General features: G+C 39.3%; 2 protein-coding genes across 5 annotated transcripts; one reads left to right on the top strand and one right to left on the bottom strand.

Annotated features, from left to right (window-relative positions):
- Positions 1-67,117: 67,117 nt before the first annotated feature.
- On the bottom strand, positions 67,118-68,775 carry LOC143273965 (uncharacterized). Its single transcript, XM_076574880.1, has 2 exons — positions 68,201-68,775; positions 67,118-67,256 (listed from the first exon to the last, which is right to left on the bottom strand). The coding sequence occupies exons 1-2, from the start codon at positions 68,767-68,769 to the stop codon at positions 67,247-67,249; spliced, it is 579 nt and encodes a 192-aa protein (XP_076430995.1). The 5' UTR covers positions 68,770-68,775; the 3' UTR covers positions 67,118-67,246.
- Positions 68,206-133,875, top strand: Ptbp2 (polypyrimidine tract binding protein 2). 4 transcript variants are annotated; one of them, XM_006977843.4, is made up of 14 exons: positions 68,206-68,313; positions 70,010-70,040; positions 86,601-86,676; positions 92,856-93,028; positions 93,991-94,134; positions 104,888-105,052; positions 105,138-105,248; positions 113,144-113,339; positions 126,688-126,827; positions 128,259-128,292; positions 128,712-128,804; positions 131,870-132,086; positions 132,193-132,270; positions 132,397-133,875. In XM_006977843.4, the coding sequence occupies exons 1-14, from the start codon at positions 68,306-68,308 to the stop codon at positions 132,524-132,526; spliced, it is 1,596 nt and encodes a 531-aa protein (XP_006977905.1). In that variant the 5' UTR covers positions 68,206-68,305; the 3' UTR covers positions 132,527-133,875. The 4 variants fall into 4 exon arrangements, with proteins under 4 accessions (XP_006977905.1, XP_006977904.1, XP_015852033.1 ...); XM_006977842.4 differs by having other exon boundaries at positions 132,394-133,875; XM_015996547.3 differs by having other exon boundaries at positions 126,673-126,827.
- The last annotated feature ends 10,304 nt before the right edge of the window (positions 133,876-144,179 follow it).

Here is a 144,179-nt window from a genome sequence, read left to right as displayed (position 1 = left end):
ATGCTTAGCTGGCGAGACTCTCGTTCAGCGCCTTCCGGAGCGTATAAAGAAAGCGTGGTGCTGTGTGCTCTCTCATCCCTGGGACGTTATCATCTCACAAGTTGCGTGCAGCTTAAATAATGGAGATTCCAACATGGAAAATACATTACTGCGGTTGGCCCTACTTTCTTGGCAGATATTCCAAAAACAAAATAGCAAAATGATTTTGTGATTTGAATTGATTGCAAAATGAATTTTTCATGCAAAAGACTGGAGTCTGGTTTCACTGTAGGCAAGAGTCCACAGCAATTTTGCATGATACCAGCTTCTGAGAAGACATTTCCACTATGATCAAAGGTAGCTAACTCTGACGTTGGGCTTTGCTGTTTGAGCCACAGTTCTAAATTGTACACCATAGTTTCCTATGTAAGATATACCCTCCACTAAAGCTGTAATGCAACTGTTGCCCCAGCTGAAGTGGTATGGATTGCTTCTCATTAGTATATCTGATTGGTCAAGATGTGTGATTGGTCAGATAACGATTGGATCAGTTCTTTCCTACAATTCTTTAGTCTCCCCTAACGGAAAAGATCACACAGAACTCAACACGGTTTTTATTAATTTTGCTTCTTCTGGAGGAAGGAAATATGGTAACAAGGCAAACACACACACACACACACACACACACACACACACACACACACACACCACAACATATAGCCTTACAGTTCCTTTCCTTTTAGTTGATATCCAAAATACTTGTAGTGTCCTCATCCATATTAATTATAAAGTTCAAAATAAAATCTTCCATTGAGACACCATGATTGGCAAGCTCCTGGAGAAAGAAAGAGAAATATTTATTAGTAGTAATTTGGAATACCCTAGGTAGTTTAAAAGGGGAGTGGTAGTCAATGAGGTTTCACTTCCACTCTGTTACTGATTAATATCTGACACATTTGTAAGAATTTATTTAACATAAATCATTTATGAGACACAAATTTGAACAGTTACAAGCTAATCTTTTAACTTTAGGCTTTTAACCCACATCTACCCATGTGCTCCTTTCCTGTACCGCTTGGCCTCCCTCATGACACAAGAAATAATAGTGGAACTTTTGTTTATTTTTCCCATAATTTTTCCTTGTGGCTCTAAAAAATGTTTATTGTTGTATTGTTGTTTGGGGTGTGTGTGTGTGTGTGTGTGTGTGAATGTGTGTGTGTGTATGTTTGGGATGTGTGTGCAGGTGTCTATACATGTGAGTGTGGAGGCCAGAGGTTCATGCTGGGTATCTTTATCTATCATTCTCTACCGTATTATTTTTTAAGACAAGATCTCTCACTGAACCTGGAGCTCATTGATTCAGATAAACAGACTGGCCAACAAGCTGCAGACATCTTCCTGTGTCTATCTCCTCAGTTCTGAGATTATAGATGTGGTCATCTGTATCTCACTTTTTGTGAGCATGATGGGATCCTAACTCAGGTCCTCAACTTGAACAGGAAGCAGTTTACTTATTTCCCCTTCCTCCTGGCTTTTCATCACAAATTTGTTTAGGATGAAACAGTATACTGTTTGATGAAGGAGGGTAGAGATTTGTAAAATAGATAAGCATTGTAGTTACCACTCTATTATTCATCTGTCCAAATAATGACCTACTTCAAGGAGGAATTCAGGTTGTTGCTGGTAAGTGTAGGTGTATTAGTTACTTTTCTATTGATGTAACAAAACACCATGAGCAAAGCTACTTATAAAATAAAGCGTTTAATTAGGCTCATGGTTTCAGAGGGTTAGAGTCCACAATGGTGGAACAAAGGGGTGGTGACAGGAACAGCTAACAGTTCACATCTTGATCTCCAAGTAGGAGGCAGAGCCCACAGTGGGAACAGCAAAAGTCTTTTGAAAGCTCAAAGCCTACCCCAAGGGACACACCTCCTTCAACAAGACCACACCTCCTAATTCTTTCAAATCAGTTCTACCAATTAGAAACCAAGCATTCAAATACCTGAGTCTATTGGGGCTATTCTCATTCAAACCACCACAGTAGGTTGTTCATTTTCATTATCACATGGAAATCACACAGTAGGAGCACCATATCAGAACATAGGTGGACATGTCACTCAAGCCTTTACCAATTCACATTGAAAGCTGAGTAACTGGCCAATAAATTAATTTTGATCAGGATTATCTCTTGGTGAATTATAATCCTTCATAGGAAATAAGCAAAAAAGATCCCTGGGGTTCTTAGATAGTGTGGTAGTTTGAAAGAAAATAGCCCCCAAAGGGAGTGGCACTGTTAAGAGGTATGGGTTTATTGGAGGAGGTATGACTTTTTGGAGAAAGAATGTTACTGTGGAGGCTGGCTCTGAGGTCTCATATATGCTCAAGCCACTCCCAGTGTCTAAGACCACTTCCTGTTGTCTGTTGGTTAATATGTAAGAACCCTGAGCTCCTTCTCCAGCACCATGTCTGCCTTCATGCTGCCTTGCTTCCTACCATGATCATAATGGACTAAACTCTGAAATGTAAGCAAGCCATCCCCAATTAAATGTTTTCCTTTATAAGAGTTGCCTTGGTCATGGTGTCTCTTCACAGTAATAGAAATCCTAACCAAGACAGTTAGCCATGTCCTTGGATCTATCAATTATTGCTTTCTTATCTTTTTATTCCTCTGCTCCCTCCTTACCCTGCCCCTCTATACAGTTTTTGAAACACTGTATCCTGCTTCATAATCACTTTAAATGAACATGATCTGAGGTTTGGACTCTGGAAAAGAAAAACAATTTTTTTTCTTAATGAACAGAGTTGGCATTTTAAATTGAATCACACCTGGGTTTAAATCTTGATTCCTCTATTTTCTAATTTTGAGATCTTGGATTATTAACTTTCCTGTGTTTCAGATTTTTTTCTTTGAAAAGATGGAAATAAAAGCATGTGTTCACAGGTTTGACAGCTCTGTTAAATCGAGTAAGATATTAATTCTCAGCATTATGTCTGGCCCAGAGAAGGTGTTGCAATGTTCAAGACATACAAAGATTGACAAGTAAATAAGCAAAGGAGTGAGCAAAGAAGCCACACATGAGAAAAAAAATGCCACCAGAACGATGATGGGAATCAGGTGCAGGTGCCTTCAGTAGGGGTTACTGATGCCAGGAAGGTCCAGTCTCCCTTCTTCGTGGGATGCTGCACTGCACACGGTAACGTCCTTAGGACTGGGTGACATGGCAGCTTGCTTTATAAAATCCTCATCAGGGAAGATAAGAATGATCCTGTTGAGAGGGATCAGAGGGGCCCTGAGATGGAGCTTCTCTCCCAACAAATGGTCCTCTTCAGAGTTCCCTGATGGGAAACTGAAGTGCAGACATCAAGGAAGCTGCCCGAGGGCCCTCACTTTTGACAGACACAGTTCTAAGTAGGACCATGCTGGAAAATCAGCAGGTGGCCTGCTGCCACCATAGCTGCCGGACATAGTGCTAACTGCATGGCAATTCTTCACTGATTGGCCCCATTTCAAACCATGTTTGCATACTCACATCTAGTCAATCATGGCCTAGCTGACACTCTATATAGACTCACCTTTGCCTTAGGTAGGAAGTTCACCAGAAAGGGACTCCTCAAGGGCTTCCTATGGCTAAGGTTTTCAGCCAGACTCTAAGATTCAGCCAATGGGTGCAGGCAAAGTAGCTGATTCTTGTCTCAGCCACCAGAGACCAGGGATGGCAGCCTTTGAGACCTGCTGTTGGCAGAAGACCTGCTCCAAGTATTTCTGTCAGTGACATGTGGTGTGACCTGCAGGCTTGCTATGCAAGGGTCTGCTCTCAGCTAGCACCCCGAAGCCCTTGAAGAGCATAGAGCTACAACACTTGCAACCTCTGGGACAGGAACCTCAAAGCCTGCTCAGGGCTTAGAACTGGGACACTTCAAATATCCTGGATGGCATCCTGTGGCCACCAAGGGTCTCAGAATTCTTACTCTTTCTGTACCAGTTGTTACTTTCACATGACAAATCATGAAGAGCAGGGGGTGGGGGTGGGGGGGTGTCCCTGCAAGGGCCACAGCAGGCAGGGAGACAAACGGTGAGAGGCAAGAAGGAAAACTCAGTTCAACTCGACGTAGGTGGTGCTGGGTGAATCTTCTAAAGTATCTGACCCCAGGCGGTTTATTGTAAACATATTTAAACACAGTACAATTCTGAAAAACATTTCCTGGTGTAATACAATCTCCCGTGTATAAGGAGGCATAATTACACCCAAACTCAACCCACAGCATTCACCCCTATGTTTGGCTTCGTGTTCTTTATTTAATAAGACAGCTTAGAAATTCATCTATAAGCAACAGCATTCATCTTGCTCTCCTTCCCGACTGTGGATACAATAGGATAAGCTCCCACCAGGACTCCCCCACACTAAGGGACAATATCCTTGAACTGTGAGCCAAAGTAAGTCCTTCCTTAAGTTGCCTTGGTCAAGTATTTTGTCACTGTGACAGGAAAAGGGGCAAACATAGTTGCCTTGCTGGGTGTCGCTGTTTTCTCTCAACTACGCCTCGTGCAGTCAGGTCAGACTTTGAAAAATCTAAGACGCTTCACAACTACAAAGCACTTATGCACAGGAATCAAATGGGCCTGCCAGCTTCTCCTCCTCAGGAAAAGACATGATGCTCTGTATTAGCTGCTTTCCTCCTTGTTGAGGCTGAGTGACTTAGAGGCATCTTAAGGGAAGGGGGTAGTTTTGCTTATGGTTCAAGGGGGTACAATCCTGCACGGTGTGGAAGTTGCTAGCTGCTCACCTTGCCTCTGCAGTCAGGAAGAGAATAGATGGACAGTGAAAGCCAGGCTTTAAAACTCTCAAGGACACCTCCTGTGACCTACTTCCTCCAGGGAAGATCCCCCATAAAAGCTCCAGTACCTCCCAAAACAGCACCCCCAGCTGGAGGTCAGATGTTCCTACAGGTATGCCTGTGGAGGATGCGTCACATGTAGACCACTACATTCTCCTTTCTGGTCCCCTCGGGCTCTCCAGGCCTTCCTAGCCCATCCTATCCTTTCTGATCTTTGTTTTCAAAAGCCCTCCTCCTTAAAATGAAAATGTTCTGTGCAGCCTACGCCTAAACCCCTTTCTTCTCACTTTCTAGACAACCCCAAAGAAATTGTCATTTTGCTTGACTGTTCGGTATAGATAGAACGAACAAACTATGTTTGTCTTAGACATAAGACCCATAGGATTTGTACAGTAAAGTCTTTCTGTTAGACATCACTGTTAATTCTAGTAAGCCACGGATAAGTGCATGGACCTTAAACTTGTAAGTTTCAATTTATTTCAGTACAGTTTACAGGCCAACATTTAATGAAAGAAAAAGAAAAAAATGGCTCTATCCTACCAGACTCTCACTTGTATATGGTGAACTTGATACTTCAGTAATTCTGTCCCCCCACCTTTTACCCTTTTTAAGTCTTGATTCTCTTTGAATTGTCACAGGTGCCTCTAGATGATGACTCTAGATCTGGATGCCTAGAGATTATATTCCCAGATAGAGCAGAGCTCTACCTAAAAGCTTCCCTCATGATTTTCCTTTATTTCACCTTAATTACCTCTATGGGGGAAACTTACCACCCATGGCCTAGCAGTTTTAAATAACATCCTGGCGAGCCTCTCTTCTTATTACTAGGGATCTCTGAAACACAGAACAGTCGGACTTTGGCCTGCTGGCTCTGTAGCATCCTTAAGACCGTCAGGCTAATAAGAAAACAATCAATACACAAAATAGGTATTATACTATTGACTTTCAGGTCTACACTTTTTATTGTTATTCTGTTTTTCAAAACAGGGTCTCTCTGTGCAGCCCCTGACTGTCCTGGAACTCACTCTGTAGACCAGACTGGCTTCAAACTCACAGAGATCCTCCTGCCTCTGCCCTCTGCCTCTGCCTCCTGAGTGCTGGGATTAAAGGCATGTGCCACCACCACCACCACCCAGCTCAGGTCCCTGCTTGGTTCTCTCAAATGCTAGGATATTATATGCATATGGAATGATTCTTGGGCTGGAAGACAAGAAGGAAAACCCATTTCCTTCCCAAGAACAAACACTTGAGTGTGACATCTTTTGTGCTCCGGGTATCTCATCTTCTCACAGACAGCCTGGCCTTGAAAGACCCCCGAAGGCAGTCTTCCCTCTGGAGAGACCCTCGCCCAGAGATCACACGAGACCACAAGTCAGATGCAAACAGCAAGAGGCTTTATTCAGGAACACGGGTACCCGGGGCAACACAGTCCCTCAAGAAGCTCAAGAGACTGGCGCGCCCCCGGGCTGGAGCGGAGGGTTTTTATAGGGTCGGGCAGCAGGAGCACGAGGAGGGCGGGTTCAAACTCAGGGCAACTCATGGTTTACAGGGCTCTGATTGGACGATTCAAATGAGGCCGGGTTCAAACTCAGGGCAGCTCGTGGTTTTTCCCCGAGCTTGACACGCCTGCTGCCTGGCTCCAAGTTGTTTTTCTGACCTTTAGTACCCTTTTCTGGGGCCAGGAGGCCGGCTGTAGACACCCTGCGCTTTTCAGACCTTACTTGAAATGGCGTTAGGCTAAGCTAGTATGCTGGGATCTTTCATTCCCCCATTTTCTTATCTCAGGGAATGGAATCCTCCATTCATGGGGAAGAATAGGGATGTGGCTCCATTCCCACTTGGTTGAGTCGTTGGTATTGTTGGGTCAATACCAAGGTCTGAACTATAGAAACACGTTCCCTGATAAATTGGACAAGTCTGTTTAGGATGCAGGGCCCGAGAGTCAGAAGGAGGAATAAAATCAGAAGGGGCCCTATAAGGGTGGAGATGAGGGTGGTGAGCCAGGGGGACCTTCCGAACCATCCTTCAAACCACCCCTGCTGTTCTTTAAAGAGTTTTTGTCTCTGTTCTAGTCTCTTTCTTAACTTAGCCATGCTATCTCTCACCACCCCAGTATGATCCGCATAGAAGCAACATTCTTCTCTAAGGGCAGCACATAACCCCCCTTCCTGCAGGAAGAGGAGGTCTAATCCCCTCCGGTTCTGCAGAACTACCTCCGACAGGGAGGTAAGTGACTTTTCCAAGGCACTCACGGATTCCTCCAGTGCCTGGATATCGGTATGCATGGCAACCTGGAGTTGTCGGAACTGGTTGGTTTCCATGAGGGCAGTGGTACCTGTGCCTATTCCGGTGGCGATCCCTCCCATTGTTAATCCACCTAGTATCAGGGCCAGGGTTAGTGAGACTGGCTCTCTTTTTATACGGGGGACCCCTGTTTCATATCGGGCATAGATATCTTCAGGTGTATGATAGACTATCCTGGGGTACAGTTCTATGAGCACGCAATAATCGGCCGTATTAGCTAGTATTGAGGGGGAGAGGCATGGTGTAAGTCCAGTGCTACAGGCCCAGTAAGTTCCGTTGGGAGCCACGAGATAATGGGGTCCTGGTACAAGTACCTGGGTGCGATTACACAGGTGTTGGTAGGTGTAGGGTACTGTCCCCAGACATAGTCCTTGTCCTGACACCTCGGAGATTGTGAGCTTATGCTGAGGTGTTGAGGCACATCCTGATGGGGGTGAAGAGGAATTGGTGAAGCTTCCGACTACGGCCACCCCCTCATAATAGGGAGGTGTGGAAACTAGGCATAACCAGCACTCCTGAGTCCGATTTGGGCTAGTAACATTGAGGGCTGAGTAAGCGCCCTCTATAAGATTCAATAGCCTGTCTCCCGTACCGGGTCTGGGTGGTTGGAGGGTGACTGGGGTTACAGCGGCATTCGGAGCCGTGCTTGGGCGAATGGCCGAATTGGGTCGGGTGGTAGCCCTCGGGGGTGCTGGAGCAGGTAAAGAGGGGCGCCTTTGGTCAGAGAGAACCTGGTTGGGGCCTATAGAGGCGGAGGGCTCCTCAATTTTAAGTTTAATCATAAAGGTAAATCCCTGGTCCTGTCCTGTCATGAAAAATCTAAGTCCCCATGTTTTTCCTTTAATCCAATCTTGTGCCGTCCCCCTTCCTTTCTGAGTAAAGGATATGTTTAGGGGGTTGCAGGTGAAGTTTATACAGGGGCCCTCCCCCTCCCAGTATGTACTAAGCTCGCCTGGGAAACCCCAACAATGTGCTCGGGTGAGTGGGCGCCATGTGCGGCTTTCCCCTTGGGTAGTCCTTTTTACCCTAATGAGGTCCCAAGTGGACGAAGGCTTCCAATAGGTATTGCCAGTTGTTTCACATCCCCATGCTTTACAGAAGTAACTTTCATAACCCCCACATTGGCTAATCAGCTTTCTGTCCCTACCATCCCGGGGGCAGACGTAGAAGGATAGTTGTGACAGGGCTGCCCTAGCTTCAGGGTGGCCACATCCGTATCTCCCGTCACTACATTTGCAAGTACCCTTACCATCCTGACAGACGTCTGGTGCTCTGGGGTTCATGGGGTCAGTGGTAGGGATGTCCCAGTCCTCTGACCCTGCTGCTAATTGGCAGAGATCTGGATGTAAGTTAGGCCACCATGTAAAGGGGGTGTGAAAGGCGGTCGTTTGCCAGACCGTCTCCCCATTTTGTGAAATGACCTGCCAAGTGAGCCTCTTAGCTAGGTGCGGGCTCTCTGCCGCCCTAGTCCCCTGGGGATAGGTAGAGATTAAGAGGAGGGGGAGGAAGAGGAGTCGTGGGTCAACCTTATTTTTAAGGGGTTTTGTGTATGGCGCACTGTCCATGTTGACTTTCTGGATCCTGCTGGGTCGGGTTCCCTGGCAGCCTTCACGTGAGAGGCGTGGATCCATGCAGCAATCCCGTCGACCTTGAGTGCAGTGGGGGTGGTCAGCAAGACAGTGTAGGGCCCCTTCCACCGTGATTCCAGGCTCTTGGTCTGGTGTCGTCGGACCCAAACGGAGTCCCCGATCTGGAAGGGGTGGGGCACCACCGGCTTGTCTAGCTGCTCCTGATAAGCCTTGGCCAGGGGCTTCCAGACCTCCCTCTGCACCAACTGGAGGGCTTGAAGATGTGCTTCTAAAGTAGGGGTGGTGGCAAGAGAGGAAATATCAGGATGGAGAAAGTCTACAACAGGAGGTGGGGCCCCATATATGATCTCAAAAGGGGTTAGGCCGTGTGGGCCGGGGGTATTTCGGGCTCGATAGAGAGCTAAGGGAAGTAGGAGCACCCAATCTCTAGTGCCAGTTGCAAGCGTTAATTTGGTTAGAGTCTCCTTAATTGTTCTATTAGCTCGTTCTACCTGTCCTGAGCTCTGGGGGCGGTATGCACAATGGAGTTTCCAATCAACCCCCAATAGTTTGGCCACCTTCTGACTTACCTGGGAGACGAAGGCAGGCCCGTTATCCGACCCCAATATTTGAGGCATCCCATACCTGGGGAAGATTTCTTCCAACAGTTTCTTTGTTACCACGTTAGCCGTCTCATTCTTGGTTGGAAATGCTTCGATCCATCCAGAAAAGGTGTCCACGAAGACCAGGAGATACCGGTACCCGTAAAGTCCAGGTTTTACTTCTGTAAAGTCTATTTCCCAATGAACACCAGGACGATGGCCTCTTTGTCGGGCCCCCTTGTTTAGACGCACCTTTCCTGCATTGACTTGAGCACAGGCTGGGCAGGTAGAAGTTACCTGCTGGAGTACCTGATCCTGGTTCAGCAGCACTGCCCAGGTGTTTTCTCTGTCTAATAAGGTCTTCATCTTGTTTTTGCTCAAATGGGTCAATGCATGGAGTAATCTCAGCATATATCGGGTATGGGAAGTTGGCACGACCATCCGGTCCCCTAGTATATATGCCTGTCTTCTTTGTTCCCAGTCCGCCCCCATTTTCTTTGCTAGCTCATGGTCTTCTGGGCTATAGGGCACGGGGTCTCCCTCAGGCTGTGGTTCTTGTATAGCCATCAACTGGCTGTTTCCTGCTGGCTGGGAAGCCACTGTTCGGGCAGTCAGATCTGCCAGCCGATTCCCTCTGGCTACCGCAGAGTCATCCTTTTGATGCCCTGGGCAGTGGACAATACTGAGTTGGAGCGGGAGGAACAGGGCCTTTAGGAGGTCTAGGATCTCTTTTTTGTTTTTGATTTCCTTACCCGCGGACGTCAGCAGGCCTCTCCGTCTGTAAATTTCCCCGTGGACATGCGCAGTGGCGAAGGCATATCTGCTGTCAGTATAAACTGTGAGCTTCTTACCTTCTGCCATCCGGAGGGCTTGGGTGAGCGCAATCAGTTCTGCGCGCTGGGCCGATGTCCCGGGCGGGAGCGGCGATGCCCATACCACTTCCGATTCGGTGGTTATAGCTGCTCCGGCTCTGCGCTCCCCCTCTTCCAGGAAACTGCTCCCGTCGGTGTACCAGACAGCGTCTGGATCCTTGAGCGGCTGATCTGTCAGATCAGGACGGGTGCCATGTGCTTCGGCTAGAATCTGGAGGCAGTCATGCTCCTCGGAGGGGCTAGGCAGTGGCAGCAAAGTGGCAGGGTTAAGGGAAACTGTCGGCCCGAAATTTACCCGGTCTGAGTCCAGTAGTAAGGCCTGATAATAAGTCATTCTGGCGTTAGAAAGCCATCTGTCCGGTGGTTGTCGGACCAAGGCCTCCACTGCATGAGAGGCCAGCACAGTCAATGGTTGTCCCAGAGTCAGTTTTCCCGCATCTTTGAGTAATACGGCAATGGCTGCCACCATGCGGAGGCATGGAGGCCATCCTGTAGCCACCGGGTCCAATTTCTTGGATAAGTACGCTACAGGTCTCCTCCAAGGTCCCAGTCTTTGCACCAGTACCCCCTTGGCAACACCTGAGTTCTCATCCACAAACAGCTCAAAGGGCTTGGTTAGATCTGGCAGACCCAGAGCCGGGGCCTCGAGTAAGGCCTTCTTGATCTGTTGAAACGCTTTCTGATGTTTCTCCTCCCATTGGAACATGGTCCCTGGTTTAGTGAGGGGGTATAATGGGGCTGCCAGTTCAGCAAAGCCAGGAATCCAAAGGCGGCAATACCCAGCCGTACCCAGGAATTCTCGAACTTGGCGGGGGTTCCGAGGAGGGGGGATGGAGATTATCGTCTCCTTCCTTGCTTCTGTTAACCATCTTTGCCCCCCGCTCAGGGTGTAGCCTAGGTAAGTGACCTTGTCTCGGCATATTTGGGCCTTTTTGGCTGAGGCTCTATAGCCCTTCTGCCCAAGTCTGGCCAGTAAAGCTCGAGTGCCCTCCATGCACTCGGTTCGACTCCTGGCCGCCAGGAGTAGATCATCCACATACTGGAGCAGAGTCAGGGTTGGGTGTTCAACCCGGAATCCGGCCAGATCTGCATGTAGGGCCTCATCAAAGAGGGTTGGGCTATTTTTGAAGCCCTGCGGGAGCCTGGTCCAGGTTAATTGTCCCGAGAGCCCTTTTTCTGGGTCTCTCCATTCAAAAGCGAATAGTAGTTGGCTCTGGGGGTGCAGTTTTAAACAAAAGAAGGCATCCTTCAGGTCTAGCACAGTGTACCAGACGTGGGTCGGTGGTAGGGTGCTCAGAAGGTTATAGGGGTTAGGCACCGTGGGGTGTATGTCCTCCACCCGCTTATTGACCTCTCTCAAGTCCTGGACCGGCCTGTAGTCTCCTGTCCCCGGTTTCTTAACAGGCAAGAGAGGGGTGTTCCAAGGTGACTGGCAGGGCTTTAACACCCCTTGGTCCAGGAGCCTCCGAATATGGGGCTTGATCCCCTCATGAGCTTCCCGTGACATTGGGTATTGTCTGATTGAAACGGGAGTCGCGGAGGCCTTTAGTGGGATCATCAGCGGTGGCTGGTCGCGTGCCAACCCCAAGCCCCCGGTCTCTGCCCAGGCCTGAGGAAACTCTCTCATCCAAGTCTGTAGCTCCTCAGGTGACTTCTCCGTGGGTTCTGCCTCAAACAAACGGTATTCTTCCTCTAAACTGAGGGCAAGGATTTGTAGGGGTTCTCCTTTAGGGCCTGTGACTCTTGGTCCCTTCTCATCAAAATAGATTTGTGCCTTCAATTTGGTTAATAGGTCCCGTCCTAACAGCGGATGGGGGCATTCAGGTATATGCAGGAAGGAGTGAGTTACTTGCCCTGATGCCAGTTGGACCTTTCTCTCGGCAGTCCAGTGATACCTCTTGTTTCCAGTTGCCCCCTGCACCAGTGCAGAATGCCGGCTAAGAGGCACTCCGGCGTGGGTTAGGACTGAATGTTCGGCACCAGTATCAACCAGGAAGGTCACAGGCTGCCTCCCGATCTTGAGGGTTATCCTAGGCTCAGGGGGGGGCTCCTGGCCTCGACTCCCCTAGTCCTCTAGATTAAGGAGGTCCACGGTTTTGGGCTTGGGTCGGTGGGGTCCTTGTGGCTTCTTGGGGCAGTCTCGGGCCCAGTGTCCCTTCTTCTTACAGTAAGCACATTGATCTTTGTCAAGGGGTGACCTCCTTCGCTCTCCCGACCTATCTCCCTCTCTCCGCTGTCCCTGAGACACAACGGCGGCCAAAACCTTTTTCATCTCCCTATGTTGTTTCTTGTCCCTTTCCTCACGTTTCTGCCATCTCCTTTCCTCACGCTCCTCAGGAGTTTCTCTCTTATTGAACACTTTCTCTGCTTCCTTCAATAAATCTGGCAAACCTAGCGCTTGCAAACTTTCCAACCGCTGCAATTTGGTTCGGATATCTGAGCTAGACTGGTATATAAATGACAGGATGACACCTGGTGCTTGCCCTGGGTCTTCTGGATCATACGGAGTGTACATCCTATAAGCCTCCTTCAGCCTCTCTAAAAATGCAGCGGGTGTCTCTTCCTTTCCCTGTATCACATTCCTTACCTGAGCCAAATTGGTAGGCCTTCTGGCGGCCGCTCGGAGACCCGCTAAGAGCAACTGGCGATAGAGACGTAGATGCTCCCTACCTTCAGGTGTATTGAAGTCCCAGTCTGGGCGGGTCAAGGGAAAGGCTGCATCGATGATATTTGGGAGTTGGGTTGGCCTCCCGTCATCGCCCGGAACCTGCTTCCGGGCCTCCAGGAAAACTCTCTGCTTTTCCTCTACTGTTAAGAGGGTCTGCAGGAGCTGCTGACAGTCGTCCCAAGTCGGCCTGTGAGTTACTAGGATGGACTCAATTAGACTGGTTAAGGCAACAGGATCCCTGGAGAAAGGGGGATTATGTTGTTTCCAATTATAAAGGTCTGAGGCAGAGAAGGGCCAATATTGTAACTGATGGTTGAGGCCTTCCCGAAGCGGGAAGGCTTTGGACTCAGTGGGGGGGCCGGCTCGGCGGCTCCTGAGGCGGCCCGCGATGGGGGACTGGACTGCTTCCTCTTCTTCCTCCAAGTCCCCAACGAGCGGGGTCATCACGACAGGAGCCGCCGCGAGCGCAGCCGCCGGGGTCGCGGCCGGCGCCATGACAGGAGCCGCCGCGAGCGCAGCCGCTGAGGTGGTCGCGGCCGGCGCCATGACAGGAGCCGCCGCGAGCGCAGCCGCTGGGATCGCGGCCGGCGCCATGACAGGAGCCGCCGCGAGCGCAGCCGCTGAGGTGGTCGCGGCCGGCGCCGTGACAGGAGCCGCCGCGAGCGCAGCCGCTGAGGTGGTCGCGGCCGGCGCGATGACAGGAGCCGCCGCGAGCGCAGCCGCTGAGGTGGTCGCGGCCGGCGCCATGACAGGAGGCGCCGCGAGCGCAGCCGCCGGGATCGCGGCCGGCGCCGTGACAGGAGGCGCCGCGAGCGCAGCCGCCGGGATCGCGGCCGGCGCCGTGACAGGAGGCGCCGCGAGCGCAGCCGCTGAGGTGGTCGCGGCTGGCGCCATGACAGGAGGCGCCGCGAGCGCAGCCGCTGAGGTGGTCGCGGCCGGCGCCATGACAGGAGGCGCCGCGAGCGCAGCCGCCGGGATCGCGGCCGGCGCCGTGACAGGAGGCGCCGCGAGCGCAGCCGCCGGGATCGCGGCCGGCGCCATGACAGGAGGCGCCGCGAGCGCAGCCGCTGAGGTGGTTGCGGCCGGCGCCGTGACAGGAGGCGCCGCGAGCGCAGCCGCTGAGGTGGTCGCGGCCGGCGCCATGACAGGAGGCGCCGCGAGCGCAGCCGCTGAGGTGGTCGCGGCTGGCGCCATGACAGGAGGCGCCGCGAGCGCAGCCGCTGAGGTGGTCACGGCTGGCGCCATGACAGGAGGCGCCGCGAGCGCAGCCGCTGAGGTGGTCGCGGCTGGCGCCATGACAGGAGGCGCCGCGAGCGCAGCCGCTGAGGTGGTCGCGGCTGGCGCCATGACAGGAGGCGCCGCGAGCGCAGCCGCTGAGGTGGTCGCGGCTGGCGCCATGACAGGAGGCGCCGCGAGCGCAGCCGCCGGGATCGCAGCCGGCGCCATGACAGGAGGCGCCGCGAGCGCAGCCGCTGAGGTGGTCGCGGCCGGCGCCGTGACAGGAGGCGCCGCGAGCGCAGCCGCCGGGGTTGCGGCCGGCGCCGTGACAGGAGGCGCCGCGAGCGCAGCCGCCGGGATCGCGGCCGGCGCCATGACAGGAGGCGCCGCGAGCGCAGCCGCTGAGGTGGTCGGCTGATAGGGCGGCGGTTCATTTACCAGCAGATCTACAAGAGGGGAGTTAGGGTCAGGGGGAAGGACAGGGGACTTGGAAGGCTCCCTGTGGGGAAGGACTGGGTAGAGAGAAGAAAGGGGGTTAGGAGGCGTCGAAGGTTGGGGAGTGAGAGGGGGTTGTGGGAGGAAGGGCTTGACCCAGGGGAATGGGTTTTCAACCAGGGATCTCCAAATGGTGATGTAGGGAACCTGGTCTGGATGCCCATGGGGGCTAGGGGCAAACACCTTCCTCTCAACCTGTGAAATGAGAGAGAGATTAAATGACCCTTCCCGTGGCCATCCTACATCCATCATGACCCATTCGGCCTCACAGAGGGTCATCCATCTATTTTTTTTGATAACTACACCTTCATTTCTCCCCCGGCCTTTGACGTCCGACCAATGGTCAGTAGTTAGGCTCAAGGGGGTAACGACATTCTGTCCCATATTAATTCCTGGATGGAGAAGGATTAGACAAAGAACACAAAACAAACCGACAACACAAACAAGAGACAGTTTCGCTGCGCGGCTCCGGTGTAAAACCGAAAGCAAAAACTCAGATGGGGACACGGAGTGTTTGAATTCTCCGTCCCCTGCCAGCACCACGTATCCTTCTGATACGGGGGTGGCCCCGAAAAACCGTGCCCCTGAGGGGACTTCCCGTGCCCCAGAAGGGGACTTCCTGTGCCCCAGAAGGGGACTTCCCGTGCCCCCGAAGGGGACTTCAGAGACCCGTGGAACGTCTTCCAGGGTCGCAGTGGCGAAGTCCGAGCTCGTCAGCTCCTTCAGCCCCACTGACTCCAGACCGATTCCGGCGCGCAAACAGACAACATTCAACACTCAGACAAACCGTGCCCCCGAAGGGGACTTCCCGTGCCCCCGAAGGGGACTTCCCGTGCCCCAGAAGGGGACTTCAGAAACCCGTGGAACGTCTTCCAGGGTCGCAGTGGCGAAGTCCGAGCTCGTCAGCTCCTTCAGCCCCACTGACTCCAGACCGATTCAGGCGCGCAAACAGACAACACTCTGACAGGACAGAAACGACATACACCAAGGCCGGCTTACCTCCTGACAGTGGGTCGGTGGTCCCGAGGTGGGGGTCTCAGATCCCGGACGAGCCCCCAAATGAAAGACCCCCGAAGGCAGTCTTCCCTCTGGAGAGACCCTCGCCCAGAGATCACACGAGACCACAAGTCAGATGCAAACAGCAAGAGGCTTTATTCAGGAACACGGGTACCCGGGGCAACACAGTCCCTCAAGAAGCTCAAGAGACTGGCGCGCCCCCGGGCTGGAGCGGAGGGTTTTTATAGGGTCGGGCAGCAGGAGCACGAGGAGGGCGGGTTCAAACTCAGGGCAACTCATGGTTTACAGGGCTCTGATTGGACGATTCAAATGAGGCCGGGTTCAAACTCAGGGCAGCTCGTGGTTTTTCCCCGAGCTTGACACGCCTGCTGCCTGGCTCCAAGTTGTTTTTCTGACCTTTAGTACCCTTTTCTGGGGCCAGGAGGCCGGCTGTAGACACCCTGCGCTTTTCAGACCTTACTTGAAATGGCGTTAGGCTAAGCTAGTATGCTGGGATCTTTCAGCCTTGGTGCTCTAAGGATCTGCCCCATGAAAGCAGAGGTGCAAAAGCCATCATCTGGCTACTTAGCCTGAATTAGAAGCTTGTTTATCTTGCATAATAATAAGTCCAGAGTCTGTTGTGTTTTTCAAATGCCAGGGAAGACCTAGACTCACTCCATATTTTTGCTGGGTGTACTTAACGTAAAGACTTTTCTCTTTCATTTACAAAATAGCGACCATACCTCTATGGGTCACATCTGTGTTGAGGGAGGAAGAAAGCAGAAGACTAATGTGTCATCTTCTCAACAGAGTTTTGTGGTGATATATTGTGTACCCTAATAAAGCTTGCCTGGGGATCAGAGGACAAAGCCAGCCACTGTATTAAACATACAGGTCAGGCAGGGGTAGTACACGCCTTTAATCCTAGCATCGGGGAGGCAGAGATCCATTCGGATCTCTGTGAGTTCAAGGCCACACTGGGAACAGAACCAGGTGTGGTGGCACACACCCTCAATCCCAGCACTAGGAAGAAAGGAAGATATCAGAGCACAAGAAGGTATATAACTCGGGAGTAAACAGGAAGGCTTTTTCTTGAGGCTGAGGATTTCATAGAAGTAAGAACATGGCTGGCTTGTTCTGTTTCTTTGATCTTTCATCTTTCACCCCAATATCTGGCTCCAGGTTTTTTCTATTAATAAGACTGGTTAGCAATTCGTGTTACAAGGTTTTTCTTCTGGGAAACCCTCTCCCCCTAACTCTAAATTGATATTATTCCTGATCAAAACTGTGTCCTCTGGACAAGCCAGTCTGCAACCACAGCTGGGATGCCAGTTATTTTAATTTTCTAGCCTTTAAAATAAGGAAGTATATTTTACAAATATATCAACTCTTCTATCAAAGTTTGCATCAATTTAAGGGAATTAAATTCATGCACTGCATATACTGTGTATATACTGCGTATAATGGTGTGTACGTGTGTTACATTTTATATTGGATTTGACGAGGTTCCCTAAGGCACTACAAGTAATTCTCAAGTGGTAAACATTTTGCAGAATAATTTCTTAAAGATCATACTTCAGGGCTAGAAGTATGCAAAGGGGATAGGAGAAAATGGCAGACAGGCAACAACAGGAAAAGAAATACTAGAAATGAAAGACAGGAGGGAAGAAACAGGATCAGATGTCAGGACAAGAAGTTAGCAGCCGCCATAAGTGCTTGTTTCTCAAAATCAGAGTCAGTGCTCACTCAGTCTCCTCTTCCCAGGGTGTTGATGAGGGTGCTGCAGGGAGAGAAAAACATCCAGATGTTTCAGTGCCTCCATAAAAACTGTATGTAATGTTTTTAAAAGAGAAAAATTATTGATTGCATTATACTACATAAGAATATTCAAACACAGACAAAAATATCTTTGTTTCTCTTTTCTCTCCTAGGAATTCAAAACTAGCAATAGACTTTCAACTGCAACCAGAATAAATCTGCTAACAGTGTACTGTCGACAGAAACTGGGGGGAACCCAGCTGAGGCGGCAGCCCAGTTAACAAGTGGTAGAGTGCTTGGTCAGCATGCACAGACCCACGGGTTCCCTCCCCGGCACCACATAAACCAGGGGCGGGGGTGCACACCTGTGACCCCAGCACTCAGGAGGTGGGGGCAGGAGGACCAGAAGTTCTAGGTCATCTTTAGCTATATAATGAGTTCAAGGGTACTTCTGCCTGAGAAAGAAAAGACATGACCACGAGTCAAAGGTACTTTGCTCACTTCACTCCTATTCTGTACTCCAGACTCCAATTTTACATTCCCTCCTTCCCTTGCTCTTTTTCCTCCTGCACACACACAGACACGCACATGCACACACATGCACACACACATACACAATCTCTATATCCCTCTAGTGTTTTGGGCAAATACATTCATATTTTCAAAAACAACAATGTGTTTTGGCAAGTAAAAGCGAAATATTAGAGAATTTCGTTTAAGGAGAGGAATACTTTTAAATTATTCTCTTCAGTTTTATGCCTTTAAAAATTAAAATGGGACAGAAATAACCCATTCTAATATCTAGCTCTTTTTTGTCACAGCTTATATCCTCATGCATGAAAATACACATATAATTTACCACACACTTATTATGCAGTCCTGGAATAGCAGCAAAAATTGTTATTTCCATTTAAGGTTTATGTCTCTAACATCTTAATACTATACTATAGCTTTCACTTTCAAAAGCACTTCAAAATCCATTTTTAATATTTATCCATAGACCATGATTCCACAATTATAAATATGTTGTAAGCTTATAATATTGCTCATAATTAATACATTGAGGAGATATCTCATGAATAGTATTTAACATTTTATCACAGTAGGATGGTCACATTTTAAATTCATTAATTCACCTGACTTACTTGTCTGCACCTGAGATGTACCAGCATTTGTGATTGCTTTTTTTCTTCTCTGTGGTCTATGCTAAAGAGACTAGGGATAGACTCTGTCATCTCCAATAACCACCAGTGTCTACCGTGGTATCTAACGCATGGTTAGTGTCCAGCAAATGTCTCAGAATGAATGGATGAGATCAGCCTTCATCTCCAGCATTTGGTTCTGTTTTATGATATGCTTCTGGGCAGCTACACAGCTGATTCCTTCTCTCCCAAAGAGCAATCCACCGCCAGACACAACTGGAATACCACCTGTTTGGAAGGCTGAGACAGAAAGATCACATGTTCAGGGCCAGCCTGGGAAATTTAGTGAGATCCTATCTCAAAATAAAGTGTAACAAAGAGCAGGGGGTAGGGGTGTGGGGGGAAATGAGGATGTTATTTCAGTTAGAGAGCTCTTGTCTAGTGTACACAAAACAATGAGTGCAATTCCTTGTGGCCCAATAGATAAGTATATGAATGAATTAATGAACGAATGAATGAATGATTCTTTTCCGTACTGTAGAACTTGAGGCTTGAAGGGTAGAATTATGTAGCAAGTTGCTCTTAGATAAAACATTCCAATTTAGAGGAAAGCTCTTTAAGATGCAGGATGTTCTATCGGGAGGTGAAATAGTCCACTCTGTTGGGAAGCTCATTAAGGCTTAGGAAGTAAACAACTCAACAGCTTCAGGAAGCCCCTGAAACTGACCAGATTCACTTGGTCCCTCATTCCCCAATTACATATAAGCAGTAAAAACTGCTGAGTGACACTCCAGTCAGCTGAGCTGCCTGGAAGAGACACTCTTAAACTTGCCAAGTTGCCTTGAAGTTGTGCTGTGAGCTCCAGAGTGCCAGACTTCCTGAACTGTCACCTGTGTTGGAGTGGACAGTGGTACAGCTGTCTTTGACTTTTCTGCTTCTGTAAGTAATCTGTCACCCACACTCTTGTAAGTAGTTCCAGTAAACACTGGTTTTCCAAGTTGGAATTCAGTGGTCTCCTTACTTTGGATATCTTAGGTGGGTAGATGTTTGTTCATAATCCCCAGGAACAGTGTCAGTGTGATACAGCACACAGATCTACACAGTGTCAGTGTGATACAACACCCAGATATCTACACAGTGTCAGTGTGATACAACACCCAGATCTACAGTGTCAGTGTGACACAACACCCAGACCTACACAGTGTCAGTGTGGTACAACACCCAGATATCTACACAGTGTCAGTGTGATACCACACCCAGATCTACAGTGTCAATGTGGTACAACACCCAGATCTACAGTGTCAGTGTGATACAACACTCAGATCTACAGTGTCAGTATAGTACAACACCCAGATCTACACAGTGTCAGTGTGGTACAACATCCAGATATCTACACAGTGTCAGTGTGATACAACACCCAGATCTACAGTGTCAGTGTGGTACAACACCCAGATCTACAGTGTCAGTGTGGTACAACACCCAGATCTACAGTGTCAGTGTGGTACAACACCCAGATCTACAGTGTCAGTGTGGTACAACACCCAGATCTACAGTGTCTGTGTGACACAACACCCAGATCTACAGTGTCAGTGTGGTACAACACCCAGATCTACAGTGTCTGTGTGACACAACACCCAGATCTACAGTGTCAATGTGGTACAACACCCAGATCTACAGTGTCAGTGTGATACAACACTCAGATCTACAGTGTCAGTATAGTACAACACCCAGATCTACACAGTGTCAGTGTGGTACAACATCCAGATATCTACACAGTGTCAGTGTGATACAACACCCAGATCTACAGTGTCAGTGTGGTACAACACCCAGATCTACAGTGTCAGTGTGGTACAACACCCAGATCTACAGTGTCAGTGTGGTACAACACCCAGATCTACAGTGTCTGTGTGACACAACACCCAGATCTACAGTGTCAGTGTGATACAACACCCAGATCTACAGTGTCTGTGTGACACAACACTCAGATCTACAGTGTCAGTGTGGTACAACACCCAGATATCTACACAGATGTCAAATTGCTTGAGGTAGTACTGAAGTAAAGTTTTAAGAGTTCTTTGTTGCTGTTTCAGTCCAAATCACAGACCAGACTTGGCCTTCACCTGAGACATTCTGCTGTGAAAACCAAAGATTTTTTTATACACACAAGCCAGTGGTTTAGCCACAGGCCACTCCTGCCAATCATCTTCCACACAGAGGCCATAGGCCAGCATGTCCTTTAAAAGGGCAAATTCCCCTGAGGTAGGTGGGGAAAAGCGGGTCATTAAATGTCAATGATTTTTAAATAAGAAAGGTCATAGTATTTCTCCTGAATTGAAACACTCACTACTCAAAGAAAGAAGGTGCTTCATAAAACTCAGGAAGTAAATGAAGCTTAGAAGACTCAGGAAGCCAATGAAACTTTGGAACCTCAGAGAGTTGCAAAATTCACAAGGGTATAAAAACAACAGGCAACTTCTGGGGAGAAAAGACTCTTGACAGACAGCAGGCTTCAAGTCATGCAAGGTGCTCCAGGGATATAGGATTTGTGAGTCGTCACCCTGATTGGGCTGCCTTTGAGTCACTTACACTCCTGTGAGTAGCCCCTCACTCATATCCCTGTATAACCTCAATATATGTATTGGTTCCCTAAAATAGACTGGGGTGGAATTGTTAGCATAGCCTTAGAGGCTACAGAGGATGAACTCCTTACTCATGATTTGGGGCCCCATTTCTGGGTTATCTCTGACTCTTGGAGGAGACATGGTATTCCAATCTGTTTCAAAGATTGGAACATTATATACTATTATCTCTTCCCTTATATGTTAATCTACCAGTTTCTGTCAATCATCTGGCCAAGAGACTATGCCTCAGGAAAGCTGATGAACGAAAAGCCATGCTAAGGAGATGGGAAGAATGGCTACCCTTCCATGAGAAAACAGACTTCCTCAGAATCCCTGCCCTGATGCTAGGGGCACAGGAAGAAAGATGTTTCCTTTGATGATTAGTAAACTAAAAAGCAGGAAAGAAATATTACTGCAGATCTCAGAAAGTCCAGGCAGAACCACCATATGGTCCTGAGAAAACTGAGGTCCTGGGAATATTGGTCTCATTACACAGACATATGGAGAGAGAGAGAGAGAGAGAGAGAGAGAGAGAGAGAGAGAGAGAGAGAGAGAGAGAGAGAGAGAGAGAGAAACAGAGAGACAGAGACAGAGAATAGAAGTCAAGGACAAGTTATTAGAAATAAAATTAAAACCCCCAAGGCAGGCAGGCCATTAAGCTTGCAGCTGCCCAGGGTGGAAAATAGAAAAGAGAAGGAAAAAGAGAACACACCCTTTAAGATGACCCAGCATTGTTGACGTCAGCTATACAGCAGGGCAGGGAGCTTTAGAGAAAGAATAAGGAAGCACCAAGTCCCAGAAAAGACTTACCTAGGCTCTGGCAGCAGATGGGAGGAAAAGACAAAAGAACAAGGAATATTCCTGACTCAGAAAAGGGGACAGACAGAGCCAAATACACAGCAGCTGGTAGGGACTGCACCAGAGGTAAGAATTCTGGGAAGGACAAGTACATTGTCTTAAGGTGGACCAGCCTTTCTAGCCTAGTCTCTTAGCCAGGTCCTTGACCTGCCTGCCTGAATTAGGGGAGGAGACGAGGGGCCATCTCCACTTGGAGGAAGATCCCGTTCACTAGAACAGAGCAATTATGGAGCCTCTGCCATGTACTTTGCCAAACATGCTCCTTGCTGAGATACTCAGAAAAATATGCCTTTACCTTTCCTCCTTCTCTCTTTTATCTTTGGGATACTGGCCAAGACCTGGGCATGCTTTCCCTGACACTCAGCTTTCCCGTTCACTGAAGCCTCCACCCCACGCATCTTCAGCTTCTTGCTGACCTGCCCTTCTAGATCTGCCTGCTTTCTAGCACTTTCCCTCAAACGGCCTGGCTTCCCAGCTTCCTTGTCTCTGCTGCCCTTCTCCTGGAGCTGCTGAGATTTACAGCTTTCTTCCTTGTTACTTTTTTTTCTCACAAATGCTAATAAACTTATCTCCAAATTTTCTTCTGGATGCATTTCTAAATTTTTTTTATTGACCAAACTAAGAAGCCAAAAGAGGGAACCCCAATTTCTCCAGTAACATATCATTTTTTGCAGTCTGTCTTTGGTGCTCTGTCTGGGGAGAAGAGTCATTTCTTCATGTCTTCCCCAGAAAAAGTCACCCAACAACAGCTTAGTCAAACTACTTTCCTCTTTGAAAGAAAATAAGTGGGGCATACTATTGCCACTAGAAGTTTCCACAGGGTCCCCTAAGGTTTTAGATCCATTGTGTATATTCAAGAGCAAACCACGGATTTTATGTGGGCTGTTCTGTAAGATTGGTGGCCACATAAAAATGAGGCCAGTGGATACATTCTTTGCTAGAAAAATAAAATTTTGAATTTGAAAATACATTACTGGATTACGAAAATCACCACCATGAGGGATTAAGGCAGGGCTGGTTTCTGGTGGATGTTCCATATACTTTAGGACTTTATGAATCATTTCAAAACATCATTATAGAATGAAAGATTAAAATTTAATTGAAGTCACTGTGGTGTTTTGAATGAGAATGCCCCTTTAGGCTCATATGTTTGAAGGCTTAGTCCCCCAGTTGGTGGAAGTGTTTGGGCAGTATTAGGAGATGTGATCTTGTGGGAAGAGGTGTGGCACTGTGGGGGGGGGGGGCTCTGTTGAAAGCCCACATCATTCCTCTTCTCCCCACCTCCTGCCTCATGCTTGTGGATCAGATGTTATCTCTCAGCTACTGCTCCAGAGCCATTCTGCCTGCCGTCTGCCATGCTCCCCAGCATGTGGGTCATGGACTAACCCTCTAAAGCTGTAATCCCTCAATAAACTCTTTCTTCTGTAAGTTTCCTTGATCATGGTGTCTCTTCACAGCAATAGAAAAGTAACTAAAATAGACACTTACTTCAGACTAACTATAAACCCACCATGATATTAATGCCTGATTTTAGTGTCTAATTTTATGATGTATTGGAAAGTTGAAAAAAAATGTAGATTTGATAACTTCTAGATGGCTCTTAAATTTGTACTGTCTTTGGGAATCCATATTTTTAAATAACTATGAATGAGAATTCTAATCCTGTTCTGTCACTAACTTGTTTTGTAATCTTATACTTATTCCATCATAAAATACATATTAACATAATAATTTTCTTAAAAGGATTGTATGAGGCCTAACTAGTATATTAGAGTATATACTCTAATATATATATATATATATATATGAGAGAGTGTATATATGTCTGGAAAACTCAGAGAATTACTACATATATATAATAAATATATAGTAATTACTACATATGACAGATACATAGTAATTCTTCTCTAAGTTTATATAGTATATACTATGTATATACATAGTGTATACTTACATATAATTGTATATATTTATACGTATATAGAATATACATAGTAATTCTTCTCTGAGAATATATATTTACTGAAGTTGCAAACCCAGCTTTATAAGCAATATGCCTTTTTGATGTGAATATTTTAGTGTTTTGTTCTCTATGCCAATATTGGAGTCTAAAATAATAGCAGTAGCTTTGCTTTCCAAAAACAAAAGGAGAAACATCCTTTTCTTTTCTTTTCTTTTCTTTTCTTTTTTTTTGGTTATTTTTGAGACAGGGTTTCTCTGTGTAGCTTTGCGCCTTTCCTGGAATTCGCTTTGGAGACCAGGCTGGCCTCGAACTCAAAGAGATCCGCCTACCTCTGCCTCCCAAGTGCTGGGATTAAAGGCGTGCGCCAACACCGCCCGGCGAAACATCCTTTTCTTAAAGCACCCAATGCCCCTAATTTTCCAACTGTTTTTAAAAATGATAACCTTGTTAGTTTTCTATTAAGAACCAAAAATCGTGTACAATAAATTCAGTGTGAGTAAGGAAAGTGACTGCTACAGCTGGCTTGGGCTGTGGATGTTTCTAATGACATACTGACACCATCCATGAGCGTTACTGTTCTGAGTGGGCTTCTCAGGGCCCATATAAAGAGTCAAATGTTAATGTAACACAAAACTGAATGAAACAATGTCTATGGAGAAAAAGGCAACAATATGAAGGGGTGGGGGCAAACTCTGAATGTCACAATGACAACCCCAAATTTTCTTCTGTTTGTTCTGCTAAACTAAAAGCAATAACAAGCCATCATGAACCTATTATGGATTAATTCCCATAACTTGTCAGTGGCTAAAAAACAAATGTCTAATCATTTAAATATTCCCAGTACATATCAACAGTGACAGTGACAGATTCCCTCAAAGTTTAGAATTCATCATCACAAAATCCACTTCCTTTCCCTGCTAACTCCCTCATGCATATATGTATTATGTGTATATATACAGATATACATATGTGCATATACATGTGCAGATTTATATAGCAACATCCTTCTAATAACAGAATTATTTGGACTCATCCTGCCTATCATCTTCTATTCTCACAGTACTTTATTAATAATGGATAATCTTCTAATTTCACCTGTGCTCTGGGCGTTACTGCTTCTGTCACTGAAGTTGGCCCTGTCTGTTGCTGCCAAGATAACTGATTAGAGGAATTAAGAGTGGACCTGGAGACAAAGACCAAATTGCAAGGTGGGTAGACTGGTGGGTCTGATGCTGCTTTGTGCTGTACATCAGGGGTGAGGATGGCTTCTCAAGCTATGGTTCTATGAAGAATTCACTTTAAAGGGTAAAGTGTAACCCCATAGCATGACAGTGGGTTCAGTGAAGTCCAAAAGAGCATAACAACAGGTAGCTCAGGATAGAAACACTACCCTAACCTATGGCTGTTCATCCCATACCTATTCATATGTGTTCACCCTCTCCCTTCTCATACCTCATGGTTTTGTACATTTAACCCCCAAACAATACCTACCAACAGGACTCATTTTTTTATTGTTTCCTCCTTCTATAGATAGCACCATAAGCTGAAGACACAATTTGAGGGACATATAGATAGATAGATAGATAGATAGATAGATAGATAGATAGATAGATATAGATAGATATAGATATAGATTTAGATACATATAGATATTCATCACAGGTAAAATCTCTTGCTTTTCTTTTTAAAATAGCAACTCTACTAAATAAATTTAAATGATAATAAATTTATAACAAGAAATATAGAACACCCAAGTGATCACCACAAAACAATTTTGATAAAGATCTGTCTTTTCCAATGTTGACTGTTGCACAGTCTCTTAGTGATGTCTTTCTACTCTTCTATGGTATGTTGTTGGTTAGTGTAGGTGTTGGTGTTGCTGGTGTTGGTATTGTTTGTATTGTTGGTGTTGGTGTTGGTTGGTGGTGGTGGTGATAGTAATGGTAATATTAGTATTAAAGGGTATTATTAGTGTTGGTGTTGCTGGTGTTGGTGTTGGTGGTTTTGATGGTTAAGCCTGTAACCCTAGACACCTAGAGATTATAATATAACTTCATTATTCCTATTTCTTATGATACTGCCTGCATTAGATATATTTAATTTTTCTATTGATTGGCCATTTCTTAGAAGCTTTCAGTAACCATTCATGCAGATAAGTAAACTTAAGTCTTATGTGGAGATAGCAGCTCCCCACTCACTGAGCAGTCAAATGTCAGAAACAAATTCAGAGGTTCTAATACTAACTTTACACATGAAGTAGTCTTCTTCCCTACTCAAAATATGAGAGATCCTGAAGTAACACTGATTGTTCAAATTATTAAATATCCACACTTTTATATCATTTATTTCCAAATTAAAGAATACAGATTCAACTTGAAAGCATTCATAGTGAACACACTATACAGTTAAGATGGGAAATTTTGATAAATTTCCAGGATAGAGCACTGAATGTCTCATGACAGATGGTGGGTGAGATTACACACGAGGTACTCACTCCAAAATATCTTTGTGAAAGTTATGCAAAGATCTAAAGAGGGCATATTCTGGCTCTGCTGTGGGATAATCCTCTTGTGCACTGTAAAGATTTGTCAATCGAATTGGTTTAATAAAATGCTGATTGGCCAGTAGCCAGGCAGGAAGTATAGGTGAGGCGACCAAACCAGGAATGCTGGGGAGAGGAAGAGCAGAGTCAGGAGTCGCCAGCCAGATGCAGAGGAAGCAAGACTATCTTCTAATCTTTGTGTCCTCAACAGTACCTCATACATCATACAGAATTCATAGATCTTATACAGTGAGGACACTGTCGAGGAGGCTACAACATGAATGAACACAGAAAAGACTGTAAACCACATGGAGGTTCAATAATCCTGCAAGTTTCCAAACTTGGAGTTTTCATATGGACTAAAGAAGCCATAGGGGGGAGCAAAGTTATTTACAAAGGATTATTTATGCAACACATACATACACACACACACACACACACACACACACACACACATACACACATACATACACACACATTTTTCTGTGGCCAATACAGAAAAACTTACAGCATTTTTGCCCCCAAACTAAAATAAGATAGTCACCAGTGAGGAGTCCTGAAAATATCCAGATTTTGTGTTATAAAACTCGACAATAAGGAGACCAAAAGCACAGACTTTAGACCTAGGGAAGAGATGGAAAAAAAACAACTCTGTGCCCCCCAAATACACTCCAGAGAAACCAGTGTGCTGCTTCTAGCATGCATCTCTCTGCTCTGCTTGTCTTCTACTCTCATTCATCTAAGTTGAAACAGTCATGATTATATATAGAAAACCACAGATGTCTATCAAATGCATGGAAGAAAACTATTTGGAAACAGATTGCCCAAGCATTTGGTGTTAACCATTGCATAGTACTTGTCTTTAAACATTAATTTATCTCCTTTTTAGGACAACTCCATAAGGTAGGTGTAATTTTACAGATGAGGTTAAAAAATGGTGAAGTGAAAAGTTCATGCCCTCAACAGATTTCAAGTGGCTTAGCAAAGACATTAAACTAGGGAGCCTTGCTCCATACCTCTGTACTCTTTACCACTAAAGCCTTGGTGGAAGAAATCCACGAAAATACCTCATGTTAATTCCTTCAGCTTTCCATTCATTAATGGAATGAGGAGGAAGAAAAACAAGACACTTGAAGTGGATATGTAACACCAAGTAGAGCAGCTAACATAATCAAACAGAACAATTAACACTATGGGAAGCAAAATAAGTCAGGAAAATTATTTAGTAGATGTCTAATAATATCCCTTAAAAAGATTCAAGGGGCTGTTACCTTCATAACAATTCATATAATCAAGCTGTTTTTTGAAAGATGAAAAATCAGAAAATAAAAAGTTCTTGGAAGTCTAAAATACTGTCAAAATTTTCAGAATACACCTGCACTTGAAGAATAAAAGAGATACAACGTAAAACCAACTACAGACAATTGGTAATGGTGAAATAATTCCAGAAAACATAGCAACCATAACATACATAATGTTGAATGTGATTGACACCATTTATATATGAGAAGTTGATCTAGGACAGGGTGTCATAGTTAGCTCCAGCTGGAAACCTAGTGCAAACTAGAGGCAGCTCCTAAGAGGAAGCCTCAATGGAAGAATTGCCTCCTTTGGATTAAAAGTAAGTGCCACCATGTCTGACAAACACCCCATTTTTAAAAGAAGCATCTATGTGAGTGAGAAGGCTCTGCACACAAAAGTGCTTGCTCTGCAAGCCTGGTGACCTAAGTTTTATCCCTGGAATCCACTGTAGAGGAAGAAGAGCAAGTCCCCGAAATTGCTCTCTGACCCGCACAACTGCAGTGTGGCATGCACATGCTTACACACACACACACACACAAACACACGACCATATTTCATTTCAATAAAAATATGATTCTAGAATGTCAATCTATTTTACCAACAAGAGAAAAGAGAAATCAATGATGAATTCAAGAGAATACATAAAGCTGTACAAGCCATGGTTCTAAACTGAGCTGTACAGTGGGGGGTGGGGGCTGTGATTTTTCTGTAATTCATATTCCTTTTGAATCCACTTGACATAATGCTAGAACATTCAGTTTTGAGGAGTGTAATTTTAATCACATATGATTATGTTTTCCTTTTTTTAAACTGGTAGATCGTACAGTTTGGGTGGTGGTGTCTCATGTTCTATAGTTATAAATACTATTTTTAGCTTATAACATTGAGTGAACATATTTTCAAAATCACAAATTTTTTATTATACTTGTAAAATGATTCAAAATAAATAATTTCTTGTAATGGACATCATTAGAATGACAGAATTTAGGAGACCATTAGGAGACCTGGAAGGATAAGTAAAGAACTTTATTCTTTGCATTGTATAACAGTAACTCAAAAGATTCTACATCAAGAAAAATAATATCAATATTTAAAATCATAACTGTTATACTTGACCTTGTGTTAGGTTAACACAAGCTGGAGTTACCTAGGAAGAGGAGATCTTAATTGAGAAAATGCCTGCCTAAAATTGTTCTGTGGGCACATTTGTGGGGCATTTTCTTGATTGGTATGGGACAGTTTAGCTTTCTCTGGATAGTGCCACCCCTGGCCTGGTGACCCTGGGTTATACAAGAAAGGCTGAAAAAGCCATGGTGAGCAAGAAAGTAAGTAGCTCCATCCTTGCCCATCCCATGGCCTCTGCTTCTGGTCCTGCCTCCAGGTTCCTGCCTTGAGTTCCTGCTTTCATTTCCCTTCATGATGGACTATTTATTACCTGGTAGTGTAAGATAAAATAATCTTGCCTTCCCAAATTGCTTTTGGTCATGGTGTTTTGTTGCCACAATAGAAACCTAAGACAATGACAATCACCACTAGAGTAATTAATATAACAAATGGAGTGGGAGAGGAAAAGAGAAGATTTAGGTGGAAATGTAATTGAGGTCACTTTCAATTTGCGGCATTACGTTCGTCAATATCATCTAAATTTATGAGCAGCCGGTGTACAACGTTATTAAGAGATAATAGTAAACTTCTAGAACAACACATTGTATAATACATAAATAAGTAGTCCTTCAAAATTGGTAAATATTTTGGCACCCTGGTGGCACCCTGGCTAAAATATTAAATTGAGAAATTAATTAGTCTTCAAGTCATATGGCTCAAAAATTAAGTTATTACAAAGTAAAGCATATATTGTGAAAACAATAAATTATATGACATTAATTTCAGAATAATGACTGTTTCTTAATTGAACTGAAGAATAAACAATGTCAGATAAGCAAAGATATATAAATGAAATAATAAATATATTTAAAGTGCTTATTCATTTTAATAGCCAAAATATCTTAGTGTTACTCAACAGCAAGCTTTACTGTCATTATTACTATTTGCATGAGAATCAGAAGGTCGCCTGGGAAGCTTCTTCAGTATTTCAGTCTGGTGTGGTAGCTCAGCTCAGTGTCCTAGTCAGGAGCCCAAGCTGACTGGGGAAGCAACTTGAAAATATTCTTCTCATCCTAAAGACTGACATTACTAGAAGGATGAGTGAAAACATACACTGCTTCTTGAGGTCTGGGCCTGTTTGCAGCACAAATGAAAATATGTTCTTTCTATGGAACTAAGAGAGAAGAATGGGACGTTTGCAGAATAATAAATAAGGTTACTTCGTTTATGTATACGTGTGTGTGTGTGTGTGTGTGTGTGTGTGTGTGTGTGTGTGTGTGTATGTGTGTGTGTTCTCAAACAGGTTTACAAGTTGAGCTGCCAGCTACAGTGGGTTAATAGAGCAATTTATAACCAAGCCATAATTTATCATCTTACTATAGGCAAACACTGAAAAAGCTAGTGTGATGAATTACCCTCAAAAGTGAAAAGTATCATTTGTACATCTTTATACCATACACATTTACTTGTTCATTATATTAATTCTGGGAAGAGAATATTCAGTATTTGTGTGTATGAGTGTATAGCACTGATAGGAAATACTCATATTGTTCAATTGAATAGCAGTTTTATGCTCACAACCACTTGTAACGCCATCTCCTAGAAATCTTCCATTCTCTTCTGACCTCCACAAGCAATGTGCTCACATGGACATACCCACACAGAGACATACATAATTACATAATTAAAAATAAGATAAATTGGCACATTGAATCATCTAGTAATGATCTCAAAAGTAACAGTCAGGCAGTGGTGATGCACATCTTCAGTTCCAGCACTCAGGAGGCAGAGGCAGATGGAGCACTGTGAGTTCGAGGCCAGGCTAGACTACAAAGGAATTCTAGGAAAGCCAAGGTTACACAGAGAATTTCTTAGTATATATTTGAAAACTCCCAATATAGAGAATACAATATGTGACCTCCTCCAAATTATCATATAACAATTAATCTTTTTTTCACCCACTAAAAGGGAAACTGTTTTCATTTCATTTACTTAGTTTTATTTACTTAGTTTTAAGACTTTGCTTTTGAGGAGTTTTAGATTCACAACAAAATTGAGAGAAGGCCCAGAGATCCCCATGTACTTCATCTCCCCACATATGTGTAATTTCCCTTTTACTCCCTGCCCTACCACAGTGGTACACTTACTTTAATTGATGAGCCTGCATGGTACATCACAATTGCCCAAAGGTCATAGTCTACACTTAGGGTTCATTTTTTTTTTTTTTTTGGTGTTTTGAGGTTATTTTTTGTTCTGCTTTGTTTTTTGAGATAAGGTCTCATGTAGCTATGACTGGCCCCAAATTCGTGTAGCCAAGGCAAGATGAATTTGTCCTGATGTATTTCATAAACAGTCATTTCATCCCCCCCTACCATTGGTCTTTTAAATTATTGATTTGCCATTAATGAACATTTAAAGTAGGATCAGTGTGAGACATTTTATATGGGGACATCATGAAGCAGCATTTCCTGCAGCCTTTGAGATGGTCTATAAAGGAGTTTGAAGGAGTTTTGCTCATGTGATCATGGAAATGTGCTGCATATGGATGAGCTTATGCTACAAAACAGGGAACCCTTTAAATGAATATCTTTTGCCCAAGAACTCTGTTGCCTTGACCCAAACTAACTGAGCTTCAGTCTGTGCCTCTTCCTTCTAACTCTGTCTTCCCTTTCTCCCTCATGGGTACCAAGCCTACACCACACAGTGTCTATATGTTCTTTCCAGTTCCTTAGGTGCCTTCCCCTTTGCCTTCCACAAATATTTCCCCCATAAATCCCTTGCATTTCTAGCCCCATCTTATTGTGTTTCTCCAGCCATCCCTAAAGCTCATAAATAATTCATCTGAAGAGAAAGCCCAGGATTTGAGGATCATGTGAGCCTTTATAGAATTCTCACAATAACCAATATAGATGCATATATTAGCATTAATGGCATGTCCATATATAAACATATCTATGTATGTCCATTTATACATGCAGAAAAAGGAGGGGGAGGGAAAGAGAGACAGAATTCAGTTCAACATCTTAGAATTTTTATTAGGACTGGGGAGGGTAGCAGAGGAAGTTGATCTCAAAGTAGCTCTTTAACTAGGTTTCCATATATTGCTGGGCCCCTGGATTGGAGATGAAGAAAGGGGCTGAAACAGAGAAAAAAGGGAAACATCAAGAGAAACATGGCTGACTTGTCTTTTGGCCCATGTGGATCTTGCTTCTGAAATGCTTCTGAAAGGGAATCCTGCTTGGCCCATCAATCCAAGCTGAAGCTATTATCATTATGTCTCAGAGGCTAGGAAATATATATTAGCAGATCTAAAATTTGTCTTGATAGTAAGTCATGCTTGGTTTTGTAAAATGCACTTTACATTAAAAGACTTTTATAAAAACTACCACCTTTTAGTAGAGGTCAAAGGAAATTAAATTTGCCAAAGAATATTTTTTTTGTCAAAAAAATGGTACTTCTCATGCTTAAGCAGCTCTCAAGAATATGCTTACACGTCTATGAATTTTTGCAGTTTCCTCCTGTCTAGCCTCCATTACATTGGCAATCACTCTTCATATATGTTGTGTTTTTCTAATATAACTTTTTCTTGGTATGTATGTCAAACATGTTTCACAAGTTGTTTTATTGTTATTTTATTAATATAAACATGAAACTCATATTGAAAGAATACCTGGAAGAGTGCTACGTGTAAAAACACAGAAGCTATGATGAATAAATGTTGGGGATTGGTTAACAAAACAGAAGACCTTATGTGGAGTCATTACAATTGTCTGTCTTCAAAAATGCAAAGACATTAAAAACAGTCCTTAATGTGATCTGTTAAGGGGCACTACATAGACATCTTTAAGACTTACTAGAAAAATAATTGAATGGAGTACTAGAGAGATGGCGCAATGCTTAAAAGCACACACACATCAGGAGGTTCCCCTATCTCAGGGGATCAGACACCCTCTTCTAATCCTCCACCGGTACTGCAACTGCTCTCTCTCTCTCTCTCTCTCTCTCTCTCTCTCTCTCTCTCTCTCTCTCTCTCTCTCTCTTTCACACACACACACACACACACACAGAGAGAGAGAGAGAGAGAGACAGAGACGGAGGGAGAACTAAAAGTATATTCTAGATACATAAAGATTCACTAGGAGCCTCCTCAATAGAGAGAGGGCCAAAGACTAAATAAAGAGTCTGGATAAGACAACCGTTGTCTGGATTGTTTTGTTCCTGGTTGTAGTAGCACCAAGAGAACACAAAGAAAATAAACTATTTGGTGGCCCATGTTCATTATTTTTATATTGATATCACGAGGCACACAAGGATGGTAACAAACATTTGTTAAGTGACCATTTAAATAAGTGACTGGGTAGCCAGGCCTCCAAAGTACATCTTTGGGTACCAGCAGGAGAACTAAACTTGGAGGACACTGGATCTGACTCAACATGCCTGGCAAGTTTTCTTTTTAGATGACATAGTAACCTGACAAAATTAACTTTAATAATGAGCGTTGACAGGATACTGCCAGTGTAATTCCATCAGAGGCTAAGAAAAAAATCCAGAAATTAAGATGAATCACACATAATAAGTTCATTCCCACTTTCCTTTTCAACCAAAAAGAGGATCCTGGGAAGACAAAATGTTGCTTTTATTACTTTAATTAAATATACAAGTATTTAACAACCTCACAGCATTTAGATATTTTTACAATATTAAAATGAGGTACATTGTGGGTAGGGCAGAGAAACATTTTCTGTTTTGTTTCTAAACCTAACTGTGGTCTAATTTCTGGCAATAACTGTTTTCATTGTTTCTATAGTTCTATTTGGAGAAGTCCAATAGAGCGTAAACCACTGAAAAGGCAGGGCTTCTCTTCCCCATTTCTGAAATAATTCCTCCTTAAAAATGTCCCTGGCTTAAAGAAAATTTGAAAAAGGTTTTCTCTTTGAAAAAACTCACATGATTGAAGAGATTTCACCTTCAAAGGGTTTGCCTCCCGAAGGAGCCCCCTTTGAGAATTTTAAGTATTGCATGGGAAATATATTCTTTGAAGATTTTCATGTTAAAAAACAGTTGCGTGTCTTGGGTATCCTCTTTGAAGCTTTTTTTAAAAACAATATTTAAAGGATTTCCCCCCTTTCGAATGTTTTCATGATATGGAGGCTGATTTTCTGGGGAAGTGTTCATTCTGTTAGAGCAGCTTCTTTTCTTTCCCCTCTTCATTATTCTCCCTTCAATCATTGTGTTCTAATGAGACTCCTAAACCAGGACTTCTAGACACTCTGAAAATGAGATCAGGTTTCTCAACCCCTTCCTGCATCATTTCAGATTTAGAAGTACTACAAAATTACTAACTCCTAAGTAACCAATGTAGAAATAAAGTCAAGTCTATAATCCCAGGTATTCAGGGACCTGATGTAGGAAGATTACAAGTTAAACACCTTCCTGGGCTGCAAAGCAAGTTCAGGACCACCCTGAACAACCTAGTGAGACCCTGTCTCAAAATAATAATAACAAAGGAGTAAGGATGTGGTGTGGTCATAGAGCATTCACCTAGCATGCACGGGAACTTGGAGCCCTGTCTTTGGGTTCTTGGTCTCATAATTAAAGAATTTAAGAATGGACTCAGAAGAGAAGCTCGCAGATAATTTTATTAGAGTTTAAAAGAAAGCCTCCTAGGCCAGTAAAGCTGCAAATCTTACCAGCTTTCTGGAAAAGAACAGAAGAGAGAAGGAAACAAATAAGCCATGTTGTTAAAACCATCCCAGAGGTCCCACACACGGCAGATAAGCAGCCCCAGGGTGAGGAGAAAGGGTTTAGAGAAAGAATAATGAAGCCCAAGTATCCTGGTTAGGGTTACTATTGCTAGGATGAAACACCATGACCAAGATAAATTGAGGAGGAAAGGGTTTGTTTGGCTTACATATTTTGAATCATAGTCCAATGAAGGACTGTGAAGGCAAGGCAGGAGTTTCCACAGGGCAGGAACCTGAGGCAGGAGATGATGCAGAGGTCATGGAGGATGCTGCTTACTGGCTTGCTCCTCATGCTTGTTCAGCCTTTGTTATTATAGAACCCAGGACCACCAGCCCAGGGCTGGCACTACCCACAATGGGCTGGCTCCTTCCCCATCAATCAATAATAAAGAAAATTCTCTACAGGTTTCCCAATTTTACAGAGGCATTTTCTCAATTGAGGTTCCCTTCTCTTCAGTGACTCTAGCTGTGTCAAGTTGACACAAAACTAGCCAGCTCGCCAAAGAAAGAGAAAACATCCTTAGGCTCTGGCCAGCATCCAAACGAAAGGCAGGAAAAGAAAAGGAGAAATGTGCACCTTTCTGACACAGATCTCAGAAAGGCAGGAAAATTTTGGTGGCTCACTGGGTGTATGCTAGTGGCTGAGCAGGGGAAGAAAACCTACAGTATCTTACTAAAGAAAAACATATCCCACCTGTCTCTTTAGCATGGCTTAAAGACAGTTCATTTTATTAGGAATGGTTGACCCGACTCAACTGGAACGTTAGGTCTCCACCTAAGCCAGATAGTCTATTCTCTTGACCAGGTGGTGTTTTCTCTTCACCAACATTTATTGCTTCTCTAATGTACGGGTATGGGTCAGAGGCAAAGGTATCCAAACTAAGGAAGTTTCTAGGAACTGAGGATGCCTCAGGAATTACTTAATAACCTCATAAGTTGATTACAGATAATGCTGTATCCCTCAGTGAATGATCTTATCATCGTTGTATCCTGAAATCATATATAGCTCAAGAAGAAAGAAAGGATCTCTTAGGATACATTGGGTGAATACATATGCAATGACTTGGGACAATTAAATATAAGGTTTCTCTTATTTCACCAACTTCTTATAATACTCTAATATGTTCTAGATGCCAGAGTACTTAAAATAAAGCACCAGTCTCCCTCTCAAAGAGTTTACAGTTGATTAAGACTCTAAAATGCACACAAATCCCAATCACATAGAGTTCTGTGTTAATAAGCACAGCGGAAGTGAAGAGCCTGTATCAGAGTTTAAAGAAAGGAAGACACAGGATTAAGTCTGTTGCAGCAGGTGTCCTTTAGGCCAGCACTACAGCGAGGTTTTCCCATAGAAGTTAGTGATTCACAAGTGGACCAAGAGGCATGCTCATTTTAACAAGATAGAATAGTAGAGAATAGAATACTGAGCAATAAAAGGAAGATATGCATCTTTCTCCAGAAGTAAGAGAAAGTGTGCTTTTTTTTTTGCTTGAATTTTTTCTTTTTAATTTATGTGTAGGATTGCAAAGCTATTTATCACAGAAGGTCTTAGCAAAACAAAACAGACCAAAAAAATAGAAAAGCTATTATGTTTAAAGATGGAAAAAATGTGAAGGAATTAATGTGGGAGAAAAGACATATTTGACAGAGACATCAAAAGACGGAAGGAGGTTGAAGGACGCAGTAACTCACCTTCTGGAAGATGGAGTTCACCAGACAACAGAGGTAAGACTGGAGAATGAAATGAGGTGAGGAAAGGGGTGAACCACAAAGGTACTTGACATCAAAGCCACAGATTTGGAGTATTATTCTGAGCAGAGAAGAGGCACTGATGGGTTTTGGACAGGCAATAACAGTACCAAAGCCATGTGCCAGGACAATTAGAGGCTGCTGACAGACTGCAGCAGGACATGAGAAATGAAGGAGCAATTGCAAGGTATTGCAATACTAATGGAATGAGCATGGTGTTTATCATTTCAAAAATGAAATCTATGTGAAAAATACTCTGCAATTTTTAGAATACCAGCACAGAGGAAACCATAATCACCGTAGTCTCAAATAGATCGTCTTTCTATTTTAAAAGTGGGTGTTTTTTTAATCTTCCCTTTGATTATGTTCTTTCAAATAGGATTATAAATTTTACACTACAGTGGGGCTGGAGAGATGGCTTAACAATTAAGAGCACTTGCCACTCTTCCAAAGGACCTGGGTTCTACTTACACCCACCACATGGCTGCTCACAACCGTCTATCACTACAGTTCAGAGGACTGGTGCCCTCTTCTGACCTCTATGGCCACCAGGCCCACACATGGTGTGCATAGCCATACATTCAGGTGAAACACCTGTACACATAAAATAAAAAATAGATCAATCTTTCAAAAATAATTCCAAAGTATACCATAGCAACAGTATATAAACACTAAGCCTTGGAAATTAGAATCCATCCAACTATTTTTGGTTTTCTTAATGTTAACTTGAGACATCTCCCTATTTGTTGTGGTTTAAATATGAAATGTCTCCCACAAGTTGGTGGGTTAAACGCTTGGCTCCAGCTATGATTCTGGGATATTCTGGAAACTTCAGGAATTGGAACCTATTGGGAGACAGTAGTCATTGGAGGTAGGTTGTTAAGGACTCTTGTCCCTGGCTCCTTGTTTTCTCCATCCACCTTGAGGTCAGGAAGCCCCTCCTACACACACTCAAACTACAGGTGCTTTCCATGAAAGCAAGAGAACTGGAGTTCGGAATGCACATCAATGCTGGGTGAGTACAGTCCCTCCTGTTATTCCAGCCTACAAAGAAGAGACAAGAGATCCCCAACCCAAGCTGAGATGGACTGAGAGACTATAGAAAATTATAAGATAGAAGTGTAATCATGGAAGATTCTGACATTAACCACACTTGCACACACATGTATGTGCCACACATATACACACACTTCATACACATGCCCATGAGAAGAGGAAAAATAAATAAAACTGAACTCCTTTAAAAAGAACTCTTCATTTCATCCTGCTAGCCTGTGGTAACTGCTATTTCTGCTTTTTTTCATCATTTGGCTTATTCAGAACACCCATATAAGTAAAATCACACAGTCTATGATTTTGTATTTTAGGATTTCATTTCGTTGGATGTTTTCAATATTCCCCGTGTTATATTGCACATCAGAATTTCATTGCTCTGTAATGTGACTATGTGTTTTTATTACAGCATCTCATTAGATGCTAACTTAAAGATTCCCCGAAATCCTCTTGTAGCCTTTTGAGCTGTCTCTGACTCTCGTACTCTGGAGGCCAGAGTTGTAGTTCTTCCCGCTGCCTCTCTGCAGGCTAATAGTTGCCCACCTCCTCTAAAAAGCTAAAGGGAGCCATTGGCAACACCACCTGCTGAAGAGATGTGCAAATGCCCACACCCTTGTCTGTTCCTAAATGCTGTCACATTTCAGTTTCTGGACTGAGGAACTCATGAGCTGGACCTTCCATGTCACCAGAGTTTTCTAGCTTTGCTGAGCTTCCTGAATGTTTAATATTTGTCTGACCATTGATCACACACACACACACACACACACACACACACACACACACACACACACAAAACCCCCAAAGCATCCTTCCCAATTCTTCTGGGGTAATTGGCCATTGTGATGTATTCACTAAGCATTAACATGTTGAGGTTTGCTAAGAGGCTTGGAATTCTTTATTATTTTAAAACCCTTGTAGTCACTGAAGCATTGCTGGTCACTTTGAAGAATGCTTGATAATCGCACATGTAATTCCATGGTGACAAAAAAAAAAGAAAAGAAAAGAAAAGAAAAACCCCTCTTGGAATATGTTTATATGGTAATATTTTGAAATGGCTGAGATACTTAATTTCCAGCTCTATTAAATCAGTTTTGCACCATTCTCTACATACCTGAGACGGTTGCTAAGGAACTATTCAATGTAAATATCAAGTAATTCAGATTTGGGCTTCAAAGGGCACAGTGATAAATCTGAGAGATCAGAGAGAGATAATGGTGCTTTGTTTTCTTTCTCCCTTTTCTCCACTTGCAAATGCACAGAGATATTCTGAAGTCTCCTTTGTTCCTGTGTTAGGGACCCCTGTACCTTGCCTATCACTACATTCATCCTTCTTAGGATGCTATCAGGCCTCAGGGAGAATTTCCTTGGGCGCCTGTGTACAGCATGAGGTCTGTCTTGTGTTCCTTCATGTTTCTCTCAATTTTGTCATTCAAATCCAGGCCTGACAACAAACCCAGGCCTATTATGGATTATCAAATATCTATTATTAAAGTGAATACATAGCTGACTAGACCAATGGAGTCCTTTCTTTCTTTATTTCCTAGCTCGGCCTCCCTTTCTCTTCCAGAAGCAACAACTGGGGGTGTGCGTAACCTCGTTCTGAGAAGGCCATGCAAGTCCTCTTTCTAGATCCCACCCTACCAGCAATTAGCATCGGTAGCAATGTGGTCCAGGGCTGGCCAGATCAAAATCAATATGGGTTTTTTTTTCTTGGAGTTTGTGGGGAAGGAGAAAATACTCTTGTCTAGAGTGGCTGAATTAAGAGGCTATACCTCAGAACTGAACAGAGCCAAAACAGAGGAGAAAAGAGCTGGCAGCTAAACAGAATGACTGGGGTTCCCAGACAGATTTCGAATCTCTGAAGCCAAGTCTTCCTGACCTTTCCTGTGGCTATCAGTTCCAAGAGCCAGTGTATAGCCTTCCCAGCAGTACAATAGTGGAAGTCTGTTGTCATGTGCAAATTAGCTCTTGCTTGTAACAACATCGAGCTTTAAAGTAGATGGCACATTTGGAAACCCGTAGTAATTATCAGTAAAATGTATCATTGTGAAGATAACTTTAATTCTTAAAGTATTGTTTTTAACTTTCTTTTGTGGGCACTGTTGTTCTCCACACAGCAAAGATTGCAGAGTTGCCGGGCGGTGGTGGCGCACGCCTTTAATCCCAGCACTCGGGAGGCAGAGCCAGGTGGATCTCTGTGAGTTCGAGGCCAGCCTGGGCTACCAAGTGAGTTCCAGGAAAGGCGCAAAGCTACGTAAGAGAAACCCTGTCTCGAAAAACCAAAAAAAAAAAAAAAAAAAGATTGCAGAGTTTTCTTCTGTGAATTGACCACATGTGAGGAGCAACCTTCCACTGTGCCTGCTCATTTGTGGAAGCACATGATGTGCCTGAGCCATGGATGAATACAGGACCTTAACTGATGCAATCAACCCCATGAAAGAAACAGAACTTTTATTCAGTGGTCATAACCAAAGTCCTGAGATCACTAAGAACAAAGTGAGGGAATGAGTACTCCCCCTGAGGAAGGTGGGGGGGGGATGTGAGTAATTAGTAATTCTTGATTCTCCTCAGGAAGATCCTGGCAAACCTTGGAAAAAATGTTTCTGGATGATTAGGTGAGAAGAAAAGCGAGCTGGCTGGGGAGCAAGATGGGAAGGGTGCATGCCAGCATTGATGTAACAAATAACTGAGAGGATCCCACTGGCCGGGCAGGTTGGGAACACATGCAAGAGCCTCTGCAGCTCTGTCTTAGCTGGATAGTGCTCTTGGAGTCCATTTGAGTATCATGCGGCTCTCCCCGTTTTCAGCCTGTAGATGATACAGGAATACAACTGGTCGGTCTCTTTCCATGACAATGGTAGAATTCCAACAGTGGTCTCAGGAATGTACAGGGGACTTCTTACCCTTGACCACTACTTCTGCCAAATTCTGCTAGCCCAAGCAATCACCAGGAAAGGTCAGATGCAAATGGGACTGAAATGGACTCAGTCCTGTGAGAACACCCTGAAAAGTCATACTGGAAATGGTATGAATACAGGAAGGGATTCACAGAATGGGCTACCTCATGGACCTAAAGTGACTTCTCCTCTCAGATGTCTTATTTCTATGAATTAACAAATTCACTCTATAGTGGGGCTTAAGTACACTTTCCTACCTCACATGCCCTCCATAATCCCAACTGATACAATAACTGACTGACTTTTGCAGCCAGACTTTGGTCATTGGCCAGTGCTTAAAAATCTCACTGCTTGACTGTGGATCTCTGCATCCACTTCCATCAGTTATTGGATAGAGTATCTCTGATGACAATTAGGGTAGTCACCAATCTAATTACAGGAGATGGCCAGTTGAGGCACCCTTTCCACTATTGCTAAGATTCTTAGCTGGGGTCATCCTTGTGGATTCCTGGGGATTTTCCTGGCTCCAGCACTGGCCTGAGCTCTGGGAGTCTTGCTGAAAAGAGGGAGGAGGGATTATAAGAGCCAAGGGGGTCATGACGGGGGGGGGGGGGGGGGGGGACACAGAGACAGCTGACCTGAGCTGGTGGGAGCTCATGGTCTCTGGACCAACAGTTAGGGAGCCTCCATGGGACCGACCTAGGCCCTCTGCATGTGTGTGACAGAAGTGTAGCTTGGTCTCTTTGTAAGGCTCCTCGCAGTGAGATCAGGACCTGTCCCTGGCGCTTAACAGACTTTTGGGAACCTGTTCCCCAGGCTGGATTACCTTGCCCAGCCTTGACACAACAGGAGAAGCTCGATCTTGCCTCAACTTGATAAGCCATGCTTTTTTCAAGCCCATGGGAGGCCTGTCCTTTTCAGAATGGAGATGTAGGAGAAGTAGAAGGGGAAGGGATGGATGGGAAGGAGGGACTGAGAGGAGAGGAGGGAGGAGAAACTGTGATTGGTATGTAAGATAAATTTTTTTAAATGTTTAAATAAAATAAAATTTAAAAATCTCATTGCTTTAACCACTGTATTTGAAGAGGATTGCATGATGGCAGTTCCTAGTTACCTATGACTATCAATATTAGACAATGGTTAGGCTGCACACATACTGACAAGTGATAATATTCACCTTAAATTAAATTTAAATACTGGCATATGACTAATAGGTAGTCTACTAGATAGCTCTGAACTAAAAACCCCTCTGCTGCCTCTTCCTAGCAGAATGATTATGGTTAAGCACAAAAACCTTTGGTCTCCAATCTCTTGCTTTTAAGACAATGTAGACTACCTAAGAATGCTCCTACCCTTAAATCATTTCAAGTTATCCAGTAATTTTTGCTAAAAGTTTAGTAAATTATGTAGGAAGTTTGATATTTTGTAAGACTGTACAGATGGTATGAAAGTTTCTATATTCTTTTTTAAAGCAACATTTAGAACACTTTTTTTCTGACTTATAAGTGGTGAGCACACTATATATTGAGTACATCCCCCTTAGATTACTCTGTTGATCTTAACTCCCGACATGATAGTAGTCAAAGTGCTGGCCTGTGGTAGGTAAGGAAGCCATGAACATGTGAATCAGATTACTACCTTTAGAAACTTTGGGAAAGACTTTTTCTGGACACATACACACACACACACACACACACACACACACACACACACACACACACACACACACAGTGATTGAGAGAGGGAGAGGAAGAGGGAGAGGGAGAGGGAGAGAGAGAGAGGGTCCATTTACTTCAGAAAGAGAACGCATGACGAGCAAAATCGCAATTTGGTAAAACAGTGAGTTTTTACAGGGGTTACTAACAGGAGTGTTGTGAGGACTTACAGGAGCATGGATGGCTCAAAATCAGCTGTATAACTGAAAACTCGACCTCAACAGGGTTAAGACTCATAAAAGCCACAACTCTGGACCGCTCTACATAGCTTGCAGGCAGCTCTATGAGTCCCAAGAGCTCCTCTCTGCGGATTGGCTGGTCAGACTCCACCCAATCAGTTCTTTACTCCTGTGAATCTCACCAAAAGTCTGGAGAATCTGCCACATGTCCCCTCTCCCAAACATGTGATGCTCTGCTTCCTTCCTTAATTTCAGGGGTCTCCTCTTCCTCCTAATAGGAACATTATTCCGGTACAGAATAAGCAGCTTTTCAGGAGAAATGTTAGGGTTCCTTTACCTTATTTTGCATGAAGACACAGTTAGCGGGCACAGAAGCAGGTCCTCATACTCTGAATGTAGCAGCACCTTGATCTTCCAAGGAGACTTGTGATGTTTCTCAGAGGCTGAACCTGTGGTGTATGTAAACCTCAACAGGTTAATGCAGAACACAAGAGAAGGTTGATTATAGGAAAGAAGAAACACATGTAGGGAAGGGAAACTCATTTATAACTAGGATGGCTATATAGTTTGGACAAATGGACAAAACTGTGACAGTTTTGAGAGTGAGGACACTAAGGATAATTCCCCTGGGATGGCAAATAGAAATCAGAACTGTCCCAAACAAACTAGGGTGTATAGTCACTCTATGAGTAACCCACCAATGCACCTGAAGGTAAACCAACAGCACAGTGGAAGGTCAACATGATATGGTTCGTAGATGGGTGCCCTTAGATGTCACAGTACAAGGACAGGTTTTGTAGCATGCAAGGAAATAGATGAGATTGCTTTCAGTCAATTCTTCAAAATACCTTTCCTCTGGACAGACCTTTGAAAGACATTGAATAACAATGCATTGAAGATTAGGATACCAGGCAAACACATCTCTTGAAAATTGCAGGTTAAAAATAGACCTGTGTATTTTACCAGTCAAGGAAAGGGTCAGAACAGCATCTTGTATTATTAAAATTAGCAGTGACATATGGGAATATTTACTATCACTTTAATTCTAGAAAAATGGAAAAAATTATATTTCTGTGAGTAATAATTTGCTTACAAATGAGAAGGTAATTGAACTGTGACTTATTACTGATGGTGCTTTATATAGTTTCATTTTACTTGGAGAATAAAATAGATTTTTAAAAGATGGCACTATCATTTTAAGGTCTGGAGCTATGCTCAGTGGTAGAGCACCTGCCGAGCATGTGCAAGGCCTTTGAATTGAATCCTACTTCACAAAATAAACAAGTGAATAAAACATAGTCATTTTGCTGCCATTTCAAATGGCTACTTCCCCTTGGCCTTCCGTTGTATTTAAGCAGTGTGTCTAGTGGACATCAATGGAGGTGGCTCTCCTTTTGCATTCAGGCTCCGAATCTGCTTGTCTCCATCCCCCGAGTGCTGGGGTCACAGGCGTACACAACAATGTGCAGCTTTTGCACCAGTGCTAAGTATTCAAAGTCCGGTCCTCATGGTCTCAGAGCCTGAGCTTGTATTCACTGAGCTGTCTCCCTAGACCTTCTTCTAGATTATTTTTAACACTTCTACATTCCAATAAGTCCAGCTAGCAACTTTTAAAATTCAGGTATGTCTTTCCAAATCCTGGAAGTTCCATGGTATTTGAAAAGCCAATCCGACTGTATATTTGATCTTATGTAACAAAGTAGTATAAGGAAGTTATCTTTTTTTTTTTTTTCCACGGTGGTAGGTCTCAAATCCAGGGCTTCATGCATTCTAGGCAAAAGCTCTCCCTCTAATGTACATCACCAGCCCCATAATAATGCTTTGTGTTTTCTATTCTTGATCTCATGGTTGTGTGCTTCCTGATTTTTAAACTTTTCGTTAAAATTTTTGAGCATACTGTGATATCTAAAGTATCTGCTGAGCTCTATCGTCTCAGTCTTGGGGTATAGCTCATCTGGGAGAGTGTTTGCCTGGCATGCACAGAATCGAGGATTCAGCTGTGGTTGAAGTGCTGTAAACCTGTAATCTCAGCACTGGGAATGTGGAGGCAGGAGAATCAGAAGTTCAAGGTTGTCTTTGGCTCCACAGTGAGTCTGAGGCCAGTTTAGACTATGAGATCCTGTTTCAAAAATAAACAAAACCATCACCTCTATAATTGACATATATAATTCTATTATTGATTGATATCTCTCTGACATGAGACTCATTTTTCTGCTTGTTTGGATGGCTTTCAACTTTATATTGAATTCTGGACATGGCAATGTTTACATTGTATATATGTTTACATTCTTTCTCCCTCTCTCTTTCTCTTTTCCTCCTGTCCTCTTTTGTCAGTGCTGAGGGGTTAATTAAGGGCCTCATCCATGCTAAGCACTTGTTCTACCAGGGAGCCACACCCCTGGCTCTCTTGTTTTTTAGTGAATGTTGACATTTGTTTGGCAGACATTTAAGGTCTTTTTGGATGAGATTGAATCTTTCAAGATTCTTTTTATAGCTTAGTTAGGAATGATTATGAAGAATCTTAACACTAATTCGGGCTCATAGCTCATCTGTGGCCGTTCGTGGATCTCCTCTGAATACCCAGGGAGACAGACTCCAGTTTGCAGGGATTCTAGTCTCTCCCTGCCTTGTGTGGTACTGGGATGACTTAGCTGATATCTCCTCAGTCACTTTTTCTGGTCTTCTTTTTTCCCCCCTTTCTTGAAAATGGATTATTAATAGGATTAACCCACGGAGTCTATTTAATGATCAAAGGAATTTATTTGGTAAATAATTTGGTAAACTCACAACCAAGGGAGATTTATCATAGGGTGTGGGAAGGCTGAGCTATGTCCCATGCTATACGGTGAATCTTAAAAGGTCTTATAAATAAAAGACGGAAGGCAGATATTGGGGTTAAAACCTGAGAGATCAGAGGAATAGGAAAAGCCACAGCCAACCTTACCTCACCAACTGCTCAGTCTCCAAAGAGACCTACTTCCTCTACACCCACACCTATATGCCTTTCTGTCCCTGCCATTCCCTGCCATATCATTTCCTCTTTCCACCCAGCTACATCACTTCCTCTTTCTACCCAGCTCTGTTACTTCCCATGTGTCTGTATAGACCTCCAGACCTTTATTCCAACTAGTGTTGGAATTCAAGGTGTGTGCCACTATGCCTGGCTCTGTTCCCAGTATGGCCTTGAAATCACAGAGATCTGGATGGACCTCTGACTCCCAAATGCTAGGAATAAAGGCTTGTGCTACCACTGCCTGACTTCTATGTTTAATATAGTGGCTGGCTTTTTCCTTTGATCCTCAGATAAGCTTTATTAGGGTGTGCAGTATTTTGGGGGACACAATATATCACCACACCACGCTGAATGGCTCAGTACAAGATCTCAGCAATCCAGAACTATGTGGTAGCCAAGAGAGAAAGTAGACATATGTGCATGCCAGGTTTTGAGGGTCCCCGGTGGCCATGCCCCAGGGGCAGGTACCTCAAGGTCATTGGCAGGTGTAACAGATACAGCTGCCTCACTAGGGGCGGTGCTTCAGGGCACGGCTCAAACAGCCACCCGCTACAGATTATTTTCTCATATAATATATCCTGACTACAGTTTCACCTCCCTCCACTTTTTCCCATCTCTCTTCCCATCTGGATTCACTCCATTCTTGTCTCTCATTAGAAAAGAGCAAACTTCTAAGCAACAAACCATGACAAAATGAAATACCAAAACAAAAACTACCACATCAAAGTTGGACAAGACAAACAAACTAACCGAAGGAAAAGGACCAAAGAGAAGGCACAAGAATCAGAGACCCACTTGTTCACACACTCAGGAGTCCCACAAAAATGCTAAGTTGAAAGTTACAATACATATGCAGAGGACCTGGTGCAGACCCGTGTAGGCTCTCTGCTTGCCACTTCAGTCTCTATTCTCTTGAGTTTCTCGAGTTCAGAGGAGCTTTGCTCAGTTGATTTAGAGGGCCTTGTTCTCCCAGTGTCCTCCATTCCCTCTGGTTTTTACACTCTTTCTGCCTCCTCTTCCCATGGGGTTCCCTGAGTTCTGTTTGTTCCAAGGTCTCTCTCTGCATAGTGTCTCGTGGTGGGTCTCTGTATTTGTTCCCATCTCCTGGTCTTGTGAAGTTTCACCCTGTACAGGTGCAGCTCACTTGGCATCAACAGAGATCACTCTTGCTGATGGCTGGAGCTTTGCTCTGCTCCCTTTGCTTCCAGTCCTCGGCACTGCACACTTGAGGTGCCTCAGCTTCGCCTGGATCTAAACTCTGCTGCCCTGTGTCTGCCTTGCCTGACTCTCTTCTCAGGACAGTTCCCAAATACCTTAAGGTACAAGCTGGAGGCTTCCTAAGGCTTGTCTCAGCTTTTCCCTTTTCTCTCTTCTGCACCACTTGTCCAATATATGAAAACACTGGTCTTCACCTTTTGCAAAATTCCTCACTGTTTCCAATTTTTAATCTTAATGTGTGCAAAAGAATAAGATAATATTCTCTAATAGCAAAAAATCCTACCTAACTTTGAAAAAAATTCTCTGTGATATTCTTATAGAAGAAGGGAACAGAGCTCCTCCAAGAAGCACAGTATTATTTGAAAGCATTATTTCTTGGAGATGATGCTAAAGGCTCCCAAAGCTATGTGTCACTAAAATGATATGTAAGAGAGAGGTGAGGCTGTATGTTAAAGGAGACAGATCACTCACAGACACCAGCTCAGTGTCTTTTTATTGTGGTCAATTTGTTTTATTTTTATTTTTTATTGTGGTCAGTTTGTTTTATTTACTAGTGAAGTTTCTGTTTTCCTTTCCATCCACTGAAGCTGGGTTAGGGGTTAGCTGAGAACCCAGATATTGTAATATGAAAATGACAATATTCATTTTGAGAGTCAATGGTTGAAGACAGTAGTAGTCTAGGGTGGGGAGAGAGGACTGCTCCCTGCGGCCATCATCACTGTGGCTCAAGGACCTTGTCCCCATTCCAATTAGGCCAAATGCCCAGACTGTGGTGAACCTTATTGCTATCAGAGATTCATGCGGGATCTTGGCCATTATTTCTTAACCCAATTGGTGCAAGTTAATTAATATATTTAAGCTATTTAGTACTGTAAATACTTGCATGCTATGTTATGTACTTACACTAAATGTTATGAAATATTTCACAATATAAATGCTTATAGTGAGATAAACCTTGTAATTATAAAATTCATAATTTGCATTTTAATTTTTTTAGTTGGATAGTCCTAGAAATACTTCCTTACCAAAAAAAAAAAAAAAAAAAAAAAAAAAGCAAAGCCAGCATAGGATGGGGTAGGGGGAGCATAACAATGGATCTTTCCAATGGATCATCAAATTTAAAAATAAGGTATGCAGAGGAAATGATGAATTGTTATGTGTAACTTGGTTAAATACATCTCAGCATTATAGCATAAGTGAAGCGATTGGTTTATCAAGGTGAATGCAATAAAGTTTCTGCCCTTGAGATACTACAAAGTGTGCGTCAGTGAAGAACCTGAAACACAGACTTAAAGAGAACATTGTAGATGAGAATGGGCGATGGAGAGCCAAGGGGTACTACTACAGCGCCAAGGGAAAGACTTTCGTGTAGAAGAGACATATTGACTGCAACGAGGTGGGCAGAAATTAATTAGGTGAAGGGTAGCATGACATGAGGGCACAGTTGAGCACGGGTAATCAATCTGGGAAGATGTTATACAGGGGCACTAACGCAAGAAATGGTATGGAAGGAGCTGCTATTAGTGTTTTATTTGTGCCATAAAGTGGGAGATGCAGTACCTGGGAGTGAGGCTTTAATGCTATGAAGTTTTCATCCCATGCTAACAAGGTTAGACTTCATCTATGGTGAAGGAGAATCCTCTGAGGGCATCCCATTAAAGAGAGCTATATTTTACATAGAGTGAAATGTGGAGTTAATTTAGATAGTGATAGCTTTAACCATCCAAAAGTTACTATAGCAAATGAATAAAGAGGTGATGGTGCCTGCCCCTCAACAAGAGACAGAATATGAATGGGAGTGGGGGGGGGCGATCATTGATGGAAATGAGAACACAGCACAGATGGTACACCATCAAGGAACTGAAAGGTATGCTCTTCATCATCAAGGTACTGAAAGGTGTGCTCTTCATCCTCAAGACTACAGTACAGAAATTCAAAAAGTTTGTGTGCATTCATCAGTATAAGATCTGCTAGCTGAGAAAGATGTATCCCATGGTTATTCCCCCCGCCCCAACCTGAATATTCTGCATGGGAGCGCATAGATGGCTAAGATGTAAGCAGGTTTAGGGTGGTGGTCTCAGTACAGATCAAAGAGTTAGTAGGAGAAACTACTCCTGTAAATGTTGTTATCTAGTTGGAGGTTTGGAAATACCAGGTTCTGGTGGAGCAGCCCTAGGCTAGGATACTTTCCTCTAGTGGCACACGCGTGTTCAAGTGTAGGAAGGAAGACTACCTATCTAGTTGGAGGTTTGGAAATACCAGGTTCTAGTGGAGCAGCCCTAGGCTAGGATACTTTCCTCTAGTGGCACAAGCGTGTTCAAGTGTAGGAAGGAAGACTACCAGTGGAAGCTTGGCTGGGGTTTGTGCTGATAGGAGTGGGAGGACAGAGGTTCTCGGAGTCTCCCTGGGCAGCAGTCAAAGGTTCTTAAGGTTATCAAAACCAACATTTCCCTCATACCAAAAAAAAAAAAAAAAAAAAAAGCTTGGCTGTAATATTCCCGCAATGCAAGGGGATGGTACCTATGAGAGGTCCTCATGACAGAAACAAGTTGCAGTATTATTTGAAAGCATTATTTCTTGGAGTAGATTCTAAAGGCTCCCCAAACCATGTCTCCCTAAAATGAGAAAGGTGAGAAATTCCATTTTATTCAACAGGGAGAGGAGAAGAGGGTGTACCTATCAGAAAGACCGAGGGAGAGAAAGAGATTGCAGAAGTCAAACACTGCTCAAGAGACCTCTTCCTTGCTATCCTTAAGAATGTGAGGACATAGCCGGGCGTGGTGGCGCAAGCCGGGCGTGGTGGCGCACGCCTTTAATCCCAGCACTCGGGAGGCAGAGGCAGGCGGATCTTTGTGAGTTCGAGGCCAGCCTGGGCTACCAAGTGAGCTCCAGGAAAGGCGCAAAGCTACACAGAGAAACCCTGTCTCAAAAAACAAAACAAAACAAAAAAAAAAAAAAAAAAAAAAGAATGTGAGGACAGCCGGGCAGTGGTGGCGCACGCCTTTAATCCCAGCACTCGGGAGGCAGAGCCAGGCGAATCTCTGTGAGTTCGAGGCCAGCCTGGACTTCCAAGTGAGTTCCAGGAAAGGCGCAAAGCTACACAGAGAAACCCTGTCTCGAAAAAACCAAAAAAAAAAAAAAAAAAAAGAATGTGAGGACAGGGTGTGGGGGGAGCTGCCTCAGTGGGTAACAGTGCCTACAGTGCAAGCATGACCGAATTCAGATCCTTTGCACTCAGAGAAGGCACAGTGCATGACTTGGCACATCTAGCCCTGGAGGACAGAAGAAAGAGGACCACTGGGACTCCATGGCCAGCCAGCTTAGCTGAAAAATCAGCAAGCTCCAGGATCAATGAGAAGTCCTGTCTACAAAGGACAAGGGAAAGAGTGACAGAGCAGGACATCCACCATCCTCCTCTGCTGGTCTCCTTGGGTGTGTATGTGAACATAGGTGCACACATATGCGCGCGCGCGTGCGCGCGCGCGCACACACACACACACACAGAGAGAGAGAGAGAGAGAGAGAGAGAGAGAGAGAGAGAGAGAGAACAGGCTCACACATACTTAGAGAATATCGATTCATTCGTGTAAATAGAGAAGGGACTGAACTTCCCATGTACATCAGGGTAAAGTGTAAAGATGCAAGAGGCAGACACATGAACTGTAAGCAGAGTTGATCACATGGAACAGAGCCTCCAGGCCCAGGCACTGATGCTTCACATAAAGTCTACCTCAAAATTAGCTGATAGCCTGCCCCCCTGCAGCTTCTGTGTCCCTGACCTCCTTACATAGACCTTATACCCTCTGGAAGCTCATTAGATAGACACCATTTTGAGGCATCCTTCTCAAGGGCATCTGCTGCCTTTTCTAGGAGACACTGAAGAGATAGAGTGACTGGATCCCTGACCTTTTATTGCTTCTAAATAAACAACGTGAAGCACAACTCAGTACTGTCATTTTCCTATAACAAGGGCATGACATTTCCAAACATCAGAGCACTGTGAGAGTATATGAACATTTTCTGAGAGAGATTGTGTGACCAGAAATACATGTACATCCTGAGCCACTATGCACTGTTGGGACTGGAAAGCCGACCTCATAACAGCCCTCTGCTCACAGATCCATGCATTTGTCCTCACAGGCACATGCTGGCTGTCAGGTCTCAGGTTGGTGGGTCTGGGACATTGACTGGAAAAGACTCTTCAAGTCTGTCACTATCATAGCTAGTGCTGAACTAACCAGTAATTAGGCTGACTGTGTGCTTAGGATGTCAACAAAGCAGGGCCACCATATTTTTCTTTTTTAAAGAAACAGTTCCAAACTATGACTAGTGAAAAAATGTGTTGGGCATAGTTTAGAGTTTATTGGATCTGGGAATCTATCAGAGGTTACAGAGAGAAGCTAGGCTTTTGTGAGCAATTATATCTTCGAGAGCTACCCCTTGTATCTGTGGATGGAAGTTATCAGCACATTTGGTAGCACCAGTGATGAAGTAGGAGGTTAGCTGAATAGGTAGAAGTAGTTGCTGTGTGATTCAGGTTTCTGTTATTCTGATAAGTACCCAAAATGAATTAAGTGGAAGGAATGTTTGCTTTGATGCATGATTGCTTGGTTCTGTAGCTTTGGAACAATGGAAAGGCAAAATACAATGTAAGGGAACATGTGGTGATACAAAGATGTTTAACTCATGATGGCTAGAAAGGAAAAGAGAAAGAAAGGACCCCAGTCCTCGGATCCCATGAAGGGGAATGGCATAACCCAAATCCCAATAGTAGCACCCTGGAGACCAAGCTTCCAAACTGTGGGCCTTCCAGAGATACTCTGGATCCAAACTCCCATAATTACTGAGGAGGAAAAAGAAAAATGCCCTAGTTCATTTGACAAAGATGAAAGGCAGAAAATAGTTCATAATTTCAGCTTGATCAGTTAAGTCTTAAGCAACTTAAACTCTCATAGCTAACAAACAACATATTAATGAACACAAATCCTTAGGGGGATGGTTTAATGGATAGATAATAATTATTCATAAATTAATCATAATTAGTATATCAATTGTATTTAAATTCCCTACTTGTGAAGTACTTGAAGTTGTTAAAAGTACTTAGAAACAGTTTATATTCTGTACTATTCTAAGCACCCTGTTTAGAAATAAATTGTACTAACTGTAAGCAATGAATTATGTGGCAAAAATTAAATTTTATGCAAGTTCAGTTCTGCCTCAGAAATTCTAAATTATATAAAATCTGAATGTTGTGGAATTTTAAAGGTGATTTTATTTTAACTTCTTTTTTTTTTTTAAAGTGGGCATCATGGTTTGAGTGGAAAGGTGTTTTTAGCTCCTCTCTTCTCGTTGTGATAAAATATCCTGATATTAGGATTTGTTTTGACTCACAGTTCCTAGGGGAATGGCCACCATGGATGGGAAGGCACAGGAGCAGGTCGAGAAAGCATGGCGGCAGGAACAGGTTGTCACAGGAGCAGGGAGCTGGCTAGTCACACTGTACCCACACTCAAAGAATGAGTCAGAAAGTGGAACCCAGATATCCAGCCTCAAGGCCTGGGGGCAGTGACCCACTTCTTCCCATAAGGCTCCACTTCCTAAAGGCAACAGCACCTTCCCATTCTAACCTGTCTGGTCTACGGAAATTAATTCAAGAAAAAAATCCACACCATAAACAGACCATAGCCAGTAATCTGATTTAAGTGATTAAAAATCTGTATAAAGACAATCTCAGGCCTGGATGGACTCACTACTAAATTCTAGCAAACTCTTAAGGAAAATCAAACTTTTAAGGAAAAATACCAATACCTCCTCAAACTATTCTAACAAATGGAAAGGGGTGGAACACTTACAAACTCATTCTATGAAGCCAGCAATAGTCAGATAACAAAGCTGACGTGGACACAACAACAAAAAGCTAACAACACCCCAATTCCCCAGTGAACAAAGATGAGAATGTTCTCAAAAAAACCTCTTGCAGCTGAAGTTAAAAACACAGATCATATGACATGACCTTGTGGGTTTAATCCCAAGGATGGAAGTTTGCTTCCGCATACACAAATCAATAAAAGTGATACATAAAATATATAGGCTGAAGGACAGAAATTATATAATCACTTCAATAGATACAGAAAAGACATTTGACAGAGCTCAACATCCTGTCATGACAAAATTCCTAAAGAAATAAGTATAAGAAAGAACAAACCTCAGCATAATAAAGGCTACATAAAACAAACCATATAATAGGCAACATTATATTAAATGCAAGAAAACTGAGAGCATTTTTTTCAAATTTAGAATAATAGTTGGATGCCTACTCTCTTCACTTTTAGTTGGCATAATGCCCAAAGTCTTAGCTGGAACAATAAGACAAGATAAATGAATAAAAGAAATACAAATAGGGACAGGAAAATATCCCCATTGCAGATGACACAATTCTATACCTGAAAGGTCCTAATAACTCCATTATAAAACTCTAAATTCTTATACTTTATACAAAACCAATGTATAAAAATCAGTAACTTTTCTACATATTAATATTCAACTTGATAAGAAAGTAGAAAAAGACACTCCATTAACAGTAGCCTTTAAAAAAAAAACCTTGAAATAAGCCTAATGTAGGAAGTGAAAAAACTCTATAATGAAAATTTTAAGACAATGAAAAAATAAATTGATGAATATACTAGAAAACAAAAAGACCTCCCATGCCCAGGGATTGGAAAAAATAAATATTGTGGAAATGGCTATGTTACTGAAAGCCAAGTACAGATTAAATGCAATCCCCCCCGCCACACACACACACACACACACACACACACACACACACACACATTTCAATTACTTCTTCACAGAATTGGAAAAAAAAGTCATAAAATTTGTATGTAAACACACAGGACTCCAAATATCCAAAACAAGGCTAAGCCAAAAGAGCAATATGAGATTGTCATAATATTTGACTATGCTTCAGAGTTATGATGATGAAGACAGCATACTCTTGGAACCAACACAGTAGACCAATGGAATGGAATAGAGGAAATTAACCAACATAGCTACAGCCATCTATTTTGTGACCAAGGTGTCAAGAACACACATTAGAAACAAGTCAGCCTCTTTGATAAAGTAGTGTCGGGGAAAATGGATACCCACATAGACCTACATTTTTCAATGTGCACTAAAATCAATTCAAAGTGATTTCAAGACATTAATATAAGAACGGTAATGTTGAAATTGCTAGAGAAAAAAACCATAGGTTAAAAAAAAAACCTTTAAGATACAGGCAGAGACAAAAACTTCCTTTCAGTGGTAGAAATAACTCCAAATATCAACAAGCAGTATTACATTAAATCCAGTACTTAGCACAGGAAGCAAATAAGAAAATACCAGAGTAAAGAGTTTTCTATCTTGTTGTAATGACAGCACAGACTGACAGAAGCTTCTTGGTGGAGAAAGAGTTTATTTCAGCTCACTGTTTCGAAGTCACCATGGCCACAGCCTGAGGAGCTCATCACATCACATCCACGACCAGAAAAGAACGAAGAGTGCATGCATGCTTGTGCTCAGTTTACTTTTTCCTTTTTCCTTCAGTACAAGTCCCCACCCCATGGGATGATGCCACAGCTGGCTGGCTGTAACTCTGATTCTCCAGCGTGAGTCCAGGGGTTAAAGGCTTGCAGTACCACACTGATTTTAAAAAATGTCTCTCTTTGATCCCTGTTTTATCACAACCACACTACCACTACCAATACCTAAACCTGAAAAGACAAAAGGGCAAGGGAGGAACAACAACAGTGAACAAACACCCACCCCTCAGAGCGAGTAGGATGTAATAATTGCTTTAGAAAAAATAAGAATGCATGGCACATTGACGATATCCCCAAATACACAGTTGGAGAACTTTGCCTTGGGTACTAACACATGATAAAATGATGACAACGCAGGTGATTCGTTTTGAGAGATGCTGTGGAACTTATCTTACAACTTATAGTATCTAATTCCAATTCGTGCAGAGAAAGGACCATACTTTTACCATTTATATAAGTGATGCAAGACTTTAGGAATTCAGAAACTTAAATACAAATAAACAGAGGTGAAAATCAAAATACAGTGTCTATGGGTTAAGACTCTCAGGTTGTACTTAACAGAAGTAATTAATTAGCTTAAAAAAGAGAGAAAGAGGGGGTGGGAAAGAGGTGAAAGGGGAGAGAGAAGAATCCTGAATGAAGAGGATGAGAAAGGAAGGCAGGGGAGGAAAAAGAAAGCAACACACTCAAGGTACCAGTATCACTGGGCCTTGGCAAATCCCGGAGTGAAGGTGTGGCAATCCAGGCAATCCAGGCAGTAAGTGTCCTCCATCTGTCAAGTCCCCACCACCACCTTCCCATCTCTCTGCCCTGGCTTCATTCTTTTGCTCCTTCTAAAGAAGTGGCTGCCTCTCACCATGAGTTAGAAAATGGCTGTCCACTGCTCCTGTGTTAGGATGCTTACCCTCAGGGCACTGGAGGCTTCCTCTCAGTGAATATGTAGGCTGGAGACTGACAAACCGCCGGTTCATGATCTAATCCACTATGGCCAAGAAGACTCTGCTCACGGGGAGCAAGCGGCACAGCTGAAAGCCCTTCTGTGGGAAGAGGGTTTAGGAACTAGGAAAGCGGCATGGCATAGAGAGGGGTTTTGGTTATGGAGTCCACATCAAAACACTTCATAACACATTCTGGAGTAGAAATCACCAGGTCCAAGGCATTGCCCGGTGCAGGCGTGCCTTCCACCCTCAAGGACAGACACACTCAGTCCCTGCTTGCACAGGGTACTAATGGAGAGCTCACTGAAGTGGGAGGGAGTTCATTCCAGTGGGAGGCAGCTTCCTTGTTAGAAGTTAGTTGTTATGCTGAGCTGAAATTTGCCTTTCTATAACTTTAATCCACTCTGCTCTGTCGACAAAAAACTACAATATGCCTGCCCAGTTCTCCTTTTTATATGACAGAACTTTATTTGTTTGGAGATAAGTGATGTGTTGTTCTCTGGTTTTCCCCAAGGTAAACATCACCAACTCCTTCAAACCTTCTCTGGATGTCATGGATGGCTCATTCTTCATTATCTTAGTAGGTAGTTGGCTTTCAATCGTCTAAAAACATATTCTGACTGCAAACGCATAAAGAGTAAAAGAATTACCTTGGCTCCCATCAGATTCAGTGTGCAGAAGATATGTGATCCAGCAGTGCCATTATTCCTTCATGTTTCTATAAAGGCTTAGGGAATATCTACTGTTCACCAGGTGTCTTATATTCCAGGTGAGAGAGGCAGAAAGCAATGTTTAAAAAAATTATATAGTATGCTATAATATTAACATGTGCTTTGAGAAATTAATACTACAAGGGGCAGTATATTTGTTGGATGGTTATTAGTTAGCCAATCAGATATTATCGGGTTAAAAGGTCCCTCATTATTAGCAGCTAGTAAAACCAGAAATTGAAACACAGGACTTTGATTACTGGTCAAAGAATAGATTCTGGATAATATCTCTGGCCTTTTTTAGAAACATGGCAAGTTCTAAACTGCCCCCAAAGAACATAAAATTGCTATCTAGCTGGGCACTTTCTGGTAATGAACAATAACAACAGAAACCCATACCATTTGTCCCTTCCCTTAAGAGTTAATCCAAAAGGTATAAATCATCTGGGCAAGAAAACACTTTCAGGAAAGCTCTATGATCTGGAGACTTGAGGAAAATGTTTAAACTCTACCCAAAAAATGTAGGTTGAAGCAATGGTCTCTCGGGCCATTGCCCACTCTCATGCCCCACTTTACTAAAAATAAACTCTATCTTTTACTTTATGCTCTGAGTCTCATCTGAATTCTTTTGATAGAGACATAAAGAAGACAAGGAAGCTGAACAAAGGCCAGAGTGGGATCCTGATGACATGATCTGGGTATCCCTCTGAGATGGGGTGGGGTGTTGAATAAGGGCTGAGAAATGAAGGCATTATCTGTCAGGGAGGCCAGAAATGTTGAGGGAGAACAGAACAGCTTACACTAAAACCCTAAAAGGAGATGGGATCTTGCATGCCAACCACATTGGGGACTGTGGAGGAGGCTGATGCGCTGGTTAGGAATGAACAAACAAGACAGTTGTGAGGAATGAGGTCAGAGAGAGGACAAGAGAACAGTGCATGCTGGCTTATGAACCTCGGTCAGGATTTGAGCTTCTACTCAGATGAGGGAAGGTTTCCTTTCAGTAGTCTAAGCAGAGAAGTGAGATGGCCCTATGTTCTCAAATGATCTCCTCAGTTCTTAGGAAGAACAGATTGCTAAGTTACAGGACTATTTTCTTTCTTTCTGTAAGCTTTACATCTAGGTAGGTTCTCTTGTGCTCTGTGTGGCCACTAGTGTCCATCAGAGCTATATGCGCCCAGTGAATGCATTTGGATTATCATCAAACATAAATTTCAGCGCTATTGATTTACCTCTGAAGCCATCTCTGCATGAGCGTAGATTGACTTTGGGTCTTACCAGTAACTATCATGATAGCTGGGGAACATTACTTTGATTAGCTTTTCTCAGAGCTGCAAAAGAAGGTCAAATGCACCCAAATTGCATGGCTACTCCACAAGGGAAGGACAGAATAAACATAAATCTGCCAGTCACAATACTTTCCACAGTCAATTTGACACAAATAGTATTTGCTGTCTTAATGCTTGTTCTAATTCAGCACAAACAGTCAGCACAATCTGAATAGAGGGCAATGGGACTATGACGTCCTTAGTTGAGCACATTAATTTCATTAACAAGACCTAAGACTGTAATTGCTTTAGGTCAATGTCTCATGGTTTCTTGATGGGGATTGTTATAAAGGCATGAATCTCCTTAAATGTAGAGCATTCATTTTTTTTTAATTAAATGTATTGGGGGGAGTACCTGTGTGTTTGTACATGTGTGAATGTGCATAGTATGGCACATGTGTGGTTACAGAGGACTTGAAGAAGTCAGTTGTCTCCCTCCATCCTTTAGGTACTGGGGATGAAAAGTTTATAGTCTTAACTCACTTCCAATTCACCCTCTTTACTTTGTGCTTACTATTGAAGATGTGATCGCTCACCTTCCTGTTTAACTGTCATGCCTCCCACACTATTATGGACATCTCTCTGGAACTGTAAGGCAGAAGAAATTCTCCTTGCAAGTGGCTTTTGGCCATGGTATTTTAGCAGAGGAACAGAAAAGTAATATATTAGGCTTGGTGACAAGCATCTTTTTCTACTTTGCTATCTTGCTATCCTAATTTTTATGTTGCTTTGTCTTTACATGTATTTATTTATTTGGGGGCTATGTCACAGAACACATGAAGAAGTCAGAGGACAATTTGTAGGAATCTGTTCTCGTATTCCATGGTGTGTGTCTGGGGACTTGAACACAAGTAACTGGGGTTTTGTTTTTAATCTGAATAAAAGATTTTGTGCTTATGTTTGTGGTGTAGTCCTTTCAATATTTTGAGTGCTGATTCTACTTTTGTAGTATAAGTCACCTATCACTTGAAAATCTGGGAAACATTATTTATTGGAAATATTCAATAAGAACAAAATTACATTCCCTTTTTTGAAAAATGTTTATTCCTATGGTTAAAAATAGGCATGGGGTGAGAAAAACATAGATTGGAGGAACAGTGTTCCAACAGAGACATCTATTATGAAACAATTAAGGACAACCACACTGGGATTATTTTCAACTCTCATTTCTCATTTCATCCTCTCTATCATTAAGGAGTCAAACTACTTTGAAAGCTAGAAATAGTAAGAGATTTTGAAGAGGCTGACTATTTCCATTTGCAATGTTCCTTTTTTAGTAATATTTTTATTTAGTCTATGAAAATTTCATGCATGTATTCAACATAGTTTGATTATATCCATCCAACACAACCTCCATCCAACTTCCTCTGAAGTGCCACCTTGTGTCACTCCCAATTTCATGTCTTCCCTTTTTTGTTGTTGTTATTAACAACCTTCTAAATTCAATGAGTTATGTCCATACGAGCATGAATGTAGGGACATCCAATGGGGCGCTGGCAACCTACAGGTGCCATGTCCCTAAAGGAAAGTGACTCTTACTCCTTCAGTAGCCATCAACTTTCAATTGTTCCTCATTTCAAGGGTGGGATCTTAAGGGTCCTCCTGAAGGTCCTCTCCAAGCCATGCTAGAGTTCTGACTGCCTTGACCTAATATAGGTCTTTGTGTGTAATAACAGTTGCTGTGAGTTGGTATGCATAACAGCCTTGGTCATATCCAGAAATCTGGATTTCACAGCTCTCCTCCTTGTTTGTCAGCTCTCACATTCTTTCTATCCTGTCTTTTGTGATGTTCCCTGAGCCTTGGATTAGGGAAGGTTGATATAGATGATTTAGCCATAGCTAAGTACCTCAGTTACATATCTTGGCATTTTGACCAGTTATGAGCCCCTGCATTAACTGCTACTGACTGCAAAAGGAAGCTTCTCTGAGCCAAGCTGAGAGCAACACAAATCTATGGGTAAAAAAAACATAAATATTCAAAGCAGTTCGAGAGCATGACTAGTCAGCAAAACAATAGCAAGTCTCCCGTTAGGGCCTATGATATTTTCAGGCATGTTTGACCATGTTTACAGTCCTGGGCATGATATCCCTCTTGTAGAACAGGCCTGAAAGCTGGTTAGAAAGCAGTTGGTTACCACCACAGCATTCACGCCACTGTTGCGCCAGCAGGACCATCTTGTCATGCAGGTCAGCGCTGTTGCATGCTGAGTCCAGTGCTGGATGAAACCACTGATGTCTTCTTCCTCCAGAAGCCAGAATCACCCAACACGACACAGGCCATTGCCATTGCTCTTGATTACCCACCATAACAAGGCGATAAAACCCTACTGCTGAAGACACCCCTTACTTTGGATGCAGGACATAAAGAAAGCAACCTCAACTGACCGCGAAACACTGCCTGCTGGCTAGCTTACATAGCGATGAAAGCTGGTTCCTTTCTTTGTAAAGTTATAAAAATAATTTAATGTGTAAGCCTTACTCTTTTCTGATATGAGCTAAAATCTGTATATTCACAAATGACCATGTATGTGGGTGTTTACACAAAGCCACATATATTATGACATAGATTTCAGGCTTCATTTTATGGTTTATAGTATTCCAAAGTGAGGTGATGTTGTTTTCTCTGTATTTCACACACCCACCTCTCTTTCACTTTTCTATGTGTTTTTTATTTTCTGTCTCACCCCTAGTTTGAGTCTTTATGTGTTATCATTCTGAAAAACACTGATCCAATCAAAGGTATTGTGTGCTCTTCCAGGAATAATCTTTATCATGTGCACAATATAGGATGGACCGTCATCTCTGCTAAACTTCCCTTCAGTAAACATGCAGACAAGCAGTCACTGCTGCTGAATACAAACACAGCAACACCACACTAAAACCATACTTTGCTCCCCATGACCTACTCCCCCCCCTTTTTTTTTCCAACATAAAACTTAGTTTCTATCAAAGTAAAACATTCACATAGCTTTGAAATCAAGTAGTTCTGGATGATCTGTCAGGAAAGAAACTGAACCCAAACTACACCCTTCCTCCTCCCCAAGTTCCACCCAGATAGAAGTGACGACTTTCAGGTTTTTCACATTTCCCTGACCTAGTGACCTCCTAGTCCTCACCTCTGGGTTACAAGCTCATCTGCCATTTGCTCAACTATGGATTGTATACAAACTATCTGTTGACTTCCTGTATTGGAAGATGCAAATTTTTAACCCTAACACACTGGAGTACACACTTGTACACACACTTGTATACACACACACACACACACACACACACACACACACACACACACACACACACGCACGCACTCTCTCTCTACTGTTCTCTGTAAAATTGTTTCACAATCTTAAGTTTGAATATACTATGATGATATTTCATTACATTTTAGAAATATTATTGTTTTTAATCTTGTGTGGGGAGAAAGATGTCATCTGGTAGAGGCACTTGCCACTGAACCTGATGATCTGAGTTGATCCCCAGAACCCACATGATCAAAGTAGAGAACTGACCCTTGCAAGTTGCCCTCTGGCTTTCATGGACATGCCGCGGGCACATATTCCCATACTTAGACACATGCAACACAGGATAAATAAATACATGTTGAACTTTTAAGAATTCCATGTATTCCTTATTCTTTTCCTATGCCAAGAACCATACATCTCTGTTTAGTGGATCTATATATTTAATGCCTGTGTGTTCCACGTTTTTCCTGGAGACTCTTTCCTACAGTGTTTGCTCTCTAGTTCCACAGGAACATAGGGGTTGGATTATAGGTAGGGCCTGGGGCTTCTCTCACCCACATCCAATGTCCTCTTGGATCACATATGGGACATCAGTTTTTCTGGAAGTTTCATTTCCTTCTTTCCTGAGTATTGAAAGACACGTCACAACAAAAGAGTTAACTGTATATAGAAGAGCTTTGGTTGTTAGTTTTGTTTTAACTTTAAGGCACATAGAAGGATTTTTTGAAAGGATTTTATTTTTATTTATGTGTATGTGTGTGCATATGTGCAGATGAGTGCCAGTGCCCCCAGAGGCCAGAGATGTCAGATGCCCAGAAGCTGGAGTTACAGGCATGTACAAGCCTTTGGACATGGTGCTGGGAACCCAACTCCGGTGCTCCGAAGGAGTGGAACAGCCTGGGCTTATAACTGCAGTGCCATCTCTTGAGCCCTGAAGCAATTCTGTTCTGTCTTCATGTGTCAACGATAGCAGGGAAGAGACTCTTTCTCCTCAGGATTTAGCTTCGTGCTTGTCTGTTTTGAGGGCTTGAGAAAAAGCAATCCAGTACAGTATTCCCAGGATTTTGTTAGGGGAAGCTGAGGAGATTTGTTCTCAATTTTGTGTAAACTTTTAGTATCCTAGTCAAATGCTTTGCTCATTTTTCTGTTTGACTGTTGGCTTTTACTTGTTTACTTTTAGACTGCATTTTTATTTCTTTCCTATGTGTGTGTGGTATGTATGTATGTATGTATGTATGTGTGTATGTATGTATATATGTATGTGGATACAAATGCCATGGCCATCTGACAGCTTGGAGGAGTTGGTTCTCTCCTTCCTCAGTATGGGTCTGCTAGAATTGATGGCAAACACCTTTACCTGTTGAGCTATCTCTTGTTAGCTTTTGACAATTACTTAATTACAACAACAACTGCTAATCTTCCCCCAAGGTCTCAAGTCCCATGTAGGGCAATTTAGTAGCATCTTTCACAATTAAGAAAAAACAAAACAAAACATTACCTTTTTTTTTTTATGGTAGTCACCTAGCAGATGTATTCAGGTATTAAAAGTGACTTAGAAACAATGTAATTAATTGCAGAATTTCTCACAAAAAATAATATAGAGGCCACCAGTAACACAAATTTTAAAAGGACTTATTAATAGAAAAACTTGGAGCCAGATATTGGGGTGAAAGCTGAAAGATCAGAGAAGCAGAACAAGCCACAGCCAACCTCACCTCACCAACTCCTCAGCTGACCCTGTTTCCTCAAACTGGAAGCCTCTGAGTCCTCACCCAAAAGTGTCTGCCAAACTGCTGCTAAAAAGTTTCTAGTTCCTGGTCCTCATGCCGTATCTACCTTTCTGCTTTCTGCCATGACTTCCTGAGATTAAAGCCACGTGTCCTTCCCAAGCAAAGACAGGAGATCTCAAATCCTGGGATTAAAGGCGTGTGCCACCACTGCCTGGCTCTGTTTCCAGTGTGGCCTTGAACTCACAGAGATCCAAATGGATCTCTCCACCACTGTCCTCTGATCCCCAGATACATTTTATTTGTTAGAGGACAAATAAAATATCACCACAGCCACCTAGGGACTCATCAGTATGACTAGGTAAGTATAATTTACTTGGTGGAATACATAACCATGTAGAAAGAACAAGATATTCCTAAACTCCATAATATATTTTTATCTCTTATATCTCAAGTACACATATTTTCAATTTATAAAATAGTACCTGATACATAATGATTACCACCTTTGAGTAAAAGAACAATTATTATCGTCCTAGTTTAGGTTCCAGTAGCTGTGATAAAATACCTGAGAGAAGCAACCTGAAGGGAGGAAGGTCTTATTCCTCTTACAATTCCAGGTGACAGTCTCAGTAACTGTTCTATTGCTGTGAAGAGGCACCATGAGCGACTTATAAAAGGAAGCGTGTAATTGTTGGCTTGTTTACAGTTTCAGTAGGGTGAGTCCATGACCATCATGGTGGGGAGTGTGGAAGCAGGCAGGCAGGCAAGCAGAGCACTGGAGCAGTGAGGGCTTACATCTGATCCACAAACAGGAGGCAGAGAGTAAGACATGGCCTCAAACCCACCTCCCGTGACACACCTCTTCCCACAAGTCCACACTTCCTAATAGTCCTAATCCTTCCCAATAGTTCTACCAATCAGGGATCAGGTATTCAAATATATGAGCCTAGAGGGTGGGGGAAATCCTCATTCAAACTACTGCACAGTCCATCATTGGTGGGAAGTCAAGGGAACAGGAATTGCATCCACAATCAGAGCAGAGAGCCAGGGAAAGCATCTATGTTCACTACTCAGCTCACTCTCTCTACTTTTATACTGTCTAGGACCCAACCTTAGGTAATGCTTCCAGCCACGGCAGGGACTGCATCTTCCCACTCAGTTAATGTGATGGACTCAATCTCCCACAGACACGCCCACCGGTCAACCTGATGTACATACTTCCTCCTGAGACTCTCTTCCCAGGTGATTCTAGACTGTGTCAAGTTGATGGTTAAATCAACCATGACAATGTCAATACAAGTGTTAGAACATATCTGAGAAACATATGAGATAAAGTGGCAAGATGGATGGCTAAAGAATATGAAACTGATCAGGGGAGCAGGGTCCTAAAATATATGCTCTTTTTTCTTGTACTAGATTTATTGGTACATAGTTCACATGCTCTGAAAGTCATGAGCATCAAGTTTCAATGAGTTTGAGTATTTTTAGGAAATTGTACAACCCTTGCCACATGGTAGTTTGGGATCATTTCCCTCATCTTAAAAAGAAACTTTATGCCTATTTACATCTATTATCCATCCCCATTCACTGTGCTAAGTAACCTAGTATCTGCCTTCTGTTTCTAATTGCTTTCCTTTTCCAGGGAATTTGCATACATTTTTATAGCTTTTGAATTTCCTTTTCTCTGCCTTGAATTTATATTACCTATTTAAAAATATTATCTAATTGGCATTATTATTCTTTTTCTTGTGAAAAAGTTAAATGATACTCTTCTGTACTCTAAGCAGACCATGGTGAGGCTAAAAATAAATTCTTCATGTTGTGAACATGGTCACATTTCCTATTTTTACTGCATCAATATTAGACCTCATTATGGCTTAGCCTATGCTGAAATTTAGATTTAATCATTGTTCACATAAGTGAAAATCTCTGCAAAAGGTCAAAACATTTACCATTCATATGGGAAAGAACAAATCATTATACTGAAAGAAGATATGGGTATGAAAATAATACTGTCCAGATACTTCATTTTTTATTGCCTTATTCTGTTAGGAGTCCATAAAATGGACAGAACCTTGTCAGAGATTACAAAAGCTGGCCAGCCTCTACTGCTAAGATTAATAATCCGGGCCATGGTTAGCCCAAAAAATCATACAGATTGAGATTTGGGTGGGACTTTACAAGTTTACCAGTGACATTTCCCTTGGTCTATTCATCTGCACATGTGTCAATTTAACTTCATTAGTGATATGTTTAACCTTTGTGAAGAATCTCTATACAGATGTATCTATATGGACATAGGCTGCTGCAAAAATTCTGAAAGCCAAATGTGTGGCCTGTTCCTTCTCCAGAGAATAGACCAGTGTCAATAACAAGAACAACAAAAAAACGACCTTCAGGGTGACAGGTGCACCCTTTCTGAAGCATTTACTGCAGCCAGTCAAATCATTTGAACCTCACAACTATCTGGGATGATGGCATCCCTTTTAATCTCGTTTTCACAAAAGAACACTTCATCCTTGGGTTATAATGAATATGTCTAATATCACATAGCTAATAAATGGAACATCTCAAATTTGAAGCCAGGCTTTCATGGGTATGTTGTAGATGTAACCAACCGTCTTATTAAATAAGAAACACAGAACAATGTAAAACAGAAAGCCAAGAGGTCAGAGCTCAGAGCTAAAAATCTCACCCTTCCTCCTGTGGTGGTCCTAGCTCTCCGAAAAAGAGCTACTTCCTGTGTGTATGTCTTTTCATAGTCTTTTTGTTCTGCCTTCTCATTGGTTGTAAACCCAAACATGTGACTGCCTTGTCACTGTCTGTATGTACAGCCCCCCAGGTCTTAAAGGCATGTGTCTCCAATGCTGGCTGTATCCCTGAACACACAGAGATCTACCTAGCTCTTCTACCAAGTGTTGAGTTTAAGGGCGTGTGCCACCACCACACTCTTGCTATGGCTCTAATAGCTCTGACTCCCGGGCAACTTTATTTATTAACATACAATCAAAATCACATTTCAGTACAATTAGAATACCACCACAGTATGTATTTGTGGAATATATAGCACATGGTGAATATAGTCTTATCCCACCACCAGGAGCCTACAATTGCAGATGACCCCAAACTCTGTATCTGTTTGTTCTTTCTGTACATCCATCTTCTTTATACAACTTATGTAAGTCAATCTCACACTGCTAGTATGTCAGACACAGCTAAAGATTAACAATAACTAACAAACATAGAGTAAATTGAAGAACATACTAGTGAAAGTCATGTAAATGTGTGGTGTTTTTTTTGTTTTTTTTTTTTTTTTTGTGTGTGTGTGTATGTGTGTGTCTTAAAATATCCCACTGCGTTTTCACCTCCAAGGAAGCATTTTATGACTTCTTGGCATATATGCATTGCTAGAATGACTGGCCTTGCATTTTAGGACCACTGTTGAGTGAAATAAGAAACTCTCGCATACACAAACCCTGAGCTACTATGACAGTTAAGCTGATGAGAGATACCTGTCCAGTGAATAAATTAACGGGAAGATAGTATATGCAGCCTTGATACACTGCACATGGAGATGACACATGTCCTGCCTGGACAAAGAGGGATGGAGAAGATTTCATGGTGCCTTACTCAGAATGGTGCATAATTTAAAACTTAAAAATTGTTTACTTCTAGAATTTACACCTAATATTTCCCAGCCAGTGTTTACCACTGAACAAATGGCTGGAACTGAAACCTCAGGCAGATGTCTAAGGGAGCCTACAGCTGTGGTGATGCATTAGTACCATTCAAAACTTACAATATATTTTACACTCATTTCTTTTCTTCTTCCTGTTTTTTTTTTTCTGGGGGTCAGAGAGGGATTTTGAGACAGGGTTCCTCTGTGTAACTGTCCTAGCTGTCCTGGAACTTGCTTTGTAGACCAGGCTGGCCTCAAACTTACTGAGATCCCCTGCCTCTGCCTTCCAAGTGCTGGGATCAAAGGCATGCACCACCATGGCTCGGCTACTCTTATTTCTTTACTACATTTTAAAATCTAGTAATTGCTATATCGTAGCATAAATCTTAAAAGGTCTTATTAATTAAAAAAAAAAAAAAACAACCCTGGAACCAGATATTGGGGTGAAAGCTGAAAGATCAGAGAAGCAGAACAAGCCACAGCCAACCTCAACTCAACAGCTCCTCAGCAGATCCTGTTTCCAGGAATCCTCAGGGTGAAAGCCTCTGAGTCCTCACCCCTGAGGGTCTTGGTTGCACTGCTGCTTAGTTCCTGTCTCCTCACACCTAATATACTGTTCTCCACCCAGCTATGTCACTTCCCAGGATTAAAGGTGTGTGTGCTTTCCGAGCAAAAGCATGAGATCTCAAGTGCTGAGATTAAAGGCGTGTGCCACCACTGCCTGACTCTGTTCCCAGTGTAGCCTTGAACTCAGAGAGATCCAGATGGATCTCTGCCTCCCAAGTGATAGGATTAAGGTTGTGTACCACCAGTGTCTGGCCTCTATGTCTAATCTAGTGTCTGTCTTTGTCCTCTGATTCCCATATAAGTTTATTAGGGTACACAATGGTCAACTACCTCAAATATTTTCTACAAAGTACTGACTTAAATAAACCAGCATATTGATTATGTTGTATGTTTGTTCTCCTATACTTTATTAGGAAGAAAAATAAAGAATATATTTTAATGAATACTTCACACTTGACAAAGAAATTCTGTCCCTCATGACACAGTTTGTCTTCCCCAAGATAAAGCAAGAACCAATAAATCAATATTGATTGAGCCAATGTGAGATATATAGAGAATGAATACCGTATTCTTCCCTCCCCTTGGGAGCATACACATTTAATTGTTGAGTGAAACCACATGAACGAAACCACAACACATGAAAAACCATTATTAATGGAAATTATAATGGGTCCTTCATGTATCATAAGTCAATAGTGTAGACAAAAGGGAGGCATTATAGAAAGTTAGATTTTTAAAAAGAATTGACAGTCCCTGAGGCAAATCAAGAATATTTAACCGTGTAGTGGCTTTGAAAAGTTCTTAGAGCAACAGTGTGTGTGTGTGTGTGTGTGTGTGTGTGTGTGTGTTTGCTTTTGAAATAGGGTCTCACTAAGTTGCACAGGCTGATCTCATCCTCTGGAGTAGACCAGGCCAGGTTCTGATTTACCATTTTAAAAAATATCCACAACCTACCATTTAGTGAAGTGAAATTCCAGCTGGTATGGGTAAGAGGTTTTCCCGAAGGAGACATGGCAGATCTGGAGGGGGTATTGAGAACAACTGGAGAAACGCAGTTGGTGAAGGTTGAAAAGTAGTTAGTGAAGCCTAAAAGAAAGAGGGTGTTGGCATTAGCATCATCCAGTGAGCATTTTCCAGAACCCAAACTTTGTTGATGCTATGCTGCAAATACCTTAAAGGAAAACGGAAAACGTGTAATATGCTATTAAATTTAAGACCTTGAGTCTTACAGGAAAAAGAGCGGCTTTGTTTAGACCATTTCAACATTTCAGCCTCTCTGACCAAGGCTAACTCAGTTGTCTTCGCTGCCATTCTCACCTTTCCATATCCCCAAATGTTGGAATGTACAAACACTGGACACCCTGCTCAGCGTGTGACCATTCCCATTTAGGGAACTGGGATTATATTTTTTGTTTTGTCTTATTTACTGCTTTTTAACAGATGCACAGTAATTACTACCCTAAAAGAGGATCACGTTTTCTTCCACTTGGCCGGATTGATGCCGGGTTCGGAAGCCAACGCCAATCTGATGATCTCCTTGTTTTAGAAGTAATTACTATTACTAAAACAGTGGGTCTTTATTCAGTAGGGTAACAGTCTGTAAACAGGGTATAGGATGCAGCTATTAAATATTTTTCCCTAGGGCTGAGTAGGTGGAGGGTCCCCAGGCTGGGGCCGGGATTGGCCTGTGTGGGTGGAAGTAACCCAGCTTGGGGTTGGAGGGAAAAGTGGAGGCTGCCTGGGAGCAATCCTGCCATCCGGGCCAGCCTAAGGCACACCGGGGGTGCAGGCTGGAGGCTGTCCCACTCACACCGCCCACAACAGGGAACCCAGGCAGCCCAGCCAGCCACTGCAGCAGGCACGTCGCAGAGGGCGGGAGCAGGCGCGCGGGCAGGCGGAGGCAGCCAACGGCGGAGGCGCCCACTCCCCCACCCCGGTCCCTGTGCCCCGCCGCTCGGCTCCCGCCGCCGCCGGGCGCCCGAGCGCTCGGCTCTTTCCGCCGCCGCGCGCTGCCCCGTGCGCTCCGGCACCTTCGGCAATTTCCGTCGGGCCCTGGCCGCCATTTTCTCGCCGCTTGTGTGGCTCGCTGGCTGCGTGGCTCGGTTCTTGGGAGCGAAGCTTTGTCCGGTTCGGCAATGGACGGGTAAGGTCCCGGCGCCCGTGAGGGGATGGGGAAGGGAGAGAGGAGTGTGGCCGGGCTGCGGCCGGGGCCGGGGTCGGGGTCGGGCCGGGGAGCGGGGCTCGGGCGGCCCCTCCCAGGCCGCGCCGCCGTTACCCAACCCCCGCCCCATCCCCACACACACACCCCTCCCCGGGCTTCCCTCCGCGGCTCCGGCGATTTAGCGCGAACCGCAGCCGGGGCCGGGAGGCCTCGGGGAGGCCCCGGGGCTGCTGTGGGCACTCGGTGGGGGCCGGGCGGCGGGGGATGGGGCGGGAAGCCCCGGGCGGCCCTGCCCCCTCGGGAGCCATGTCGACGCCGCGGGGGGACCCGAACCCTGGGGTGGCGGCGGCGGTGGCGGTGGCGGCCGCCGCGCGGGCGCGAGTGGGGGAAACGCCAAGGAGGCCTTGTGCCGAGCCCCGAAGCCCGAGGCCCCGCCATCCCCGGCCTCGCCCGAACCACCGCGGCGGGAGAGCCGAGTGGGAGCCGCGGGGAAGGGGAGGGCGCGCGGCGGCGGGAGGGAGGGAGGGAGGGAGGGAGGAGGGCACATGTCACACTCCTTTGTTTTCATCCGAGTCTGGGAGCGGGGGCGGGAGGCCATCGAAATGCCTTTACAACAAAAAATTTCAAGGCTTGGCCCAAAGGGCCCAGAAATTAAACCGTAAACACAACAGAACCCCAGGAAGTGTTGGATGGAGGTAGCATCAATCACATGGGCAAGGGCCACCAAGCCGTGGCAGAGAAAAGAAAAGAAATTCCACACAGGGTTTTCTTTCTTTCTTTTCTTTCCTTTTTTTTCTTCAAGCCGCTTTGGTTAGTTTCTGGGGGAAATAAAAACTAAAAACAAACAGAAATCCGAGCAAACATGGAACAGAGTCGTGATGCGTCTTTGAAAGCTTGGGCGTGAGATAGAGGATGCAGAATGAGATGGGAGCTGTGTGAAAAGATGAGGACCAATGTCGCGCCTGTGTTAACTCCACATCTCAAAGGACTCAGTTCAACTCATTGTGAAGAGAAGGGGGCACAGTTCTGGATAAAAACATGACACTACTCACAGCTCATTTAGGGCAAGGGGGATTAAAAGAAACTCGGGTAACATGAACATTTATTAAAGTGAGTATCAGTGTTTGAGGGATCTAAAGTAAAATCCGAGTTTATTAAGTTGATTATCAATCTAGTTATCTGATGTTTTTAGAGATAATAAAAAGTAACAGATCTTAGAAATGATGCCACAGATTACCTTAATGGGATACCATTTTCCACATGAAATGTAGATTTGGACATGTTCTGAATTCCCTCCAGACAATTGATGACAAAACCTGAGCAGAAACCCGTGTTTTCCACTTCCCAGATTCTATGTAGATTACCAAAGAACCGGACTTACATTGCTAATGTCAGTAGACAAGCACTGTAGGAATGGCATGTAGTGTTCTGGATTTTCATCTTGCTGTTAAAGGTTCTTAAAAATTACATAAACTGACTAAAACATCTCATGTTTCAAGTTGTTTCTAAAAAATCCAGGTAGATAATAGCTTTAAAAAGTATCACTGAGCATCTCTCTACTTGTTTTCTGACTGTATTGCAGTGTCTGGAGAATTTATGAAAGATCTTGAAAGTTTAAAAGTTATGCAATGATCATTTGAAGAGTCAGAGGTTGACACTGTTATTTTTTCCTTTACAGAATTGTCACTGAGGTTGCTGTTGGTGTGAAGGTAGGAGATTGTGTTTGAAAGTCAAGGGGAAACTAGTATTGTTGAACATACTACCATTATAAAGTTAAAATTTCAGTTAACCTTGACAACAAAACCCAGTTATAAGATACTTCCTTTAATTTGTAAAGTCAGAGTCTATAAACAACTAGACCATTGGATAGTTAGTATAAATGGCTGTAGGCTTTGATAATAAGTGTTTTTGTTTTTGTTTTTTTTTACTTTTGAAGTAGTGTTAACTTTGTTAGTTCAAGATAGTTTGACTCTGATTAAAGTGAAATGTGCATGTTAGGAATGAATCACATTGGGAGTTAGTTTCCCTGACACCAAAGAAGAGCAAAGTTGTTCAAGTCCTTTCAGCTTGAGTCCCTAAAGAGCTGTCTTGTCTGTAGTAGGTTTTTACTTACTTCTTGGGTAGGAAAACTGTTCAACCTTTACAATTGCCTCCATGGTTACCATCTGGCGCTTCCTGGAAGACATAGACCTGGTTGGTGTATTACAGATTATTGTTTGTCATTCTGTCTGCCCTGTTAGGGCATATTCCCTGTCTTTTAGCTTATGCCCAAGCCTGGAATAAGAAGATTGCTCATGCCCTCAGCCGTAATTATAAGCATAAATATAAAACCCCTCAAATATCAGTACCCTTAGGAGAATTGCTAGGATTCCTGGTTTAATGAGGTTGACCCTCAGTATTTTTCTTGGATCTTAAAAAATTGTGTTTTTGGTGGCTTATTTGTCACATTAGATTAGGAGATGTTATTGTGTTTTCTGTCTGATAATGAACTAGATGTTTGTACTTTAATACTTAGGTTATTTCTTGAGTTCATGTTGTATAGAACATTTAGTTTTATTTTCAGTCATAGCCCAAGTTGAGATAGTTAAAAGCTTTGCAGTCGGGGATAGCTCAAAAGTACAAAATGTGTTGATGTTGTAGTTATTATCCAAATAGATTTCTTCTGTGAATTTTGTAAAAGAATAAATGATATAAGGTAATTTGTAAAAATGACTTTCTAAGACTCTGGTCTTTTACTAGCAGGTAAGTTTACATACAAAACCTCATGAGCAGTCATGAAAAAAGGGAAGAGGATTAGACTAGACTGCCTGGATAGGATATGTTGGCTTTACCAGTTTTCAGTATTATAGTTCAAGGAGAAACTGTTAGAAAATTGTATAGGAATACTACCCATTTAAAAAAGTTGTTTAATATAAAAGTTTGCAAAGTTAAAATTAATTTTATATCCTTTTCTAGAACATTGGTTAAATATGTTTGTTGGTATCAAAATTATGTACAAGCACTTAAACTTTCTTAAAAAGTAAAAAATAATTTTAAAGAAAGTCATACATATGCATGTTTAAAATGATTGAAAATGTAGCATGCACTTCTCCTTAATTAGATAAATTGTTTTTAAAATTCTTTCACATTTAAAAAAATTATTGACTTGTGTATTACATATTGCATGCTTGCCTTATTTTTTGTACAAATATATTGTGTTATGACCCATATCTTGACCTTTTAAAATTTTTTATTTCAGTATATGACATAATTGCCTGTATTTAAAGTATGCAATGTTTTCTATATACATACTTTGATGCCAGCACTACAATCGAGATAGAAGCTTTTGTTACTCCTAGAAATGCCATCCTGCCCCTTTGTAGTCCCACCCCTACTCTTTCCCCAGAAGCCAGTGATCTGCTGGCATTATAGATTTGCTTGCATTTTTAGAAGTTTAAACAAATGGAATCAGAAGGCGAGGTCTTTTAGCCTATTACACTCAATAGAAATTTTTAAGTTATTTACATGTGTGTTGTGATCCTTTCCTACCCTTGCTTGGAATCATTATATTATCTAGTAATTAAGAACGTGTAGTGGGCATTTGTGTTGGGGGTATAGTATAAAGTTGCTGTGAACATTTCTGCACGTTTTTGTGTAGACATATGCTTTTATTTCTCTTGGGGCCTATTGTTAAGAATGGCTGAATCATATGTTTGGCATATGCTTAACTAATTGAGAAACTGCAGTCTCTTTTCCACAGTGGTTGTACCATCTTGCCATCAGCAGGCTATGAAAATTTCAGTTCCTCCAGAGACTTCTCAGTGTTTTTTAGTGTTTAGTGGGTGTGAAGTGATAATTTAATTGTGGTTTTAATTTGTACTTCTGTGTGGTATCTATTATGATCATTTTCAGTGTGCCTTTTGCCAGCTGTTATTGATTTCTTCCTCTTCCTCCTCCTCCTCTTGGTTTTTGAGGCAAGGTTTCACTGTAGATTAGGCTGGTCTCTCAACTGGGCTAGAGATCTGCCTGATTCTGCTTTCTTGCTTCTTTCCTGAGTGCTGGGATTAAAGGCTTGCACCACCATGTCGGATGTCTTAAAGACAGGGTTCTAGTCTAGAGGAATAGAAGTGATAGAATGAATCAATTTCTCTTGGTCTTTCTTTCTTGTGTGTGTGAAATCTAGTTGCCTTGGTTCGCCAGACTTTGTTCTTTTTCAAAGTTGAGTCATGGATTGAATGTGTGAAACGATCTGAGGAAAATTGACAGTTTAATTCTGAATTTTCCTATCAATGACAAAATACATTTATCTCTTCATTCACATAGGCCTTTACATTTTTGTTGTTCTTTGAGATTGTTCTTTAAGATTTCACTGTAAAAGTTTTATACATTATTATTAATTTGGGAGGGGTTAGATTCATCCTTAAGTATTCACAGCTTGTTATAAATCATTGGTTTTCAAACTGTGGGCCATGACCATCCCTTAAGACTATTGGAAAACACAGATACTTACATTATGATTCATAACAGCAAAATTACAGTTATGAAGTAGTAGTAAAAATAGTTTCAATAATTTAATTCAATTTGTAAATTTGATAAGTTTGTTTTAGATTTTAACAGAATTTTTACATTTACCATTGATGCCCAGTTGTACTTAGTTTTCTCTCTTGGCTGTTTGGGTGCCATTTTTTTCTTTTCTTGCCTACGACTGCTAGTTAGTAAGTATTAGGTTGAATCGAAGTGGTAAGAGTTGTCAATTTTACCATGTTCTTCCCATCAGGGTGAATATTATTTCTCCCTTAATTATGAATTGTAAGTTGTACAGAACACACAGTGGAAGGAATGTCATTACAATGTGAAGCTCTGTAGGCCTTTGGTTTGTTTTCTCTGGGAAAGTTTTAAGCTACATACTGGGTTTGTTTAATAGAGCAGGGCTATTCAGGTTACCCATTTCTTCTTGGGTTACTTCCATAATTTGATTTTCTGTAGAACTGGTGAATTTATTTGGATGGAGTTGTTCATGGTACTCTATGACACTTTATATTGTTTTCTTTCGTTTTGAGGTAGGGTCTCATTGTTATTTTGGTTGGCCTAAAACTCTATGTAGACCAGGCCTGTCTTAAGGTCACAGATCTGCCAGCTTCATGAGACTGGGATTAAAGTTGTGTGCCACTATCCACTATAGTTTAGAACAGTGGTTCTCAACCTATGGGTTGCAATCTTTGAGGGATCTTCACAGAGGTCACCTAAGACCATTGGAAAACACAGATATTTACATTGTGATTCATAACTAGCAAATACAGTTATGAAGTAGCAATGAAATAATTTTATGGTTGGGGTCACCACAACATGAGGAACTGTATTAAAGGGTCACAGCATTAGAAGGGTTGAGAACCACTGGTTTAGAACCTTAATCACTTGAGCTCTCTGCTTTCTAATAATCATAATAATTATTCATGTTTTACCTTGTTTTGATTGTTGATTGATTTTATTAATGTTCTCACAGTAGTCACCTTCATGAAGTTTTCTGTCAAGTTTTTGTCCTTCTCATCCATTTCTTTTTCTCCCTTCTGCCTTTGTCTCATGTTAACTTCTGCTTTTCCTTCTCTTTTCTTTTTGAAACAGAATCTCACTGTAGCCCTGACTGTCTCAGAATTCACTGTGTAGACCAGGCAGGCTGGACTAGAACTCAAAGTTGTGTCCCCCCTTTTGTTCATCAAGTGCTATGAATAAAGGCATGTGCTTTTTATACTTCATGGTGTTATTGCTTCTCCATTGCTGGAATAAACACATGACTGAAAAAGCATCTTGGAGAAGGAAGGGTTTATTAGGCTTACAAGTTACAGTCTTTGTCATTGAAGGAAGCCAGGGTAGGAGCTCAAGACAAGAACTGAAGCAGAGACCATGCAAGAGTACTGCTTATTGTCTGGTTTCCCATGGCTTGCTCTGTCAGCTTTCTGATACATCCTGGGACCACCTTCTTAGATGTGGGCTGAGCCCTTCCATGTCAGTCATCAAAGAAAAAGCCCCATAGGCTCATAGGCCAGTCTGATGGAGGCCAATTCCTCAGTTAAAGTTCCCTCTTCCTGGTTGTCTCTGTGTCAAATAGACACATATGAACCTTTTCTAATGCAGGGTTTTGCTACTATATACCTCTCTTAGTGGTGCTTTGATGGTATCCTCTTAAGTTTTCATTGTTGCTCTTCATTGAAGAGCAACCCTAACCCTTAAGTTTTTTGTTTGTTTATAGCTACCTTATACAGCAACTTTAGATGCAGACTTGTATGGCCAGATTTATAGAGGTTGTTTTTCTAGTGAGTTAATTAAAAACCAAGATGTGATTATAGCTGAAGTGCTGATAAAGTGTTGTTAAAAGCAGCTTGATTTTTTTTTTAACCAAATTGGATTCTGCTCTAAAAGTAACACATTATAAATTCCTAATTCACAGTTGTAAGTTGTACTATGACTGTTGAATTCCTCATCATTGGCTTGGTTTAAGGAGTAATTAAATAATGCTGAGCATATCTTTTTTGGTAATAGTTGAATATATAATTGATTTTTAATAAGGTATGTGTTTGAAAAAAGTTGTTTGCTTTTTTTAGATTTTGATTATTATTAAAATCTTTTAATGTAATACCATAGCATATACTTTGTGCTAGATTCTTTTTCTAAAAATTTCAGCTTATAACATAATCTCTATTGAACAACAGCTCTGTTGAGCATAGGCTTTTAAAACAGTTTGTTGATTGTTCTTCCATTTTTAAGTGTTCATATTAAGCAGTTATGATCACTCAGTTAATACTTAATGACTCTGGAAGTGTCTTGACCTTTAATATGTTTATAATCCAAGAACAATTTAGCATTAAAAATAAATAATAATTTTATTTTACTACATTCCTATTTGTTGGAGATCCAAAAGATCCAGTCTTTAGAAGGATCATGTCTCCTAAGAAAATGTTGAAGGTTTTAAGTAAGTGCCATACTGACAGGATCAGAGTAGGCTCCCTGGAAATAGTAAGCTCTTCTTTGTAGTGGATAGGTTGAGAGACAGGAAGAGCACAGAGTAGTACAAAGTGACAGTGACAAATCCATGTGTTGACAGGCAGAAATTCAGTTATTTAGCACTAAATTTTAGAGTTTTAGTGTGGTTTTTTTTTTTTTTTTTTTTTTTTTTTTTTTTTTTTTTTTTTTTTTTTTTTACTGTAAAAGTGCTTACTGATCAACAGATGCTCCTCAGTCTAGCAAAACATGATGAATCAAAACATAAAGTAATATTCTTGGTCATAAATATACACACACTTACTTGTTAAATGCACCTTATTTTAATAGAAAAAAAAATCCTGCTTAGTTACCCCCCCCCCCAAAACCATGTAAGTCTGTGTACCAACCAGTTAACTGAAAATGCAGAGAACAGAATACAGCAAATAAATGCATGCTCTGTGCAGTTCTGTAAATTCTGTAAATATGTATCAGTTCTCTTTAGCAAATGAGATGTAATAATTGAAGGATGGAGGACTTCTGGGTAAAAAGATGTTTTAAGAGGTAATATCAACTCATTCACTGTGACTTTTGTTACATTCTGATCTTTCTTCCCACTTAGTAAACCCTATGAAATAGGATGACATTTGTGAAAAGTTACAAATTGTAGCACAGATTTAACTTCCGAAATACTAGGTAATTACAAACTTTTAGATGTCCTAATAGTGTTATAGCTGTTGTTGGGTGGTTTTTGAGAGTTCATGTTTTGAAAGGAAAACACTGAAACATTTACATAGGAAACAGCATGGGTATATGGAAGTTGTCACAGTCACTGGGGAAGAATTGATTGTGGTGAGTCTCATATCTTAGCTACAGGTTCAAGATTTCTTTAGTTTCCAATATTATCACATTAAAATATAAACTTACAGGAAGAACTGCTTGTTCGCAGAACTCCTGTGGTAACTTTTTGTGATGCTTCATTGCTTTTAAAGTGAAAATAGTAACTTTATTCTCTAGTGCATTCCACCTGTAACCAAATTAAGAATGCTGCTAAAAGTCTTGCCATACAAATAGACCATTATTTTGTCTACTTTAAGTTGATCTTGAATTATTTCGTATTTTTCTTTAAAAGTACACCAAAAGTGAAGGATCATCTATTGGTTACATTGACACCATTCTTTCTATACAGTAAAATTTACAATAACTTAATATCATGGTGTAATTTTCTTTTTATATTAGGAACAAAGGAAAGCCAACATTTTGATTAATGTCTCTTAGATTACTTTTTATCAATAATTCTCATTTTCTATTCCCCACCCCTTGTAATCCCCATACCCCTTCTTTGCTAGAGAATCTGGGTCATCTGTACAATTTCTACTCTTTAGTACTCTGCTGATTATATCTTGTTTCATCTGTTCCTCGGATCTTCTGTATTAATTGTGAACTTATAAATTAGATGAAACTTGATCAAATATAGGTTTAATTTTTAGCAAGAATGTCTTGTAGCTATGATCCATGTAATTTCTGTTGTATTGTCAAGAGGAACAGAACGTTAATATTGATCAGTAGGGTGAGGTGTCACATACTCATTACAGAATGCACCTATCATTTATTCACTTTTAGTAACGAATGATCATGGAATTTTATTGGTATTGTGAAAATAACAAATTTTCTCTTCATATATTAAAATTCCTCCTTTAAGAACTTTGCTCATGAATTATTTGTTTACATTGTAGCCACACACCATTTTAAAAATGGAAGCAGGATAGATTTTATCTTTGATAGTTTCATACATGTGTATAATGCATTGTAGTTGTTCTCATACCTATTTTCCTCATTCCCCCTTCCCTCTTCTGCTATAACCCTCCTTCTTAGCTTTGTGCCTTTCCTGGAACTCACTTGGTAGCCCAGGCTGGCCTCGAACTCACAGAGATCTGCCTGCCTCTGCCTCCCGAGTTCTGGGATTAAAGGCGTGCGCCACCACCGCCCGGCCCATAACCCTCCTTCTTATGAAGGCCTTTTTCTACCTTATCTTTTTTTGTGAGTGTAACCCACTGATTTACCTAGTTTCTTCAATGAGCCTGGGTGGGAGGTTATTTACTGGAGTATGGGCAATTTTATGAATGCATATACCACTGAAGAAACAGATAGCCCTCTCCCAGCAACCATTAACTGCTAACACTCCCTTTGGGAGGGAGGGATTGGGTCTCATAAGCCTCTCCCCCATTGCAGTTTTTCTGGTGTAGTTAGTGCAGTGTAGTTAGTGTGAGTTCCTTCTTTTTAATTATTACTATTATGAAATCAAGCATTTTAATGTTTATCTTCTAGTCCATTGCAGTGACTGTTTTAAAAATGCTATTACATCTTGGGCAGGTGGAGCTTCAAATAGCAGTAACTTGTGATAATGTGGTTCAAGTATCTTTGTTTTAAAATTCATCAGCCATGCTTTTAAAGTCTCTGTCCAAGATGTGGGAAATGTTCTTTAGAAACTACAGTAATGGGTGCCAAGGGGATACTTGCTCTAAGATTGTTACTGCTTCAGGACCCTTTCAGTGGACAGATAGCATTTTTTGATAGAGATTTTTTTGATAGAAATATATTATTAGCTCATTTATTGTTTTATTTCTGATTCATATTTAAAGTTACACCGTTTTTGCTTATTTGATTTTCTTCAGATTTATTTATGTGTTTTACTCACATGTATGTCTGTGTATCATGTGAATGCATTCTGGACCTGGTATTATGGACAGTTGTGAATTGACGTGTGGGTGCTAGGAATCAAATCCCAGACCTCTGCAAGAACGAGTGCTCTAAAACACTGGGCCATTTCTCCAGCCCCCTGATTTTATGTTTGTATCTCTTGTCCCTGAAAAACCTTGTTTGCTAATATTAACCTTGGTATACCCCACATGGCACTTTAAAAAACACCAGCCTTGTAAAAAAGACACTAGTTTTTAAAAAAAATATTAATATTGTACTAATTTATTTAATACAATTTATTATTTTTTGTAGCCATGTTTTGTCTCTAAGGTATAATCTACAAAAAAGGCATAGTATAATCTTTGAATTTTAAAGTTTGTTGAAATTGCTCTTTGTTTTACCACCAAATTAATGGTAGATTTGTTTTCATTTTTAAAAATTATTTTTAACTAAATTTCCTCTGACCTCTGAAACAAACTACAAGAAAATGACCTCTTCAACAAGCTACAGTCATTGAAGCTTAGGTAGGCTCCCACCCACCTCTACCATCCCACTTTTTGTACTCCTTCTATATGTATTTTTCTTAATTGATTGCTTTTTTCAGCTCATCCATTATAGTCAAGTATAAAGTTCTTCCCAACAATATGTAGAAAGTAGCACAGTATGCATAATGTTGTATAGCTGACATTTTACTTAATGATGCATATGTCCTTGGAAGACTCTGCATGACTGTAAGAAGGAAACTTTCTCATTGCTTGTATTTCATTGTTCCTACTCTTGCTAGTGTGAAAAATCACCAGTATTTCTATAGAATAGCTCCTAAATGTGATTTTTTTTGGTCAATGTGTAATATAAATACTGTTTTACCAGATATTCCTAAATGTTTTTGTGTGGGGGTTGTTTTCTATCCAGAAATATGAATGCTAGTATCTCATAGCAAGAACACATAGTATGTGCCTATAGCTCCAAGTGGGTGGTGGGGGAGATAAGAGGATCCCAAGGACTTACTGGCTAGCCCTTGTGGAATAATTAGTGAGCCCCAGGTCCTAGTGAGAGACCCTGTCTCCTGAAATGAAAAAGTTGGAAGTGTTGCTAGTCTGGTGGGTGAGAAAGTATCCAAATACAGAATTAATTTGGGTTTGTTTTACCATAAGGAAGAATAAACAGATTTTCAGCTCATGATTTTTATTTCCTATGCCAAAAACTTCCAAGTTTTTAAACCTGTGTTTGAAGTTTAAATTTCCTTTTTGATTCATATATTTAAAATTTATTTCAAAATTTTATCTGGTTAAACTAATTGAACTTGATTGCATTTTTCTTCTTCACTATGCTTTTTTATTATAAGTATCTTCCTGTGTTTGGCTAAACATAGAATGTGTTGTAGAATTCAAATTACAATGGATTTTTTTTTTCATGGGCATTTAAATCAATATTAGGATGATGTTGAAAGAATGAAACAGATTTTCAGTCTACTATTTTGAACTTTTTTCCTTTGGCCAGAAAGGGTATGGGCCATGTTTTCTTCCTTTGCATATTCCTGTTTTAAAATGGTGTGTATATATTGTCTTTATAAAACAAATCTTGGGCCTGGGTTGATGAAGTTAAGAACACTTGCTGCTCTTCTGAGGACTCAAGTTTAGTTTCCAGGATTCATGTCAGGCTGTGCTTTAGCTCCAGGGGATGTGCCCTGGCTAGTATTATCTTTAGGATGACTGTAGTTATCCTACAGGAGGGAACCTTGATTGAGAAAAATGCTTCTGTAAGATCCAGTTGCAGGGCCTTTTCTTTATTAGTGATTGATGGGGGCGGGACCAGCCCATTATAGGTGGTTCCATCCCATGGTGGGATGTTCCATCCCTGAGCTGGTTGTCCTGGGTTCTGTAAGAAAGGAGGCTGAGCAAGCCATGATGAGTAAGCCAGTAAACAGCACCCCTCCATGGCCCTCCATCAGCTCCTGCCTCCAGGTTCCTCTCATTTGAGGAACTAAGACAGGATTGAACATTTTTGTTGTTGTTGTTGTATAATCCGTGGGTACCTGTATACATACGGGCCATAAATACATGCAGACACACATAAAGTAGTAAAAATGAATTTTTAAACAAATGTTACTTGGTGAGTAAGAGAAGAGAAATGACCAGAATATGAGGTCAATTTTTATGTAGTGTCAAGTTGTATCTGTTGCTTATGAAAATAATTTTGTGATAACCTTAAAATATTTATTTATTTGTTTATTTATTGGGGGTATGTGTATCATATTGTGCATGTGGAGGTCACTGGGCAACTTCTGTAAATTTCTTATCTTCCACTTTGTTAAAGCAGTATCTCTTGTTTCTATTGTACTCCAGCCTACCTGGCCTGGGAATTTCAGGACCAGTTCTGTCTCAGCTTCTCTGTCTTCCTGTACCAGTACTGGGATTATAGATTAGTGGCTCCACACATCCACCTTTACCATAGATTTTGGGGATCTGCACTCTTGTCATTAGGCTTTCCCTATTAGCCAGTTTACCTGCTGATACCTGATCCTGACCTTGTGTGATACCTTAATCTACAGTATTGATTGTAGTTTGTTCTGAGTCTTTTTTTTTCTTACTTGGTATCTTATCATTTGATTATTTCACAGAAGTGGCTTATTGGGGTTATTAAAATGTTTTGTTATTCATTGTTTTCTCCCTGGAACCTTTAATTAATTTGTGAGAATATTATTAGCCCCTTATCTACTGCTTAAAAATGTGTTACCATTTATGTGTATGCCTATATCAGCTTTACCTCCCTTTGTATCTTAACACAGATGTGCCCTGAAGATTTTTTCTTACTCTTTCCAATATGATTTTGTCATGTAAATGAAAAAGATTAATATTTGGTCTTCCATATTCATTAGCTTATGTTCTGCCTCCAGGTAACCTTGGATTGAAAATACTACCTCCAAAATGTTTGTGTGAATACTTTTTCTTACTGTAAACAATGCATTATCTCTACTGTTTATATTGTATTATGTATTTTAAGTAATTTAGAGACTTAATATGTGTCAAAAGATACGTACAGTTTGTCAGCACTTATGCCATGTCATACACAGGGCGTGAGCATTCGCTTATTTTAATATCCCTAAGGATCCAAAAGCTAATTCTCCCAGATACTTAGGAACTGGAGGTGTGTGTGTTCATGTGTGTGCATATAGGTACACAAATGTAATACATTTTCTGAAAATAGTGTACCTGTATAATGTTTTCTATAATTGGCCTTTTTTTGGGGGGGATGAGGGAGCAGGGTCTCACACTGGAGTCTAGGCTAATTTGGAACTTACTTCTGTAGTCCAGGTTGGTCTTCAACCTGTGGCAATCCTTCTGCTTCAGCCTCTGAATGCTGAGATTACCATTGTGAGCCATTACACCTGACTGAGGCTGTGACTTCTGTTTTGATTCAGTGATGATTTCAGTAATTAGCCAAATTATATGTGCAGTTGCATAATACTGTGGAGAGCTCTTCTGTGAAAATGTTCAAATTATCTCATTTGGTGGATATTTGGGATAAGGTTTTTAAAGTTGAACAGTGCTGGTATATGTATGACCGTTTTTTGAGAGTATACGCTGAGTCTTGAGTATGTTAAACTTTACCAGGCAATGGTAGATTATTTCCCAGCATTTCATTCTGATTTATGTCTCAGATTAATACAGAAGAGTTACATGTCAATTCCTTCTGGCATTTTTTGAATTACATATATAGTTTCTTAATTTCTGCTAGTCTGGTGTGTTGTAATTTTTTGTTTGTGTGCTTGTTATTTTCTTCTGCTTAATGGAGTGTACATTATTTTTTTGGTTTTATTTTTAATGTGGAGCTTCACATTAGCGTTTCACTTTCAGTATCAAATATATTTCATGCACTTATCCACCACCAAGAACAAAAAAAATTCATGGCAGAATTAGAACTAGATAAACAATTGTTTTATATTTATCTTCTTTTGTAATTCACGTTCATTGCCTGCTTTCAGTCCTTTCTCATCCCCTTACATTTAGCCTTTCTTATTGTCTGTAACATGTACTTTACATGCATGTACATTTGTTTACACATAAGCATATATACATTTCACATATGAGAGAGGACATGCAGGGTTTTCTCCTTCTGAGTTTGTGTGATCTAGCTTAATACTATACATTCCAAGTCCATTTTTTTCTTGCAAATTTTTTAGGGTTTTTTTTCGTTAGACCTTAGTTTTCTATTTTACATGTGTACATACATTTTTCATTATCCATTTATCTGCTGATAGGCAGCTAGGTTAATCCCTATTATTTGTTATGATGAACAAAGCAACAGTAAACATGAGGTGCAGATTCTTTGGGTATGTATGCTGAGGAGTGAAATTCTAATAGTTCTTTCGTTAACTTTGTTGACAAATCTCCAAACTATTTTCCACACAATAGCTGTGTTAGTTTGCACCCCTACCAGCAGTGAATGGGGTGAGGCGTCAGTCCTTTTTCTCCGTCCTTCCTTTTTCTCCGTCCGTCCTTTTTCTCCGTACCCTCGCTAACATTTTTGAGAGATTTGTTGATGTTAGCCATTGTTACTGGGGTGAGGTGGTATTCAAAGTAGTTTTAATTTGCATTTCTTTGGTGGCTAGGGATATTGAATACTTTTAAAAATATTTATTGGACATTTTTTAATTTTTTAACATTGTTCATTCTTTGCTTTGTGTTGATTGGTTGTTTTTTTTATTTCTTTAGTGTGAAATTTCTACAGTTCTTTGTAAATTCTAGATATAGACACTTGTCTGAAGCATAGTTGTAAAGATTTTCTCGTTTTGTGGGGTGTTAATCCTGCTGATTATTTCTTTTGCTATATAAAAACAATTTTTATGTTCTCCCATCTGTTGATACTTGAGACTAGTTCCTATGCTGTTAGTGTTTAATTTAAAAAGTTTTTGCTTACCCCAGCATCTTGAAGACTATCTCCTGTGGCTTCTTTTAAAGGTATTTTAAATATGGCCATGTGTTACATTATTTGCATGTTAGTTAAAATTGTATGAACCCATTCCTTGCACATTTTAATTTTTCTCTTGTTCTTCTGGCTATCTTTGTTGATTGGTGAAAGCCCATTCAGCGGTATGTTTGGGAAAACAAACTCACTTTCTTCTTTCCCATACCCAGTGGCAGTCGACACAGAAGGCTTTCCTGACCCCAGAAGGTTTGAAGGCTTCTTCCTACTGGCAAACAAGTAATTAATTCTCCCATAACAGATACCAGTTGGGTGTCCTCCAAATAACTTCTGACATTGTACCTGGAGAAAGCCTTAGATTGCACAGGTTGAGGGTTCAGTCTTTAAATTTCTTTCCATTTTGAGATGCCTGTCAGAAGCCCCTGGTGGTTTGGCATTGCTTTGAATACGTGGTTCCCACAGTTATCTTACTGGGTTCGCTTAATTTACTAAAGAAAAGGACTTAGAGCTTTATTAGGGATCGGATGAAGAGAGGTACTCAGGGTGAGAGAGAAGGGCTGTAGAGCTTTTCTAGGTGTGCTGTCTCGGGGAATCTCTACATGTTAAGTTTGGAAACTGTCTGAGACTAGTCCTTTTAGAGTTTTATGGAGGCTTCATTACATAGGCATGTTTGATCAAACCATTTGGCTATTGGTGATCAGCTTAACATTTATCCCCTCCCTCTTCATCCTTGGTCTTCTTCCAGTTGCTAATCTTGAACCTGCCTTGAGCCTTCATCAAGTCATCTTGTTAGTATCATTTTTATAAGGATTTTTCAGAGTTTTATGCCAAAAAATGGAAATGAAGACCATGTGTGTATGCGTATGTACATATACATATATTTGCAATATCATACAGACATTTAATTATCTTTAATTATTGCAATAGTTTTTGCATTGGGATTTTGTAACTACATAGTACGAGGATTTATCAGTGTTTCCTTTTATATTTAGTTTCCTTTGTAGGGATCCTTGAAATTTTTTTTTTTTAAAAGAAGTTCCTGGTGGTATAAGAATGATCCCTATGCTTTTTGTTCTTGGCTACTTGGTCTGATAATGTGTAACTGCTAATTGTTATTTCCTTCTTGCTATTCTTCCTGCAGAGCTGTCTGTATTGTTGATAGTTCTTCAAATGTAACTTTTGGCTGTCAGAATTCTGTTAGGTGTGTCGGCCATTGTTTTGTGTATTTTTATGGGCAGTGTCGTGTGCTTTTCTAGCATTTAATAAGGGGTTAGCACTCATACCTGTTCATCTTTTCTCTCTGTCAAAGATGAGTAACCTCATTTTCTGAAAGTCTAGTTTTTCTCAGGAACTTGGTATTTTTCTCTTTTTCCAGGTTAGGATTTCCTAGACTGGCATCTTTAGAGTAGGAAGTGTCTTGGCTAGATGTTAGTCTACAACCCAGCAGGGCTCATGGACTTCTCAACTTTTTTGCTTGCCTTCTTGGCAGTCCTAGGAACTCTTCTGAAGGGAGTACTAGATGGTAATTTGGTTCAGTTATGATAAGCAGAAGACTATTTAATAACATAAGAAAAACTCATTCAGACCTTTCAAATAATGACAAATGACTTGGATTTTTTAAAAATCACATTCATTCCTCCGACAAAAACTTTAATCCTCTTGGGAGCATTTTCTTAATTCTTGAAATGGTCATTTGTACTATAATAGATGTCAAAGTTTCTCTGACCATACTTATTTACCAAGAAACATTAAGACAATTTTAACATGTAAATTTTTAGTTGAATGTAAGTCAGGTTGACATTTTAGATGAATGAACAGTTTTAGAGATTACATGTTCTTAAGGACAGGTTTGAGTCTGAATTTAAGTATTACAAGTTTGATTTGTTTTTAGCAGCCACTACAATGGAACAGCCATCAATTATTATCATTATGTGATTTTTATAGCATCCAAGTTAATGACTAGGTTGAGTAAGATATTCCATGTAAAATTCCATTAGTTAATATGGTAATCTTAACATCAGTGTTGTAGAATCATAATAGTGGTAAACCTTTTACTTAATGAAAAGGTGAGCACAATTTTCTTTTATAGAATGTAATCTGTATAGATAGTCCTCAGTAATTCTTCACATCTCAAAATCATTAATAACTTTGTATTCTGACTGTTAAAATATATATAAAATGTACTCACAGGTATGAAGCAATTGGATAAAAAGTGACTGCTATATAAAAATTTTTAAACACTCAAAGCAACTTTGTCATACATGGTGAAGATTTGTTGTAGGGAGAAGAGAGCTTTCTGCATGCAGTGAGCCAGTTAGAGGCTTTCCTTTAACTTAGAACAGGGATTTCCTACCAATTACTTTGTAGTTACTTAAGATCGTGTAGGGTGGAAAAGAAAGTGATTAGTTTAAAGATACAGTGATAATGATAGACATCTGAAAGGCTGTTGTGTTTACTTTTGGAAGCTAGATTATGTGTAGGGGTAACATCAGACACTGGCCCTTCTAAAGGGCTGTGTATCTTCTTTGGGTAAGGAAAGCACTAAGACTTGCCCCTTTTCCCCCTTTTACTTTTAGAATCAGATGTGGAATGATTTAGTGAAGGGCTGATTTTATTCACTGTAGGAAACTGCCATCCTATAGGTGGAAGCCAGCTTTGTGTGTACAACGATTTGATTTTGTGTTTTTATAGTTTATAGTATAAAATTATTTTATATTTTATCTTGATTTTTGTGTTCAGTTTATTATAAGTTCTTTAAATCAGCCAGTATTATTTATTTTAAATATTAATGTCATCTATGTAAATACACACATTTTTAAAGTAGACAAAACAGTTGATTTACTTTAAATGTTAGTCTAATGAAGTATATTTTTATGAAATACAGATATTTTCAAATACCTAAAACATCAATGAATGATTTGAACATAAAAGACATTATAACCTTTCCCTAAAGAATTTTAAGATGAGTCAATTTCTCTTTCTTTCTCTTTTATTTTGTGCAATGAACTTTCTCATTCCTTAGATGTTGCTTTTGTCTTCGATGTTCTAGTTGCTGATATTTATGCCTGTCTTTTATTATGGTAATGACTAGCTCCCTGGTTTGAAGTGTGAATTTCCTAAAACCTGATTTATTTGAATGAGCAAAACTAGTAGAATTAAAGATTCAAATAATGCTTTTGAGAATGGCTATCTCCTCTGTCCTATTCTTGTCTGTCTTTTTAGTAAAAATTTGAGGTATAACCTTTTAAAGAATTGATTATGGAACTTTATACTTATCTTATTTGGAATTTGGGTAAAAGAAGGAAGTGAACACTTTCACTTGGTGGAGATGGGAGAGTAAAAAGAGAAGAAGTTATCCTTTGTTGTAGGGCATCAGTTTGAATCTATGGGTCATAACCTTAACAGGTCATATATCAGGTATCCTGTATATCAGGTATTTACAGTATGATCCATAAAAATAGCAAAATTAGTTATGAAGTAGCAACAAAATAATTTTATGGTTGAGGATCATCACAACACGAGGAATTAACTGTATTAAATAAAGGGTTACAGCATTAGGAAGGTGGTTGAGAACCACTATTTTAGGGATTCAGTCATGTGTGGTAGTTGAAAAGTTAGAAATAAAAGATAAGCTTTTGTATTATTTTTAAGTACAGTGTCTTATGGTAATTTGTTTTTACTTTTTATAGAGAGGATCTGACGAGCTACTCTCAGGCAGTGTTCTCAGTAGTCCCAACTCTAATATGAGTGGCATGGTGGTTACAGGTAAGTGTTGCTGCCTTAGCAGCCCGCATTTACTATTTTCCAGGGCAAAATGCTAAAACTAAAGGATAATTTAGGCCAGAATAGCTTTTGTTTTGAAATCTGAAATTGATGATTTTTGTGGACAAGTGAAGTTTAAATCTGATTCAATTTGTTATTGTGATACTAGGGACTGAACTCAAGGGCTTGTAGGTAGACTTTTCTGTCCTGCCAGCTGCTCCTCAAATAACCACACAGAGACTTAATTATAAATGTTTGGCTAATAGCTTAGGCTTGTTGTTGTTTTTTTTTTTTTTTTTTTTTTTTTTTTAAGCTAACTCTTATAACTTAACCCATTTCTGTTCATCTATGTGCTGCCCTGAAGCTCGTTTACCTCATGTATGTACTTCCCATCCTGCTTGCTCCGTGTCTCATGGCATCTCCTCAGACTCCTCTTCCTTCTTCTTCCCAGCATTCTCTTAGTCTGGTTCTCCCCCACTTAACCTTATCCTGCCTTGCTGTTGGCCAGTCACCTCTTTATTAACCAATGAGAGTAATATGTATTTACAGTGTACAAAGATTGTTCCATAACAAGCTCTTGCATATGCCAGGGAAATATTCTACCACTGACTCATACCCGGTCTTAAAACTTTACCCTTATCTTCTTATTGTTGTTAACTATGGTACATTTTTTATTTAAAAAAATTATTTTTGTTTGTTTTTAAGTAACACAAATTCTATATTCTTACTTGTTTACCCTTTCACATTTTACTAAACACATACACTTAAGTGATCAAATCTGGGTTGTAAACTTATCTAGATCCTGTAGTCAATATTTTCAAAAGCCTTTATTTCCTTTTCTTCCTTTCCTCCTCCCTTCCCTTTCTGTTTTCTTCCTTTTCTGTGGCAGTCTTCACTGTGTCCAGGTTGGCTTTCACCTCCTAGGCTCAAGTGGGCAAGTAGCCCCTCTGTGTTAGTCTCTCATGTAGTTGAGACTATCAGCACCTTAGACTAACTTCGTCTTAAAACTTTCTTTTTAATTAAAAAGTAGAACCCATTCTCACAGGCCTCGATTTTGCATTTTTCTTATTTTTTTTATTTTTTTATTTTTTGGTTTTTCGAGACAGGGTTTCTCTGTGTAGCTTTGCGCCTTTCCTGGAACTCACTTGGTAGCCCAGGCTGGCCTGGAACTCACAGAGATCCACCTGCCTCTGCCTCCCGAGTGCTGGGATTAAAGGCGTGCGCCACCACCGCCCGGCACTATATTTTTAATTTTTGTGTATATCTTTATTATTTTATACCATAAACCCTCCTGTCTATGCTGTAAATAAAAATCCAAAGTTGACCTACATAATTGTCTTCTGTGTAGTTTCATCCTCTTTTCTTTGCTCTAATGACATTTTAATGAATTTCCATTTTGTTGTCTACTTAAAATCTAAGAGGAAATTTTGTAATATCCACAGTTAGAACTTTTCTTAGGTAAATCTGAAATAATATTTTAATGTCTAAAGAAATATATATTAATCTGAGACTTTAGTTTATGAATGGTAAGACTGTATTTTGAATATATTACTACCATTATTATTATTAGATTAATTTACCTTGAAACTTGACATTTTACACCTATTTTCCTGAAACCAGTTTCTTTTCTTCTATAAAGATCATAAAAGGATGGAATAAACAACTATTTTTCAATTAACTCTTTTGATATACTTGGATCTACACATATACAATTCTAATGTTTCATTTCCTTAAAAATGATAAGTATTTGCTAACTGCAATATGATGATGTAAAGATGAATTTCTAGTATATAGTATTTATTTTTGTGTATAGTATTTATGAAACAGTATCATAGTTCCATGATTCTGATAATGAAGAAGCAAGTTCAGATACCTGTAGCTTGAGTTTTTTGGTCCTGCCTGGCCCATGGTCAGGACAAATCTCTCTCACCCGCCAGTCCCGCAGCTGCTCAGACCCAACCAAGTAAACACACAGAGACTTATATTGCTTACAAACTGTATGGCCACAGTAGGCTTTTTGTTATCTAGTTTTTATATCTTAAATTAACTCATTTTTATTAGTCTATAAGTTGTCACATGGCTGGTGGCTTACCAGTATCTTTTACATGTTGCATGTCATGGCGGCAGCTGGCAGCTTCTCCCTGACTCAGCCTTTCACCTCCCAGAATTCTCTTCTCTCCTTGTCCTGCCTATACTTCCTACCTGGCTACTGGCCAATCAGTGTTTTATTAACCAATCAGAGCAACACACTTAACATACAAAACATCCCACAGCAGATACCTGCAACTCTGCTTTGTCAAGTTTTTTATTTATAATAAATAATAATGGGTACTAGGAATATTTTAAAAATTAATATCTATGGTTGTCTGTAGCTAGAGTTTTCCTGCCTGGCCCACAGTCAGGACAAATCTCTGTCACCCGCCAGTCCCATAGCCGCTCAGACCCAACCAAGTAAACACAGAGACTTATATTGCTTATAAACTGTATGACCGTGGCAGGCTTCTTGCTAACTGTTCTTATATCTTAAATTAATCCATTTCTATAAATCTATACCTTGCTACATGGCTCGTGGCTTACCGGCGTCTTCACATGTTCCTTGTCATGGTGGCAGCTGGCAGTGTCCCCGTTCGCTTACTGTTCTTTCTTTTCTCCTCTCTGTTAGTCCCGCCTATACTTCCTGCCTAGCCACTAGCCAATCAGTGTTTTATTTATTGACCAATCAGAGTAATTTGACATACAGACCGTCTCACAGCAGTTGTACATGTACTGTAGTATCCTTGATCCTTTTTCCAGTCATCTTCCAAACCAAAGTTGATTGTTACGATTGATGAAGAGAAAGTATGAGCTTGAATGAAAGGAAACCCCTGCAGTGAGCCTTGTGCTCCTTCTGGTTTTCTGCTTTGAAACACAGTGCCTCTACAACTGCATAGACAAAGCAGAGAGGCTTCCCTGAATCAAAGAAACTCAGACTGGAATTCTAAACATGTGGGACTTGGGGGGCATAAGTCCTGAAGGAAAGGAAATTATACAAATTTAGGCAGACAGAATTTGGTGTAGGGGTCATAATCAAATTTTTGGTGCTAGCTAGGTTGCTTTTATACAGGTAGGAACTTTGCAGTGCCTATTAGAAATTGCCTTACTAAGGACTGACCCACATCTTTCTAAATAGGCTGGTATTGTAGCATGCAAGGTTTATTGCTAGATGAGACCATTGATACCTTTTCTCTGCCAGCAAGCTGCATAGCACTAAGTAGGGAGACAGTTCCTGGTCAATCTAGGTTGTTTTCTCTATTTGGCAGGATCTTTAGTTAAAGCAGTACACTTAACTATAGGATTCTGCTGCTTTCTCTCCTAGGTGTTTACTCACAATAAATGAACTTCATTAAAAAAAAATCTTATTATGGGAATTTTGAATAGCTTATATTTATAGTAATCCAAATTTGAAACAACCTGAATGTCTGTTGGCAGGTGAATGGATAAATTCCTGTTTTGGCATCATGTGCTCTTTGTACAGTCTGTATTGATTAGCTCTGTAGTGTGAGTTATTGATACAGCTGTAGGGACGAATTTCCAAGTCAAATTGTGTGAAAAATAGAAGACAAAAATAAAGTGTGTCTATAGATAAATGAGTTTATAAATATTATACTGTAGGAAATGAAAACTAAATCATATTGACTGATCCAGAATATACCCTAGTATATATAACAATGTCTCCATGATGATTCTAAATCCAGTGAAATTGACAAGCTTATCCATTAACAATGTAAGTAAAAGGATACAATGGAGAATTAGAACAGTGGCTCTGTCACCTTGGTGTAACCCATATTTATAAAACTATACTGTGTAACTGCAGAACAACCTGTAAATATATATAGCATGTTCATCATGACATAGTGTATTCTGGATCATAAAATAACAGTACATTTCAAGTGATTGAAAGGGATCCAGTGAGAGAGGGTTAATAGTCCTCAGTTGGGCTCAAGGGGCTCAAGGAGGGATACATGGATCTCCTGGGTGGACTGGAGGCCGGTAAGGATGGGAACTTGAGGGATTGGGTTGAGGATTGGATGGAGGAGGAGAGTGCTAAAAGAGATGACTGGAAATTTCCAGGCCAGGTAGAAACCTGGTGCAAGGGAAAACTCCCACAAAACTACAAGGATGACCCCAGCAAAGACTCCTAGCATTAGTGGATATGTAACCTGAACTATGATGAAATTGGTGACTGATCAGTCTCAGCCATTTCTGGTGACTACCCCAGTTTTCATCAGAGAGCCTTCATCCAGTAACTGATGGAAACGGATGCAGAGACCTGTGCACAGCCAAACATTAGGCCAAGCTCGGGAAATGTGCTGAAGACAGGGAGGAAGGATTGTAGGAGCCAAAGGGGTTAAGGACACCACAAGAAAACCCGCAGAAACAACTAACCTGGCTCCTAGGAACTCACATAGTCTGACCCAACAACCAGGGAGCCTGCATGGGACTGACCTAGGCCCTCTGCATGTATGTGACAGTAGTGTAGCTTGGTCTATTTGTGGGACGTCTAATGATGGGAGCAGGGGCTGTTTCTAATTCTTTGGCTGGCTCTTGGGAACCTGTTCCTCATGCTGCTTTGCCTTTCCCAGCCTCAATACAAGGGGAGGTGCTTATTAGTCTTACTACAACTTGATAATGTCATGCTTTGTTGACACCCATGGGAGGCCTTCCCCTTTCTGAACAGAAACAGAGGAGAAGAATGGATTGGAGTGGGAGGCAACGAGAAGAGGGGAGGGAAAGAGAGGAGGAAGGGGAAACTGTGGTCAGGATATAAAATATATTAAATAAAGAAGAAATAGTCCTCAGTCTATGGTGGTCCCTAAAGGCTGGTCCAGAAAAGTGATAGACTCAATGATGAAGTTGCTTATTTATTTCATTTTTTTAAGTCATTTTTAACCTAAGCGCTCTATCTTAATGTGAAGCTAACTTGTAGTGAATTATAGGAGATCTGAAGAATGTTTTGAACAAACAACAATTTTAGATAGGCACTTGTGAGGAAGTTAATTACAATAGAAACCAGAGCAACAGGGAGAGTACTGTCTTTACTCATTAAGATGCTGATGTTAGATTGAAATAGGAAACAGATTTTGACTTAAGAGAAGTGTTCCAGTAAAAATAGTTTTAAAATTTCATTTGTTTGTATTTTTAAAGTAGAAACTGTCCTTAAAGTGCCTCAGGACTGAGTAATACATGATAAATGGTATGCTTAGTGACTTCTGGGCCTCTGAGGTGGCTCAGCAGGTAAAGGCATTGGCTGCCAAGCCTAGTAACCTGCTTGTGATTCCTGGGGCCCACATGGTGCAGAACACTGACTCAGGCAAGTTGTCCTCTGACTTCACATGAACACTGTGGCATCATAAAGTATTTAAATTCTATTGTAATGTATTCATGAATAAATTAGCATATATAAGGATTTTTCTTGTCAGTTGAAGTCTTAGAAATACACTTGAGTATATAGGAAATTACGACCCACTGATCAGATGTAGAGATGCCTTACAAACAATTCTGTATTATATATTATCTAATCTATAGGCATCTGTAATTACAGAGTGTTTCTTTTTTGGTGAAACTTTGTAATGAAGGCAAATTTATTTATTGAAATGGATACTGCCAGTCTACTTTAAAAAATGATTCAGAAGTGCATGCTTTACTTCATTATGTTGTTGTTTCATTCTGTTTTATTATTTGTTCTTAGTAAGCTCTTACTGTGCCCAATGTAAATTAAACCTTGCTTATAACAAAGAAAAAAAATGCCTGTTTATTTTATTCTAGCTGTTTATATAGATATAGAGTGGGGGCTTTGGAATGTATCTCTTGACAAACGGGAGCTTGCTGTATCTGTTAGTCTGTGAAAAGAATTAAATGGTAATATACGTACATACTGTAGTTATTGGACAGTTTCTGTATAAAATTCAATTTTAACGTTTTTGCTGATTACTTATTCTCTCTGCATAGACTGCACATGGCTAAATGGTAGATTTAATTGATTTAATAATTTCTCCATTCTTTTAAAAGTCTAATTTAAATTTTTCAAGAATTCATATTTACTCACCTATGTTTTAAGGTTATTCTTAGCTTTTCATAAAAAAGGAAAATCCATGTATTTTTGTCTTACTGAAATATAAAGAGTGTTTCTGAATATCTTTCAGCCAACGGTAATGATAGTAAGAAGTTTAAAGGAGAAGATAAAATGGATGGGGCGCCCTCTCGTGTACTTCACATTCGAAAGTTACCTGGTGAAGTGACTGAAACGGAAGTCATTGCTTTAGGTTTACCTTTTGGTAAGGTGACTAACATCCTTATGCTGAAAGGAAAAAACCAGGTACAGTTCTACAAACATTGCTAGCATGTTAAATAAACCCCAGACTACACAGAATGAGAATTATCTGTCACCTAATGAGAGGATTAATTTTCTGACAAACTTAAAAAGAAGTCTTGTTCATTGTTTTTTTTTTTTTTTCCAGTAGCAGAAACCAGGGGCACTAATAGCATCTATTGCTTATTTATCTGATAGTGTTAGTAGAAATCAGTCTTAAGTTTTGAATACTCGTTCAGTAATAGTATCAGTAGCAGTAGGATCCAGGTATTTTAAGCATGACATTTTGTTTTAAAATATTTAATGGTTCTATTTAGGAGAATTTATGAAACTTAACATTCTCTAACGGACAGCTAATGTTATAATTATTCTGGCTGTTTCACATTTTTCCCTTTATATTTTTTAAATGAGACCTCTAGGGTAGTAATAATACAATTCTGATGCTAGAAAATGTTTATTTTTCTCTAGTTTTTGTTAGCAAACAGATTAATGGGGTGTAGTAAATCATAGATGAAACACAGAAGTAGTTTGTTCTTGAGGGGGATTGCTTGACTTAGCTCTGATTGTGTATTTAAAATCAAAATATTTCTAGGATATATTTCATTATTTTCAAATTATTTATATGTGTGTGGATATATGCATGTGAGTGGAGGTATCTACAGAAGCCAAAGGTGTCACATCCCCTGGAATTGTAGTTTAAGGCACTTGTGAGGCACCGTACATGGATATTGGGTGTCAACATGGGTCCAAAGCAACAAGCTCTTTTAACCGGCCACCTCCTTCAGCCCTAAATAAGATACTAAATTCTTTTTATTAGAATACTGAAATGTAAATTGAGGGTTATATTCTAGACAATGTTTAATTAGCAGACTATATTACACAGATACTTGAGTTTGAGTTAAAATTTGTAATTTTTATTTAAAAATTTAATTCATAGTTTTTTTTGTTTTTTCTAAACTCACTTTCAGGCATTTTTGGAACTGGCAACAGAGGAAGCAGCTATTACTATGGTTAATTACTATTCTGCTGTGACACCTCATCTTCGAAACCAACCAATTTACATCCAGTACTCCAATCACAAAGAACTAAAGACAGATAATACATTAAACCAAGTGAGTGTGTATATATAAATAAAATATGTAGCTGATAGCATCTTAAGAATCTCATAAATAGTATATATTAATAGAAAAATTGCTTCTATATGCATTTTCTTGTTATCTTTAAAATATTTTAGTGTGTATATGTATTAAGTATTCATTTACAGAAATATGTGGCTTCCTGATACTTATTTTCTGGTCTAAATATTAGATTAGTTTTACTATATTTAAACACTTGTCAGAGATTTCTATTTCTTGTTGCATTTTAAAGTTTTTAATATGGAAACGAGGGCTAAGGGTTAGTTGAAGATGTTTGAGTCTCTGGGTTTAAGTCCCTAATACCAAGCAACCAAAGGAATAAACACTGGCAATCATCTGTAGTCACAGCTGGAGCTAGAAGTTAGGTGCAGGAGGGGAGCCGGAGAGGTTGAAGAGGCTTGATGAGATGGAACTTGTTAGTATAAACTGCACTATTCTGCTGCTTAAATTGACGTTACGAAATGCGGTGCCTCTGATGGACTCTTGTGTTCTTTCATTGTCATAGTTTTTTGTTTTTATTTTTTTCCATAAAAATGTCTTAATTTCCGTAGACTGGTGGTACATGCCTTTAATATTGGCACTTGGGAGACAGAGCCAATGAGTTTGAGGCCAGCCTGGTCTACAGAGTACATTCCAGGACAGCCAGGACTGTACACAGAGAAACCCTGTCTCAAAAAAAAACGAAAAAGAAAAAAAAAGTGTTAATTTTCTTGAGGAAAACTAAGAATGAGGACTATATGAATGTTGGCTTACAAAAATATGATACAGCAGAATGTTTAAAATTAATGTTAAAATAGATAAGAATGCTTTTAAACCCAAACATGTTAAATTGACATAATGGTCTAAGGACTTGTATTTTCTTTAATACAGTGCTTTTAAAACTTACTGTATATATTTGCTTCAGTAAGATACGGCTATATCTAGCTATTTGTTACATCAAAAACTTTCATTCCTTGTAGATTTTCTTTACTTTGTGAAAAGTGACTTGAAATTATTTTTAACAGCTTATGAGAAATAAGCTGTAAAACTTTTGCCTAAAGGATAGGGGGCTAACATACCATATGCTTTTATTGGTTTAGTTTGTAACAAAGATCTCATTCCCTTTGAATCAAAGAAGTTAGAAAATATGCTAAAAGAAATACTTATTCTGTACCTTTTGTTAATTTTTTTGCATTTGTTTAATTATCAATTGGCGAATCATGAATGTACATATTTATGAAGTACAGTGTGATGTTTTTATATTCGTCCTTTGTGGGTAATCAGATGACATAAATTGACTTCTCTACCACCTGAAATACTTTATTTCCTTATGGTAAGAATGGGCAAAATATTTTGAAATATACAGGTAGCTGTAGTTTTCATAGTTTGTCATAGACCACTCAGACCTACCCTGACCAAAGATCATCCTCTAAGCATCCTTTTTGCCATGGGAGCCAGTCTTCTTGATACTTCTATGGTTTTGATTATATGAGATTCTCTCTGTGAGATCATGTACTGCATGTCTTTCTCTATGCATTTTATTATACTTAGTAAAGAGATTTACCCCAGTTTTATTTATTATTTTAATTTTTGAGATTCTGAACACATTATCATTCATTTTATGTAGTGCTCTGGATGAATTAAATCAAAGGTCTTAAACATGGTAGTTGAGCACTGAATCACTGGGTTATGCCTTCCATCTTCATTTCTAGAAGATTAAAAAGAAAGAACTATATAAGAAAGGGAACAAAAATAGGGAGTCTCTAGATACATAATTTTAAGTAGTGATGGCTACTTAAAGAGGGGGACTTTAGAATAATGAACTTCCAAGTGGTTAGAGAATAAATCACTTAGTCTAGTCTATTTGATTACACACAGAAGGAATGTTCAAAGTAAGTCAAGTTTTTAATTTCCAAAGCCCTTTAGTGTTTGGTTTCACTGTTGTCATCTGTTGTTACATAGTATTTTGGCACAGAAAGAACATTGCAGTTCTTGGAAGTAGTCTGTCCTTCAGTTTTACCTTTTAGTTTATCTTGTTCTTATTCTCTTTATTGCTCTTTATTTTTATTCATAATTGAGAATGCACAATTAGAATTTTGTTAGACTCACATGATTTTCCCCCAGATTAAAGTAATGAGGATTTGTATGTCATGGTAGTTCCGCTGCTGCCAAAGAGACTTATTTTGATCTAACAAATATGCCTTTTAGGACTTTGGATTCTTTTAAGGGATGATTTTGTTGTTTTTAGTGTTGAGGTGATGAGTCAGAAGCAAGAATTGAGTTGCTTTTTCAATATCTAAACTTCCCATTAATCTGTGTTCGTGCTTCCTGTCCTGTGAACCTGCCAGTTGCTGCACTGATACCTGTTTGTGTTTTTTGTTGTTGTTGTTGTTAGTATAATTCCCAATTATATATAATTCCCAACTTGCAGTGTGCTCACTGTGTCCTTAGTCTGTTTTCATTCACTTTCTCTGTTCTTGGAATTTAATAAAATTCATTCTTAGCCTATTGTTTAGTATTTGATACATTTTACTTATTTATAGTCATTTTGATATTTGATAATAGAAGAGAGGCAAGTTAATATGTGTTTAACTATAAATTCTATTGCAAACATTTATTAAATCACTGAGTCCTATCAGTTCACTTTTTATACTTACCTATATACTTCTCTATAGATGTAACCAACCGTCTTATTAAATAAGAAACACAGAAACAATGCAAAAGAGAAAGCCGAGAGGTCAGAGCTCAGAGCTGAAATCTCACCCTTCCGCCTGCGGTGTCCCAGCTTCCCGAATCAGGGCTCTATTTCCTGTCTGTTAGTCTATTTAAAGAGACAGAACAAGCCACAGCTATCTCACCTCACCAGTTCCTCAGCTGGTCCTGTTTCCTCAGACTGGAAGCTTCTGTGTCCTCATCCCAATAGCTCTCAGCTGAACTGTGTTGCTCCAAAGCCTGAAAGCTTAACCAGCCAAATGCTTCTAGTTTCTGGTCCTCACGCCTTATATATCTTTTTGCTTTCTACCACCACTCCCTGGGATTAAAGGCTGGCTTTCTGGGATTAAAGGCGTGTGCCACTACCGCCACACTCTTGCTATGGCTCTAATAGCTCTGACCCCCGGGCAACTTTATTTATTAACATACAATCAAAATCACATTTCAGTATAATTAGATTACCACCACACTTCTCTCTAATCCTTGCTACTTCTATTGCTTAGATGACAGTTATTTGTGTTGATTTCCACTAAGTTGTTATTCTACATCATGTCCTTTCTGTGCTTGGTTAGATAAAGGCCCAGAACAACTATTGTTTGTCTCCTTCCTTATGGCCATCTATTTGCCTATTTTTCTGTCTCAGAAGTAATGAGTTAATCCTGTAACTGAATGAGATTTCTCTTGCTTGAAGTCTTTTGCTGCCATTTGCTCTCACCTATGGATGGAATGTTGATAAGGCCAATCTGGAAAATGTAGTGAAGACCTATCTCTAAACAAATAGACAAAACAACTAATAACAGACGTTGGAGTTAATATGCAAGGAAGCTTGAGTGCTCATATATAGATGACTGGAATGTAAATAGGTAGAGTCATTTTTGAAAACTGAAATAGCTCAAGTTGAGCATATGCATGTTCTGTATTTAATATTTTCTGCTTCTAGTTATGTGGTTGAGAAAATATACACGAATCAAAAGATAGGCAAAGAAAATTTATGAAGCAACCATTACATTGTAGTAGCCCAAAGCTGGAAATGACCCAGATGTGCAGCAGTAAAAGAAGTTGTTATGTATCCATTTAGTGGAGTATTTATGGCCAAAAAGAATGAACACGCTCTGTGTATCTTCAAAGCATAAGCATACATCATAAAATGGTGTTTCTTGAAAGAAGCTAGACCAAAGTAGAATGGTTTTTATTTTTATTATTTATTTATTATTTTTGTTGGGAGGTGAAATTAGTTCAGACAAGTTCAATTTGTGGCATTTTACTAAGGTCTTTTATAGCATTTGCTTCCTTTTCCATGTATATATAATAGTTTGAAAATGTTACATAAAATCTAGATTGCCAAACTAACTGTGCTTCATGTATTACAACAAATGTAAAGTCATTTGTTACTACAATGAGAGATCATAATTGTCAAGCTAAAAGAAATGGTTAATGATGAATAAGCATTATTAATGGAATTAATTCTATGAAAAAGCATGGAATTAATATGTGTTTTTATATTGATTTTTATTTCTGAAAAGATAGCCACAATCTGTATTGTGAGAGATTAGTACAGGAAAGGAAACTCCCTGACGAAGTTGCAGGGAAAACTTCACCTTTTGTATTTACTGAATTTTATGCTGTGATCTAATGGTTCCTAGTTTCAAAAGACATTTGAATTTGTAACAGATGTTTATTGTGGTATTTAATGCTGTCATTGTAGATAAATGTGTGTAGGGAAATGATGTTCTTAAGGTCTCTTTATTTTCTATAGTATTAAAGTATCAAGTAGTTACGGTCTTAAAATGCTGTTTCATTTGAGCTCCTTGTATTGATACATGCATTTACAGTTCAAATTATTAATTAGCATTTAAACAATGTTTATTTAGATGTGTGTTTTTAACTTTTTGAGTTTTGAGCTGTGTGAACCCTGGATTTTCTTCACTCTCATAGGCATATTAATTCTTTTGTATTTTTCTTTTTTCACTTAGTTGTATTTATATTATTTATCTGAAAATAAAGATTTGTCAGATCATTAAGATAATATGAAAGTTAAATAATGGTGTATTTTTCAGTATGGTTGGCGAATTATCTACCATAAACACTGAAAATATCCTTCACAGTATATCTGGAAATTTTCCCGACAGTTATAATAGAAACTATATTAATTTATTTTTATTTTAAATTTTTTAATTCATCTATTTTATATCAGAGCCACAGCCTCCCCCCATTCTTCCCTCCCAGTCCCTTCCTGCCATTTTCCCCCTCCTTCCCCACCCTCTCCTCTTCAGTCTCCATTCAGGAGAATGAATGACTTTCAGGAGAATGAGAGACCTAGTCTCTCAGGGTCTGTGGGTTGTAGCATAGTTAGCCTTTATTTTACAGCTAGTATCCACTTATGAGTGATTACATACCATGTTTGTCTTTATTGGTCTGGGTTACCTCACTCAGGATGTTTTTTTTTTCTAGTTCCCTCCATTTGCCTTCAAATTTCCTGGTGTCATTTTTAACAGCTGAGTAATACTCCATTGTGTAAATGTACCACATTTTCATTATCCATTTCTCAATTGAAGGATATCTAGGTTGTTTTCAGGTTCTGGTTATTACAGTTAAAGCTGCTATGAACATAGTTGAGCAACTGTCCTTGTGGTATGACTGAGCATCCTCTGAGTATGTGACCAAGAGTGGTATAGCTGGGTCTTGTGGTAGGTTGATCCCCAGTTTTCTGAGAAACCACCACACTGACTTCCAAAGTGTCTATACAAATTTGCACTCCCACCATCAGTGGAGGAGTGTTCCCCTTGCTCCACATCCTCTCTTGCACGAGCTGTCACTTGTGTTTTTGATCTTAGCCATTCTGACAGGTGTAAGATGGAATCTCAGTCATTTTGATTTGTATTTCCCCGATGGCTAAGGATGTTGAAGGTCTCCTTACGTGTTTCTCGGCCATTTGAGATTCTTTGATTGAGAATTCACTTTAGATTAGTACCTCATTTTTTAATTCGATTATTTGGTTTGTTGATACCTTATTTCTTGAGTTCTTTATATACTTTGGAAATGAGTCCTCTGTCAGATAGGGGGTTGGTAAAGATCTTATTCTTTTTTGTAGGCTGTCATTTTGCCCTATTGACAGTATTCCTTCGTCTTACAGAAACTTCAATTTTATGAGATCCCATTTATTAATTGTTGATCTTAGTGCCTGTGTTATTGGTGTTCTGTTCAGAAAATTGTCTCCTGTACCAATGTGTTCAAGATTATTTCCCACTTTCTCTTCTTTTGGGTTCAGTGTAACTGGATTTATGGTGAGGTCTTTGATCCGCTTGGACTTGACTTTGTACAGGGTGATAAAGATCAAGTTGCAAGCTTCTGCATGCTGACATCTAGTTAGACAGAACCATTTGTTGAAGATGCTTTTTTTTTTCCATTGTACAATTTTGGGTTTCTTGTCAAAAATCAGGAGTTTGTAGGTGCGTGAATTTACATCTTGGTCTTCGATTCAATCCATTGATTTGCCTCTGTTTTTTTATGCCAATACCATGTGGTTTTTATTACTATAGCTCTGTAGTAGAGCTTGAAATCAGGGATGGTGATACTTCTTTTATTTTACATAATTATTTGAGCTATCCTGGGTTTTTATTTTTCCATATGAAGTTGAGTACTGTTCTTTCAAAGTCTGTAAAGAATTGTGTTGGGATTTTGATGGGGATTGCCCTGATTCGGTAGATTGCTTTTGATAAGATGGCCATTTTGACTATTTTAATCCTATGATCCATTAGCATGTGAGATCTTTGCATCTGCTGATATCTTTTTCAATATCTTTCTTCAAAGAATGGAATTTCTTGTCATACATTTTTTCACTTGCTTGGTTAGAGGTACACCAAGATATTTTATAATATTTGAGGCTATTTTAAAGGGTGTTGATTCTCTGATTTCTTTCTAAGCCCATTTATCGTTTGCATATTGGAGGGCTACTGATTTTGTTGAGTTAATCTTGTATCCAGTCACTTGACTAAAGGTGTTTATCAGCTAAAGGAATTACCTGGTAGAGTTTTTGGGGTTGTTTATGTATACTATCATATCATCTGGGAATAATGATACTTTGACTTCTTTCCAATTTGTAACCCCTTGGTCTCCTTTAGTTACCTTGTTGCTCCAGTTAGAATTTCAAGTACAATATTGAGTAGATACAGAGAGTGGACAACCTTGTCTTGTTCCTGATTTTAGTGGAATTGCTTTAAGTTTCTCTTCATTTAATTTGATGTTGGCTATAGGTTTGGTGTAAATTGCCTTTATTGTTTAGGTATGTTCCTGGTATCCTTGATTGCTGTAAGACTTTTTATCATGAAAGGGTGTTGGGTTTTGTCAAAAGCTTTTTCACGATTAAGAAGATGATTATGTGAGGTTTTTTGTTTGTTTGTTTGTTTGTTTTGTTTTTCTTTCAGTTTGTTTATAGGTGGATTAAATTGACAGATTTTTTTTTTTATGTTGAACCATCCCTGCATTTCTGAGATGAAGCCTCCTTGGTCATAGTGATAATTTTTTTGATGTGTTCTTGGATTTGGTTTGCCAGTATTGTATTGAGTATTTTTACATCTATGTTCATGAGTAAAATTGGTCTGTAATTATCATTCTTTGTTGGGTCTTTGTGTGGTTTGGATATCAGGGTGACTGTGGCCTCATAGTTTGGCAATGTTTCTTCTATTTTGTGGAATAATTTGAAGAGTATTGGTAGTAGCTCTTCTTTGAAAGTATGGTAGGATTCTGCACTATAAACCATCTTCTGGCCCTAGACTCTTTTTGGTTGGGAGACATTTAATAACTGCTTCTATTTCCTTAGGGGTTATCGGTCTATTTAAATTGTTTATCTGATCTTGGATTGAGAAAATTGTCCATTTCTTATATTTTTGGTTGTGAGCCTAGCCTTTAATGGCTGAGCCATCTCTCCAGCCCTGTCCATTTCTTTTAGATTTTCCAATTTTATGGAAGAGAGGTATTTGAAGTCTGACCTGATGATTCTCTGGATATCCTCAGTGTCTGTTGTTATGTCCCCTTTTCATTTCTGATTTTATTTGAATATTCTTTCTCTGCCTTTTAGTTAGTTTGGATAAGGGTTTGTCTATCCTTGATATTCTTGAAGAACCAACTCTTTGTTTCATTGATTCTTTGTATTGTTTTCTTTGTTTCTATTTTGTTGATTTCAGCCTTCAGTTTGATTATTTCCTGCAATCTACATCTCTTTGGTGTGTCTGTTTCTTTTTGTTCTGGTGCTTTCAGGTGTGCTGTTAGAGCACTAGTATGGGATCTCTCCAAATTCTTCATGAAGGCGCTTAGGTCTGTGAACTTTCCTCTTAACACGACTTTCATTGTGTTCCATAAATTTGGGTATATTGTGCATTCATTTTCACTGAATTCTAGAAGTCTTTAACTTCTTTATTTCTTCCTTGACCCCGTGGTAACTCAGTAGAGAGTTGTTCAGTTTTCATGAGTTTGTAGGCTTTCTATTGTTGAAAATGCAGCTTTAATCCATGGTGGTGTGATAAGATAGAAAGGTTAGGGAGTTATTTCAGTTGTTTTTTGTTTGTTTGTTTAGTTTTTTTTTTTAATCTGTTGAGACATGCTTTGTGGCTGCGTATATGGTCAATTTTGGAGAAGGTTCCATGCAGTGCTGATAAGATAATTCTTTTGTGTTTGGGTGAAATAGTCTGTAGATATATCTGTTAGGTCCATTTGAGTAATAATTTCTGTTATTTCTTTGTTTAGTTTCTGTCTGGATGACCTGTCCATTGGTGAGAATGGGATGTTAAATTCTCCCACTATTATGATGTGGGGTTCTATGTATGATTTAAACTTTAGTAATGTTTCTTTTACAATTATGGGTGCCCTTACATTTGGGGCATAGATGTTCAGAATTGAGACATTATTTTGTTGGATTTTTCCTTCGATGAGTATGAAATGGCCTTCTTCATCTCTTGATTAATTTTGGTTGGAAGTCTGTTTTGTTAAATATTAGGATAGCCTATGCCAGCCTGCTTCTTAGGTCCATTTGATTAGAAAATCTTTTTCCAACCCTTTACTCTTTACTTTGATGTTGAGGTGTGTTTCTTGTATGCAGCAAAATGTTGGATGCTGTTTTCGTACCCAATCTGTTAGCTCATGTCTTTTTATTGGTGAATTGAGTTCATTGATAATGAGGTTAATTAATGACCAATGATTGTTAATTCCTGTTACTTTGTTGGTGGTGGTGGTTGTGTGTGTGTGTTGTGTGTCTGTGTGTGTGTTTCTGTCTGTCTTTGGATTGTGCTGGTGTTTTTGCGAGTGTAGTTAACTTCCTGTTGGGAGTTTTCTTTCTAGTACTTTTTGTGGGGCTGTGTTTGTGGATAGACATTGTTTAAATTTGATTTTGTCATAAAATACCTTGTTCTCTCCATCTATGGTAATTGACAGTTTTGCTGGATATAGTAGTCTGGGCTGACATTTGTGGTCTCTTAGAGTTTGTAAGACATCAATTTGGGTCTCCATCGAGAAGTTGAGTGTGATTCTAATAGGTCTGCCTTTATATGTTACTTGCCTTTTTTCCTTTGCTATTATTCTTTCTTTGTACTGTATGTTTAGTGTTTTGATTGTTAAGAGGCAAGGGGATTTTCTTTTCTGATCCAATCTCTTTGGTATTCTATAAGCTTCTTGTACCTTTAAAGGCATGTCCTTACTTTGGTTGAGAAACTTTTCTTCTATGATTTTGTTTAAATGTATTCTCTGGATTTTGAGCTGGGTTTCTTCTTCTTCTATTCCTATTATTCTTATGGTTGGTCTTTTCTTAGTGTCCCAGATTTCCTGGATGTTTTGTGTTAGGAATTTTTTAGATTTAACATTTTCTTTGGCTGATGAATCTATTTCTTCTGTTGTATCTTCAGTGCTTGAGATATCTCTTCCACCTCTTGTGTTCTGTTGGTGATATTTGGATCTGTAGTTCCTGTTCGCTTACCCAGATTTTCCATTTCCAGGATTCCCTCTGTTTGTGTTTCCTTTATTGATTCTATTTCCATTTTCAGGTCTTGAACAGTTTTCTCTATCTGTTTTTTTTTCTTTTCTTCTTTTAGGGATTTACTGCTTTCTTTCAGTTTTTTGTTTGTTTTTTCCTCAGTTTCTTTAAGAGATTTGTTCATATCTTCTTTAAGGACCTCTATCATCTTCATAAAGTCATTTTCTTGTGCTTCAGCTGTATTGGATTGTTCAAGTCTTGCTGTTGTAGGATAGGAGGGCTCTGGTGATGCCATATTGCCTTTTCTGTTATTGATTGTGGCACTTAGGCATCTGGATTTGGGATGATTTTAGGTCTAGGTGTTGATTCCTGTGTTTGTTTTTGTTGGATGGGTGTTTTGTTCCTTGGCTTCTCTTTTCTCTATGGTCTTCTGGCCTAAATGGCCAAGGGTTCTGGTGAATAGCCTGTCTCTGGGTACAGTAGGGTGTCTGCTCTGGGTTTTTGGGGGGCTATAGGACCCTAGATCTGGCCTGGCCTTTGGTAAGGCCTAAGTCTTCTTCCAAAGTTGTGGACCAGGATATGGAAGCCAGGGGAGGGGGTACACACTGGGGTCCCTAGATCTGGTCTGGCCTCTGGGAGACTACATTAATTTCTGGTCAGAAAATTTTATAGTATTAATATAAAAAAATACTTGTTTTTAATCCCCAGTATCCAATTGCTAAGTTCATATTAGATATAATAAGGTTAATGATAATTTTTGTGAAAGATCATTAATAGTCCCTTTCCTGCAGCGTACCTGTTTCATAGAGTGAATAATATGGAGTGAAAGTTTTGTAATTCTGAGTTTGTCTTTAAATGGTCTCTGGTTGTAAATATCTATCCAGGTGTATTCCCCCCCCCCCCCAAATAAATGGCATTGCCTATCTGTGTCAGCATTGGTGCCAAAGTGCTTAGGTGACTATGTTGAAACACATACAGTATAATACTTAAAGTATAAAGAGATAGTAGTATAATATGTAACAAAATGCAAGTGAAAATAATGGCTAAGCTGCTAACCTCCTTGTCTGTCAATTTCAGCGTGCTCAAGCAGTTCTTCAAGCTGTGACAGCTGTCCAGACAGCAAATACACCTCTTAGTGGCACCACAGTCAGTGAGAGTGCGGTGACTCCAGCCCAGAGTCCAGTACTTAGAATAATTATTGACAATATGTACTACCCTGTAACACTTGATGTCCTTCACCAAGTAAGTAGTGTAATTTGCATACTTGCTTAGAGCTTGAAGAAATATTGTAGTTGGTAATAATGCTTTGATTTAAATGTTTTCACAGATATTTTCTAAGTTTGGTGCTGTATTGAAGATAATCACATTTACAAAAAATAACCAGTTTCAGGCTTTGCTCCAGTACGGTGATCCAGTAAATGCTCAACAAGCAAAACTAGTAAGTTTGAGCCTCTTGGGATAGTGATGTGTTTTTCATTGACTTTTAGTATTAATTTAACTTAGAATTGACTTTTAAGAATAACTATAGCTGTTATAGTCATCTGTAACATAGGCTTGTGTTATATATTTTTGCAATTTGGTACAAAACTCTCCGATGTTGGTAAGACAGTGGGGTTGTGTTATGTGTGCACATAGTGTTATGTACCTTTTGGTAGCGATCTGGTAGTAACTTTTCAAGGTAATTTAGTTCAGATACTTGGATATAGATGTAGTGCAGACATTCTGATCATCTCTAGTTATATTGTACCTTACACAGTTTTAAAAGAATTCTTAAGACTTTTTTTAGATTCTTAGTCTGTGCTTTATTCATATCATTCACTTTTTTTTTCATTTTTAAATATGGAAGGTAAGAGACTATAGAGAAGTAAAATGACCACTTGTTGTGATGCCATTGGAAATGCATACACATCTTTTGTTCCAAATGCTTAAATCTTTCTGTGTAATTTATTCAATGGTTTTTACTGTTTAACTTCTTTTGACTTATTATCTCATTTAATTTTTAAACGATTAAAAATTCATATTGACTTTCATGTTACAAAACTTTTAAGTCTGTCTAGTTTATCTAGTCTCAACCTAATTTTTTTTTTTACTTTTTATTCTTTTATTTTCATATTGATCATGTTCTCTACTACACTGATTCCTTCAGATCAAGATTACCCATGTAAAAGTTGGACCAGTTTTTTGTTTTCATTTCCTTTCATATCAAATTTGGCCAATAAAAAATACTTGAGATAGCAACAAAAAGGCTATCTTAGTAATAATGGCATAGTTCTAATATAGCATCTTCTCACTTTAATATAAAACAGTATTAAGATTTTAAAGAGGTATATTACTTTTCAGCTTTTCAGGTTTTTAGTCTTAACCTACTTGTTCTCAGGTTATATAATCTTATTTCACTATGCTTTTCAGATACCAGTTAACCATTAAAATTTTCTTGTCCAAAATAATTATTCTTCACATGCCTTGCTTCCCAGCTTTGGAAGGTTTTTTTTTTTTTGTTTGTTTGTTTGTTTGTTTTTGAGACAGGATTTCTCTGTGTAGCCTTTCCTGGAACTCACTCCTGTAGCCCAGGCTGGCCTGCCTTTGCCTCCCAAGTGCTGGGATTAAAGGCGTGTGCTGCCGCCACTGGCTGGAAAATTTTAATATTTATTAAGATACCAAAAATCGATGTGGTATGAAATTATACTATTGGAGTGACTAGAAACTGTGGTTTTGATGGCATTTTTCCACAATGTCAGATGTATTTGTAAATGGTATACATTTTCTTGGTGTGTAATATATATTTGTTTGTTTGTGTCTGTGTGTTTCTCTTAATCTGCCTAATCCAGAGGAAAATATTGACAAAGGATCGATGAACTGGAGTTTGATTAGAATTTATGCTACATTTGTTACAGAGAAAAATAGGTGTTCTGTATATCTTGTCTGAAGTAATCTATAGTTAACATTTAATATCATGGTAAAGAACCACAATTGTTTTATGTGTGTGTGTGTGTATGTGTGTGTGTGTGTGTGTGTGTGTGTGTGTGTGTGTGTGTGTATATATATATATATATACATACATATACATATATACATAAGCATCCAGCCATATACATTTGTGATTATTTACATATGCTCAACTAAAGTTTTCACTAAAGAAGATAGAAGTCTAAAGTGAAAATTTTAAAAGTAATACACTTTTTTTTTTTTTTTTTTTTTTGAGACAAGGTTTCTCTGTGTAGCCCTGGCTGTCCTGGAACTCACTCTGTAGACCAGGCTAACCTCAAACTCACAGAGATCCACCTTCCTCTGCCTCTATGTGCTAGGATTAAAGGCGTGGGCCACAACTGCCCAGCTGAGTAATAAACTTTCTTAAATATGCATTCTGGTAGCTGAACCTATTAGAGAAGGAAAAGGGTATTCACTTTCCACACTAACTTGCCCTATTTTCTTGCCATATAAACAACATGGAAAACCTTTTGGTGATTCTAGCAATCTACATTCTTCATGCCTTCAATGGTGTACGTAGAGAATATTACATACTATTATATCATCTGACAGTTGAAAATGCTTTACATTTTGTTGGTGTGATGAGAAAGTAGTCATTCATGGGGAAATCTTTTCACATTCTTTTAGTCAGTAGTACTTCATTTTACACAGTATCAGAGTTTACACTTTACTGTGCCTCTCCTCACCCTCGTGTGTCACAGGTTTTTAAAATGTCAGATGATTATTCTAGTAGTTTCTAGCAAAATCTGATACTTACACCTGTCTTTCTAATAAAAGGCATATTTCAGCACTTTTCTAAAATCAGTAAAGAACAGATCCATAGATCTCATTCCTTGCTACCTCAGACTGTATTAGTAATAATGCCATAATTGTCTTATCTACTTTGACTTTTATTTTTTCATTTCAACTGCTTAATCACCAGGATTTCAAGTGTGCTTGGTTCTAGTGAATTTACTTCAGATCTTGCTGATTCTACTGTTCTACATGTCTCTCTATCCACCATCCTTTCCTCCTGTTTTCCTTTGTAATCAGACTTCTTAAGAAAGCTGTTTGCTGCTTATATCTTTTCTGTCCTCCTGATTTCTCTGTCTACTGTAATTTGGTTTCATCCCTGTTTACCCAAACTACCCTTCAACTGTTAGCACTGGTCATTAGAGTAGTTCAGTTTCAGTAGTAGTTTTCAGTCTTTGTCTTGCTTAACCTTTAGGTAATACTGTATACTGTGAACCCCACCTTTCTTAGTTTTTTGTTTTTTCCCTCTGGTATCTGACACTTCTTACCTAGGTTTCTCCTAACTTTCCAACTCTCTTTTCCCCTTCCCATACCCCACTTCTGTTTGGCAGACGTCTACTCACACAACTTAGTCATATAATGCTTACATTAACTTCTGTAGCTCAGAACTTCAAGACCCAGACTAGGACTCTAGCCAGTCATTGTATACTTTCAAACTTAGAATGTTCAGTGCAGCTTCTGATTCCTTGTATTCCCTGTGTCTCATCGCACAAGATGCCAGCATTGTTCTCATTAACAAGCCTCATAAAAATTTCTCAATTTTTGTTCAGTGTGTCCTTCAACTGTTTCCATCCTAGTTTAAACAGGTGTAGCTCAAAATCCTTTTTTCTGTTTTTTTTTAACTTATACTAATGTGCAAAATCATTTGTAGCTATAGTTTACTTAGTGCTGATGTTTAAAAACAAGTAAAGGCATATATTTTCTCTCTGGTTTTGATTATACGTACAGCCTTCATTACAGCATTTTCATACCTGTATATAATGTATTTTAATCATACTCACCCATTCTTATTACCCTTTCTTGTTCCTCTATCATTCCTGTTTATCCCTTTCTACTTCATGTCAATCTTCTTGTGTGTGTGCATTCAAGAGCATGTATGTTCCATGTGTGAGTATATTATGGTCACTTACAGGAGTGTGTGTGAAGGGTTATTTACAGTAACAAGGGCCTTAATTTCTTTTCTAGTTTGTGAACAGACACAATGACCAGGGCAACTTGTAGAAGACTTTACTGAAAACTTTTAGTTCCAGAGGATTAGCGTAGAGTCCGTGACCATCATGGCAGGGAGCATGCAGCAAGGAAGGCAGGTGTGATACTGGGGCACAAAGCAGAGAGAGTTAACTGGGAATGGCATGTGCTTTTGAAACAAAACATGAACCTGTGAGGGCCCTTCTCAAACCACCACCGGGGGCAACTTCAGTACCTACACTACTGAAGATGTCTTTTCTTAGTAATCATAAATGCCTGTAGATTCTACTTTCTCTTTGATAGAATGTTGGCAGGTTCAATCTCATACAGATCTTGTGCAAATAATTGCAGATACTGAGTGCTCAATAATGGAAGGCCATGCCATGCCCAGAAGACAGTTTTCATAACACTCTACCCCTTCAACTGGCTCTTATATCTTGTGATGGTCCCTGAGCATTGGAGAGAATGATACAGTTTTGTTATTTAATGCTGAGCACTTGTGTGTGCAGTAATGCTCCTTACTGCCAAAAGAAGCTTCTTTAAGCCATAGGTGACAGCAAAATACTTAGGTGACATTAAAAAATACTTAGAAGACAGTTAGAGAATAGCATGTCCATTTGGTACTGACAGAATTTTTGACACAAATTCATTTTATGCAGAATGAACTGAGCTACTGGTCCTTGACCAAAAGTCAGAGTAGCATTGGTCTGGTCTAAGCCATCAAGACATCATCCTCTTGGAAATCTCTACTTCAGTGTCGGTGGTTTTCTGCTGAAACCCACCAGTTCAAGATCGTATGCCGTTCTATTTTTTCACAGACTACATGATGAATCAATTACTTACACTCCTAATGTCCTTCAGTGACTGACTACCTTTGTCCTTAGGATAAAGCCTGTAGTCATTAGCATGGTTTAGGAGATTAAATGGCCTCTTATTTCTCAGGTCTCTTTTCCTACTTTTTTATCTATGTTAGACTCTTTAAATACTGTGTAGGTGTGCATTCTCTGATCTTGGAGGCTTACAGTTGCTATTCCGTTTGCTAATACTTCTTTTAATCTTTTGCACAACTTCAACTTTTTTTGTTTGTTTTAACCAAGTTGCAGCTTAGAAATTTCTTCGTGGAGAACTCTTCCCATATTGTACTTTTAATTAGATTAGTTCTTCATAATTATTTTTGTTTTGTTTATTGAGACAGGGTTTCTCTGTGTAGTTTTGGCTCCTGTCCTGGAGCTCACTTGGTAGCCCAGGCTGGCCTCGAACTCACAGAGATCCACCTGCCTCTGCCTCCTGAGTGCTGGGAGTGCCCACCACCACCCAGCTTCGTAATTATTTCTTAGAGGACTGTTTTTCCATTAGTATGAGTAGATACTGTGTCCACTTTGTTCTTTGCTGTATTTATTGAGCATTGACATTTATGGTGATAAACTGAAATAACAACAATCCTAGTTATCATAAAGTAAATGGTCTTTATAATTTTGTAAGGAAACTCATGGAGTATACTGGGAAAAGCAAAGATACTCTTTCCATTGGCTTCCTAAGAACAGTTTTAAAACTGGAGTGAATAACACTAATTGATGCATGTAAATACCCTTTTAAATAGCAAGATATATGATAGAATCTTCTTTTTACTTGGGCCTTTAAAGGTGGTTTTTTGCATCTAAGTTATAACACCAGTGCATGAGTAGCAACTGTCCTTTTGTTTTTCTTGGAAATAGCTTCTCATGAACATGTCTTCCTTGTAGACACTAGATCATGGTGCTGTGTCTTCTAGAATCTTCTCATACTTGTGGGTTACATTTCAGCTTTATTAAGACAGCAACAGTAAAACTGAGATGGTTGTAGCACTAAGATTGTGTCCCTCAGTCCTTCTTACAAAGAACTTACTGTTTTATATAGATGTTTTGATAGACCTAATGTGATCATACTTTGTGGGCAGTTTGCTTAAACTTGCTTAATACTTCTTTTCAGTTTATAACATTATGCATTCCACCTTTCTTAAAAATTCATAATGGATCAGTTTTAAAGAATTATACATAATCTACTAGTGCAGAGTTTTGTTGCAGATAGTTGATTTGAACTACTTAATTATTGTTAAAAGTCCTATTTTATATTCTTCATGAGTAACTTTTTTTTCCTCACTTGGTAACAACTGGACAGTAAGTAATCAGAGAACTTGGAGTAAACTTTTAGAGCCTTCCTAAAGCACCTGCTAACTCTTATGCCCAACAGTTTCTCATTAAAACTTATGTACAAATAGTGCACATGGAAGTGTCTGCATATTTCATTGTATTGTTGTTATTGTACATTCTATGTTTTAACAATTTAATTTCATTTCGATGCTTGTGTTTGATCTATAAATTTTAATTTTCTGTGGCAAATTTTTCCTGATTATTTTTGCTTAGTATCTAAACTTTTACTAGAAGTAGGAACATTTGAGAGTCTTTGCTTGCTACACATTATCTTGAACTTTAACTGCCAGTAATCTTTGCTCAAGCCAGATCATTGCATTCCTGAAGGCTGCACCATAGGATGGGTTTGTGTATCACTTCTTTCTTGGATTGTAAATTCAGCTTGAAATGAAGCTTGCATAATTTTTTTAATATGAATTTTCTTTCTCCCTTATTTATAGTCACTTTACTTTGGGCACCTTTTGATTGCTTTTTTGCACTTCTTTGTTGTCCACAATTATAATTTAAATTTTGCCTGGGTGTTTCTCCACCTCTTACCAGTCTATGTGTAACTGTGTATCTTTACCTGCTTACAGATATTTTCTAAAAGTTAAAATTGAGAATATCAAAGGTTTCTACAGGGTATTGAAACAATTGCTACATTGATTGTGGATAATTTGGAACTCTATCTTAATATTGCTTTAATTTCAAATAATGCTTCAGAAGTCCTTAGATTTGTAGGTTTGGTAATTTCTATCAGTACTGTTAGCACCTAGGGATGGTGATTCAAGCCAGCTCTTCTCGTGACATTTTCTCTTTAATAATAATCAAATAGTTACAGTGCTCTCTGGTAATATTTAAATGTTTACCTAAGAGTAAAATTTGGCTACTCATCTACTAGTAGACATTTGCAACACTGATATTAACAATGCCATTCAGACTGCATAGAAATCACAAATTCTGTCACCTGGCTCACATTCTCCCTACAGTAATGCCTTTACTGTAAACGAATACCTATTTTTAATGTGTTATTTGCCTCCACAGGAGGATATTGGATTATTTTACATTAAATTGTTGATAAAGTTGATATATTTGGTGTCTACTTTTATGTGGTATAGACTATTTTATGTGATTGATTTGCTTGATCCAAATGTAATTTGTCATAATGTGTATGAAATGCCTTTATGTTAGTTTTCACCAGCCCTGTGATCTTCTGATGATGAATTTTTTGCTGCTTTTCAGATCAGTAGTCGTAAAATTTCTGTAGATTGAGGAGACAGAATTATTTTTCTAGAGAATGATAATATTTTAATGTTTTGAATGAATTCCAAACTTTATATACTTTATACACCTCACCAACTATAGGTTTACTTTTTCCATTAATAAGACATTTTCATTCTTTTAATGAAAATTAACTCACTGTTCCCATTTATAGTTTGTTTCTATATTACATCTTATTAGACTTGTTAGATTGATATACAACAGCAATAAATCATAATAATAATAGTAATAATTCATGATAAACTTTCATGTGTCATCCTTTATTTAATCCCAGCAATAACTCTGTAAGTAAGCTTGGTGGCCCTTATCATTTCTATTTTCTGTATTACTATGCTGATACTCAGGATTAAATAGTGGTAGGGTTGATATAATTAAGTCTAGGCTTTTAACACTAGACTTGACGCTCTTTTTATTCCAGAATTTCCTGTAATGACATTGGCTTTTCTAATTCCATCAAGATATTCTAATTCAGGTCAAACAGTTCATCTTATGGAAGTACTTATTTTTACTTCATTTCATGGGAATTGTTTCAAATCTTGGGGCTGCATTTATTTGGTATGAGGCAACTTCATACAGTGTGGCATTTGGTTGTAATTGTGTCAGTTCATATTAGTGTCATCCTGAATAAAATGTGTGTATAATATATTGTTCAAATGAGTAAACAGGGCTGACTGTTTGTGTGACTATTATCAGTTTTTTTTAAAGCAGTTTTTTATTTTATTAGAAAGTGTTAGCATTGATGATGAAATGTTGTATTTTAGAGTTAAGTCGTATTTCCTACTTAATGAAGGCAGTGAATGATAGAAACTAACACACTTAGAAGTAGCATGGCTTGATGTATGAAATTTTAATCCTTTTCCTATTTTTGCTAATTATCAAATTGCAAATGGCTGATACATTTTATTCACTTTCACAGGCCCTAGATGGTCAAAATATTTATAATGCTTGCTGTACCCTAAGGATTGATTTTTCCAAACTTGTGAATTTGAATGTAAAATACAACAATGATAAAAGTAGGGATTATACTCGACCTGACCTTCCATCTGGAGATGGCCAGCCTGCATTAGACCCAGCTATTGCTGCAGCATTTGCCAAGGAGACATCCCTTTTAGGTATGATTTTTACTGTCTATACCACCTTTCTTCCATTGTTCGGTGGGAAAGTACCTGTTAAACTGCTGTAAGTATAATTAATTTTATATATTAAACCTTAACAAATTATGTTCATATTTTATGACTTTTGTTTTTGTCTGTTTAGAAGGTTATATGAGTTCTGTTACAAGGAAGCCTTTAACTTGCTAAGTATAATTAAAAGTGTATTCTTTTTTATCACCTCATTTTGTCCCCATTCAACTCTCCTAAAATGAAAGAAGAAAGACTGGAATGAAAAAGAATGTTAAGTTTATTAAAATATATATGTTTCAGATTTGCTGTCTAAGCCTAAGGCCTTTATGCCTACTTTTTAGGGTTGATCTGATTGTTTTAGCAGTGTGCAGAAACAACAAAGTATTAACATGGGTAAAGTAAGAGTGTGAGCACATGGAGTTTTTAAAAGCATATTGTATCATAAATCTTAAAAAATTATAATTGAGGATTTTTCCATAAAATTTGTATTGTTCTTTCTTTAGGCTTTGTTATGGATTTATGTTACTTATGTAAAACTATAGTGTAAAGATAAGCAGCTAGTAGTTGAGGGACTGAAGATTGGAGAAAAATTTGTAAGTTAGAATAAGCAAACTGATTTATGTGTCAGAATTTAATAGTTTTATTGGATTTGGTGTGTTTTGAGGATTTTTATTTTGGAATTTGTAGTATTACCTTTTTTATTTATGTGTGAATATTTTTTCTGTATGTATGTTTGTATACCATATATGTGCAATGTCTGTAAAGGGCATCAGATACTCTGGAACTGGAGTTTACAGACAATTGTTAGCTCCCATGTGAATTCTAAGCTGAACCCAGGTCCTCTGCAAGAGCAACAAGTGCTCCTAACCACTGAGCCATCTCTATCCCCCACTAATACTATCTTTAATTCAGGATTACTATCTAGAGAGAATCCAAGATTGAGAAAGTAGATCTTAAAATTTTAGTTTATGTCCATCATTTTAAAAAACAGATGTTAAAATACTTACTATAGATATGTAACTACCACATCCACTTGTAAATATGTAAAATATTGGTTTGTATGTGAAATGAGTCTAATATTTATTGTTGTTTGAAGTCAGTGCTAATGACTACAAAAAATTGACCCCTTATTTGGTGTCTCTAGCAGAACCATTGCTGCTTATTGTGACTGAATAGTAGATAGCTTTAGGTTGCTGGCAGTGTTCTTTACAGAATCTTATTTGCTGTGTGGGTCTGGTTAAAGCCTTATTAATTCATTGTTTAGTGACAAAGTCAAGATTGAGACCATAATAAGTGATAGCTTTTGCTTTTAACTCTTTACTTGACAGAACTTGTACAAAAGAAGAAAAAGGACCTGCAATTGAGTAGCTTGTGGGTCTTAGGCATTCTTCTAAGTCTTTGACAGGTATATTAGTGAAACCATAAATAGCGAAATAAAGTAGGTAGGGCATAAAGATTTTATAGTCTCTAAGAAAGTTAAAAAATCATTTATCATTTCTTAAAGAAAAAAATTGAGGGTAAAATACCAAAAGATTTCCATTAAAACATTGTTTATATATAATATGATAGGATTCTAAGAAGCTGTGTGTGTGTGTGTGTATGCGCGCGCGCCTTATCTCCTGAGTAGAGGCATATTTTGAAGTCATCTGGAATTTTCTGTGGAATGTACAATTCGTATAACTTTTTGTGATCTTAAGGCTCTGGTGAAAAAAGTGTTTTACACACAAATCTTTCATACAATGAACCGAGGATCTGACTCAGTTGGTAAAGTGCTTTCTCTGTTGGCATGTACTAAGCATGAATCCCAAGTACCTTGGTAAGAAGCCTTAACAATGATGGCCATTTGTAACCGCAGGGTTAGAGTAGAAAGGGGCGGGAAGAGATGGGAGGATCCCTGGAGCTTATTAGCCAGGTGAGGTCCTGGTTAGATGTGAGGAATTCAGCTTGCTTTACATGTTCTGTCATCTTGACTTGTTTTAATTGTTCTGCATTTGTAAGTGGGCTTTTGACTTGAACTGTTCTCAAATGGTTTTAAAAGTAGGTGAGTGTAACTTTCAAAACTTTAGTAATAGCCTGTAAGCTATTCATAAAAGATAACATTCATGTATTTTGTTCTGTCTTCTGTTATATACATTTTTGGTACAAAATTAAAACCATTTTACCTTTTGTGTTTTAGTGTAATTGCCATTTAACTTTGAACTTTTAAATAGAGATAATAATTTTAATAATTTATTACAATGGCTATATATATATATATATATCATCTTTGGTTTTTTTTTTCAAACTGCTGCAGTACATTGAATCTTTGAAAGTGTACATTAAAGTATATTAAAAATGTTACCTTAAATTATTTCCTAAGGCTATATTCCTAGAACTATTGCTAAAAACATTTAAGACTATTGATAGTTTTAAATTTCTTTCTGGAAGATACGTATTAATTTGAAATAACATAAATGGTGAAGAAGGTAGTACTTTTGCCCTGTCAGTACAGCTTTCTTGGTTGAGACAATGTTATGGTGTGGTTTTGTTATTGTTGCTTTTGAATGGGTCATTCACATGGTAATATTTTACAATTTGCATTTATATTTCAATTGTTGTCTTACAATGAATCCTGCATTTCTGTAATCATATCAGTAGTGATCACTGTGGATTTACTTTTTTTTCTATTGTGTTTTAAATCAAAGCATTGATACCACAGTCACATCTCAGCTAACACCACAATGTCCCAAAATGTTGTTAACAAAACAATATATCTACCACATCAAGAATTATCTGGTTAATTTAATAGAAACAAGGGTCTCATTAATGTGGTCCAGTCTACAGTCTGGCCTTAGGAATCTATGTAGCACAGGCTGCCCTCAAACTCAAAATGTTTTGTTCTTCAGCCTCCTTTATGCCTCTGTCACCCAGACAGGCAGTGGATTTTCGTTCTTTTTTAATTTTTTTTATTGAGAATAGATTTGTTTTTCTCACATAATACATCGTGATTATTTTTTCTTCTCCCTCTACTTATCCCAGTTCCTCTACCCCAATCTGAATCCACTCCCTTTCTGTCTCTCAGTAGAAAGCAAATAGGCTTTTAGGGGATAATAATAAAGTAAAATATAAGATAAGACAAAACCCAACAAATCATCATAGGATAAAACAAACAGAAAAAGCTCAAAGAAAAAAAGGCATGCCAAAAAAAAAAAACCCCAAAAAACAGAGATAGACACAGGAATTCACTCATTCACACACTCAGGAATCACATAAAAACACAAAACTAAAAACCATAACAAAAGACATGTAGTATAATAAAATAAATAAATAGAATAAAGTAAAAAATGAAAGTGAAAATTAAAAAAAAATAAGAGAAAAATAAAAGGCCTTGAAGTGACATTATAAAACAAGGAACTGGAGATACTGTTGTTTGTTTTGGCTGTTTACTGCTGAGCACAAGGCTACCCTTATGAGTAGTTTCCCCAGTAAGACTCCCTTGGAGAAAACTAATTTTCATATGCAAGAAGTTAACCTATTGGAGATTGCTTCTGGGTTAGGGATAGGAACATGTATAGGGCATATGTTCCCATTTGCTTTTAGTTCTAGAACCCCATCTGGTTTAGACACGTGCCGACACTGTGCATGCTGCCTTGTTCTATGTGTGCTGATCCTTCTGGTTTAGAAGGCCTTGCTTCCTTGGTATCCTTCTTCCCCTCTGGCTCTTAACACTTTCTACCAGCCTTCTGAGTTTCCTGAGCCTTGAGCGGTGAGGGATTTGATTGAGGCATCCCTTTTATGGCTGAATGTTCTAAGGTCTCTGACTCTGCGTATTGTCTGGCTGTAGGTCTCTGTATTTGTTCACATCTGCCAGGCAACAGTTAATGTGACCAAATATCTAACCTACCTTAATTTTTTTTAAGGGTATTTATTCATGTTTGGTATTTTTAGGCCGAGTCTTATTATGTAGCTCAGGCTGAATTGCTCTGCCAGTCCCTTCATTAAAAAAAAAAAAAAAAAGTTTTTTTTTAAGGGTAGCTTTGTGCAGAACAGGATCCTGAAAAAGATACTAGTGATGGTTGTTGTTTCTGTCTCCATAATTCCTTTTCCTACTGTGGCAGTCCTTTATCTCCTTTGCACCACCTTCACTTTTGTTGACTTGATAAAGAAGCCTTAAATTAAGGTTTAAAAAGTTTCTAGTTTTACGTTGCTCTGATTATTTCCTTGTAGTATCATAATTTGTTCCTCTCTTCTCTGTATTTGGGCTTACATATCTCTAAAGACACATACCATGGGTTCTTCCATGTTTACTGACTTAGTTATACTGGAGATTGATTGTGACTCACGTGGTCACATGAAGCCTTGATTCTATTTTTCTGCTAATGATCTAGTAATGTCTTTCATTAGAGTGAGAGGTTATAAAGATTGCCCACCCTTTGAAAACTCTTTTCTTTTTTTTTTTTTTTTTTTGGTTTTTTCAAGACAGGGTTTCTCTGTGTAGCTTTGCGCCTTTCCTGGAGCTCACTTGGTAGCCCAGGCTGGCCTCGAACTCACAGAGATCCGCCTGGCTCTGCCTCCCGAGTGCTGGGATTAAAGGCGTGCGCCACCAACGCCCGGCTGAAAACTCTTTTCATTAGGTGATAACAACTAGATTTATTTTTTCCCTAATAAGCTAGACTTTTACCTTGTAGAATAGAGTGTGTGCAGAACAGTTCTGGTTTTCCTTTCACTTACTCTTGGGGCTGAAGGCAGTACTAGAGATTAAACTCAGAACCTCACTCCTTATTAGACATATGCTATGTCACTCAGCTGTATCCCTAGGCCTCTCCGAGCAATAAATTCCTTACTTGCTTTGCTAAAGAAAACAGTTGATAGACACAGCATTTGCTGTAAGTAGTTATGTTCTTACATCAATTTAAGAATGGGTATAAGTGCCAGGCGGTGGTGGTTCACGCCTTTAATCCCAGCACTCGGGAGGCAGAGCCAGGCAGATCTCTGTGAGTTCGAGGCCAGCCTGGTCTACCGAGCAAGATCCAAGACAGGCACCAAAACTACACAGAGTAAACCTGTCTCAAAAAAACAAAAACAAAAACAAAAAAAAAAAAAAAAGAATGGGTATAAGCACTAATTCTTGCCAGGTTTATGAATTGGTTTTTAATAAATAGCATCTCTCTTATTGTGAATTTTGAGAAAAAAAGAGCCAGGTGTGACTGTGAGCTAGTAAAGTGATAAAAGTTGATAATATTTCGACCTTTTATTTCCCTGGTGGTGCTAGATTGTAAAGGTGTCCTCTCCTAGCCAGTTCAGTTGAGTTTCATTTCATTATCCATTTTGAGTTACTTTTGTATGAGGAATGAGGCTTAGGACAGTTTGTTGTTGTTTTTCAACTAGCAGATTCTCCAAATCCAACCAAGATTGAATGTCTATTGAATCACATTTGTTCTTTTTCAGATAATAATTAGAAATACTGTTTGGATTTTTTTTCTTTTTGTGTATGTGTGTGTGGTTCATTCAAGCTTTCATATTTTTGTCGATACCAAACTGCTTTGGTCTTTCTAGTTCTGTATTAGGTATAATATAAAAAGCTTTCCATCATTTTGTCATTTTCTTTTTTAAGATAACCTTGGCTGTTTTAGTACCTTTCTGTCAGTCTTCTGCTTTTAAAAAGCATTTCCTGAAATTACATTTGCCAAATGTTTTGCTTTTTTATGATTCTGTAACACCTGCAGAAAAATTTAAACAACTGTTCTGAGACATTATGTTGTATGTGTTGTATTACATATTTTATAACAGCACCGGGAAGGAAAACTGCAAATGCAGACAGTAGCAAATGAGCATTGTAGCAGTGAGTAATCGGGCTCTTCTCATCATTTCCAAAATATATGTGCTAGTACCTGAGCTTTCATTTGTGTGTGTGTGTTAGTTTGTCCGGTGTTTTGGAGTCCTGCTACTTGTAAAGTGTCTTCCTGAACCTTTAGTAGAACCAGTGCTTAGAAAGACAGAAATGCTGCTTGTTAGTTTTGTAAGTAAGGCTCCTTTCAATTAATTAAGACAGTGCTGGAATTAAGTACCTTCCTAAAAAGAAGTGCCAGTGAAAAGAGTTGTAGACACATGGATCTTAGGTATAGGTACAAAGATTAGCACTCTCTGTCCTGTCTCTCATTATTTAATTACTGTTTTAAGTTTTGACCCCACTGTTAAATACCTAAATATCCTTTCGGTGACAGTTTCTACCTGCAGAATAACTAGAAAAATACCAGTTTAAAAAAATAATGGCTTAAGATTCCACCTCTGTATAAAGTTCTTCATGTCATTTTTTTGTGGCAGAAACATATGAAATAGAACTACTTAGTGAGTGTTTCAGTCAGCAGTGGACTCATCTCATGAGGATGTTCCTATAAGATTATAATGTAGCTAAGAAATTCTACTGTCTAGTAATATTGTATGTTACACAGTGCATTATCAAACAGTTGTAATGCCCACTGTATAAAGTACAGTGGGTATAGTTAATGTGAAGTACACAATACTTGATAATGATGGTAATGGCTTCCTGGCTTATATAGTTGTCATAGCTTTTAAACATTATTTTAGAAAAGACTCCAGTTACTTACAAAACTTACTATAAGATAATATGTGTGTTTTTCCAGCATCAGTCTTAATGTACCTCCTGTCTGTGAGTATGTTTGCGAAAAGATGATCTTAGAAAATGATGTGGAGTCTTGGTTTATTAACTTGTCTTCTATTTTACTGTAGTTGAATTTTAAAATTCTTAATGTTTAAGTCTTAACTCTTTAAAAACGAAATTGGGGGACAACTGTGGTGACTTGAGTCGATTATCCCAGGAATCAAGAATAGCCTTAATTCCATGATAGTGCACGTTATGGCTAGAAAAGATCTATTAAAATGAAACCAGGCTACAGAAAAATGAAACCAGGCTACAGACATAATTTTAAATTCATCGTGGTCATGAACACCTAAATCCCACTTGGGATTCTGAGGCAGGAGTGTCATGAGTTTCAAGAACTGTCTGGACAGCAAATGAGACCTTGTCTCACCAGAAAAGCAAAACAGAAATTTTGTATTTTTAAAAGTTGACAGCTACAGATGATAATGCATAATATATAGAAAAAGTTTCTAAAGATGCACATAACCTCTATATGCAGTTGAAGATGATAGGTCACTGCCTATGGTAGAAAGTCTTCCAGCAGCTTGAGGTGAAGATTATGCCGGAGAGTTTTACCAACTAGAAAATACAAGATGCAACAGAACATTCCAATTAGATTCTTGATTTTGAACATTTTTTTCTTTGTATTACTGTGAACAGAAAAATAAGGTTTCTGATCTTACAGATTTTATTGTCAAGTGGGAGGTTTAACAAGAATAGTTATAATTAGAGGAAAACAAACATACATAGTCCATTTTACTGTAGTTGAATTTTAGAATAAAACAAACATACATAGTGTGGTTTTGAATACACTGAAATGAGTGATTCTTCCAAAGGAAGAATTGTGAGGGTTTTGTTTGCCAAGGACATAGTATTAAAAAAATACACTATAAAGCCTGTTTAGAACTTGTAAGGGGCAAATATTTTGAATGGCATATAGAATAATTGGGAAAATTTGAATGAAATGGTGCCACAAAAGTTTACAGAGCAAGATCTTAGGAATTACTGTGAAATGTGAATTTTATACAGGAATTATTAGCCTCTTAGCATCAAAAGAGGTAAGTTTCTAAGTATTCTATAACTATCTCATAAAGATAATAAGATATAATTAACCAAAATAATTGGTTAAGAACCTTTGTTGTGAAGGATCAATCAGTTGTCGGAACAGTTGAATAGATCAGTTTAGTTTTAAACTGGTTCCAGGGGATGATTGGGAGCTAAAAAACGAGTACTAAAGGCTTCTTAAACTCTTAAAAGAGTCTAAAATAGCATGAGATGAAGAAATGTGGGGAAAATAAACTAAAGCATCCTATTTTAATGATAATTACTTACAAAGAATGAAATGTGAAGATCTCTATCAGGCAATAGGAAATTTAGTATAGAATTTTGTTTGTTTTGAGACAAGGTCTCACTGTGTAACCCATGCAGGCTTAGAATTTACTTTATAAAGAAGGCTGGCTTCCAATGCACAAAGATCCATCTGCCTCTGTCTTCCAAGTGCTGGGATTAAAAGCATGCACCAGCCGGGCGGTGGTGGCGCACGCCTTTAATCCCAGCACTCGGGAGGCAGAGCCAGGCGGATCGCTGTGAGTTTGAGGCCAGCCTGGGCTACCAAGTGAGCTCCAGGAAAGGCGCAAAACTACGCAGAGAAACCCTGTCTCGAAAAACCAAAAAAAAAATAAAAAATAAAAAAATAAAAAAATAAAAAAAAAAAAAAGCATGCACCACCATGCCTAGTCTAATCTGTTATTTTGAGTTTTAGTCTAAATTTTGGCAAGTTTTAGAGAGTTGAGTTTTAGAAGCCAGAGATTAAAACTTAAAACTTCACTTACAATTTTCAAAATATAAGAGAACAAGATTAAATTGTTGAATTAAATTTTGGAAGTACACATTCATACTGTGTATCAAAATGAGATTGAGGCTGGGGAAATAGTTCATTGGTAGAGTTGCTTGCTTACTAAGTACAAGGCCTTGGTTTCAATCCCCAGTATTCAGAATGAAACTTGATGGCTGTAACAGTTAGGATTAAAAGTCAAAGTGGCCCCTCAATGCATAGGAGCCATAGGATTATTCACAAAAACAAGAACAATCAATTAATATTAAGAATAGGAGAAATGGCATGATGAGTAAAACATTCCCCGTGGGGAATGTTTGCAGTGTGGCAGAATTCATATGGATTTGAAGTCTAGCATTTCCACATTGAAAATGTGATGTAGCTTTACTGTCTGGCTTGGTTTTTGTTTTTTTGTTTTTTTTTTTTTCAGTGAACATAACAGTAATAATCCCTATCATCTAAGGTTGTTTGGAGAATTAAATTCAATGATGCATATGAAGGATTTTACCCAGTGCTTAGCATGTAACAAATGTCTGTTACATATTAGCAGGTGTTTGTTTTTCAGGCTAAAATTACAGAATTGGTTGTAGATTGGACCAAGAAATAATGAAAATATTGAGGTTTAGAAAATACACCTTTTTAATAGGACTGTTATGAGACCTAGAACGAATTTATCATGTTCATACAGAAAGGGCCAAAACTGACAGTAGCTAGTGATAGGTTGTATGTTGTAGGTTGTATGTTGTAAGTTTGTGTGTTGGAGACTTAACCCCTTTGTGGCAGTATTAAGAGGTGATGAAACCTTTTAAGTGGAGTCTAGTAGGAGGTTCTTCGGTGATGTCCTGTGAAAAAAATTGTTTTAGTGGTTCTTGAGAAAAGGTTTCTGAAAAAACGGGACTGGCCCCTCTTACTTACCTCCCTGTGTGGTTTCTTTACACATGTGCTTCTTCCTTAACACCAGTACCTAAAGGAGTTCTTACCAGATGGGACTGCCTAAAAGCTAAATCACTTTCAAAGCCAGTACGTAGTTTCAAGTACTTTGTTACAGTAATGGAAGATGTATTAGTGCTCGTAGCTAGAGTTTGTAAATCAGTAAAGTTACAGTTTATCTTTCTAAATTTTAAAACTTACGTTTTATTTTTTACAAAGGAGCAATTATCTTGTAAAATAATTGAGTTGATATTTATGTAGACGTTGCAGTTTTATTAATAAAGATAATTCATTGTAAAACTTTTTTTTAGGTTTTCTTAACAGCCACAAGTACTTAGGTGAAATCTAAAAAACTTCTATGTTGATCAAAGTTAAATTCTCAGAGAAGAGTATTTTGGGGGAAAAGCTGAAGTCCATTCACAGAGGCTTTAAAGAGTTTAAGCTATGTCTCTGGTTTAGAAGTGAAGGTAGTTTTCCAGTAACCAACCTGGGGCAAGAAATTACAGAGGAGAAAAGCATAGCATGTTATTAAGGGGAAGTAGTGGTTGCCACAGCTCTTAAAGCACTGGTTCCATATAGCAGATTACTCATGACATAATCATCTAAGTCCTTTGACATAATTTGACTCACCTGCTTTGTAGCTTGGTAGCTGAGGAGTAGTGATAATAAATAGACTGTGAATTATCATTTAAGTAGGTAGAAATACTATTGAGGTCCTCAAAGCTTACATTTTACCGTTTTGGTGATATTTTCATTACCTCCTTCCTAAGAGGTTGGAAATTGCTTCTGTTTTGAACCCCAACTTTTCTTTTATGAAAGTTGGCTATCTCTTTATTAAAGGATAATATTTATTAAAATGTAGATTAGACTATTTAAACTGCCTCTTGAATCTATAACAATTAATGTTTGCCTTTTAATTCTCAATTATTTTAGATTCATTTAAATAAGTCTTTTAGTTTAATGATATTTCATAATCTAAAGCTTTATCTAAATATTTTACCACTAAGTTTGTTCCCTGATAAAAACCCAGATTTAAAAACCTGGAGTATTTTTTTAAATTATTATGCTTAAATATTTAGAATTTTGAATAAATTTTAATTAGTTTTAAATTTTTGATAATTTTGTTAGATTATTGAATCATTTGTCACAGTAGAAATGTATCTTAAAAGAAGCCTCCCCCCCCCCAAAAAAAGCAAAGGGGTAAGTATATTTAGATAGAAAATTTAAATAGATTTTGTTTATATTTTAAGGATAATTTGTTTTGAGATATCAGCAGGAAAATGAGTAAGAAGTGATTTAGACTGAGTAGTAATTTTAACACATACCCTGATATCCTTTTCAGGTGTCACTACAGCATGTCTTCTCTTTGCAAGGAGTTGTTTGTCTTTTAAATTTCTTAGTATTTTCTTATGTAAAGTGTACTGTTTACAAAATGTTCCTGAAGATTGTAGGCCATCTCCTAATGCCTGTTGGTGTCCACAAAATCCAAATTTCTGACATTAATACTAAAATAGGCTTTGCCTTTTTGCCTTTGATTTTTCTTACTAGTATGTTTAGGGGTTTTGTTTTCTACATCACCCTTAAGTCTAATAGAGGCATAATTGTATGTTCTCTTATTTTTAATTTTATTATAGCAAATGTCAGTACATATAATTCAGGTAAATACTTATATAAACAAAAGCTTGTTTTCCTCTATAATTTTTAAGTGTAAGGTGGGACATGAAACCAAAAGGTTTCAAAATTCCTTTAGCTTAGGTCCAAAGCTCAAGAGAACTGCAGTATTTAACAGAAGATGCTGATTAAGAGACTGGATATTTAGAGAAAATAGTGTTTGGGGATTCTTGAGGTTGTTTTACTTTTGTGTTAAGTTATGGTTTTTCAGGAAAAGTTTTCTGGGTTAATGGCTTTGAGTGCCTTTTCTTGCCTGTTAGAATTGAAAGTAGCCCATAAATGAAGTCGACTTCATTTGTTATTGTGGGAAAGAACTTATCAAATAATTGTTTGAATTTTGAAGTCTTTATATAAAAATGTGAGGCTTAACATGGAACTTTTTTTTTCTATTGCACCCAGTTTATTGCAGTTGGTGGCTTTGTTTTTGTTTGTTTAATTTTGCCAGGATTAATTCCGAGTCTCATAAAGACCATGGAATTTAACAGCATTTTAAATTAGTTTTCCTTCCAAGAGGTAGCCAATTAAAGCCACTAAAACAAAGAAATGGTTTGACAATATAATTACTACATCTGGTATTTCCACTATTATTAAATAATTGTATTGTCAACCTAAGTTGAATGCTTTGTACATTCAGCCAAACTGCCTGAAGATGCTGGGTGGTTTCCTTGTGTTGTTGTTACTTTGTTTCTAATCATTCAGAGGTCACTTACCAAGAGGATGTAAGAAAAAAATTACCGAGTATGAATGTCTGTAGTTTATAAGTGTATATACGTCCCTTGACAAAAAATAAAATTACACTTTGAACATTAAATGGAAATAACCTGTGAGATGTGATGAGAAGTATTATATTTAATAAGTCAGGGCCAAGGAGACAGCTTAGTGGGTAAAGTGCCTGTCAGTCAAGCCCAAGGAATGATCCCCAGAATGCAGGTGAAAAAGCCTGCAGTGGCAGCACTCCTGTAAACCTAGAGCTAGGGGTCAGGGGTTGTGGAAGCTTATCTGCCACCCAGCCTAGCTGAGTCAATTAGCTTCAGGTTCAGAGAGATACTCACTAAAAACATCAAGCCAAAGAGCAATGCAAAACATTGGGCCTACACACATGCGCACTTACATTATCAGGTAAACATACCACATACAAGAATGAGTAAAATGGATTAGTAGCTGATAAAACATTGTGTCAGGATTACTAAACATGTGTGATGGTACTTGGTGTTATGTTATTCTAGTCTTCTTATTTTTCTTTAAGCTGGAACATTCTGAAACAAAAACTAACAACCGAGGAAAGTTGGCAAAAAGCTGTAAAATACACCCACCCAGAACAGTCTTATAAATGAGAGTCTTCATTCTAGTGTTAGAGTACTCACAGAAAAGGAAGGAAAGCTGAATGAGGAAATTGGAAGGGGATGATTCATGTCAGAAGCTTAGGAATTTTGTCTTTAACACTAGAAACTTGCAGTGAAAGGTCAGAGCAGTCTCTGTAAAGCTAAGAAACCTGCTAAGAAAGAATAAGGTCTCTGCCCCTGAAGGTAGCAGCACATAAGAACACTACAAAGAGATAATTTACACAGCCACAGCCAAGAGCTGTTTCTGAGCAAGTATGCTGCTGTACTGTTAAGCATTGTACTTAATGAGTAATAAGTAATAGGAAATCAGAATTGAAGGGTTGAAAGTATTTGGGGTTTGTTGTTTCATTTGAGTCTGAAATTGAGAAGGCAAATTGTCCTATCATTTTCTTTTGGACATTTGTGTGAATTGTTTAGGAGGATTTGTTTGTAGGAGCTGAATTTTATAGAAAAACAATCTTGTTTATAGGAACTGAACTATATTTGTTAAGTGCTGCATGGATTCAAAATTAGGTTATGAAGGAGACAATACTTGTAGAAATGGGATGACGAGTACCATTGTCTTGAAGGTTTTCTTATATTTACCTCTCACTGTAAATCCTGGAATTGAAAATTTTACTCTTCATGCTTTGTTAGCTTTTCCATAGGGAAGATACAGGACTCATATATGTAATATGCTAACAAAATACAGGTATGTACCTTAGTTCAAATAATTAATGACTGTTGAAATCAGTTATTTTTTTATAACTGCTCCACACCAACAAAACATTTTTCTAAACATAAAAATTAACTTACAGGAACCATTTGGAACGGTCAGCCATAAGCCATGCAGCCATCGTGCTTAAATTGGTTTTGTAAACGACTTGTGTGTGTTTCGTAAAATATGCTTTATTTTAAAATTAGGGCTTCCTGTTGCAGCTGTTCCAGGAGCTCTCAGTCCTTTGGCTATTCCAAATGCTGCTGCAGCAGCTGCTGCAGCTGCTGCTGGCCGAGTGGGTATGCCTGGAGTCTCAGCTGGTGGCAATACAGTCCTGTTGGTTAGCAATTTAAATGAAGAGGTTAGTGAAATAATTTTTAATGCTTTTTCATCTCCATTTCATTTGTGGAAGTTTTCATATTTATTTCATTTTGCACTTGCCTTTCCTTTTATGTATATTCATTAGCCAAAATATCTTTTGTATTTCTGCTTCTGAATAAAATTTACGCACTTGTTTAGGTAGTACTGTTTTTTTAGACAGTCATATATCTTTATATATGTATATATATTTTAATATAGCTACCTATTTTTCCTAAGAAAAATATGGTGAAGTACCGTAGTCTGGCTTTTTATTTTTCTGTTGTTCTCAAAGGCAAATGTGGTCTAATTTTGCAAATGTATCTAGAAAACAGTTTTGCTCTTTGCCTTTTCTAATGATTTGCTTGTTCATTTCATGCTTATGTGTCATTGCATTTTTTTAATCTTATTTTGTGTGAACTACTCTAATACATTTTTCTTTGAAGGTTCTCCCAAAGATCTTGACGAGGCACTCTTCCAGTCTTTCTTAGTAATTTTTTCTTTGCAGTTTTTAGTCATTGTCTTCTACAAATATATTTCAACTTTACCCTGCCCCCTTCTTGTTAAATAAAGTTGCTGTTATTTTCTTCAGTTGTACATTTTATGTCTGGTATATTTTATTTTGATTGCTATGAAAGCTGGTATGAAATGTGGGGCCCTCAGATGTATCAGTTTATGGTGTCTAATTTGAATATTTGTCTCATTTTTGATTGGCCTCTGTTAATAATGGATATGACCTAATTTTATCATTTAATACTGTTATCATTCACAGTTCTGCATGCTAAAGTGTTTGGATCAGAGTGCCTTTGTTTTAAGACTTGCCTGCATTTCATAACCAGCCATGCTTATGCAGTTAAAGTTCGAAGTTTAAAATTCCTATGCATGCATTCCTTCCCTATGTGGAGATGAAATGCTGTAATTTACTCTTTGATATAGATGTACTTTACCCATATTTGTCTTGGATGACTACATTTTGCTCAGTTTTTCTTGTACAGTACATAAACCAACCATTTTCTGACCAAATTCCTGCATTTCCTATGTACTGACCTATATTTTATTTTTTTTTTGTTCCCCAATTCCTTATTTTTTTTCTTCTGCATTGCTGTTTCCCTTCCCCATTTCATCCTTTTCCCTGTGTGTTCACCTCCCCTTTCCTTGTCTTTCCCCAAATGCCCATTCCCTTCCCTGTCTTATCCTTTATTTTCCTTGTCCTTGTCTTCATTCCCTGTCTCCATTCCCTATGTTCATGCTTCTGTGCTTGAACAAATGTTCCTCGGACCAACTTGCCCCAATTAACCGCCTTGAACCATGATCCATGACCACCTCACCATTCTGCGGGAACCACCCTTCGTTATGGATGATCTGTTCATCTCCGCTCTTCCTCGACTCTTCTCTCTTCTTGTCTTACGCTGCTTGCTCTTCTCTCCTTCTAAAGATGGTTACGCCCCAAAGTCTGTTTACCCTCTTCGGTATGTTATTGTTAGCACTATACTTTTATTATTGATTTGATTTTTTTGTTTCACCTTAATTCTTATTTGTAGCTAGCACTTTGGCTTAAAGTTGAATAGTAAATCTTTTGCTATTTTTCTTTGCTATTTAAAACTCTCCATAGACACAAAGTTTGTTTTAATGCATGCTGATTTATTTTGCATGGTTTTTAATTTAATATCATTCACATAGCTTTGAGGGTTTATCAAAAATTATTCTTTTCAAATTCACTGTTCAAAATCTTGTTCTTCTTTATTCATTTGTGCAAATGGTGAGATTGAGTGAGTGATCATGTTGATGTCTGAGTGTTTCATTGATGTGTCAGAAATATAATCTTTAGATGACTTGCATATAAAATTAATTCCATTTCTGGATTACCTCTCTGTGACTCCACAAAAAGGTGTTTATGGAGATGTGCAGCGCGTGAAGATTTTGTACAATAAAAAAGACAGTGCTCTGATACAGATGGCTGATGGGAACCAATCACAGCTTGGTAAGAGGAATATATATTCCGAATTTGTTTTAAGATTTGTATTCCTGATTATTTCCTGAATTAGAAAAGAATTGTTCATAAAGGTCATAAAAACCCTGATTAATGTCCTTGTATTCTTCTAAAAATCATTTATAGGTATTGATTCAATTTAGCAATGGAAAGGAAAATTCCTTACAGATATTAAGTTTTACAAAACAGAAAATCTTCACCAATGGTTAGTTCAAAGGCATAAAATGTAGTTTAGTCACGTTACATCTGTATCATTTTTTCATACATGCTTCCATCTAGTATACTCAGCATGTAATAATCTATAATCTGCATCTCTGTCACCAGGGTCTTAGCTTACAATTTAATTCATTAACATTCAAAAATGAGGCTACTTTATTCTGATTGCATTCACATTTTTTAATCTTTGAAATTTACCATTTTTGATGGGATTAATGTTTTTTGATGTTAAACCCATCTGAAACTCTGTGAACTTAGCTCAGCTGATAGAAAATTATCTGACTTTCTGATTTTAAAGTGACAGTATCTATAGGTGTTTGGTCTATCATTTTCTTGGTTTGTGTGCATGTCTCTTTTTTTGAGGTGACTCACTGCCATTATTTTGTTATCACTGAGTAGTTTTTGTGGTGTTTTTTGGTAATTCTTCGGATCAAATCCAGAGATCTTGCATATACTAGACAGGTCCTCTGAGCTATAGACCTGCCTCACTGCCTAGGGGTGTTTCAAGACAAGAGTTTTTCTGCATAGTCCTGGCAGTCCTGGCTGTCCTGGAACTCACTTTGTAGACCAGACTGGCCTTAAACTCAGAGATCCTTCTCTGCCTCTGCCTCCCAAGTGCTGGGATTAAAGGCTTGTGCCACCACTGCTCAGCTACAGTAACTATTTTTGTATACAGCATTTGATAGTGTTCCTAGTGAACAAAAACATTCTCAGGTACTTCCTTTTCTTACCAGTATTTGAATTGAACATGGCTTTTATCTTCCTGTAAGTTGTACCAAATTAATCATATTGAGAATTGTCTGTGGTATAGTGATCAACAAATTTATTCTGAACAATTTTTGTTTCATTTTATATGAAGACTTTAAACAAGTGGTATTTTAATCTTTATTGTGTTTGGGTGCCACAACAAAATGCTCAAGTTATGGATGATAGAGTTCCAGATCAAGGTGCTAACATAAATGGAAGGCTATCTTGTTGAGCTTGGAGACAGCCACCCTTACCTGTGCTAGTCATGCTTTTGCCCAATATGAGCATATTGAATATGAGCATATTGAATATGAGCATATTGAATATATTCGCTTCTTTCTTTTTTGCTTCAACGCAATATCTGACCAGAGAAACTTAAGGGGGAAAGGGTTTATTTTGGCTTACAATTTAAAGGTGCAGTCTATCACAATGAGGTACTCACATCAGTAAGAACTTGAAGTGAATTGAATTGTTGGCCAGGAAGCAGAGAACAGTGAATGCTAGCTGGGGTTCAACTTGCTTTATATAGCCTTGACTAGTCTGGGATGCAAGCCCATGGCATGTTGCTGTCCATAGTTATTGTCGGTCTTCCCAACTGAGTTCATCTTGATCAGTGCCTCTACCCGGGAAGTTCCTCGTGCTGTGGTGACCCCCAACCATAACATTATTTTCGTTGCTATTTCGTATCTGTAGTTTTGCTGCTGTTATGAATTGTAATAAAAACATCTGATATGCACAGGTTGAGAACCACTGATCTACATAACCCTTCAGAAGCTTCTCTCCTAGGTGTTCTAGATTCTGTTGTGTTAAAGTTTGGTGTTAACCATTGCGTTGTTGAACTTTCAATACAAAGTGAAGAACCTATAAAAACAGCCCCCCTTCTAATATTAGGCAAGATCTCTTTTTTGAATGACATCCTGACAGGTACCTCAAGAAGCCCTATTGATGTCCTATTTTCTTAGCACTATGTGCTGTGTAGAGACAGTTGTTTTGTCTTTATGTGTATTACAATTTGAAGGGAGAAAATAATAAATGATTTGAATGAATTTTGGTGAATTTAAAGATATAGGGTATCCATAAAGAATATTTAGTGATAACTGAACTTTTACAGCATATGATAAAAAGGCCTTTTTGTAGAAGAGACTTCAAAAAATGCTATGACAAAACTAAGAGAAAGTATCATTATGCTTTCTAAGCAGAGAGTGTATAAATATAAGGAATACAGTTCTAAGATGGGATTCCATAATAGCTTGGATAGTATCTTACTACTTACTTCCCAGCACTCATATAGTAGTTGGTGTTACATACCATCAGTAAATATCTGCAAAGAAGCCAGAAGGTATATAAGGGGCAGACTGGGAAATGTAGCTATGTTAAAACAGAAGCTTAGATTTTGGTCCTAGTTACTTGTACTAAGTAATGACCGAATCAGGTTCATAACATGTGAAAGTCTTTTACTGCTCTGTGGATTCAGTGGGTTGGGGGGAAATAGAAGAAGATTAAACAGAAAGGCACATGAAGAATTACGTTACCCAGATTTTTAAAAAATGACAGTGAGCAATGAGAAGTAGAGGGAACATAAATTTGCTAGGGAACTAGACAAATCATTGCAAACCCTGCTGACTAGGAGATAGAACACAGTAGGAAGTGAGCAGCAGCAGGATGGGAACATTAGCAGTGACAAAACCCAGCTTATCATCAGGGTTGTCACAGAAGACAGGTTTGTAGAGGTTTCTCTTGTTCTGTGGAAGAACTACCTTGTCTAGTAGAAATGGAAAATGAAAGTTAAGTCTTAACTACCAACTCTTGTGCTGAATTCATTACTTTTTTTTTTTTTTTTTTTTTTTTTTTTTGGTTTTTTCGAGACAGGGTTTCTCTGTGTAGCTTTGCGCCTTTCCTGGAGCTCACTTGGTAGCCCAGGCTGGCCTCGAACTCACAGAGATCCGCCTGCCTCTGCCTCCCGAGTGCTGGGATTAAAGGCGTGCGCCACCACGCCCGGCTACATTACTTATTTTTAAATTGTAAGAAAATTCAAACTTTTCAAATTAGAAATACTACCTTCATATCTTAATAGACATTCTTTATTTTTCTAGCTATGAACCATCTTAATGGGCAGAAAATGTATGGAAAAATTATTCGTGTTACTCTCTCTAAACATCAGACTGTGCAACTACCTCGAGAGGGGCTTGACGATCAAGGGCTAACAAAAGATTTTGGTAATTCCCCATTGCACCGTTTTAAAAAACCTGGATCCAAAAATTTTCAAAACATTTTTCCTCCTTCTGCCACCCTTCACCTGTCCAATATCCCGTGAGTATTTCAGCTGATTCACCAAGGATATTCATCTTGTTTAGCAAAGCATAAGATTCATTATTGGTCTGTATTAATTTGTACTCTTTCTGCCTAATTTTTTTAGTCCTTCTGTAGCAGAAGAGGATCTGCGAACTCTATTTGCTAACACCGGGGGCACTGTGAAAGCATTTAAGTTTTTTCAGTAAGCAAGCTTCTTTGTCTTTACATTTGTGACTTGATATACTTTTTGTTTAACCTCAAATAGGTAAAAATCAAATATTTAAACTCTTCTTTTGAAGTATCTAATTTCATAATTTTGTTTCAGAAGAGATCACAAAATGGCTCTTCTTCAGATGGCGACAGTGGAGGAAGCTATTCAGGCTTTGATCGATCTTCATAATTATAACCTTGGTGAAAACCATCATCTGAGAGTGTCTTTCTCCAAGTCAACAATTTAAGGAAGGGAAGATGAAGATTGTGGGCAAATCACATTGTTTGGTGTCATCACCTATTGACTGTTCAGAAAAGTGGGGACCAGAGTTTGATTTTTTTCATGCTGTTATCATTCCTTGGTTATAAAATGAAATGGCATATGTAAAGGCAGAGTTACTAACTGCTGTGTTTCATCTGTTCTATAGGGAAGCCATTTTATTGTCTGTTTAAATTTTTAGTTTAATTTTGCTTTCTTTTTTTCTTTATTTTTTTCAACTTAGTTGACATACGTGCCTTACAAAGGAAAACTAGTGTTGCTGTTCTGCATTTACTAGGAAAAAAGAATTGGTTGTTTAGGGCACATCGTTATGTGGGAATTAAAATATGTTTAGGCAGGGGTGTGTCAAAAGGTTAAGTTTTTGTTTCTCCTGCTTGGAACTTATTTTGAATTATTGGCTTATCACATTTCTTTCTATTTAATCTAATAAGATACTTGATACTGAAAGAATAAAGCAGCATTTTTAGTTTCTACTATCTTAGGCTTTATTGCTTTTGAAAACATTGGCCTTTTGTATCTCACAAATCTGGTCTAGATTCAGTTATGAATGTAGGCATTAGTTAAAATTAACAAGATGCAGAGTATTAATTTCTTAAGACAACAAGTGATTTCTGTAAGTTTGAGCCCTATGTGGAAAGCGTTGTGGAACCTTAACCTTTTTGTACACACTCTTGTGGGACGTATCATATAAATGTCAGCACTAAGTAATGTCTTGTTTGTGGCTGAATATTTTTCGTAGATGTTTTTGAAGTTGACATGACTTATGTGCATTTAAATATATATTGCCATCCTTAGTTTGTAATTAAGATTTGGAAAATGGTTGTGGATTTCTGAGCATGTGCAGACTGGTCTAGCTAGTTCAGGAACTGGTGCATGTATTTTTCAAAGACAAAGAAAGTGTACTGCGAAAACTTGCAGGAAGATTAATTTTGTGGCAGTTTTCTAAAACTGACAACCAGGTGGGACCAAAGTTTATGTGCCTTTAGTCTTAATTTACCTTGCATTGTAATATTCAGTTTTAATAAATCTTCAAAATATTTTGTATTTAGGAATAGATCTGACTTTAATAAAAACATGGCTCAGAATCTACAGGTCAAATTTATTTGAACAGTTCTTGTCAATCTGAATTGTTGATTCTGTTAAATGACCAATCCTTTTTGAAATTGATGTACTTAGTTTCAAGATTCATAGATTCTGTTATCTATGTAGACAGAATGGTCATGTATATTTTCTATTAGTTGAGTTTTTACATCTTTAGAAATGTAAAATTCAGTATAGTTTGAAAGCGGCACAATTAAAAATTAATTTTCTAACAAAGTTGGGAGGTTTGATGGTTGTTTAATTTCATTTTGTGTGTACTCTGCTTACCTCTGTAGCATGCTCAATAAACACTTCTGTAGCTCTGTATTCACCTTTCTGTCTTTCTCTGCTGCCTTTTCTCTCTCTCCTTTGTTTTCACTCCACTGTGCTTCTGAATTCATGTTTACTCTCTGCCAGGGTGGGAAAGGAGTAATAATATTACAATCCTATGGCTTTATACCATAAATAAATCTAGATGCTGTGAAAATGCACCAGCTGTTCCTTTTTTTAATGCAAAAGACGGTAACTGCTTTTTCAGGAGGACACATATTAAACATTTCCCACCCTGTTTATAATCTGCTTTAAAGACATAACTTCTACTGTAGCTCGTTAATTCTCTCTATCTCTTTTGTTGTTGTTGTTGTTTTCCCGTAGATTTATGCACTAATAGATCTTTTGGATTTGCCATGCTCTCTTGCTGCAGTTTCATCTTTCATCTTTGTGTCTGCTCAAGATTTCCTACTAATTTTAGACTACCTTCTGAGCTACAGCAAAGGGCTCTGGTGTGACTGGAAAGAAAGGAATATGTCACCTGCTTTTAGTTGGGTGGAGCTATATACATGCAGGTATTCGAACAAACAGTGTTTAACTGATGATGCTGTGATGTTCACTCTTTCTAATGATATATTCGAGGTGCTAGTCAAGTTATTTCTTTGGTTACTTTTTTATATACAAATACTGGTATTGATTGATTAACTTTATAGTTACACATGTATACCTCAAAGTCACATAATGGAGACATTAAGAAGAGTTTTTAAAATGAAGGAGCATGTTTAAAAGTTTAGTTCTAATGCAAGAATTCACTCAGCTTCAAGAAATACAGTAAGTAAAAATGATTATGTTTTAGAGTTAAGAATTGGAGTGTTGCTTGGAAGCCATGGGTGATCATTCATGTTTTTCCTTAAAGTGATGTGGCAGTACAGTGGCACGGTATAGGAACATCAGCTATGCCTTAATTCTGTTAGTTTACAACCAGCATTGGGACAGAACTGCTTTAATGGGGTTTTCCTCAGTATTACATAGTAGTTCCAATACTTGAAAGTATATTTTTAACTCCATTCCAGGTAGTTCTTTGTAAGGTGATATTTGCTGGAATGAAAAGGTTATGAGCTGGGCTCATTCCACTTGATGAGTGAAGGAGCTCCTGATCTCCCTTTAATGAGAATAACCAGAGACCAAGTTCTTCCCCCATCCAAGGATGTAATGGCTGGTTTTACCATTTTTTAATAGTTTCTACCAGCACAGTCTTATTTTAAAAGTATCAAGACACAGAGTGGGAATTTTGATACTCTGGAATTTAAAGTTCAATGTGTTCAATTAAGTAAGCCCACATTGGCAAGAAAATGTTTGGTAAAAGTACTATCAATTTTATATTTTCACTGCCTTGACCTTCCCTCTCCTGGTAGCTAACATTAAAATATTGTTAGTGTGAACTGCTTTGTTAGAAGATTTGCCTTGGGAATTTAGAAACAACTTGATTTTTTAAAAATATGTAATTGAGAGAAAAACTGATTCTTTTTATGTTAAATAAGATTTCTTTTGAAAATGTGTTTCAAAGTACCTCCTTAAGAAGGGGGTTCATATTGTTTATATTTAATGTTGGAAACCTATTTCTGTGTGTGAAAGCAGCTAACAAGACCTTTGCTAGGAAGAGGGTAACAAACTTCTGTAAAATCGTTAAAAAGTATACTAACGATATGGAGGATTTAGGGTTAGGATAGAAAAACGTGTTAATTATCTTAGTTCATGTAGATCACCAGGTAAATAGTTTTCAGGAGAAAAATAATTTTTCTCAGCCTGGAAGTAAAATTGAGTCTAAATTCTATGCGGAATTCCTTCCAAGGTTTTTTGTGAGGTTCAGGTAGGGCATGTGCTAACATGCTGTGCTTTGGGTCAGTGTTATGCTTACTTTATAAAGTTACATTCTAGCACTCAGGAGGAGACTTAGGCAGGAGGATTGCTAGCTCAGGATAAGTGAGACTGTCTCTAAAATAAACAATATTAAAATGCCCAGCATTCCTAGCCTTCAGGTTTGCCTGAAGTGAACCCAGTTACCAACAATCCACAACATCCCAGTATCTTTCTACTTTTGTAAAGAAATGTTTGTTAATGTTTTAAGATCACTTACATATTATATGTTTAAGGAAAATGGTGTAGCGTGCACTTACAGAATACATTCCACAGCCCAAGAAAAGGAATCTTTGGGTGTGGCTTCACATTTCCATTTGAACTATCTGATAGTTGAGTAATAAACTATATATAGTTTTAGTTACAGACTACCCAGGAAAAGGAGATTTTATATATAATCCTTTAAAATTTGCCATGAAACTTGAAGGTGAGTCTTAGCTTAATAAAGATTTTTTCAGTATACTATGGAAGAAACAGCGTATTTTTGTGAGTAACCCAGCAGATTTAAAAGGAATATCAGTCTCCATTCAGAGGATGTAAATATAGAATTGTTTGATGAAATTGAGTACACATGGGATTCTATTTTCCTGGTTTCCTGAAAGTCTGAAAAGAAATGAAAAAATTATTAAACTAGTATTAGAATATTGGTTAGTTTTCAGTCTTCATTACAGTCATTTCAGAATCTTACATAGTTAACTTTAATCTCATTTCATTTCCCTTAAATTATCTTCAGTTTTTATAAATAATGAATATTTTATAGTTCTAGATCATCAGTTACTCAAAGTGAAAACAAGTCTAAAAATGAAGAGAAAAAAACATAATGGATACGAATCTGTCCACTTAGCTCTGCTGAACATTACAGACTAACTTACCTGCCCCTTTGTGTACCTACCTCATTTTGCCACTGAAGACAATCATTACTTTGAATTTAATTTTTGTTTTTGTTTTTTGTTTTTCGAGGGTTTCTCTGTGTAGCTTTGCGCCTTTCCTGGGACTCACTTGGTAGTCCAGGCTGGCCTCGAACTCACAGAGATCCGCCTGGCTCTGCCTCCCGAGTGCTGGGATTAAAGGCGTGTGCCACCACCACCTGGCTTGAATTTAATATTTTATTCAATGGTTTTTCAAAGAATTTGTTCTGTATTCTGTCATTGTGCATGAGCTTTTTCTTCTTAGTGAACAAAAATACTGTAACAGCCAAGCTGTTCGGTGTGATTTTTTTTTTCGTCAGTTTATAATTGTTAAGATTGGGATGTTAAGGCACTGATACTTTTCTAAAGAAGTTTTATTATAATTCTCAGTGAGTAATAGTTTACTTGGATCTCAAGTGTTTCTGAATACACACACACACACACACAACAAACACACGCACTCGCGCGCGTATATATATGAAAGTAAATAAGTGGTCATAGCTAATGTTTAAGAACTTGCTATATTTAAGATCTCCATATAAACTTAACCCACCAGCTGCACAAAAGTTCTTTGCAACTTCTTTTAGGACATTGCTTCCTCTCCTCCTCTTCTGTTTCAATGGACAGAAAGAATATTTGATTTCTCTCTTTGTCCCCTTTATCTGGTATTAGTGTGATGTAGCATTTTTATTTTTAAACCAAGAAAATTAGAATTTTTTTATTTACTAAAAGAAATTTAAAGTAAAGACATCCAACATCCTTATATAACTTTTTTTCTTTCCTCAACCTTCCCCCATTTTAGTGTGTAGCCCAAGAAGCTTCGTCAAGGCTATATTTTACTTCACAGTATTTTCTCTTGTCTTGGATGTCTCTTTACTAATAGCTGAACTAATTTAACTTGTCAGCCTTGTATTTCTCTCTTGCTCCCCAACATAAAACCTCAAACCAAGGGCAGTTAGTATCAGCTTTGAATTACCAGGAGGAACCTCTTACCAACTGAGGCAGCATTTGTGGAGGATTTCCAGTCTTACAAGCTTGAGGCATGGTATAAAACAGAAGTGGAGATGTTTTGTTTCCTGTTTCCTTCCCTTAGGAAATTTTCATAGTAATTTTAAGTTAGAATAAACAATTCTGGTGAGACCAGATGAATAAATAGCAAGCCACATACGTTAATGACTCAATTGTAATGAAAATGCTAGTCGCTGCGTTTATTATAGTCCAGTCTTGACTTACATTGTACTGATTGAAGGAAATGCAATTGCTGTTAGTATTAATAAACATTGTTTGAGTTGATAGGTAAATATGATCGAAATCAGTGTGGCTCTGTATTTAATGATAAGGGGAATTTCCATTAGAGCTGACTTAAAAGTTACTGCAAATTAACTATAGCCCCAACTTGGTCAACATACTAAGAGAGAACGCAACCTGGAGTCTTTTTAGTAAATAGTCATTTTCTTTTCATTTTGCACCTTTTAAATGTCACTTTTCACTTCCCTTGGAAGCACAGATACCTAAGGCCTCAGCTGGTGAGTAGTGTCTGTAGGGGCTACTCCCCATACCTACAGTCCAGCAGGTGTCTCTTCTGTCCTGCCTTGCTGTGCCTGCTTCCTTCCTCATTGCTCTGTCAACCTTGTGCTGCTGTCACTGCCCATCTCTGCACTTTAGTTCTTCATTGTATCCCTATCCTCCTCTTTGAAATGAACTTGTCTCTGGTTTGTAGTTTAAAACTAGTCAATTAGATTATAGAAGTTTCTGGCTAATGAACTGACAAAAGATAATGCATTATATATTTGTAATAAGATGTTTACTGTATTTTTGTCTTGTCTGGCTGAATAGCTTTCTTACATACACACACATACACAACACACACACACACACAGACCTTAGATTGTGATAGTTCAAGTCTCCTGAAACTTGAAACTTCCAGGTGTTTTGTCCCTAATGTATTCAGTCTTAATGGAGAAAAATTGGTCAATTTGGCTAAAGAACTCCTTTAAGAAGTCCCAGTTCTATGAAACCATTCAAGTTCATAACATCAGTACAAGTTGCCTCTGGGAGAATGTATAGTACTGCTGAGGTTGTTTCAGCCCTTCCTACTAAATCTGGAATGTTCTAATGTGAAAGTCTACTTAATTATAGAGGCATCTTCTGTAAAGTGTAAGCATTGATGACACTAAATGGTATTGAGACCTCATTCTACTGCTGTGAGACCTTCATGAGCCTTAATTTTCTCATCTATGAAATAGAGCTAACCACTGCCTATGGTTGACTGTGAAGGTTATGTGAAATTGTTCCATTCCATTGTCAGTTTTATTCTTCCCATGGTACAGACTTCGGCATTCCATTTAGGAAGGGTAGCCTGTCCCACCTCAAGAGATACTTGGTGTATGTTATCGATTGTCAGGAATAAGACAGAGGCCCAATATAATAGGTTTTTCTGGATATCTTGAAAATAAAAATGTTTACTTACATGTGATTCTTTTGAAAAGATAATAATGGCAACAGGAAACAACCCAGTTGAACTAAGCTGGGTAGGAATATAAAGATGCCGTGTGCACCTCACGTAGGGTAGCTTTTGAGTTCTGGATGTGTTAAGAGCTGTACTTGTCTCTGTTGCTAACTTATTTCAAGAAAGCCTCCTTCCAACACTGTACATTAAGATACAGCCTTTCTGTATCCTCTTCCTCAAACACACCCCAAGGCTTTTTCAGAATAAAGTGTCGTAGTATTAAATATTTCTTAGCCACTTAACATGAAAAATCATGCTGCTGTTTTTATTTAAGATGTGGATACTGCTTTTTAAGAAATGACTATTCAAGGTGCTTCTAGTCTTAATTCTTATTGTTGCAGCATATAGCAAAATAATGTTAAGTTGGACATGGGAAACAAGGTTGAATTTATTTCCAGTTGCTATTCCAAGTAGCTCAGGCCAAACAATTCAGTTCCCCAAGCCCCTTCCTCATCAGTGATATGAAACTGATGATAATCTGTCTTTACTAGTTGAAGTTTTTAAAAGGGTAGCTAGTGAGACCACTCTAAGTATTAAGTGCTGTGGTAATAAAAGTTTGGTAATGCTTTTTGCACTAATTTTTAGATGATAGTACAATTTTCTGAGTGAACAGATTTTCATCCTTAAAACACCTGTTATTTTCTTTCTGTACTGTAGATGAATAACTATTAATCACAAGAGAGCAGAAGAGGCAAAATTTAGCCTTAAGGATTGCCATGTCATTAATCCAGCATTGTGCTTTCAAGTCAAACAGGCCTTTTAAAAATGAGAATTTCTGTCACTCACAAACATCATAGTGTTTTTTTGGTGGGTGTGCACACTCATGCCCAAACAGGTGCCCATGTTTTAAGTCGTGGCCTGAGGCTATTGCATTGTACACTGGCTTGGCTAGCTAACTGGCTCAGGAGATTCCGTCTGCATCACTTTTGCTGAGATCACAAGCATATTGCCAATACCTACCTGACTTCCTTCTATAAGAGCCCCCTTCCTGTCTGCCATGTCATAATTTTAAAACTAGATCGTAGACATCCTTTGCTAACATCTGCTTTAGCTTCTTGATGATCACCCCTTCATCCAACAAATATAATGTATCAGCTTAGATAACTGGTGGTAAAATGGACACTAAAATACACTTTAGTCCTATAATAGGGCCTTCAGCCCAGTATGAAATAGTACGGCTTAGTAACAATTTGTGGAGAAACAACTAGACTCCACTAGCATATGCTCAGCTTTTAGAAATTAGGATTCTTGGGAGCAGTTATATGTAAACTACCCAGGTTTGAGAAAAGGGCACAAATGTAGATAGACTTCTCAATTTTCATAAGAACTGCAGGACCACCTGTCCAGGGGTAACACCACCCACAATGGACTGGGCCACCACATCAATCAAGAAAATGCTCCACAAATTTGCCTACCAGCTAATCTTACGAAGGTATTTTCTCAATTGAGATTCTTCACTTTCAAATGACTCCAGCCTGTGCCACATTGACAAAAAAACTAGCCAGCACAAGGTATGAACCACCAAGCCTGACCTTCACAACTTTTTTAAAAATAATTGAATGATTTCTTGGGGGTAGATGCATGAATTATTTAATTCCTTTAGATTAATTTGAGAGAAATGAAAGGGACAATTGAAATGAAAAGCAAGATGTATCAATCATGTAATGTGTTGAGATTCCTGAAAGAAAACATGAACCTTATTCTCATGTTCCTACTACATCCAACAACTCATGCATTAGGGTCTAGAGTTATGGTGACGCCTTATGTCCCCAAAAATGGACTGTCCCCCCGCCCAAGCTTATAGCAGCTGTTGACAGTTTGTAGAAATTACAATATCCATATTAGATAACTAAACTCTTATTTACTATGATTACACAAAATCAATTTGATGTCTGTCCAGGGACCTATGCTTTGTTAGATTTTTCAGTAGACAAGAAACTCCTTTAGGTTGTGTATTCAACTCAACACTGGAAGTAAAGCATATGATTGGTTCCTTCAGTGAAAGATGAACTTCCTCCAATCTTATCCTTGGCTCTCTACTAAGTCATCTCTGCCATTATTTGATACTGTTGTATGCTAGCTTTCCTTCAAGGAAAGATTTGCAGGACAAGAAGTTTGCAGTTCATGTGTAAGGTTGATTGCAGCAGGGATAGCACATAAGCACACAAAGCCAGAGCCCCCTGCATAACGTAGGAAGGGGCCCAGAGAGAGCATTGTCTGCTCCAGGAAGTCTGGGTTTATTTACTTTGTTTTTATTTGGTTTGAGATGGTTTCACTGTGTAGCCCTGTCTGTCCTGGAACTTGTTCTGTAGACCAGACTGGCCTTGAACTCAGAGAGATCTGCCTGCCTCTGCTTTGGGCATGCTGTGATTAAAGGCATGTGGCACCACCTGGCCTTTTATACTTTTAATAGGGTAGAGTAGGGCTAGCTGTCCTTTCTCCTTGAATTGAACAGGGCACAATGCATTTAGCTGGTTGGGTCATATTAAAGGACAGCAAGGACCCAACTGGGTGAGACACGGGTAGGGACATTTGAAATTCGGGGGAAGCAAACCTATGGAGTCTACCTGTTCTCCATATCACTGGCCCATGGGGCAGCAGGAAGGAAGAGGAAATGAGCCCACCCTGTAGTCCACCCTGTAGGTCATCTGTGGCCCACAGAGGAGTAGGGACGGAAGTTAGCTTGCTGGCTGAGAGTCCAGTGACCTGCTAGAGAAGAAAGAGACTCAATAATGAGGAAAGTTTTGTTGGACAAGAGTCCAGGAGGTAAAGCCATCTGGGATCTAACATGGAAGTGCTCAGAGGTCAGTCTCATTGGACCTAGGACCTCTCTTCTTAGCCATCTTCTACCTATTTAGGAATTCACTATCCTCTCCCCTCAATACTAACTGCTGTGGGACAATGCTTTTGTACACTGGTTTAATAAAACGCTCATTGGCCAGTAGCCAGGCAGGAAGTATATACAGGATACTCAGGCAAGGAGAATTCTGGGAAGAGGAAGGTTGAGTTGGGAGATGCCAGCCCACCGTTCAGGGAGCAGCATGTAATGGCACACAGGTAAAGGTATGGAACATGTGGCGACATAGATTAACAGAAATAAGCTGAATTTAAGTGTAAGAGCTAGTAGTTAACCTGAACTAATGGCCAAGCCGTTTTAATTAATATAAGCCTCTGTGTATTTACTTGGATCTGAGCAGCTGCAAGACACAGAAAAACTTCCTGATAAAACTAACATTTCTTCTGTACTTTGGATGTAAGTCTTGTACATCTTAATCACATGCAAGTATACAGTTTACATTTGGATTATACAACTAGTATATAACTAAATATTTTTGGATAAAAGTCCAAGTTTTTTCTCAGCTGTCCTGTGTGTTATAGGATCAATCAAGAAAAACATCAATATTCCCTTTTTAATAAGCTATAGGAAATAACATGTTGTTGAATCAGTGACAACAGGAAAAATACTTGATAGCCAGTAGATGTAGGTTGATCCATCTGGTCTGTAGCATGCTTAATGGAAGACACTTACAGCACATTTTATTATGCTGTAATTCTTTGCATTGGCTCACTTAAGACCTATGACAAGTGTTAGGCAAGTATTGTCTTTGGGGAGAATAAGGCTCAGTAGATGTAGCAAATGGTAAAGCCTGACTATGTTTTAAACAAGAATTTCCCCATCACCATAGCCAAGACTTTTAATGGTAATACTTTGTCATGTTTATAGAAATATCTTTTGGTGCTTTTTTGAAAAGCTAGTCTCATTGCAGGGACTACCTGATGCTCTAGTGTTCAGAGTCAGGCAATAGGACAAATAACTGTGCCAGGCTCACTTCCTAGTGCATCTGAGTTTCAATTACTGTTGAACCTTCAAGTTGGGTACATACATCAAAAGTGCAACCTTGCTGTCTAGTAGGGGTGTGTTATGTGCACAAAATAATTAATGGTCCACTTCAAACTAGTTGCTGTCTCGGTGTGCATTTTTTTTCTTTTGAGTTCCATTTTTCTCTCTCTGTCCTAAGCTTTCTTCCTCTAGCTTACCTCCTTCCAGTATCAGTATCAACTGGAGCCTCTGCAGTATCTTCTCTCATGTCTAACCACACACATTTCTCTTCATAATAGTTAATTGATCACCTCATTCATTCAAAATAGGCCTCTTATTGCCAGGAATGCATCCACATTCAGATTTATCTGTGTAATGCTCTTCATTGTAGCCCCCAGGGCCCGCACTAGCTTTACTTGATAACTTAGTATCAGTGTATATTCTTAAGATGAACCCTATGTCCACTGAATAAGAAGTCCAAGTGGATCAAAGACCTCAACATAAATCCAGTTACACTGAACTTGATAGAAGAGAAAGTAGGAAGTAGTCTGGAACGAATTGGCACAGGAGACTACTTTCTAAATAAAACACCAGTAGCGCAGACATTGAGAGCGACAATAAATGGGACCTCCTGAAACTGAGAAACTTTTGTAGAGCAAAGGACACGGTCAATAAGACCAAACGACAGCCTACAGAATGGGAAAAGATCTTCACCAGCCACACATCTGACAGGGCTGATCTCCAAAATATATAAAGTACTCAAAAAGCTAGACATCAAAATACTGAACAATCCAATTTAAAAAAAATGGGCTACAGAGCTTAACAGAATTCTCAATAGAAGAATCTCAAATGGCTGAAAGGCATTTTAGGAATTGCTCAACATCCTTAGTCATCAGGGAAATGCAAATCAAAAGAACTCTGAGATACCATCTTACACCTGTCAGGATGGCTAAGATCAAAAACACTGAAGACAGTTTATGTTGGAGAGGATGTGGAGCAAGGGGAACACTCCTCCACTTTTGGTGGGAATGCAAACTTGTACAGCCACTCTGAAAATCAGTATGGCAGTTTGTCAGAAAATTGGTAATAAGTCTTTCTCAAGACCCAGTTATACCAC

This window comes from Peromyscus maniculatus, chromosome 6 (assembly GCF_049852395.1).
Source record: "Peromyscus maniculatus bairdii isolate BWxNUB_F1_BW_parent chromosome 6, HU_Pman_BW_mat_3.1, whole genome shotgun sequence".
NCBI classification, from domain to species: domain Eukaryota; kingdom Metazoa; phylum Chordata; class Mammalia; order Rodentia; family Cricetidae; genus Peromyscus; species Peromyscus maniculatus.
This window is presented reverse-complemented; position numbering and strand designations above follow the sequence as displayed.

What these genes read in the sequence shown, in the direction of transcription:
- Ptbp2 (XM_015996546.3), top strand. An exon ending in GAGTGGCATGGTGGTTACAG is followed by an intron (nt 86,677 to 92,855) that starts GTAAGTGTTGCT and finishes AATATCTTTCAG; the next exon opens with CCAACGGTAATGATAGTAAG. An exon ending in TGGGAACCAATCACAGCTTG is followed by an intron (nt 128,805 to 131,869) that starts GTAAGAGGAATA and finishes TTATTTTTCTAG; the next exon opens with CTATGAACCATCTTAATGGG.
- LOC143273965 (XM_076574880.1), bottom strand. Translation starts at nt 68,769, where the DNA reads ATGGCGGGGCCTCGGGCTTCGGGGCTCGGCACAAGGCCTCCTTGGCGT.